This window comes from Loxodonta africana, chromosome 11 (genome assembly GCF_030014295.1).
Source record: "Loxodonta africana isolate mLoxAfr1 chromosome 11, mLoxAfr1.hap2, whole genome shotgun sequence".
Classification (NCBI taxonomy): Eukaryota; Metazoa; Chordata; class Mammalia; order Proboscidea; family Elephantidae; genus Loxodonta; species Loxodonta africana.
The window spans coordinates 18428015-18568594 of record NC_087352.1 but is presented as its reverse complement, the minus strand read 5'-3'; the positions used below and the strand labels follow the sequence as shown (position 1 = coordinate 18568594).

The 140580-nt window shown below is 48.0% G+C and overlaps 4 protein-coding genes, 2 long non-coding RNA genes and 4 other non-coding genes across 26 annotated transcripts; 5 read left to right on the top strand and 5 right to left on the bottom strand.

Annotated features, from left to right (window-relative positions):
* The first annotated feature begins 14008 nt into the window (after positions 1 to 14008).
* Positions 14009 to 14096, top strand: LOC111749684 (small nucleolar RNA SNORD88). The gene has a single exon (XR_002784882.1). It is a non-coding gene; the product is annotated as a small nucleolar RNA SNORD88 (small nucleolar RNA).
* Positions 14097 to 14449: 353 nt separating this feature from the next.
* Positions 14450 to 40499, bottom strand: LOC104845508 (uncharacterized). The gene is made up of 4 exons (XR_775572.3): positions 40094 to 40499; positions 21154 to 22785; positions 16818 to 16886; positions 14450 to 14584 (listed from the first exon to the last, which is right to left on the bottom strand). It is a non-coding gene; the product is annotated as an uncharacterized LOC104845508 (long non-coding RNA).
* A 121-nt stretch (positions 40500 to 40620) lies between these two features.
* On the bottom strand, positions 40621 to 52594 carry KLK1 (kallikrein 1). 2 transcript variants are annotated; one of them, XM_064294090.1, is made up of 5 exons: positions 52549 to 52594; positions 50456 to 50615; positions 48893 to 49179; positions 48473 to 48609; positions 40621 to 41262 (listed from the first exon to the last, which is right to left on the bottom strand). In XM_064294090.1, exons 1-5 carry the CDS (start codon positions 52592 to 52594, stop codon positions 41101 to 41103), a joined length of 792 nt encoding a protein of 263 aa, XP_064150160.1. In that variant the 3' UTR covers positions 40621 to 41100. The 2 variants fall into 2 exon arrangements, with proteins under 2 accessions (XP_064150160.1, XP_064150161.1); XM_064294091.1 differs by lacking the exons at positions 40621 to 41262; positions 50456 to 50615; positions 52549 to 52594 and adding an exon at positions 46284 to 46486 and having other exon boundaries at positions 48893 to 49700.
* A 1427-nt stretch (positions 52595 to 54021) lies between these two features.
* On the bottom strand, positions 54022 to 61313 carry KLK15 (kallikrein related peptidase 15). Of its 2 annotated transcripts, none has more exons than XM_064293450.1 (5): positions 61102 to 61313; positions 56553 to 56698; positions 55789 to 56072; positions 55536 to 55672; positions 54022 to 54837 (listed from the first exon to the last, which is right to left on the bottom strand). In XM_064293450.1, the coding sequence occupies exons 1-5, from the start codon at positions 61147 to 61149 to the stop codon at positions 54685 to 54687; spliced, it is 768 nt and encodes a 255-aa protein (XP_064149520.1). In that variant the 5' UTR covers positions 61150 to 61313; the 3' UTR covers positions 54022 to 54684. The 2 variants fall into 2 exon arrangements, with proteins under 2 accessions (XP_064149520.1, XP_003406889.1); XM_003406841.3 differs by having other exon boundaries at positions 56553 to 56706; positions 61107 to 61313.
* A 13310-nt stretch (positions 61314 to 74623) lies between these two features.
* On the bottom strand, positions 74624 to 89479 carry LOC111749553 (uncharacterized). 6 transcript variants are annotated; one of them, XR_010323365.1, is made up of 7 exons: positions 88730 to 89479; positions 85568 to 87284; positions 77861 to 83057; positions 77142 to 77429; positions 76750 to 76988; positions 76261 to 76348; positions 74624 to 74894 (listed from the first exon to the last, which is right to left on the bottom strand). It is a non-coding gene; the product is annotated as an uncharacterized LOC111749553 (long non-coding RNA). The 6 variants fall into 6 exon arrangements; XR_010323364.1 differs by having other exon boundaries at positions 88798 to 89478; XR_010323366.1 differs by having other exon boundaries at positions 88724 to 88809.
* SMIM47 (small integral membrane protein 47) lies at positions 88944 to 116188 on the top strand. Of its 10 annotated transcripts, none has more exons than XM_064294087.1 (9): positions 88949 to 89309; positions 99830 to 99977; positions 100946 to 101002; positions 101156 to 101299; positions 101521 to 101550; positions 115184 to 115362; positions 115646 to 115773; positions 115869 to 115928; positions 116061 to 116188. In XM_064294087.1, exons 4-9 carry the CDS (start codon positions 101190 to 101192, stop codon positions 116070 to 116072), a joined length of 519 nt encoding a protein of 172 aa, XP_064150157.1. In that variant the 5' UTR covers positions 88949 to 89309; positions 99830 to 99977; positions 100946 to 101002; positions 101156 to 101189; the 3' UTR covers positions 116073 to 116188. The 10 variants fall into 10 exon arrangements, 8 of the variants coding, with proteins under 8 accessions (XP_064150158.1, XP_064150157.1, XP_064150156.1 ...); XM_064294086.1 differs by having other exon boundaries at positions 88956 to 89309; positions 100981 to 101063; positions 116061 to 116179; XM_064294082.1 differs by having other exon boundaries at positions 89005 to 89309; positions 100946 to 101063; positions 116061 to 116178.
* LOC111749682 (small nucleolar RNA SNORD88) lies at positions 99666 to 99756 on the top strand. Its single transcript, XR_002784880.1, has one exon. It is a non-coding gene; the product is annotated as a small nucleolar RNA SNORD88 (small nucleolar RNA).
* Positions 101346 to 101436, top strand: LOC111749683 (small nucleolar RNA SNORD88). Its single transcript, XR_002784881.1, has one exon. It is a non-coding gene; the product is annotated as a small nucleolar RNA SNORD88 (small nucleolar RNA).
* Positions 102833 to 102934, top strand: LOC111749685 (small nucleolar RNA SNORD88). Its single transcript, XR_002784883.1, has one exon. It is a non-coding gene; the product is annotated as a small nucleolar RNA SNORD88 (small nucleolar RNA).
* ACP4 (acid phosphatase 4) lies at positions 106803 to 112782 on the bottom strand. The gene is made up of 11 exons (XM_003406840.4): positions 112354 to 112782; positions 112179 to 112283; positions 112017 to 112103; positions 110923 to 111069; positions 110525 to 110623; positions 110326 to 110421; positions 108785 to 108917; positions 108623 to 108705; positions 108122 to 108246; positions 107704 to 107882; positions 106803 to 106918 (listed from the first exon to the last, which is right to left on the bottom strand). The coding sequence occupies exons 1-11, from the start codon at positions 112456 to 112458 to the stop codon at positions 106803 to 106805; spliced, it is 1275 nt and encodes a 424-aa protein (XP_003406888.1). The 5' UTR covers positions 112459 to 112782.
* Positions 116189 to 140580: the final 24392 nt, after the last annotated feature.

Here is a 140580-nt window from a genome sequence, read left to right as displayed (position 1 = left end):
TGCCATAACGGAAACCCTGGTGGTGTAGTGGTTAAGCGCTACAGCTGCTAACCAAAGGGTCGGCAATTCAAATCTGCAGGCACTCCTTGGAAACTCTATGGGGCAGTTCTACTCTGTCCTATTGGGTCGCTATGAATCAGAATCGACTCGATGGCACTGGGTTTGGTTTGGTTAATGCCATAATGATGCTTACTCTAAGTAACCTGTAAGATTTTTATAACTGTACCAGCTGCCCTGGTCTCTTTCCAAAAGGGACTTTCTTTCTCTTGCAGCTTTGGTCTCCCTCCTCTTCTTTGTTCTCTTGGGAGATGGCCTTCAGCCTGCAAGATGGCAGCTAGGAAGGCTGCCTGGCGCTTTTGGTCTGTGACTTTCTTTCTTGCTCGTTATCTCAGAGTGAACTTGGCAGACCAGTTCCACTAGCCAAAGGATTTTTATGTAAAAAAAAAAAAAAAAAAAATTTTTTTTTTTTTTTTTTGCCTGTTACAAACATAAAGATTAGAGTCCAGATGTCTGGGGTAGGTATCTTTAGCTTAACAAAGAGTTTTCTTATAGTTGTTTTGTGACGTATACTCATTCAACTATTTGTGAGCTATGTGTTTGAAGACATGTAATCCTTGCAAAAAATGACATATAAGCTCTGCTTTTTGGGGCTCCATAAAGACAGCCTGCGTTGCTATCAGACTTTCTGTTCGTGTCACCTCTTAATAAACTTTCTCTCTCTTTCTGACTTGGGGTATGTTTCTTTGGTTTGACTGCTCCAGGCCACAGATCCTAATCAGGCAACAGTAACATGTTCTGATTCCATTGGAAGAGAACAATGGAAGCTTCATGATTTTGGTGTTCCCAGACCTGGACCCTTGGCTGGTTCTGACTCTTATCCTTTAGCTATTAAAACTATAATCATAAGTACAGGGTGTTCCTGATTTCACTCTAATGAGTCATTCTAGCATAATGTCAAACCAGAGTAAGTCTGTGGGAACCTCCTAACTGGTAGCCAGTTGGGCAGAAGTGAGGGCGGTCTTGTGAGAAATGGGTCCTTAACCTGAGAAGGCTGAACTAACTCCAGGGAGTTAATGTCAGAAGCCATTTTAGGGCCCTCCCACCATGCTCCCCCACCCCATCTTTCATTGGCTTCCCCTTCTCTCCCAGAAATTGCCAGGTCTCACTGAGCTGTCACAGCCTTAGACCCAGCTCAGATTGTCCAAGTCAGCCACAGCTTCCCGCACCTGTACTTCAACTTTAGTCTCCTGGAGAAGGAAAACATCACCTCAGAAGATGACTCCAGCCATGACCTCATGCTGCCCCATCTGAAAGAGGCCATCCAGATCACAGACGCCTTCAAGGTCCTGGACCTGCCCACCAGGGAGCTGATGCGGGGAGCACTGGACCATCTCAGGCTAGGGCAGCATTGATCCAGATAAATGTACACCTAGGACAGAACGTGCTACATGGAGCCCAGGCTCCTGGGTCTAAAGCAGGAGGAGACTTGGTGCCAGGACTCCCGATTGTGAGAGAGGAGCTGCTGGAACCGTGGGGTCCAGCTACAGCCCAGATTCCTCTGGCCCATAGTGTCACTCTCAGACAATCTCAGTGTATGGACCTCATGCTCATGTCCAACACAGAGTGTAGCAGTCCCGACACTCACATGATGACAGATTTCATGCTGTACTACGGGAACTTGATGGTCATCCAAGACACTTGCAGAGTGAATCAGGCTCTCCTTCCGATATACTCTTCCACTTTCCACATGCTCCTCCAGGTACCACCAGTGTCTCCTTACTCCACATCATAGCCTCTCCATTTTTCCCTTTACCACATATTGAGCACCTACTATGTGCCCAGCACTATCCTAGATGTGGGGAGCACAGCAGTAAACAAGAAATAAAAGGTTCCTTCCTCATAGAGCTGCTGTTCTGGTGAGGGGGATACAGACATCAACAACAAGCATAGCACATAAACGATAGTGTATGTCAGGAGTTGAGGTATGCCGTGGGGGAAGAGAGATGAGATAGGAGAGCTGGGGAGATAAATGGCCTGGTCAGGAACAGACCCCATTGAAAAGATGAGATTGAGTAAACACCTGGGGCAGGTAAGGGGTAAGCAGTGTGGACATTTGGGGGAAGAATGTAGGGAACTGCAAGTGTAAAGGTCCTGAGGTGGAAGCGGGCCTAGGATGTCTGAGAAACATCAAGGACTCAGTGAGTTTGGAACTGAGTCCAGGGGAGAGGCCAGGAGATGATGTCAGAGAGGGAAAAAAAGGGGGGGAAGATTCTGTAGGACCTCATGGGCCACAGTGAGGACTTTGCTCTTCCTCAGATAGAAACAGGAACTGTGGGAAGATTTTGAGTAGAAGCACAACAGGATCTGACTTAAGAGTCAACAGCTCCCACTGGCTGCTGTGTGGGGAACAGACTGCAGGGAGAGAAGAAAGGAATGGAGCCTAGGAAGGGGAACGATGGGGGCTGGGCCAGGGTGGTTGCAGGGACAGTCCCTACATTTGAAAGACAGCCCACAAGTTATGCCAACTGGTTGCAAGTGGAGAGAGGCGGAGAAGATTCAAGGACAATCCTAAGCTTTTGCCCTGAGTCACGGCTGAGCAACTCCAAGGAGATATCTACCCTGCATTATCCTCCATCCCTCTCCACCCCACGCACACATGCCACCCACCATAAACACTCACAAGGTCCCAGTTGAGCCCAACATCTTCCACCAAACCTCCCCCTCCTCCACCTTAGGTTCCGCAGTTGCCCAGTCACTGGACTATCCCATCCCTCCCCTCCACCAATGGATCAATCCTCAAGCCTGGTCCATCCTGCCCCATGGCACTCTCCTCCTCTCCATTCCACTGCCCCTCACCCTCCCGAAAAAAAAAACCATTGCCATCGAGTCAATTCCAGCTCATAGCAACCCTACAGGACAGAGTAGAACTGCCCCATAGGGTTTCCAAGGAGTGGTTGGTGGACTCGAACTGCTGACCTTTTGGTTAGTAACCATAGCCCTCAACCACTGTGCCACCAGGGCTCCTGGCCTTATTCCCACCTGGGCCCTCCCCCAGCTAGCATTCTTCAGTCCCCTGGCCTGCAGTCTCTCCACCTCCAGTTCATTCCCCACCTGATCCTGGTGGATAACTCTACTGTCAAAACTGACCTTGCCCCTCCCCTGCTCACAGTCCTGTGGCTGCTCAGTGCCCCGTGGGTGGGATGTCTAGTCATGGGAAACTTCCTGGGAGAGGTGGCATCTGAGATGAGCCGTGAGGGTAAGAGGATCATGCAGAAGGATCCTGCTCTTCCTCCCCACTGATCTATCTACAGTAGCTGGCCTCCGGGGCCCTGCCCGTGTGCAGAAACTGAACATTGATGTGCCACCATTCCCATTGGACAGGACTCCAGCTACTGTCCTTTCTTCTTCTGGGGGTGGATTCTGGAGACTACTATCTCTTTTCCCAGAGCTGGGAAGTTACTCTCTGTGATTTCAAGCCCAGGCCTGAGAGCCAGGGCTTCAAAGACATAATGGGAGTCCTTGCTGACTTTTCTCCTTCTCTCCTTTGTGTTCCTAGGGTGACACAGGGGCCCTACTGATCTGTGATGGAATTTTGAAAGGTACCATGCCAGTGGGCAACTTCCCACGTGGCATCTACAATTTTCCCTCCATTTTTCACCAAACTGATGCCTTATGTGGGGTGAATCAGAGACACCATGGCAGCCAACCCGTGAATACCCCTGCCTTCCCCCTACCCTAATTGAATACATATCAAATTCTGAGGTTATCTTGTTGCTGGAAACTCCAGGTCCTGTTCAGTGTGACTGATTACAGCCAATAAACAAGAGGCCGAGTTGGGAGATCTGAAAGGCAGCTTTATTTGGTTGTGCAAGGAAAGAAACAGTCAGGACTGGTGCCTCCAAGACTGCTTGAGGACAGGGTTTAGGGAGGTCACTTTTATAGGGCTCACAAGCAAGGAGATTACACCAGCAACATTCTTAATCATGTTACACAGGTGCAGTAAGGGTAACATATAACTTCATACATAACATGTTCAAAAATGGCAGCCCAACCCTGTCCAAAAGGTGAGGAAGTTACTATGTATGAGGTACTTAATGAGCTAAAATGTTACCCAGAATGTCAATATGGTGCCTAAACTATTTTAGTCTATTTCATCAAGTTCTGGGCAGCAGTTAAGGGGAAGCAGGATGTTGATATAAAGCTACAGGGAGTTTCAAGCAAGCTGCTTAGGGCAGGAATTTTCTGCAGCCTGGGGACCTCTGTCTTATTCCCTCCTTGTCTTAAGGCATTGGTCATTCATGGCCACTGTTGGTTCTAAACCACTGTCCTGTGGAAAATTGGTCTTGGCATTTCCTGTAAAAACTATTTGGGTGGCCAGCTGTTTGTAAGGCTCTGCGGGCACTGGGGTTTCTCCCTCTTCACCAGAACTCACTTGTACCATTATTATATTTATAGCTGAAATGTGGGAAGATATAAACCTGGTCAAACAATTTAGCAAGCAAGGTAGGAACAGACACAGCAGGAAAATAAAGGCAGAGTCACCAAGGGCCAAAGCCAAACGAACCTGGGAAATACAGATATAACACAATCCCACCAAGAAGTTGCCGCTTTGGCTTTTGTTACAGGTCTGGATCTTGTCCAGTTAGCTACCTTGTCAATTATCTGTAAAATCAGCTCAACCTCATGAGAGGTATTGACCCACACACAGCAGGAGGTGTTTGCTATTGCACATACTCCTCCCTCCTTGGCTAAAATATAATCTAAGACTAAACAGTTATCCAGGACAATTCATGCTAAAGAGCCTAGGGACTTTTGTTGGGACTTGATGGCTCAGCTGTGGTCTTTGATAAAATATAGATGATGTTGGACAGGTTAACCAGAGCCTCTTGCAGGGCTGCTAGTTGGGGAAAAATAGTCAGAGATCTTAAACCATCCTGTTCCTGTTCCTTTAATAGGGTTTAATCCCATTCCCTGTAGGTGCCAGCTGTCTTCTGTTTTTAAGGTCGATCTTTTTCTTCTTTTATTCTGGGGAGAAGGTGGGGGAGCCATGAGTTTAGTTAAATTGGCAGGGCTAGTCATCACTATCGGGAATGATAGAGCTCCTACAGTACAATTACCCATCTGGGTCTTTGGTCTGATACATTAGAAGGCCAAGATGTACTCAGATTTGGGATGATTATATTCACAGAGAAAGGAAAACCCAACAGGGGCACATATGACAGTTCCCAGACGACTTTTATTTTGTAGGCTGGGAGCGTTAAACCAGGATTCCCAAAGTTTTGTTTGTGAATTATTACAGCTTGGGTAGGTGCCTAAGCTATAGGTATTATTTCTCATTTTAGTTAAGACCTCCTGAAACTCTGTGTAACCATTCCATATATGGTTCAGGTTAAGGGTCTTAGGTGCACCAACATAAGTTTCAGGAGTGTATGGATTGCCAATATTGGTCCACAGAAAAAGCAAGTCAGTGTTGAAGCATGGCAGGTTTTTTAGGTGTTGTGCCCTTACTTCTAGCCCTGTTAGATCCCCAGTTCAATTTCGGCTTGGAAGAGATTTGTTCAGATATTCTAGAGGAATTGGAGACCCCCATGGATGGCTCATTGAGGATGCTGAAGTTGGAATGGGTTGACATATCCAACAATTGTTGAATTGTCCTCCTCTAGCCACAGTTAGTTACCTCGACGAAAGAATTCCCAATTCAGTGTGGGTCCTGGGAAAACAGCGTAACTAGTGACCTAGTTAGAAGTAGGCTCATCAACAAGATTAGGGGTAGCATTGCTTCTACCCTGTTTGAGGATACCTGTATTACAAAGAAGTTAAAATAATTTGGATGTTACTATATTGTCCACTCTTTCTAGGGAGCTGGTGGACTTACAGAAACAAGAGTACAGACATTAGCAAAATCAAGACATAAGAGAGTTCAGAAAACTCTAACTTGCTTGAGCAGAGTATACAACAGGAACAAGAAACAAAACAGCAACACCAAAATTATCAACAGTGCTAGGAGCCCTTGGGGGATTTTACCCATAGGTCCAGTTTTCACAGTTCTGCTGGGTTTATCCCTCGATGTCTGGTGGGATAGCTTTCTTTATTCAGATGTGGTGGATCCAAGCCTTTGGGCCATTGAGGTTCACCACTGTAGGAGTGCCAAGCAACACTTCAAATGGTCCAATCCACTTTTCAAGGAGGTGCTCATCTTTCCTTTAGGGGAACCCAGCCACTGGGCTGGAAATGGTGAAGAGGTACTTCTGGCTCAGGCGGATGACAGCTGAGATTCTACCTGTGGAGAGAAGACAGAGTTGCCAAGAGAAGACTGCAAATACTTCATGATTTGTAAATCTCCAGTCACACAGTTACCTGAGTCCACACTTAATTCCATGTAAGGGTTAACCAGGAAGAGGCACCCATACAGTAGCTGAAAGGGGCTGATTTTTAGCTTTCCCTGAGGGGTAGTTCTAGCTCTCAAGACAGCCATGGATAGTATTTAGTCCAAATCAGCTTTGTTTCTTGACAGAGCTATGTGCTTCTTCAGAGTTTGATGAGCTCTTTCTACCTTTCCACTGGACTGTGGTCTCCATGCTGAATGTAGATTTCAATTAATATCTAATGCTTCTGCTAATACTTAAACTATTTGAGCAATAAAGTGAGGCCCATTGTCATTTCCACTGGAAGCGAGAAGTCCAAACCTAGGAATTATGTCATTGAGGAGATGTTTAACTACCTCTGTGGCTCTCTCCTATTGGTGAAGGAAGGCTTCTATCTAATTAGTAAAAGTGTCTATAAAAGAAAAAATCTTTATACATACTAGTAAATATCTATAGTTCCCAGGGGCTCTTGGCATTTCAGTAAATTCAATTTGCCAGTCTTCTCTGGGCATAGACCCTCATGTTTGCATGCCCAGAGATGCATCGATGGTGTTTTTTGGATTGTCTTTGGCACAGGTAGGGCAGGCTCTTATAATCGATTCAACGGTGGAAAGAACCTTTGGGCCTACCAAGTGTCTTTTTACCCAATCATAAAGCCCACCTCTACCATAATGAGTTGACTGATGTGCTTTGAGGAGAATAGGATGTATTAATTTCGATGGGATGCTCAGTGTAGAGCCATCCATCTTTTTCCTTTGTGGCTCCCCAGTTTTGAGCTAAAGCCTTGTTGTGTGGGGAGTAGCAGGGTTTTAAGTCAGTAGGAGTCTGCTGTAGCCAGGGTACTAATAAAAGGATAACCTCTAGTTGCTGCAGCCAGGCAGCTTCCTTGGCTGTGGCATCTGCCTTTCAATTACCTTTTGCTGCAGTGCTATCTCCTTTCTGGTGCCCTCCACTGTGCACTATGGCAACTTGTGCTGGGAAGAGGATGACTTGAAGGATTTGAAGGATTTCTTGTGAATGCTTAATGTCTTTTTCAGCAGCAGTGAGGAGCCCTCTTTCTTTTCATATGGCCCCATGGGCATGAAGTGCCCCAAAAACATACTTAGAGTCCGTGTAAATTGTGACCCTCTTTTCCTTGGAGACTTTCAGTGCTTGCAGCATGGTGATGAGCTCAGACTTCTGCACTGAGGTCCTGGGAGGGAGGCCTCCTCACTCTAATCTCTCATCCAGCATTACAACTGCATATCCAGCTTTTCTTTCTCCATTCTCAACAAAGCCACTTCCATCAGTGCACAAGTCCAAGTCAGGGTCTTCCAGAGGCCTGTCAGGTCTGGTCGGCTGACATAGACTAGGGTCTATGGTCTTTAAGCAATGACGGGCCTTCTCCTGTTGGGGAAGGGAAGGCAGGAGAGTGGCACGGTTGAAGAAGGCCATCTCTTGAAGCAAAACAAATGGGTTATCCAGGAGCGTTGCCTGATATTTGGTCATTCATCCCTGGGAAATCCAGTGCGACCTGTGCTGTTTCAAGATGATGAGAACAGAGTGCAGTACTGTGATCCTTAGGGCTTCCCAAGAGTCAGCTTCTCGGCTTCCTTGATGCCTAACCAACACAGCAGCTGCTACCACCCTGGAGGCAGGTGGGCCAACCCTCGGTCACTACGTCCAGTTTCTTAGAAACATAGGCCACGGATTGCTTCTAGCTTCCCAGGGTCTGGGTAAGGACCTCTTTTGCAATTCCTTCCAATTCATGAACAAAGAGTTTGAAAAGGCAGCTGAGATATGGCAGCCCAAGTGCAGAGGCTTCCATTAGTTTTACTTTTAAGGTTTTGGAGGCTTGATCTTCTTTAGTGGTCCAGTTCAGGAGCTCTATTTCTTTCCCTTCTAAAGCCTGGTAGAGAGGTTTTGCAATGAGCCCAAAGTTTGGGATCCAAATGTGGTAAAACCCTGCCATTCCCAGGAAGCCTCTTAGCTGTTTTCTAGTGGTAGGGGCAGCCAGTCAGCAGATGGCGCCTCTTCTTGCCTGCGGCAATTCACTTTCACTGGCCCTAATTTTAAACCCCAAGTACAAAACTTCTAGCTGGCTGACCTGAGCCTTTTCTTTCAACACTCAATACCTTGTGTTGCCCAGGAAATTAGGAATCTCAATGGTATTCTGAAGTGAATCGAACTCATCTTTGCTGGTGATGAGGAAATCATCCACGTGGTGCAACAAGATGCCACTGGTGAGGGTCAGCTGGCGTAATTCTTGTGCCAGCACTGTCCCAAACAGGGTTGGGCTGTTTTTCAACCCCTGGGGTAAAACCGTCCAGCAGAGTTGCTGTTTGAGTCCTGAGAGTAGTTCCTCCCACTCAAAAGCAAAGATCTCTTGGCTTTTCTCTTCTACTGGAATGCAAAAACATTCGTCTTTCAAGTCCAACACAGTAAAACAAGTGAAAGAGGAGGGAGAGCGTGGAGAGCAGAGTGTAGGGATTTGAGGCCACTGGGTGAACTGTCACAGTTACTTGGTTTACTGACCTCAGATCCTGCACAAAGAGGTATCCCCCAGTCTTCTATTTCACTGGAAGAATAGATGTGTTTAACTGCAACTGGCAGAGTCAAATCACTCTGTGTTCTAAGTACCTGTTGATAGTGTCTGCAAGAGCTCAGTAGGTCTCAATTCTAAGACGATATTGTTTTAGTCTAGGTGCGATGTTGCCAGGCAAGAGGTCAGTGACAACCAGTGGCATGTTTTTAGCCCTTCTGGGGGTTTTGTCTTCCCAAACCCAAGGCACCTCTGCCTCCATGACTACACAGTCTACCAGTCCTTGTTGGAGGACCCCCTTTGAGTAGTTGGTTGGTGGACCGGTTTGTGTTTAAGAGTCATTTGCAGCTTCCAGCTTGAGTCAGGTGGCACTTGCTTATGTAGTTGCCTGTTTTCAAAGGTTACTTGTGTCTGCAACTTGCAAAGCAGGTCTCTGACCAGTATAGGCACTGGGCAGTCTGCCATGTACAGGAAAGAGTGAAAGACCTTCCCTGCACAGAGCAGGTTAAATGCTGCAAGAACGGGGGGTGGTCATCTTTTCCTGACACACCAACTACCGGAAGAGTCCTTCCCGTTATCAGGGTTGCCTTTTTTTAACATCATAATGTGAGTTGCCCCCGTGTCTACCAGGACCTTTATGGGCTTTCCCTCTACCTTCATTATAACCAGAGGCTCTGGTGGAGGGCTAGTCTTCGGTTCCCCTCCATCTGACTCATCTTCCAGTGGCATGAGCGGGCACTGGGTAGCCTCTTTTCTTTTTTGATCCTTGGTATTTTGGACACTCTCACTTCCAGTGTCCGTTCTATTTACACCAGGCACACTGGTCTCCAAAGGGGAGTGCAGCCTTCCTGGTTCCTGCAGCCTCAGCCTCCCTCCTTTTTCTTTTGTTATTTGCGGGGCTGGCCTCTGGCCTGCAAGGTGGTCACCAGGGAGGCTGCCTGGAACTTCTGGTTTGCAACTTCCTTCCTTTCTTGCTCTTTACCTCAGTTAGAGAAAACTTGGTAGGCTAGTTCTACTAGCCAAGAGATTCCCAACTCCATACTTCCTTCTACTTTTTGAAGCTTTCTCTAATATTAGGGGCACTCTGCCCTATAAAGATCATATTGACCATTTAAGCATTTTCAGGGCTCTTAGGATGTAGATGAGTGAACTGCCTGAAAGCAGCATAAATTCTTTCCAAAAACAGGGAGGGGTCCTCATTAGATTCCTGTTTAATCCTGTGCATTTTGCTTAAGTTATTTTGTCTGTGTACCCCTTTCTATAAACCGTCTAGGAGACACTCTCTGTGATAAGCAACATGCATCTGCCCCACTGTGGTGCTGGGGTCTCAGCCAGGATTGGTGACGGGGAAAGCATCAGCCCCATTTGAGTTTATGGCCTGTAACTCGTGCCACCTGTATGCCTCAGCCTGAGCCTTCTTGAACACCATGCAGTGCTCTTCCTAGGTGTGAAGCATGTCATACAGGGCCTAGCAATTCACCCCAGTGGAGTTGTGAGTGCATAAAATGGAGGCAAAAAGATCTTGCATCCGCATAGGGTCCTCTTTATATCCAGGGCTGTTGTTCTTCCAGTTATAGAGATCACTGGCTGTGAAGGGCTGATGAACATGGACCGTTCCAGCACCTCCAACTGGGACCTAACATAAAGGGTGCATGCCATAAGACTTCCTTTCCGGCCTGGGATCACAGCCCTCAGAACCATGGCCTCCCTGAGAACACTGTCACCTTCTCTTAGAGCCTTCTCTTTAGGCTGAATTGGAGTGCCCAAAAGCCCTTTCATTCCATGTATGGGGCAGCAATCCCACCAGCAGGGCTGAAGAGCTAGGTAGCTCAGGGTATAGGGCAGAGGCATAAACAGGAAGTTGTGGCACCAGGATCTGTGGAGGGGTTGCAACCAGAGGATACAGAGGGGGTGAGGTCAGAAGTGGGAAGTCATCCTCTGGATCAGGGACAAAATGGCAGTTTCACTTTGTCAGTCTCTGTCTGAACTAAGATTTTACATTATTTCTGCAGATTTTTGTTCTGGTATAAAACCATAAAGGTCTCAACATACATCTTCACATCCCATTTTGTTTTATACATACATAAGAGGTCAATTTGTAAGACAGTGTTATAGTGCAAAGACCTGTTCAGGGGCCATTTCTCACCATCCCCTAGTTGGTACTGGGGCCAAGTGATACCACAAAAGAAAATCATTTTCTTCTTTTTCATAGGGTTTGACCCAAAGGAAGACCAATTCTTTAGAATGCACAGAGAACCCTTGTGTATTACCCATACCTCCCAGTGCTGACAACCACACAAACAAGTAACAAACACCTAAGACCTTTTATGTCTTCAGCAACCAATTCCTTCCATTTCTTGGAACTCTTCTAAGGCTTTACATAGGATTTAGATTCTTACTTACCGAGGATGTATGATCCTCTTTACTGGGGAACACCTCAAGTGCATTTCACGTCTCCCACTGAGTCACCGTTGGGTCCAAGGCAGGTTGGATCCAGGACTGCCTTGAGGTCTCTGGGGAAAATCTGGTAGTATCAGACATTGGGGCTTGTTTGTTGTCCAATTCACCTTCAGAACTGAGCAGATGTCTCCTGGCTGACTCACCAGAATTTGCTGGCAGGAACTCCAGGTCCTGCTTGGCATGACTCCTCACAGCCAATAAATAAGAGGCCAAAGTGGGAGATCTGAAAGGCAGCTTTATTTCACTGTGCAGGGAAAGGAACAGTTGGGGCTGGTGCCTCCAAGACTGCTAGAGGGTAAGGTTAAGCGAGGTCAATTTTATAGGGCTTACAAGCAAGGAGATCATGTCAATTACATCAGCAACATTCTTAATCATGTTATAAAGCCCCAGTAAGTGTAACATATAACTTCATATATCGTATGGTAACAAATGGCGACCTGTCTCCGCCCAAAAGGCAGGGAAGTTACTATGTATGAGGTACTTAATGAGCTAAAAGGTTACCCACAATGCCAATATGGCATCTTAACCAGTTACAGCTGATTTCATCTAGTTCTGGGCAACAGTTAAGGAAAGGGGAACCAGCTACAGGGCATGTCAAGCAAGAGAACCAGGATGTTAAATGTAAAGCTATGGGGCGTGTCAAGCAAGCTGCTTGAGGCAGTGGTATTTTTTGCGGCTTGGGGACCTCTGTCTTAATCTGGCCTTTCATAGACATTACACACCTGGAAGGTTGAGACCCACCTGTTTGAGGTTAGACCCTCCCCAGTCCCCTCGACCTTTCATCCTGAGGCATGGGTTCAGGGGCAGGAAGGAAAAGAAAGGGCAGAGAGAGGTGACTGTCAAATGGGACAATTTTGCCTCCCCCTCCGGTGGACATTTGGCAGCATCTGAAGACATTTTTTCACATAGCTTCTTTAAGTACACATGTAAGAAGGCTAATGCCATGTTACTTGTGGGGGAAGAGAGACGGAGGCAGTGTGGGTGTCCACCCTGGGAGAGTGGACAGTGACATGAGGCAAACGCACCCAATGGAGCATTGAGCAGAGGTTGGAAGCACAGTGCACCGGACATACACCAAGGACAGACCATAAAACAGAACCCACCATACATACACACAGCAACAAGGAGGGACCTTAAAACCTAGCCCTGAATGAAAAAATCTGAAAAAGTGAGACATATGGCATAATACCAGTCCATAAATTAAAAATACATACACACAAAGACTCATTCTACAAGAGCACAATCAAGTAAAATAAGTCCAGTAAACACACTGGTGAGTCTCTGGGTGGTGCAAATGGTTAAGGGCTCAGCTGCTAACCGAAATGTTGGTGATTCAAGTCCACCCAGAGGCACCTCAGAAGAAAGCCCTGGCAATCAAGTTCCCAAAAATCAGCCACTGAAACCCCTATGGAGCACAATCCTACTCTGACACACCTGGAGTCACAATGAGTAGGGGTTGACTCAAGGGCAACAGGTTTAAACACTAGAAGTGTTGCCTCTGGGGAGGATGGGATTGAAGTGGGTAATGGGGACATGTGGTGCAATGAGTTCATGTTCCTTCTACCTTGTTTTTTTTTTGAAAAACAGCCTGAGAGATTGTTTCCCTAAGCCTGAGGAGTTGTTACCTTTGCCCTAGTTCTTTGGAGAAGCAACTGGGGTGGGGAATTCCCTGTTTTCTACCCCAGAGGATTAACTTTTGCCCAGGGGATTCTCCAGGTTGATTGACATTTGCTAGGTCAGCTGCAAAGTACTAGATGGTTTGATACTTTTTTCTGATTATTAATAAGACCTGAGTTGATTGCCATCTCAAGAGTAATTGAGGATATATTGAACTCTGGCCTGGTGAGGGAGGTCCTGCCTTGGAACTGATGAGGGTCAGGATATATAAATGGCTGAAGCAGGTTTTAGAGGCCTCCTGGTTGAGACAAAGATACTGGATGGCACAGAAACAGAGCCATGTGAGAGCTGAGTGGTCCTAAAGCTGCTAACTGGCCCACCTCATAGCCACAGTAGCAGCTTGCTCAGCTCAGCTGCTGCTCTTCTAGCAACAGCTCTACACAATCAGGCCTCACTGCTGTTAGGCGCTCTGCCATCAGGCTATCCACCATCAACCTCTTGCTGCTAACCGAACCAGCTTTAAGCTCATACATTTCTTATTTGTGCCTTTTTAAGTTTTTTGTTAAAACCTTCAAACATACATGAAAAAATACAATAGTATAATGAATGGGTGTGTTTAACAATTGTAATCTACCTGCTTTATTTGTGCTTAATGTTTTAAAAGTAAATTTCACGTCTCACCCAAAATAGTTAACACTTGTATTTCTAAAATGACATTTTTCTCCTTTACCACATTCGACTGTCACCTTAACAATACTTCAGCGAAAATTACTTAACAATATCATCTAATACCTATTTTGTGTTCACAGTTCTTAGATCATCCCCAAAATGTCTTTCACAACTGATTTGTTCAAACCTAGTTGCAGTCTCCCCTCCACTCTCTGGACTGTGATGGGGGGAAGGGAGGTTTGCAGTAGGAGGAGACATCTTGATGTCCCCATAGGGAAAGCTGCAGTCATTCAGAACCTTCTTGACAGACTCTCAGCTGATAGCTCAGCCTCTGTCCCAAAGGTAAGAGGTCTTAGGAGTTGGCTGCAGAGGTCCAGGGCCCCCATGATGTCCAGCATTTGGCTCTGATCACCCCTGAGAACTGTGACCTCAGAATCTTTGACACCTGTGGATCTGAGAAGCCTGGCTCTGGGGAAAGTTTTGACAGTCTCCTGGGCTCCTGGACCATTTCTTGCCCCCTTACCAAGACCTTCCTGTATTACAGGTGCATCTTGAAGCTGAGAGTCCATCCAGCCACCCCCAGATAAAGAAACTGAGGTTCAGGAGAGCAATTGCTTGACCAACATCTCCAAACCCATAAAGAAAAGACCTGGGATTTGGACCCAGGCTTGTGTGACTGGGTTACCACAGCTATAAACAGGGCAGTTTATGCATGTGTAAGTCCTGAGTAGGATTGTTGACACATGAATTATACCCCAGAGATATTTGATGTGAAGTTGCCCAAAGGCCTGGGTGGGACAGGGAGCGGGAATGAGGCTTCTTACCTTCAGAGAAGGTGAAGAGGGACTGTCCTCATGGGATGGGCCTCCAAACCCACTACATGAAGCGGACGCCAGTGTCGCCACTGCCTGGTTTTGCAGATATCCAGCATTGGTCAAACCTGCCAGTAACCCTAAAATAGGGAAAGCCTATAAGAGAAAATCCCTCAAAGAACCTATCGGAGAGGATGAGGAGACGGCAGCTGTTATAGGTGAAAAGAAACCTAAGATGTAAACAATATGACACACACTACACTTGACTGCAACAAGGTTTGAAAAAATCAGCTGCGAAAGACATTTTGAGTACGATCTAGGAACCGTGAATACAAAAATAGGTATTCAATGACATCATTAAGGAATTTCATTAAAGTATTGTTAAGGGGGAAAGTCACATTCAATTAAAGAGAAAAGTGTCATTTTTAGAGACACAATGGTAACTATTTTAGGTGAAACATGAAATTTACTTTTAAAATACTAAACACAAGTAAAGCATATGTAGCAAAAGATTACAATTGTTAAACTGGTAGCCATTCATTATACTACTGTATATTTTCCTACATGTTTGAAGATTTAATAAAAAGTTTTAAGAGGCACAAAAAAGAAATGGATCAGAGAATGTCAAAGCATGGATGAGAAAAATCCTTTCACCTGTTAACACGGAAATAGGATAAAGTCATCGGTCTTCCAGGTGGTTGCCTGGGGGAGTGTAGGGTAATGCTATTCAGCCGTACACATCTCCTCCCTAATGGAGTCAGCATGCTGGGGATGAACTCGGGATGGACTCGGGCTAAGGTACAAGGCCACAAAAAGCATGACTGGGCCAGTGGCCAAGGCCAAAGAATGCCTTAGCAACAAGAGAGAAAACATCTGGGCCTGGACGTCAAGTCCCTGAGAACACTGACTGCCTAAGGATGTGGGAGAAAACAATGAACCTTGGTCCCAACTGGAATGGTATATAAGCTTGGGTCCCTTGCTAGGTGGTTGCAGAAAATACTCCAGCTGGCAGCCACTGGAGAGCAGCTGCTTGCCCATGTCAGTAAGTTTCCCTGAACGTATGAATCTGGAAAGAGCTATGTGTCGGTTCTTCAGATTATCTGCCAGGATGCACAGTGAGGGTCTTTCCTGGCCGGGGCTGACCCCTGACAGGGAGAAACTCAGCAAGAGGGCTATTCTTGGAGGGTTATGTGGGGGTGGAAGAAAATCAGCACCATGCTTCCAGGCTGGGCCTAGCTGGCAGAGGCATGGCATTGCTCATGGACAACAAAACAGATATTCAAAAAGAGGTTAAGGATTCCAGGGAAACTAGATTAACAGAAACAGAACAACAAGAATAGAAATGAGAATGTTTACACATTGTGAAGAATGTAAACAACGTCACTGAGCACTGAACAACAAATAGAGATTGTTGAATGAGAACCTAAATTGTTGTGTAAACCTTCACTGAAAACACAATATTAAAAAAAAAAAAAAAAAGGTTAAGGATCAATTAATCCAAAACTAAAACTAAGGTAACAAACACCCTTTGATATTTGGAGCCACCGTGTCAGAGAATTTCCACAGATGAATAAAGCCCTCATTTGCTTTCGATGCTAACCAAAATGTTGGAGGCTCAAGCCCACTCACAGGCACCTCGGATGAAAGGCCTGGCAATCTACTACTGAAAAAGCAGCCATTGAAAACCCTATGGAGCACAGTTGTACTCTGACACTGTCAGGGTTGCCACAAGTTGGAATATATTCCATAGCAACAGCTTTTTTGTTTTCTCCTAAGGAGACTCCTGCAGCCCCTGTGTCTTAGTCATCTAGTACTGCTATAACAGAAATACCACAAGTGAATGGCTTTAACAAAGAGAAATTTATTTTCTCACAGTCTAGTAGGCTAAAAGTCCAAATTTGGGCATCAGCTCCAGGGAAGGCTTTCTTTCTCTGTCGACTCTGGAGGGAGGTCCTCATCAATCTTCCCCTGGACTAGGTAGGAGCTTCTCCATGCAGGAACCCCAAGTCCAAAGGACACGCTCTGCTCCCAGCATGCTCTCTTGGTGGTATGAGGTTCCCCACTCTCTGCTCACTTCTCTTTCCTTTTATCTTTTGTAAGATAAAAGGTGGTGCAGGCCACACCCCAGGGAAACTCCCTTTACATTGGATCAGGGACATGACTTTAGTAAAAAAAAATGACTTTAGTAAGGGTGTTAAAATCCCACCCTAATCCTCTTTAAGATAAAATTACAATCACAAAATGGAGGACAACTCACAACACTGGGAATCATGGCCTATTTTGGGGGGACACAATCCAATCCATGACACCCTAGATGGCAAAAAAAAAATTAAGTGTTCTACTACTAGCCCGAAGGTTGTAACCAAAACTCACCCAGTGGCAGCAGCATCTCAGGAGACAGGCCTGGCAATCTACTCCTCATAGGTCACAGTCTTCAAAACCCTATTATCAAAAAATGAAACAACTAGCAGCATCACTAACAGATTGCTATTCATGTTTAATAGACAACTAGGCAGTAGTTCAGTGCTTTTAGATTTTCAAGGTCCTTATATATAAGTTTTAAGGAACCCTGGTGGTGCAATGGTTAAGCACTCAGGTGCTAACCAAAAGGTTGGGTTTTACAGGAGAAACACCTGGCAACCTACTCCTGTAAAAATTACAGCCAAGAAAACCCTATGGGGCAGTTGTACTGTCACGTGGAGTTGCCTTGAGTCATAATTGAATGGATGGCACACAACAACATAATTTTAGCAGAAAATTTGAACAAAATTTCTGACTGGATGGAACAGTATGTGTTCAAAACATTATCAAAGTTTGAACAGAAACCTTGCTAAACCTTACAAGTCAATCATAAGATGAGTAAGCCATGGGCACAAAACCCCTAGAGTTCTTGGAAACAGAACGTGTTCATCATTCTTTGATTGTTTTCTGAAAGAATAAATTTCAAATGAAAGTTAATGAATGAATAGGGGAAACAGGCCCATTTTGGTTTCAGTTAATCAGATCACCTAGATACAATTATGTGAAACAAAACAAGCCACTTCTAAAGGTTATAGTTCAAAGCATAGCTAGAAGCTACTTATTTATTTCAATAGGTTTCTAACAATATGTAATCAGATGACCTTTAGTGTCAGTACTAAGAGAACTCTGTTTTCATAAAGCAAACCTTGTAATTTTATGTTACGCTAGAGAGCATAGTTCTACTCTCCACACATTGCATCTCCAAGGAGGGAATCTACTCCGTGACAGCTGGTGTTTTGCTTTCTCCTGCTGTAGCATTAAAAATCAAAAGATCTTTATTCTGTAAAGATCAAAAGAATTTAGTTTTATTGAAGAATATTACAACTCGAACTGGGCAGCACTAAATAGAGTACAAAGTGCTCCATAAAAGTTGAGCAGTAGCTTTTTATGTACATTCTGTACAGAACAAACACTTAAATTCTTTACATACTTCCTGAGAACAGTTTGTACATTTTCCAAGAACAATTGTAACATATTCTTCCTGGAACATCTGTGTAACTATTTTGACATCCTCTTCTTGGAACATTCTTATCTAGTACTTTCTGAGAATCATATGGGTTAACCAAACCCCCTTTTGGTGTACCAGAAATCAGTGTGGATTAACCCATTATTTCAAGCCAAGCCTGAAAGTGCCTGGTTCAAAATTTCTGCTAGCACTTTCCCCCCTTTTGATCAAGCCTCCACTAAGGGGCGTGATAACCCACAATGGAGTAGCATTTCTTCTGCAAGGACTCTGTCAGTTTTTGTTGACGATCTTTTAGTAAAAAAACAATTTTTTTCACCTTGTCCAAGCTAATAGGCCGAGCTGAATTTGACAGGGGTGGTGTAGCAGACAAGGCCATATAAAAAAAAAATAAATTCAGGCTAAAGTCAAACAATAAAGGTCAAGGCACAATATTTCTGGGAAGCAAAAGCAACTGTCTTGATTATTTAATTTTCAAAAATTGGTCTCAATATTATATGTTGTGGGTTTCTTCGAAGTATATAACTGTAAAAATGCATCGCAGGGGCATCTGAACTCCTTTAACTTCACAAGAGGGAGATAGAGTCAAGATCAACAGCCCAAGGCTGATTTCTATGAGGGGAAGATCAGGCATACCTCCTCCTTTCTCCAACCTTTCTACCAATTATAACACCAGCTGTCCCTTCCATGGCACTCTCTACTTCTCTGCTAGGTTTGATAAATTGTTGCGATGGCCACACAGAACTCACAGACCATGCTCACAGTTATGGGATTTATTAGGGGAGTAATAGCTTACAATTCAGGATCAGGAAGGACTCAGAATAGAGTTCTTTGGTCAGCACAGCTTCTTCTCAGCCATGCCCAGGTAAGCATTTCTCTGGCCCTTGGTCTGGCCTCTGCCCTGCTCAGGCAAGTGTCACAAAGCTCTTTAGCTCCACTGATAAGTACCCAGAGGCATCCCACTCCCCCAGGGAGCCTGGGACCACAGGCACTTAGCTCTCTAGCTCCATGGCTCGGCAAGCCTAGCTCTGCTAATGATTGCCCAGAGGTACCCCACTCCAACAGCAAGTCTCCTGCCCGAAGGGGTTCAGCTTTCTTATTCTGTGGGCCAGGGAGCCCACCATGTCATCTCCTGGTTCTGCTGCTATCTCCTGCCACTATCACTGATACTACTGCTGCGCCATCATCTCTCACTGTCTTCTGTGTTACAGCACCTCTCTCTGTTTCCTGGGTCTAGGGGGTTCTCAGCATAAGAATCCCAGGTCCAAAGGACACACTCCACTCCTAGCTCTCTTTCTTGGTAGTGAGGTCCCACTTCTGGTTGGAATTGGCTCTCCTAAGCCTGGTGGGATGGCAAAACTGACCAATCCCCTTGTTAGTGTTCCATATACCTTATTTGCATGGTCCTAACCTGCAAGGATTCCATCCACCTTACTGACATTATTAGAATGGTAGGCCACAAGCACCTCATTTGCATAGTCCCACCCAGTCATTTGGTGGGAGTTACAAAGACTATGGCTAGAAAAGCCATATTAAGTAATTCACGGCACTGCAGGGCACCCCCTGGCTCTTCTAACCATTGGCCCTTTCATACTTTAAGGATTAACTTCCCCCTCCCAATCATTTTGCCAGTCCAAAACAGTCATTAACAATTAGTCCTTCAGTAGGACAGTCTTCAGGGTGAAGTTACTGAGGTACCAGCCATTCAGGTCTGCTACAGGAATCCATCTGTTCTGGTCAGGTTCTCCAAAAGTCAACTCGGCTTCACCCTCTCTGACTGCTGATAAAATTTAACTGAGAGATTATTTCCTTGCTCTGATCCTCTCTTGAGGTATCAGCATAGCAAAACCTTTAAGGGACTTTCGGTTTGGCCACCGTACTCCAGTCTACAAGTGTCATGTCCTTAGTCCACTCTCTCAGTTACCACTTGTACAATTAGTTTTTATAATCACAATTAACCCTCTGTAAAAATGGCATGGGGGTGGTGTCTGACCTCCTCCAACCCCACAGGGGGAAGGGAAACTAAGATCAATAATGGAAGGCTGATTCTTATGAGGCAGAGGTCAGACATACCTTCTCTCTCCACCATGTTTACTAATTCTGACCCCAACCATCTATAACCTGATGGATCCAGGTCTGCTCACTACAAAGACATGAAGAAGGTGAAAACGAAAGAAGCTTTATTTAGTTGGCCAAGTAAAGGAGCACACTGGGACTTCTGTTGCCAAGGTGGCTCCCTGAATAATGGTGCAGGGGATTTATTTGGGTAAAGTAAACTGGGTCTAGGGTCTTCAGAAACCCCTTAGGGCAAGGTCAGCTTGCTGACTGGCTTGGCCTCAGAAGGCGTTCCCAGGACAGTCTGATCCTCTGCTCCTGCCCAGTTTAGAAGGGGAGCCCCAAAAAATGGCGCTTTGCCTACACCCGGGCATAGATGAGGGTGTGTTTTTCAGCCTTTGATGTCGATAGGTCATCTAAAGGACACAATTGCTGGTACTGCGCATGTCAGGTGGGACACATCTGGTTCTTGCCAGTTTTAGCTGGTCCTGTGACCCCCGTCTCATTTTTCTCAACTGAGCCAGAAACAGGGAACATACCTAATAAGGGGATAGCTCAAAGACAGGGAGTTAGTTTCTATGTCAGTTAAGATGGCAGGCACAACTCTTTGCCTATCCAAGATGGCGAGTGTGCTGCCAGTCTCATTTCCTCCTTTTCTTTCCAGGATTTGGACTAGTCCAAATTCTTACTTTTACAGGGAATTGGCTGGAGGTCATTCTTCTGTAACTTCCTCAAGCTGAAAAGGGGCATTGGCATAAAACTGTGAACAGGCTTTACCTGGGTCAGTAGAGGGTATGGGGTTGTAAGCATCCAAAACCATCTGTAAATGTACCCACCAGGAAAGGGAGGTAATTAACCACTTAACAAGCTTAGAATGCGTGGACCAAAAAGACAGATAATCAGTGTGATTGGAGCTACTATAGGCCATATCCAGCTTAAAAGGATACTTGCCCAGGAACCAGTAACAGAAGGGTTGAAACCGGGCCCTAGAGAAGTTTGTTTTAGATGATGTAGCCACTTGGCTTTTTCAAAAATGTTTTAGATATTCATTTCCACTGTTCCTGAGGTATTGATGTACATACAACAGGAGGTGTTCTGTATAGCATAGACCTCCCCTTCTTTAGCTAAGAGGTAGTCAAGAACAATGCGATGGTCAAGGACCATACCTACCAGAGAGTCGAGAGTTTTCTGTTGCTCTGAGATGGCAGTGCCTCTGCTACTGGCAATTTCTTCAACAGTGTCAGTCAGGTTACCCAGCGTAAATTCATGTTGAGCTATGCCAACCCAGGAGATGGTTAGTCCAGTAGCTTTGGTGGTCCATCCTAAAATCCCGTCAAGAGGGCCCCTCTTTCTTTGGGAAAGCGGACTCTGGGTATTATTGTATAGTGTAACGTGAGGGCTGAGAAACCCTAACATGCACTCCCCCACCTGCAGAACAGGTTAAGGCACTGTAATGTCTGTATTTGCTATGAGTTTCTCAAATGAGGCTAGGCTTTGGAGGGTGTGAGCCTCCTTCTGCATAACCAGATGTGTCCCGTAGGTGCACAAATGGCCTGGCCAAGAGTTAGTTCAGCAATGCTGTGGCTAGCCTGCCATAACTAGGAATCTATGTCTTGGTGTCTGGTTATTAGATCATATTGAGTGCCATGGTCAGGATATATATTGCACCATAGAGGGTGAAAACCATTGACTTTGGAGTTTTTTATTGCCTCAGTTAAGGCCGGGTGTTCATGAGGAAAAAATTTCCAGGTGGGCCCCTCAGGTATGCTGTGTATGCCAGCTCTCCCTGATTGCTGAGTATAAAGGATAAGAGACCACATTAGAGAAAGGTGTTACATTGAAAGTGTAGGCAGGTGAGGATTCTAATTTGGCTAATATCTTGAGTATTGTCTAAGTATAATTCATGGTATGTGGTGGCACAGAACAACAGGGATCACAAGGGAAAGAGTGGAGTTAGCAACATGCGGGTGGTAGTGGCAAATCCAACAGTCTGTTAGCTGGGCCCCATCTGCGATGGCCTTAGTTAGCTGGAACTATTAGTAGTCTAAGGAGCATGAGTTGCAGGGGCAAGGTAAAATAGGAAAGCCACCAAAATGAGGAGTAACATGATGGGAAAGGAGGTCCACATGGTTACCTAGCAATAGTAAAGGGAGTGATTGTACAGCTTTGGTAGAGCATAAAGCTCAGTTAACAAAGAAAAGAAACTATTATTAAAACTCACAGGATAATATTCTTGAATAGGAAGTAAAATAGGCAATGTTTGTACCAGAATAGAAGGGGGTGCCCTGGACCGGTGGGACATTCAAGTATCAGGAAGATGATAAACAGTATTGCAACTAACAGTACTATAAGACAAATTGTAGTTGCAGGTAGTGGGTGCGTGATGGCTCAGGGGCAAAGAAAATGATTACACCCTTGTAGAAAGACACAAAGTTTATATAATAACAATACAATGATAAGAAAAAAGAACAGAACAGCTAGTACAACAGCTAGGGGATGACAGTCAGTGGGTATTTTAAGTCACTTATCTGTTTTCTTTTTCTTAAAGCCATTTCAATTCTCCTACTGGTTCAGCTTCCCGGTTGTCCCGGCTCTGCTGGGTAAGCTGTTCAACATTTCCAAGCTCCCTTTCTGCTGACTCTGATGGCTGTCGGTGTGGACATTAACACTTCATAGGGTCCATTCCACTTTTCTGTTAGCGTTGTGCTGTCCCAGACTTTGACATACACCCAACTTCCAGGCTTTGCAGCATGAAGCAGTACTTCAGGTGATGGGACAGTCTGCCAGGTGGCGTTTGTGTACCTGTGGAGACAGTCAAGAGTTTCTCCTGCTAAGCACAGATACTGTTTTGCAAACAACTTACCTTGTTCATAAATACAATCAGCTCCAAAATCTTTAGTTATATTCATGGCACTTAAGTCAGATTCATTATAGTTACGGAGTAAGGGGTGCCCATATGTAAGCTCAAAGAGGCTTACCTTTAGTTTAGTTCTGGGAGCAACTCTTACCCTGAACAGAGCCACAGGGAGAGCTTTTGTCCGAACTAATTTAGTTTCTTGACATATTTTGGCTATATGTGTATCTTAGCTATCTAGTGTTGCTGTAACAGAAATACCACAAGTGGATAGCTTTAACAAACAGAAGTTTATTCCCTCACAGTCTGGTAGGCTAGCAGTCCAAATTGAGGGCGTGAGCCCCAGGGTTCGGCTTTCTCTGTTGAATATGGAGGAAGTTCTTTGTCATCAATCTTCCCCTGGACTAGGAGCTTCTCTTTGCAGTAACCCTGGGTCCAAAGGATGCACTCTGTTCCTGGCACTGCTTTCTTGGTGGTATGAGGTTCCCCACTCTCTGCTTGCTTCCTTTTCCTTTGATCTCTTGTAGGATAAAAGGTGGTGCATGCCACACCCCAGGGAAACTCCCTTTACATTGGATCAGGAATGTGACCTGAGTGAGGGTGTGACTTCTCACCCTAATCTTCTTTAACATAACCTAACTTGTCTCATTAACCACCAGGAGAGACTAGAATTTACAGCACTTAGGAAAATTACACCAATAACAAAATGTAGGACAACCACACTATACTGGGAATCATGGCCTAACCAAGTTGACACATATTTTTGAAGGACACAATTCAATCCACGACAATGTGTTTTCAGTGTCTTGTTCATTCTTTCTACTTTTCCTGCAATATGCAGATGACACAACCTTGCTTGCTGAAAACGAAGAGGACTTGAAACTCTTACAGATGAAGATCAAAGACGAAAGCCTTCAGTATGCATTACAGCTCAACATAAAACAAAAATCCTCACAACTGGACCAATAAGCAACATCATGATAAATGAAGAAAGGATCGAAGTTGTCAAGGATTTCATTTTACTTGGATCCACAATCAATGCCCATGGAAGCAGCAGTCAAGAAATCAAACAGCACATTACACTGGGCAAATCTGCTGCAAAAGACTTCTTTAAAGTTTTAAAAAGCAAAGATGTCACTTTGAGGACTAAGGTGCGCTTGACCCAGGCCATGGTATTTTCAATCACCTTATATGCATGTAAAAGCTACACAATGAACAAGGAAGATGGAAGAAGAATTGATGCATTTGAATTGTGGTGTTGGTGAAAAATGTTGACTATACCATGGACTTGAAGAATAAACATGTCTGTCTTGGAGAAATTACAGCCAGAGTGCTCCTTGGAAGCCAGAATGGTGAGACTTCATTTCATCTCATGTACTTCAGACATATTATCAGGAGGGACCTGTCCCTGGTGAAGGACATCATGCTTGGTAAAGTAAAGGGTCAGCAAAAAAGAGGAAAACCCTCTACGGAATGGATTGACACAGTGGCTGCAACAATGGAGTCAAACGTAATGATTGTGAGGATGGCACAGGCAAGGCAGTGTTTCGTTCTGTTGTACATAGGGTTGCTACGAGTAGGAACCAACTCAACAGCACCTAACAATAGCAACAACAACATAAGGATAGGTATAATCACTAAGCAAAGTCCACAAACTTCAGTGGCATGCATGAAGTCTTATTCCATGATCTCAGCACTAACTATCTACTTCAAAAGTCGTCTGCTCCAGAAGAACTAGATGGTGCCCAGCTACAACCGATGACTGCCCTGACAGGGAACATAACAGAGAACCCCTGAGGGAGCAGGAGAGCAGTGGGATGCAGACCCCAAATTCTCATAAGGCCAGACTTAATGATCTGAGTCTAGAAGGACCCCAGTGGTCATAACCCCTAGACCTTCTGTTGGCCCAGGACAGGAACCATTCCCAAAGCCAACTCTTCAGACATGGATTGGACTGGACAATGGGTTGGAGAGGGATGCTGGTGAGGAGTGAGCTTGTTGGATCAGGTGGACACTTGAGACTATGTTGGCATCTCCTGCCTGGAGGGGAGATGAGAGGGTGGAGGGGGTTAGAAGCTGATGAAATGGACACAAAATGAGAGTGGAGGGAGAGAGCAGGCTGTCTCATTAGGGGGAGAGTAATTGGGAGTGTGCAGCAAGGTGTATATGGGTTTTTGTGTGAGAGACTGACTTGATTTGTAAACTTTCACTTAAAGCACAGTAAAAATTACTTAAAAAAAAAAGTCGTCTGCTTCTGGCCATGGAGACATTTGAAGGTGACCTTCGGGTCTCCAGAGAGCTGACTGATCAAGAAAGGTGTTTTAGCTTTCTTTAATTGTGATGGATGAATCTAAGGTTTAACTCCTTCTAATTTGGCCACACATAGGTTGGTAAGGAAAACTAAATAAGGTCTTTTCTAACAGGGCTCTAACAAGTCCTTGAGTTGATGTCTTTTCCAACATGTGTTCTCCTGGGGCAATGTTAGGCAGACTTCTGGAGACTAGTTCTCGGTTATCCAAAGTTACTTTAACCTGTGAATTAGGATAGTGAATTAAAGACTGACATTTCAGGAATTCTGGTTGGAACATGTTAGGGTCAGTGTAAATGACATAAGGAAGGCTTATAGGACTTCCAGTAATTATTTCATGAGGGGTAGGCTTGTGAGATCCAAATAGTGTGGACCTCAGATTTATGAGAACTATGGGTTAGGATTTTAGGCTAGGGTAAATTTAAAGCTTCACAAAGCTTGGCTATCTGGGTCTTTATTATTCCATTACTTCTTTCTACTAAGCCAGAACATTGAGAATGATAGGGGTAATGCAATCTTTGATAAATGAGAAAAACTCATCACAATTCTTGAATGATTTGACTGGTGAAATGAGTTCATTGATCACTGTAAAATGGTCTTTGGTGTTCCCCAGGTGGGTAGGATGATTACAAGTCTTTTTGTCACAAAGGCTGCAGTAGCACGATGGCAGGGGAACATTTCCACCCAATGTGAAAATATACAAATTGTCACTAATACATATTTATAAACATCTGAGGGTGGAGGTGAATGAAATCTAACTGCCATTCAGGATAGCCCGAGAAGGCAAAGGGTATTGCCCTGGTAGGACTTTAAGGTGTTTTCTGGGATTGTAACAAGGACAAGTAGGACACCTTGTTCAACAGCCTTGAAAAATTTTCCCCACTAATATTTTCTTAAGATCTCAATAATTTTAACTCATCCTGTGCAGGAACTTTCATGGAAGGCTCACATCACAGGAACATGCAGGAAATTGGATGAGGTAGTATTCTCATCAAGTTCAGTCCGTAATTTAGTGGCAGGATCTTGGTAAGAGCCTGCCTTTTTGCATGCCTTAAATTTCGCCCATTTGGGATAATTGTTGCTGTTTTCAAAGTTCTTCTAAAGTTAATTCCTGAGGATGGGAGTTACCAATAGACAAATTTGGGGAGTTCTTTCTTCACTCATCATAAGCGCAGAAATAACATGAGAGACAGCTCATTTAGCTGCCATATCAGAAAGATTATTTTCCCTAATTTCTTTAATTTGGGGTACTCTCTTTGGTTGGTGACCTTGTATTTTCAATCACAGCAGTTTCAGAGGGAGGTAAGGGAGTGTCTGAGAGAGCTACTACTAAAGCTCCATTTTTTTATGGTTAAAAATCCTCTTTGCTTAGGTAACATGCCAAAACCATGTACAACTCTAAAGCAGTACCTACTGCCTTTAAATATATTTACAGATTTTCCTGAAGCAATTTTACAAGCTCTAGTGAAGGCAATCAATTTGGCTCATTGGGTTGAAGTGGCTTCAGGGACAAGCCTGACTTTCAAGTACTTCAGAAGTAGTAACAGCATATCCAGCTTGATGATGAGTGATGGGATTAGATTTTAAATAGGAACCATCCACAAACAATATTAGGTCAAGACTAATCAAGAGTCTCCCTTAAGTCTTTTGGAGGGGTTAAATGCTCTTCTTTTAAGTTCAAACAGACATGAGCAGGATAGTGGCCTGTATCAGTCACAGAAGAGTAGCTGCATTCAGACAAGCTACAGACTGCAGCCCAAGGACAGAAGCTGCTAAAAGGAGAACTTCATAAGAAATAAGTCAGCTGGCAGATAGATGCTGTGTTAAAACAGAATTTAATATTGCAGATACAGCATGAGGTACACGAACATCTTAAAAATTGCCTAGCAGTGTGTCCGCAGTGGCTTCTACTAGTTTAACAGATAGAGCCACAGCCCTAAGTCAGGGAGGGTATCATTCTCTTGTTCCTGAATCAACCTGTAGGCTATAGTAGTCTACAGGCCTCTGTTGCCCACTATGTCTTCGCGCAACTACGCTCAGAGATTTCCAGATACTTCCTATATGAATAAGGAGAAATCTAAGTAATAATTGAGAAAATCTAAAATGGGTATATTCATTAAGGTCTCTTTTAACCTACTTTTAGCCTGTTGGTCTTCCAGCAAAATTTGAAATGTATCTGGTTTAGAGGCTTTCAAGTATTTATACAAGGGCTGAGCCAATAGAGAAAAATTGAGAATCCAGGTGCAGCAATTGCCACAAGAGTCCTAAAAGTCCTCACAGTACCCTTTTTGCTTTGGGCATAGGAAAAACAAGACTAACCTCTTTCCACCTGAGATCAAAGGAGATGATCTTTTCAGAAATTAAATGACCCAAGTATTTTACAGAAGTCTGTGCAAACTGTAATTTTTCTTGGGAGACTTTGTGTCCATTGGCAGCCCGGTAGATTTGTTAGCAAACTGTAAAGGTTGTAAGTATGCAGATAAAATCTGAGAAAAATAAGTAGGTGATTTGGAGGCCTGGTTGCACAGTGGTTAAGAGTTGTGCTGCTAATGACAAGCCACTCCTTGGACACCCTATGGGGCTATTCTACTGTGTCCTATAGTCACTATGAGTTAGATTCGACTCAACTATAATGGATTTGGTATTTTTGTTTTGGATTTGTGCCTTTACAGTCCAGGTGAATTGTTTGTTCTCCCAGGTGAATGTAAACAAGCACTGACTTTCATGATATACAGGAATGTTAAAAAAGGCACTACAAAGATCCACAACAGTGAAATGATTTGCATCTGGGGGATATTAGAAAGTAACTGATGAGGATTAGGGACTAACAGCAACCTAGGAACAGCAATGCAATTGATTACATGCAAATCCTGAATGAATCTCCAGCCCCTCTTATTTTGCGTTTTACTTGAAGAACTGGGATATTACAAGGGCTGGTACAAGGGACGATCGAACACTTAGAGGAAAAATCACAATAATGGGAGCTAGTCCTTCTTTTGCTTCCCATTTAAGTGAGTGTCAGGGAATCTTTGGTAAAGGCTTGGTAGACTCTACCTGGATCTTAATTGGTTCTGCTGATAGAACTTGGCCTACATCTGTAGATGCAGTGGCAATAAGGTTGCAGGAATTTGGGAAAGAAAGTCAAGGGGAAAATAATTGAGCTGAGTCAAATTTTGGACAGGTATAATGAGGGCTTGCATACAGCAAATGGCTTCTTCTTCCTTAATGCTGCCTCAGTCAAAACCTATTTCTGCTGACTTGGGGACACCTGGTAGGTTTAATATTTCTCTTTTATTGTTAAATTGTAGATGACAATTCCATTTGGATAACAAATTCCTTCCCAATATATTAACAGGGGCATAAAGAGTGAACTTAGGAATGTAAATCTTCAGTAGGACCAAGGAATATTGAAACAGGCTGGGAATGAATTAATACCTTTTCTTGATTAGTGACACCCACTATTTTTTAGTTTTTTGTGCTCCACGGCAGGGGCTACTATAAGGAAGTGGAGTTAATAGTAGACATGGTGACTCCAGTGCAAATTAAAAACTGGCAAGGTTCTCCATTAACACATACAGTTGTTTCCTCTTGTGAGTTGAGTGCCACCACAGGAAAAGTCTGTTTTTTCCCCAGAGCTTCTTCATTATAATTCAGGATGAGGATTGTCTTGGGAAGCCTTTAGTTTGTTTTTTAATTTGTAACATTCATTTCTCCAATGGCCTGATTTTTTACAGTAATGGCAGACACCAGCTTTGGAACCATGGGAGCATTCAACATTTTTCTTCTGGCTGGAAGACTGTAATAGTTGCAGCTGAAGAGTCATTAATTTATTAGCCTTGGAGATCTGTTCATCTTCAAGAGTTTGGAAGAGTTTGTAAGCCAAGTTCGTTAATTCAAAAATATGAGCTGTCTCCCAGTCTAATCGGTGTCCTTTTACCAAGGATGAGATCTCAGTTTTGAGATCAGATATAAAAAGAGCATAAAAGCTACTGAAACACCAGGGGCAGACAGAGACAGCCCAGAGTGTTTAGAAAACTTTCGATGTAAGCAGCTCTGATAGCCATAAACGCTCTTATCTTTATTTTGTTTAGATACCATTGCCATTGAGTAGATTCAACTCATAGTGGCCCTATAGGATGGAGTAGAACTGTCCCATAGGGTTTCCAAGAAATGCCTGGTGGATTCAAACTGCTGACATTTGGTTAGCAACCATAGCTCTTAACCACTACACCACCAGGGTTTATTTTGTTTGCAGGAGATTTTTGTCCTATGAATTAATGGAAGAAAGGCCTTGGGGATAGCCTCCAGCAATTTTTTGTTCATGATCCATGAGTCTTCCAGTAGCTGTTTTATCTGTATTTAAGACTGGCTATCTCTGGAATCCTTCCATTCAGCCTGTTCTAGCTGTAGTTCAGCATCTCCTGGCCCAGTTATCATGTGAACTAGTTGATATAAATCAAGGATCCCAGGCTGACAGATATCAACAAGAATTCTAAATTCTTCAGCAAACTTACAAGGTCCTCCTGCAGATTAGGAAAATCTTTCACAACACTGTATAGGTCTTATCGTGTCCAGGGACTGAAGGTAATACGATGAAGTTCCTCAGCATCCATGCTAGGATGGATTTTAAAAGGTATTTCAGACCGAGTGTTGTCAGAAGAGGGTGAAGAATGGGATAAAGGAGCAACAGCTGGCAATGGTGAAGAGGGTGCAAGGGTTAAGGTTTTACATTGTAATTCTTTAACCTGTTTAGTCAATTGAGAAACGGTACCCTGCAAGCAGCCTATTTTACTCTCCTGGTGTCTTTTAGAGACCTCTATCAATGAAAATAGGCATCCCATTGAGACGGCTTAATTCTGGAGACTTTATTTGCAAATTTACTGTGCAGAAACACTAACTTGGAGAGTTCAAAAGAACACCAAAGTGGCCAATGATTTTCCAAACTGTCCCTGGTAAGGTCCGGCCAGCCATACAGGAACACACTCATTAAAGGACAAAAGTGCTTGTTCATGTAGTAGGCAGGGGCCCTGAAGGGTGGCTCTGGGCTCCCTTCAGCTTTGGTATTTCCCATATTTCCAGTCATATGGACCAAATGTACTTGCAAGGACAAAACAAATTACAAATTCAACAATAAAACTTAAATAGCTACTAACACAAGAGGGTGGAGCTCGGATACGAGAGGTTGTTTACCTTGAAATGACTCCCAAGAGTTCATAGAAGCAGAGAGCCCAAACAACTTGGCTGGTACAAAACCGAGTCCTCGACACCTCCAGGGTCATAGGAGATAACGCACCTTATATATCCTGCTTCTGACACTTAGAAATGCCGTAGCACAGAAACCAAAAGATCTTTATTTTGTAAAGATACAAAGAAACAGAGTTTTACTGAAGCACACTGCAGGTCAAGCTGGGTAGCACTAGGTCTCTGGATTGAATTGTGTCCACAAAAAATATGTGTCAACTTGGCTAGGCCATGATTCCCAGTATTGTGCAATTGTCCTTCATTTTGTGGTAATGTGTAATTATACTCTATTTTATGTGTTATAAATCCTAAACCTCTTTATATTAGTGAGGTAGGGTTATTGTTGGGTGCATCGTAAGTCACACCTTTATAAAGGGTGTGACTTAGTCACCACCATACTCAAGTCACACCCTTGCTTTAGACACACCTTTTATCTTATGAGATAAAGAAGAGGCTAGCAGAGAAGAACCTACTACCACCAAGAAGAGCCAGGAGCAGAGCATGTCCTTTGCACCCAGGGTCCCCACGCTGAGAACCTCCTAGACCCAGGGTTAAGACTGATGCCAAGACACATGGAGATCTCCAAGGAACAATAGGCCCACAGATGTTGAAAGGAGACAAAGACCTTCCTTCAGAGCCAACAGAGAAAGCCTTCCCCTAGAGCCAACACCCTGAATTCAATTTCTAGCCTCCTAAATGGTGAGAGAACAAACTTCTGCTCGTTAAAGCCATCCAATTGTAGTATTTCTGTTATAGCAGCACCTCACGACTAGGACAGGATTTGGTACCAGAAGAGTAGGGTGTTGCTCTAACAGATACCTAAAATGTGGAAGTGGTTTCAGAATTGGGTAATGAGTAGAGGGTGTAACAGTTTTAAGGTGCCTAACAGTAAAAGCCTAGACTGCCTTGAAGAGACTGCTGGTAGAATTACGGATGTCAAAATTTGTTCTGATGAGGACTCAGAAGGAAGTGAGGAGAGCTACAGAGAAAGTTTCTAGCATCTTAGTTAATACATATGGTGCCAGCAACAGAATGTTGCTAGAAATCTAGATGTTAAATTGGCTTCTGGTGAAGCTTTAAAAGAAAATGATGAATACATGATTGGACAATGGAAGAAGGATGATGCTTTTCATGCAGTGACAAAGAACTTGTTCGAATTATGTTCAAATGTTTGGTGGAAGGTAGAATTTGTTAAGTGCCAAAACTGGATATCTGGCCAATGAGATTTCTAAGCAAGATCTTAAAGAAGCTGCATGGTTTCTCCTTGCTGCTTACAGTAAAATTCGAGAGGAAAGAGATGGACTTAAAAATGAACTACAAAATGAAAACAGAACTTAAAAGATTTGGAAAATTCTGGTGCACAAAGGACACATGTCCTAGAATGTTCACCAAGGACGTGGCTACGCAATCTTTTAATGAGATTAAGCTCACGTGACTGATGAATCTAACCAACTACCACAGTAAAAAAACCACCAGCTTAGACTAAAGGGAGCAGAGAAAGAACACTGTCTGCCTCTTGGAATTCTACGGGCAGGAAACAGGCCAAAGGAGCTACATCTGGTGTCATCCAAGAAAAGAAACAGACCATCCCTGGGGCATCTCAGAGATCAGCAGAACTGCTGGAGGGAGCATGGAAAACAGGGCCTTCTCAGTTCCAACAGGCGAGGCCACAGCCTCCTAAGTTTCAAAGAGTCAGATCTTCACCAACTCAGTTCCATTGCATAGGGCTTTAATTACGGTGTTCCAGGGGATGTGGCCACAGTCAAAAACTGATGGGGTGGGGCTGCCATGGCCTAGGGGCAAAAGAATGGGGTCTGCCGTGGCTGAGGGGGTGATGTCACCATTCAGATAGACTCAAAGAATGGCGCTACATAAAGCCAAAGGAGCAATGTTGTCGTCACATTGGGCCTGGAAGAGATTGCTGAAGTCCAGGGTTAAGAGGCTTTCACCCAGAATCCAGAGAGCATGACCAACACCCAGAGTATGGGGGACAGGGCCATTCCCTAGATGGTGTCAGGGAATATTTTCAAGAGCTAATGTAAATTATTTTGTTGGGTTTTAGACCTGCTTTGTGCTTGTTATTCCTTCTTTCCCTCCAATTTCTACCATTTGTAATGGAAAGAGTTACTCATGCCTATTCTGCCATTGTACTTCGGAAACAAATCACATGTAGTCTAGATTTCACAGGTTCACAGATGGAGAGGAGGAGGCGGGGCCAAGATGGCGGACTAGGTAGACGCTACCTCGGATCCCTCTTGCAACAAAGACTCGGAAAAACAAGTGAATCGATCACATACATAACAATCTACGAACCCTGAACAAAAAACACAGATTTAGAGATGGAGAACGAACAAATACGGGGAAGCAGCAACTGTTTTTGGAGCCTGGAGCCAGCGTCCCAGTCAGTGATGGCTCGGAGACAACAGTCGATATCAAACCACATAAAGAAGCAGACCATGACAGCTTCTACAACCCCCCAAACAAAAGAATCAAAATCTTTTCCAAATGAAGATACAATCCTGGAATTATCACATACAGAATATAAAAAACTAATTTACAGAATGCTTCAAGACATCAGGGATGACCTCAGAAACGAAATAAGGCAAACTGCAGAAAAACCCAAGGAACACACTGTAAAACAGTTGAAGAACTCAAAAAGAGTATTCAAGAACATAGTGGAAAAATTAATAAGTTGCAAGAATCCATAGAGAGACAGCATTCAGAAATCCAAAAGATTAACAATAAAATTACAGAATTAGACAATGCAATAGGAAGTCAGAGGAGCAGACTCGAGCAATTAGAATGCAGACTGGGAAATCTGGAGGACCAGGGAATTAACACCAACATAGCTGAAAAAAAATCAGATAAAAGAATTAAAAAAAATGAAGAAACCCTAAGAATCCTGTGGGACTCTATCAAGAAGGATAACTTGCGTGTGATTGGAGTCCCAGAACAGGGAGGGAGGACAGAAAACACAGAGAAAATGGTTGAAGATCTGCTGACAGAAAACTTCCCTGACATCAGGAAAGACGAAAGGATATCTATCCAAGATGCTCATCGAACCCCATTTAAGATTGATCCAAAAAGAAAAATACCAAGACATATTATCATCAAACTTGCCAAAACCAAAGATAAAGAGAAAATTTTTAAAGCAGCCAGGGAGAAAAGAAAGGTCTCCTTCAAGGGAGAATCAATAAGAATAAGTTCAGACTACTCAGCAGAAACCATGCAGGCAAGAAGGGAATGGGATGACTTATACAGAGCACTGAAGGAGAAAAACTGCCAGCAAAGGATCATATATCCAGCAAAACTCTCTCTGAAATATGAAGGCGAAATTAAGATATTTACAGATAAACACAAGCTTAGAGAATTTGCAAAAACCAAACCAAAGCTACAAGAAATACTAAAGGATATTGTTTGGTCAGAAAACCAATAATATCAGATACCAGCACAACACAAGGTCACCAAACAGAACATCCTGATATCAACTCAAATAGGGAAATCACAAAAACAAATTAAGATTAATTAAAAAAAAATGCTCATAACAGGGAATCATGGAAGTCAATAGGTAAAAGATCACAATAATCAAAAAGAGGGACTAAATACAGGTGGCACAGAACTGCCATATGGAGAGTGATACAAGGCGATATAGGACAATACAAGTTAGGTTTTTACTTAGAAAAATAGGGGTAAATATTAAGGTAACCACAAAGAGGTATAACAACTCCGTAACTCAAGATAAAAGCCAAGAAAAACGTAACGACTCAACAAACATAAAGTCAAACACTATGAAAATGAGGATCCCACAATTTACTAAGAAAAACATCTCAGCACAAAAAAGTAAGTGGAAAAATGAAATTGTCAACAACACACATAAAAAGGCATCAAAATGACAACACTAAACACTTATTTATCTATAATCACGCTGAATGTAAATGGACTAAATGCACCAATAAAGAGACAGAGAGTCTAGGACTGGATAAAGAAACACGATCCGTCTATATGCTGCCTACAAGAGACACATCTTAGACTTAGAGACACAAACAAACTAAAACTCAAAGGATGGAAAAAAATATATCAAGCAAACAATAAGCAAAAAAGAAGAGGAGAAGCAATATTAATTTCTGACAAAATAGACTTTAGACTTAAATCCACCACAAAGGATAAAGAAGGACACTACATAATGATAAAAGGGACAAATGATCAGGTAGACATAACCATATTAAACATTTATGCACCCAACGACAGGGCTGCAAGATACATAAATCAAATTTTAACAGAACTGAAAAGTGAGATAGACACCTCCACAATTATAGTAGGAGACTCCAACACACCACTTTGGGAGAAGGACAGGGCATCCAGTAAGAAGCTCAATAGAGACACGGAAGACCTAATTACAACAATCAACCAACTTGACCTCATTGACTTATACAGAACTCTCCACCCAACTGCTGCAAAGTATACTTTTTTTTCTAGCGCACATGGAACATTCTCTAGAATAGACCACATATTAGGTCATAAAACAAACCTTTGCAGAATCCAAAACATCGAAATATTACAAAGCATCTTCTCAGACCACAAGGCAATAAAAGTAGAAATCAATAACAGAAAAACTAGGGAAAAGAAATCAAATACTTGGAAACTGAACAATACCCTCCTGAAAAAAGACTGGGTTATAGAAGACATCAAGGAGGGAATAAGGAAATTCATAGAATGCAACGAGAATGAAAATACTTCCTATCAAAACCTCTGGGACACGGCAAAAGCAGTGCTCAGAGGCCAATTTATATTGATAAATGCACACATACAAAAAGAAGAAAGAGCCAAAATCAGAGAACTGTCCCGACAACTTGAACAAATAGAAAGTGAGCAACAAAAGAATCCATCAGGCACCAGAAGCAAACAAATAATAAAAATTAGAGCTGAACTAAATGAATTAGAGAACAGAAAAACAATTGAAAGAATTAACAAAGCCAAAAGCTGGTTCTTTGAAAAAATTAACAAAATTGATAAACCATTGGCTAGACTGACTAAAGAAATACAGGAAAGGAAACAAATAACCCGAATAAGAAACGAGAAGGGCCACATCACAACAGACCCAACTGAAATTAAAAGAATCATATCAGATTATTACAAAAAATTGTACTCTAACAAATTTGCAAACCTAGAAGAAGTGGATGAATTCCTGGAAAAACACTACCTACCTAAACTAACACATTCAGAAATAGAACAACTAAATAGACCCATAACAAAAAAAGAGATTGAAACGGTAATCAAAAAACTCCCAACAAAAAAAAGCCCTGGCCCGGACGGCTTCACTGCAGAGTTCTACCAAACTTTCAGAGAAGAGTTAACACCACTACTACTAAAGGTATTTCAAAGCATAGAAAATGACGGAATACTACCCAACTCATTCTATGAAGCTACCATCTCCCTGATACCAAAACCAGGTAAAGACATTACAAAAAAAAGAAAATTACAGACCTATATCCCTCATGAACATAGATGCAAAAATCCTCAACAAAATTCTAGCCAATAGAATTCAACAACATATCAAAAAAATAATTCACCCTGACCAAGTGGGGTTTATACCAGGTATGCAAGGCTGGTTTAATATTAGAAAAACCATTAATGTAATCCACCATATAAATAAAACAAAAGACAAAAACCACATGATCTTATCAATTCATGCAGAAAAAGCATTTGACAAAGTCGAACACCCATTTATGATAAAAAACTCTCACCAAAATAGGAATTGAAGGAAAATTCCTCAACATAATAAAGGGCATCTACGCAAAGCCAACAGCCAACATCACTCTAAATGGAGAGAGCCTGAAAGCATTTCCATGAGAACGGGAACCAGACAAGGATGCCCTTTATCACCGCTCTTATTCAACATTGTGCTAGAGGTCCTAGCCAGAGCAATTAGGCTAGACAAAGAAATAAAGGGCATCCGGATCGGCAAAGAGGAAGTAAAATTATCTCTATTTGCAGATGACATGATCTTATACACAGAAAACCCCAACGAATCCACCAGAAAACTACTGAAACTAATAGAAGAGTTTGGCAGAGTCTCAGGTTATAAGATAAACATACAAAAATCACTTGGATTCCTCTACATCAACAAAAAGAACATCGAAGAGGAAATCACCAAATCAATACCATTCACAGTAGCCCCCAAGAAGATAAAATACTTAGGAATAAATCTTACCAAGGATGTAAAAGACCTATACAAAGAAAACTACAAACCTGTACTACAAGAAATTCAAAAGGACATACTTAAGTGGAAAAACGTACCTTGCTCATGGATAGGAAGACTTAACATAGTAAAAATGTCTATTCTACCAAAAGCCATCTATACATACAATGCACTTCCAATACAAATTCTAATGTCATATTTTAAGGTGATAGAGAAACAAATCACCAACTTCATATGGAAGGGAAAGAAGCCTCGGATAAGCAAAGCATTACTGAAAAAGAAGAAGAAAGTGGGAGGCCTCACTCTACCTGATTTCAGAACCTATTATACAGCCACAGTAGTCAAAACAGCCTGGTATTGGTACAACAACAGGCACATAGACCAGTGGAACAGAATTGAGAACCCAGATATAAATCCATCCACATATGAGCAGCTGATAATTTGACAAAGGCTCAGAGTCAGTTAATTGGGGAAAAGATAGTCTTTTTAACAAATGGTGCTGGCATAACTGGATATCCATTTGCAAAAAAATGAAACAGGACCCATACCTCACACCAAGCACAAAAACTAACTCCAAGTGGATCAAAGACCTAAACATAAAGACTAAAACGATAAAGATCATGGAAGAAAAAATAGGGACAACCTTAGGAGCCCTAATACAAGGCATAAACAGAATACAAAACATTACCAAAAATGACGAAGAGAAACCAGATAACTGGGAGCTCCTAAAAATCAACCACCTATGCTCATCTAAAGACTTCACCAAAAGAGTAAAAAGACCACCTACAGACTGGGAAAGAATTTTCAGCTATGACATCTCCGACCAGCGCCTGAGCTCTAAAATCTACACGATTCTGTCAAAACTCAACCACAAAAAGACAAACAACCCAATCAAGAAGTGGGCAAAGGATATGAACACACACTTCACTAAAGAAGATATCCAGGCAGCTAATAGATACATGAGAAAATGCTCTTGATCATTAGCCATTAGAGAAATGCAAATTAAAACCCGGATGAGATTCCATCTCACTCCAACAAGGCTGGCATTAATCCAAAAAACACAAAATAATCAATGTTGGAGAGGCTGCGGAGAGATTGGAACTCTCATACACTGCTGGTGGGAATGTAAAATGGTACAACCACTTTGGAAATCTATCTGGCGTTATCTTAAACAGTTAGAAATAGAACTACCATACAACCCAGAAATCCCACTCCTGGGAATATACCCTAGAGAAATAAGAGCCTTCACACAAACAGATATATGCACTCCCATGTTTATTGCAGCTCTGTTTACAATAGCAAAAAGCTGGAAGCAACCAAGGTGTCCATCAACGGATGAATGGGTAAATAAATTGTGGTATATTCACACAATGGAATACTACGCATCAATAAAGAAGAGTGACGAATCTGTGAAACATTTCATAACATGGAGGAACCTGGAAGGCATTATGCTGAGCGAAATTAGTCAGAGGCAAAAGGACAAATATTGTATAAGACCACTATTATAAGATCTTGAGAAATAGTATAAACTGAGAAGAACACATACTTTTGTGGTTACGAGGGGGGGAGGGAGGGAGGGTGGGAGAGGGTTTTTTACTGATTAATTAGTAGATAAGAACCGCTTTAGGTGAAGGGAAGGACAATACTCAATACATGGAAGGTCAGCTCAACTGGACTGGACGAAAAGCAAAGAAGTTTCCCGGATAAAATGAATGCTTCAAAGGTCAGCGAAGTAAGGGCGGGGGTTTGGGGAGCATGGTTTAAGGGGACTTCTAAGTCAATTGGCAAAATAATTCTATTATGAAAACATTCTGCATCCCACTTTGAAATGTGGTGTCTGGGGTCTTAAATGCTAACAAGCAGCCATCTAAGATGCATCAATTAGTCTCAACCCACCTGGATCAAAGGAGAATGAAGAACACCAAGGTCACACGACAACTAAGAGCCCAAGAGACAGAAAGGGCCACATGAACCAGAGACCTACATCATCCTGAGACCAGAAGAACTAGTTGGTGCCCGGCCACAATCGATGACTGCCCTGACAGGGAGCACAGCAGAGGACCCCTGAGGGAGCAGGAGATCAGTGGGATGCAGACCCCAAATTCTCATAAAAAGACCAGACTTAATGGTCTGACTGAGACTAGAGGAATCCCGGCGGTCATGGTCCCCAAACCTTCTGTTGGCACAGGACAGGAACCATCCCCGAAGACAACTCATCAGACATGAAAGGGACTGGACAGTGGGTGGGTGAGAGATGCTGATGAAGAGTGAGCTAATTACATCAAGTGGTCACTTGAGACTGTGTTGGCATCTCCTGTCTGGAGGGGGGATGGGAGGATAGAGAGAGTTGGAAGCTGGCAAAATTGTCACAAAGGACAGACTGGAAGGGCTGACTCATTAGGGGGAGAGCAAGTGGGAGTACGGAGTAAGGTGTATATAAACTTATATGTGACAGTCTGACTTGATTTGTTAACGTTCACTTGAAGCTCAATAAAAGTTAATAAAAATAAATAAATAAATAAAGTGTGATTGGGCATGTATCTTACGCTGAGTTCTCTAGAGAAACAAAACCAGTATATAGAGAGAGATTTATATCAAGGAAATGGCTCACACAGCTGTAAAGGCTGGAACATCTCAAGGCTGTGGGTCAGCCTAGTGGCTTCTCCTGATTCACATAGCCACAGGGGCTGGCAACCCAAGATCGGCAGGTCAGACAGCAGGGCTCTTGCTAACAGGCTGCGAAAACCAACTAATCCCAAAATCGGCCGGCTTTTTTTTTTTTTTTAATACGGCAGGTAAACTGGTAGCTCAACTCCCAAGAACAGGAGGTTAGACTAACAGGAACCAGCTGCAGGATCCAGAGCAAGCAAAAGGCCACAAACCTTACTAGAAATTCCACCTATACTGGATGCAGGCTACACCCCCAAGGAAACTCTCTACAATTGATTGGCTACTCACAGCAGATCCCATTGTGGAGGTGATCACATTATAACAAATTTCATCATAGAGATGATCACATCATAACTGCCTGAGAATCATGGCCCAACCAAGTTGACACACAACCTTAACGATCACAGCATGAAGATGGAAAATGAAATCATTCTAATCAGAAAACCAACTCAGTTATTTGGGTGGGAAAGGAAGGATTAATCACAGTAAGGACTTGTGCAAAGTTGTACAACTACCACCAAATACCAACATTTCCTAATTCAATCCTCACTGCATCATCATGTGGTAGAGCCTCCTGGATACTGGCCTAGCGGCCTTGGCTAGTTGGTGGAGGCTTCCGAATACTGACCAGGTGACCTTGGCTAGTTGATGGAGGCCCCTGAATACTGCCCAGGCGAACTAGTCTAGTTGGTGGGGGCTGCAGGGTACTGATCCAGTGACCTTGGCTTGTTGGCAGAGGCTCCTGGATACTAACCCAGCAATTTTGGCTAGTTGGCACAAGCTCCTGGATACTGCCCAGGGAACCTTGGCTAGTTGGCAGAGGCATCTGGATACTCACCTGGTGACAGTGGCTTATTGGCAGAGGCTTCTGGATACTGCCTAGGCGACCATGGCTTGTTGGCAGAGGTTCCTGGGTACTCATCCTGAAACCCTAGGTAGAGGCTCCTGGAAGGCACCTCATGATAAGATAGAGTTGTTACGCAAGGTCTGTTAACTTCCTTTGCTTCATGAGTAACCACTGATATGCTCTAGGCAACACTTTCTTAGGAACATTTTCCAGGCCGGAAGGCTACACCTTGAGAACCAGCTCCAACCAGCCACCCATATTTGCACAAAACCTGACCTCAGAACCTCCTTCCTCTGAAGGAGAGCACAATTCCCAGCCCACCTTTGTACCCAGAGCCCATTCTGGAGCGAGAGGTTCACCCACCAGTACGTCCGGCCCAAGATAACTCGGCAACCAGGCTCCCAAACTTGGACCCAAAACCCCAAAACCCAAACTTGGACAGGGAAGGGGAATTCCAAGAATGGGCAGGCCTAGGGGGACTGAGGTGTAAGACCCAGAACCAGTCTCCCCATAAACAATTCCCAAATCCCCAGCTCAGGGATCTCGTGGTCTTCTGGTCACTAGACCCCACATTGCCCCTTTTCTGCACAGATAATAAACTTACCACTTTCTGTTTCCCTTGCAACTGGTGTCTGTCTTATTTCACTCAGCCAGTAGAACAGGACAAGGACCCGAAACGCGTTCGGTTACAATTCAGCAACTGGATTATTGGTGGAGGCTCCTGGATACCAACTCGGCTACTGTGACTATTTGGTGTAGTGTCTTCGGTACTGGTGTAGGGGCTGTTGAGAAGAATTGGAAGGACACCTGGCTGGTTGTTCTGGGAGCCAAATTGGGGCCTCTGGAACATGAGAAGATGCTGGGCAGGACCAGTTCCCAATGTATTCAACAGCCTGCCAACTGCCTCAAGCCTTCCTTCCCAGCACCTCCATGGTCACCTGGAAGCTCGTTTGTCTCTCTCCAGTGTTCAGGCTATGTCCCATGGGGTTTAGATCTTTTTACCCCTTTTTCTGTGTTTCTTGATCTCTGTTGCTGTTTACAGGATTCAAACTGCAGCTGGGGCACAGGGAGATTCCATGACAGTTGGAGTGGTTCCAGGAGTTTGGGAAGTTGATCATGGACTTGAACCCCACTCCATCTCTGGGTGAGTGACCTGGGGGCTGTATCAGAGTAAAGATTGCCTCAGTAAAGGACAGGGCAGGGTTAGTAGGAGGCCGGGGCTGGATCAAAGAGAGGTCAGGGCAGGCTAGGGTGGGGGTTGGAGGATAGAGAGGGGTCAAAATGAAGACAAAACAGGATGACAAAGGGGTCAGGGCAGGCCCAGGATGGAGTTTGGGGTTGGAGACAAAACAAGTAGATTTGAGGCTAGGATGAGGTTGTGGGTGAGGAACAAATTTGGCATTAGGGTTAGGGAGGGGAATGAGGGTGCATCTGGAGTTAGAGTTGGTGATAGGATTGTGTTTGGTGTTTAGGATGGAGAGAACGTTGTGGATGGTGCTGGAGACAAAGTTAAGGTTGGGGTTTGGGTAGGAATAGAGATGGGGATGAGGCTGTGGTTGGGGTTTGGGTGAGGAAGGGGAAATGGTTGGGGATAGAAATGGATTGAGAATGGGGTAAAGGCAAGGGTTGGAGGAGGATGGGGATGAGACCACGGTTGGGGATGGAGACTAAGAATCCAACAGAGTGATGCAGGTGGACTAGGCCCCCAGAACTCTACTGTTTCCCAGAAGACCTGGTCTCTTCCTGGGAGGAGGACCGTAAGTTCATCCTGCGGGGCTGGTCTCTGGTCTTCAGCATCGTCGCAGCCATAATGATGCTCAGTATGGGCGATGGGCGCATGGCCTACATTGAAGGCTCCTACACGGGTTACCTGGGCTTCTGGACTGACTGCAGGAGGAACAAGTGCGCCAACGTGGGCCAAGTCACCGGTCAGTAGGAGCCTGCACAGGCTATGGGGCTCTCCTGAGGGATCTCTGGAGATTTTCAGGGGAGGAGGGTGAGTCACTGGGGATTCTTTTCAGGTGTTCCTTCAGAGGATCTTTAAAATTCTCTGGAGGGTCTCTGGAGATTCTCTGAAGGTCTTGTGAGGGAGTCTCTTGAAGTTATAGATAGTTTCTAAAGGAAATGGGGCCATCATTGCATAGGAGAAGAAGAGAGTACACTTTACCAAAAACCAATCTTCCTCATGATTAGACTGCTAAAGATGCCAGCATTCTCTCTCTCTCTTTGAAATCATTTTTTTAAAGGCTTTTTTTCTAGAGGCTTTCAGCTCCTTTAGAAAAATGTTGCCTCCTTGTGTATAGTCTAATTCCTCCACCTCTGCCTCTGTGACTTTATTGCTTCTCAGCTTTGGAAAGTTCTTCTTCCAGCTCTACCTTTTACAAAGAAGGCTTTGCCTTCATTGGTATTTAATTCTTTAATCTGATGGATTTTATATTTTGATGGGCGGTACACAGGGAGCTTTGAATCCTCCATTCCCTGCTGACCTATGGAAGGAACCTGAACTAATCAGGAGTCTTTGGGTCAGAAGTGACAGAAACTCTACCTTGAACTAGCCTGAGTGATCAAAAGGATATATGGGCTCACCTAAGTGAAAAGGGTGAGGGTAGGACTGCTTCAGGCATGGCTGGATTCAGCTGGATTCCGCTGTGTCTGGACTATTTGAGGTGACATCATTCTCAGGACTCCACATGGTGGCAAGTCAGGACTCAGTTACTAAAGCAAATCATTCTAGGTGATTCAGAGGGAAATAAGTATATGGAGCTGGTTTTATGGGTAGCAGAAGACCTGAGAAATCAAATGGGAATGGTGAGGCAGACTACAGATTAGTACCTATGTACAGGAAGCTGTTATCTCCCTAGGCCAGAGGAACAACGGTGGTATTACCAGAGCCCAGAATCTGGGGCCATCAAGAAATCATAGACCCATGGTAGACTTTGCTCAGAGGTAGCTGGAATTACAGAAGAGATGCAGCTACCACTGAAAAGACGCCACTTGAGGCAGAGATTAAAAAAAAAAAAAGAAAAAAATCCGTTGCCATTGAGTCTGACTCAGCGACACTGTAGGACAGAGTAGAACTGCCCCATAGGGTTTTCAAGGCTGTTCATCTTTACTGCCCCATAGGGTTTTCAAGGCTGTTCATCTTTACTTTACTACTTTACTGCCACCTCTTTCTCCCACGGAATAGCTGGTGGTTCAAACCCCGGACGTTTCAGTTAGCAGCCAAGCACTTCACCACTGCACCGTCAGGGCTCCCGAGGCAGAGATGTTGTTGTTGTTGTTAGGTGCCATCTAGTTGGCTCTGACTCACAGCAATCCCATGCCCGACATAACAAAACACTGCCCTGTCCTGCACCATCCTCACAATTGCTGTTATGCTTGAATTTCTGGCAGTTGCCTGTCGATGTACTACTGCAACCGCTTTTGAATGAACTTCAGCAAAATTTTACTTGTGTTTGATATAATTACTATTGTTTGATAATTTCTGCATTCTGTTGGATCACCTTTCTTTGGAATGGGCACGAATATGGATCTCTTCCAGTTCATTGGCCAGGTAGCCGTCTTCCGATTTCTTGATATAGGTGAGTGAGTGCTTCCAGCACTGCATCCGTTGAAACATCTCATTGGTATTCCATCAATTGCTGGAGCCTTGTTTTTTTGTTTTTCACCAATGCCTTCAGTGCTCGTTGGACTTCTTCCTTCGGTACTGTCATGGATTGAATTGTGTCCCCCCAAAAATATGTGTATCAGTTTGACTAGGCCATGATTCCCAGTATCGTGTGATTATGAGGGCACCTGTGGAATTTGGGGGCAAGCAGGGGTGATTTGGGACAACTTTGAGGGTGTGAGCTGGCATGACTTTGAGTTGGCTTTAGGGGTACCCGGGCTGACTTTGTGAGTAAGAATGGAAATTATTTGGGGGTTTGTAAGAGGTAACTTTGGTGATGTGAGTGGGGGTGATTTTGAGGATATCTGTAGCCAGATGTTGAGGATATCTCTTGGGCTGCTCATGAATGTCAGTGGAGAAACCTCTGGAGTGTCCCCGGGGGGAGGGGAGAAACTTGAGGTGTTTGCTGGGTTGTCCAGTGGTGGGAGTGATCTTGAGGAGTGTGTAGGGATGACTTCAGTGTATTTGTGGGGGTGACCGTGTGGTGTTTGCTGGGCTGTTGAGGAGCCTTGGTGGGTGCTTAGGACCCTTCTCAGACTTACCCCCTCCTCCCAGTTCTCATCCACCTAGGCACAGGCTTCATGATGCTGGCTCTGGGCTTGTGCCTAATTCTCCTCCCCTGCATGGGCTTCTCCTTCCGGCCATCCTTCCGCCGCCTTACCAAAATCGACCTTGTCTTCAGTTTCCTCAGCATCAGCATTGGTAACTGTCGCCTCCGTTAAAAGGGTACCCTCCCTGCCCCCAGCATATCTTCCTGGGTTTCTCTGGCCTTGGGGAGGTGCCACCAGAGTCTCTTCGAGTGTCTCTCGGGATCTCTGCCCCACTCTGTCTACGTGTATATAAGTTCTACTCTGTCTTTCTGTCTCTGTCGGGGTGTGTGTGTGTGTGTAGGGAGTGTGAGGGGCGTCTCTATTTCCCTCTTCTCTCTCCATGTATCTTTCTGTCTGTTGCAGGGATGTGGGTGTTTCTCTCTGCTTGTCAGGGAGGGTGGCAGAGGATGTTTTTCTCTGTTCTTTCTGCGATTCTGAGGTCCCTGCCCAGTCTCTTGTCCCTCTCTGGTCCCCCGCCTGGTGCAGGGCTCCTGATTCTCCTCAGTCTGATGCTCTTCACAATCAACTGCCACAAGCTGCACCCAAAACCACAGGTATCCTACATGGTGACTTTCTACCTGTGCTTGAGTGCCGGCGTCCTGATGCTGTGGGCGGGTGAGCGACGGCCTTGGGGGAAGGAAGGGGCCTGGCGGGGGGGAAGAAGGGGGCCTCGAGGGGCAGGGGGTGGTGCCTCGTAGGACGGAGGCAGGGCCTTGGGAGGAAGAGGTGGGGCCTCACAGGGCAGGGGGCAAGCCCTAGGAGAACAGGAGGCAGTTGCCCTAAGTTAAATGGAGGTGGGTTGGAGGGCAGGTGGGCCGTCAGGGAGTGGTGGAACCTGGGGAAGGGGGGTGGCCTGGGCGGGGTTCGGACTCGAATGCTCCACTCCAGGAACCCTGTCCTACTTGAACCACCTGGGCATTTGGAGCGGACAGGAGCCCTCCAAGGAGTGGCAGATGAGCAACCGCCGGAGGGCCTCGAGGCGCATGTCTAAACAGCAGGGCTCAGAGACGTCCTTAACACTACCCTGAGCCTGTCCAGTTTAGTCAGCATCCTGAGGAAAGCCCTAAGCTTCTTCAGGGGCTTGAGCATCTCAGAACCTTGACGGTAACCTTGGACTTCAGCGGGACCACGCCCCTGAGGCTAGGCGGCTCCCCACCACTAGTGGCCCAGCACCTACTTTGAGGCCCCAGTCCTTGAAAACAGGCCACGCCCTCCTAGGGGCGGTGAGAAGGGCCGCCCCTTGAGTTAGGGCCCGCCTTTGAGGCTCTGGACCCGCCTACTGAGTCCTCACCCCATCCCGCCCCACCCCAAGGGCCTTATCCGGAGCCCACCCGTCCTGCCAGCCCGGGTCCCTTTTGCGTGGTTCCATCCCTAGCCTAGCTAGGCCCCGCCCCCGGAAGTCCAGCCCTCGTAAACCACACCCCCAAAGCCAAGCTCCATCCTTCAGAGGCAGGGTGACCACATCCGAACTCCTCACTCCTCGCCAACAGGCCCAGCCCTGCCCCCATGTCCACTCGGCCCCCAGGCGGACTTGACCCTGCCCAGCATTCGAAGTAGCCCGCCCCTCTGCGAATAAGCCCCCCTCCTCTGCGCCTTGCTCTAACTTCTCGCTGCTCCTTTCCTGGCTTCACCCCTCCCTACAATAAAACGTGGGCACCAACTAACCTCTCAGCCTTCCGACCCTCTATTGCCCTCCTACCCTACCTCTCAGGGCGAGGTAGGGCCCAGCGCGTGCTAACTGGTCGTTTCCCTGCCCTGCCCATTTGGGTCTGCGGCTTTCCCTGCCTCTTTGTCCCTTCCTTTCCCTCCCCGCCTCTAACTACTACACTCCTCTGGATGCTAGGCTGGGGAGGCCCCTAGCTCCAGCCAGGTGTATCCTGAGCTTCCAGGGGCCCTGGTCTAGAAAGACTAGTGACGCCAGATATTGCTGCGTATTCGACTTTACTGGGGGTGTGGGGGGTGCGAGTGCATTCAGGGGTTGTTTGCTATGGTTTCCTGAATCCAGTCCTTGTAGGAAATCACTTTGGTGAAAACAGCCGGCATATTGGGGGTGGCACATGGGTCATAGCCCCATGACGTGATCCCTTGCAACGTGCCATTGCAGACCAGTGGGCCACCCGAGTCACCCTAGGAGCACAAGGTGGAGAGTGAGAAAGGCCTGCGGACCCCCAGCTCTCAGACCTGGGCTTGCAGATCGCAGACAGTGACTGCCAAGCTATGGGGAAAGAGACAATTGTCTCCAGAGTCCACCCCCAGAAGAAGATAGGCAGGAAGTCCAAAGAGAGGGTAGTGGCTGGAGTCCTGGCCATTGAGGATGGCAGCCATTCAGTGTCCAGTTTCTGCACAGGGCCAGGGTCCAGGAGACAGTCACTGCAGACAGGTCAGTGGGAGGGTGGGCAGGATCCACCTACACCACCCTCCCACCCTCAAGGCTCATCTCAAATGCCACCTCTCCCAGGAAATTTTCCATGACTAGACACCCCATGCCTAGGGCACTGGGGAGCCATAGGAGGACTTTGAGCAGGGGTGGAACAAGGTCAGTTCTGAGTATGGAATGACCCACTGGAGACAGCTGGGGATGGACTTGGGGGCAGGGAGGTACTGAAGGCTGGGAGAGGGTCCAGGTGAGTACAGAAAAGGCCTGACCTGGGGCTGGGGCAGTGGTATGGAGAGGAGGGGACAGTGAGAGAATCAGGGGGCAGAAGGGACCAGGCTTTGGGATTGATTCGCTGAGAGAGAGTAGGGATGGTACAGTCCAGTGTTTGGAGGGTTGGGGAACCTGCAGTGGAGGAGGGGCAGGTTTGCTGGAAGCCACTGGGCTCAACTGGGACCTGGTGAGTGTTTAGGGTGGTTGGCTGTGTGGGGGGGAGTTGGGGGGGGGCGGTGATGCAGGGTAGATACCTCCTTGGAGATGCCCAGCTGTGACTGAGGACAAAAGCCTGGGATCATCCTTGACTCCTCTCTGCCTCTGCCTCCCCACTAATAATCAGTTAGCATAAGCTGTGGGCTGTCTTTCAAATACAGGGAGAATCTGACCCCTTCTCCCACTGTCCCTGGCACCACCCCTTTTACAGGCCCCATCATCATTTGCCTTCATTGGCTCCCTGCCTCACTCCTCTCTCCCTGCAGTCTGTTCCCCACACAGCAGCCAGAGGGAGCTGTTAGCACCCAAGTCAGATCCTGCTCTGCTTGGGTTAAACACCTCCCCACAGCTCCTATTTCATTCTGAGGAAGAGAAAGTCCTCACTGTGCCCCATGAGCTCCTGCAGAATCTTCCCCTTTTTTCCTTCTCTGACATCATCTCCTGGCCTCTCCCCCCGCATCACTCAGCTCCAACCACAGGGTCTTGGCTGTTTCTCAGACACACCAGGCCCACTCCACCTCAGGCCCTTTGCACTTGTTGTTCCCTACATCCTTCCCCCAGATTTCCAAACAGCTTGCCCATCACCTGCTCCAGGTATTTACTCAGTCTCACCTTCTCTATGGAGTCTCTTCCTGACCAGGTCATTTAATCCCACAGCTCTCCTATCTCACCCCTCTGCCCCCACAGTATATCTCAACTCCTGACAAGACCCAAAAACCAAACCCACTGCCATTGAGTCAATTCCAACTCACAGCAACCCTGTAGGACAGAGTAGAACTGCCCATAGGGTTTCCAAGGCTGTAAATCTTTATGGCAGCAGACTGCCACATTTTTCTCCCACCAACTCCTGATATACACTACCATTTATGTGTTATGCTTATTGTTGATGTCTGTCCCCCCTCACCAGAACAGCAGCCCTATGAAGGAGGGACTTCTATGTCCTGTTCACTGCTGTCTTCCCCGGGTCTAGAACAGTGCCAGGCATGTAGTAGATGCTCAGTAAGTACGAGGCAAAGGGAGAAAAGGACAGACTATGATGTGTAGTAGTAAGATATAGGTGGTACCTGAAGGAAGGTCTGGGGAGGGAAGGGGGATATAGTGGAGGGAGTTTAGGCTCTGGGGAGGGGGGCACAGCTATAACTGGAAAGCTGTGGAAACAGATGCCTGCTTAGCTTTTGGACCCCAACCCAGAATCTGGGTCCCCTTTCCCAGTCCTGCTGGTGGGAGTGGGGGAGGGGAGGTTGACTCACCACACAAGTGTCTTTGCCACCATCCATCTGCCCAGCACACAGCATATACTCCGTTACCTTCTGGAGGTGGGCACTGGCACATACATCATTGGACAAGAGTTGGAGGTCCACACACTGCATATCATCTGGGTATACTTCTACAGGCCAGGGAGAAACAGGGCTGTGTTTAGACCCACCTTGTTCCTCAACCAGGTCCTCCCTCAGACCCAGGAGTCTCAGCCCCCTCCTCCCTCAGACCCAGGAATCTCAGCCCCCTCCTCCCTCAGACCCAGGAGTCTCAGCCCCCTCCTCCCTCAGATCCAGGAGTCTCAGCCCCCTCCTCCCTCAGACTCAGGAGTCTCAGACCCCAAAGCTTCAGCCTCTTCCTCCTTCAGACCCAGGAGACTGGCCTCCAGGAAACATGGTTGGTCCCATGCATACCCCCATGTGGATCGGTGCTGCCCCATCCTGAGGCGATGCAGGTGATCCCCACTTCAGGCTCCGTGGTGGGCAGGTCCAGGACCTTCACCGAGTCTGTGATCTGCGCAGGCTCCTTCAGACGGAGCAGCATGATGTCATGGCTGTAGTCCGTGCCTGGGTTGTGGGAGTGGTTCTTCAGGAGGCTCAGATCATAGTCTGGGTGTGAGAAGCTGCCACTGACTTGGGCATACTGGGCTGTCTCTTCAGGCTCTTCCAGGTTGTGGATGCCCAGCCAGACCTGGTAATTCCTGGGGAGAGAGAGAGAGAGAGTTGGAGGGAATGAGGGGAAAAGAGGAGGTGGAAGGCACATGGGGCAGGGCGCATGGAGGAAGGCTGAGAGAGAGGAGGAGGAGGAAGAGGAGGAGAAGGAGAAAAGATGTAGAGTCACAGAGAAATAGAGTGAGAAAACAGGCATGTTAAAGACAACGAAATGGAATGAAAAAGAGCGTAAGTGGAGAGAGGCAATGAGAGGGGCAGAGGTGGAAGATAGTGAGCAATGGAGGAAAAGAGAAAGAAACAAGAACAGAGACAGAGAAATGGACACAGGGAAGAAGGGGAGTGAGGAGAACAGAACAAGGAAGGGGAGTGGGACAGACAAAATGGGAAAGGGGCAGAGGAAGTAAAAAGAGAGAGAAAATGAGAAATAGAGGCAGAGAGTAAGTGAGGCGGTGGCAGAGTGTGAGAGAGAAGAAAAGGGAGCCAGGACAGGATGTGGGTGTGGGTGGGCAGGCGGAGGAGGAGTCCGAAGGGCCTGAGACCAGCTCAGCTGCAGCTGTGACAGTCATGCTGGTTCCCCAGCGGGGGGTGGGGGGGCCTGGCCCCAAGCCCAAGGTCGGCTTGGCCCCTTCCCTCCCCAGCCACTCCCCACCCTTTCTCTTTCCCTCTTTTCCTTCCTCCTTCCCTCCCCTCCTCCTACCTGGCTCCAGCTCACTCCAGCCCTTCCTAGTGTCTCCCTAGAGTAGACTGATTGTCCTGGAGGGTGGGGCTAGGGGCAGAGGAATGTGAGAACCTTCTCTATCTCGCCCACAGGTAATGGGGTGATCATTCTCTCTGGGGTCCCCCTACGCCCATCCTGGGGTGTGTGTGTTCTGTAGTGATGGGCCAGGGAGTGAGGCAGAGCCCCAGAAAGAGATGGGGCAGAGCCACAGGCAGAGACGGAAGGCGAGACATACTAGACAGAGGTGGCAGTAGAGAGACCAGAGACAGGGAGAGACACGGATGCAGAGAAGAGGGAGAGAGAGACCAAAACATGGTTACACAGAGAGAGACACACAGAGCCAGTTACCTAGAGACACAGAGGAAGATAGACAGGGACACACAGAGAAGAGACTCAGGCAGCCATGGAGAGGGCAGCTCTGGAGTCGTCCAGCCCCAGCTGTGTGTCTCTTACTTCGACCCGGGTCAGTGTCTCCCCTCTCGCCCTTTAGTCCTCAGCATCTCTTGTGATTATCCCAGGAGAAAGCCCCCTGCTCATTCTGTGGGAGTGCAGATGGCCCCATTCCCAGGCCCCCTACCCCTACTCACTCGCTCCTGCAGTGGGCGGCCGTGAGCACCCACTTGGGGTCTATCAGGACACCCCCACACTCCGGCTTATTGTAATCGTACACAGCCACCTGCCAGGGCTGGGAATTTTTCTGGCACTCCCAGCCTCCAATGATCCGGGACAGGATGGGGGGCGCGGCACCTGTGGAGGGGGTGCTGAGTCAGACGGGGCTGGGCCAGCAGGAAGGGCAGGGGACCCAGCTAGAAGAGGGAGCTATGCTATAGGAATGGGAGGGGCATTGGAGATGAAGACCAGGGCTGGAGGTGTGTGGAGATGGGAAGGGGTGTTGAGAAGGGCCCAGAATTCTGCAGCCATACCAGGGATTGCAGGTTGGTGGCTGACCACATAGTTTGGGAAGAAGCAGGGGTATCTGGTGGAATTCAGAGGTTGTGGGATCAGGATTTGGTGACCCGATGTCAGGGATTAGGATGCAGTCGAGAGCTGACAGCTGGTTAGGAAGACTTTATGCTCTGAGAGCAGAGCAGGAATCAGGGTGGGAGACACCAAGACACCAAGATGGTGTGTAGAACAGGCAGTGAGTTGGGGTGTTGGGTGATTTGGGGTCTTAAACTGGGGGACAGCAGGCTGTGGGTTCTGAAGGCAGTAGCAGGTCCCAGAATTCAGGGACAAGAGCCCCAAGGGAGATGGTTGGAGCTAGGAGAGGAAGAATTGGCAGGTCTAAGGGGTTCCAGGCTGAGGAAATGGTCAAAGCCTGGGTGGGCTATGGTGGTTCTGAGCAGGGTGCAGATTTAGGGAGTCAGGTCTGGGAGACCAAGAATGAACATCTGGGCTGGGAAACTCAAGGGTCACCTGGGGGTTACTGGATAGGGGCTGGAAGGGGTCAGTGGGGCTGGGAGAGTTAGGAAACTTTGGGGTTCCAGGTCAAAGGGTGAAAGAAATGGTTAGGGTTAAGGCCTGGCAGAAGGACCCTGTGAGGCTTTGGGGTCCTGTGATCCCAGAATGGCATTCTAAGAGGGGGTCAGGGGCCCTAGAGAACAGGGCTGGGTTCAGGGCTGGGATGGGCTCAGGAGGGGAAAAAGGGGTGAGCCATTCTGGAATAGGCTGAGTGAGGGGCTCTTTGTTTCTGAAGGGGAAGCAGGTGAAGGTCTGAGGGTACTGAAGAGATATGGGTTCTCTTGGGATGCTACCCAGGCAGGAATGGAGAAGGGTGGGAAACAGGGCGAAGCAGCCGTGGGGTGGAATAGAGGACCTGCAATGTGTGTATTGGACCCAGAAGGTATTGGGGATCTTGGGAATCCAGAAAACCAGAGATGTAAAGTAGAGTTTCAGGTAAAGCAGAAGGGCTGGAGCTGGGGGAGGGCTGAAATTACTCTGAGTAAAGGAGGTTGTTGTTGGGGGATTTGTGTGTTATTTTTTGGTGGGAGGAGGCTTGAGGTATTGGATGGGGGGATCTGGGGCAAAGAATTGGGGAAAGAGGGAAAGTTTGCAGAACCCCCATACCAGGATGAGGGCCCATGTAGAGTCATAGGCCAGGTAGTTTGCCTGGGACGAATCAGGGATATATGGTAGAATTTGGGGGTCAGAGGATCAGGGTTTGGGGATCAGATATCAGGGACTGGGGGCATAATTGAGCACTGACAGCTGGCTGGGAAAAGTCAGGGTGTTATGGTGGAATTTGAGGGATCATGAGCCAGATCATTGGTCCATAGAGATCTAGGGGGTAGGAGGGGATGATCAGGGTCCCAGGGACTGGAGGGATTGGGGGAGATCCTTGGAAGAATTAGGGCCCCCAAGAGACAGAGAAGGCCAGGGTCTGCCACTCCAGTAAAGGGGCTGGAGGCAGAAAGCTATCTGGGGAAGAGAGAAAGTTCTAGGGGCTCCTGGAAGGGAGCAGGGAGCTATTGTGAGAATGAGGACTGTGAGGAGGGGCTGAGGGCAGGTTTTAGGTGGGGCTGGGTGAGACAGGAAAGGAGCTGGTATCTGGGTCTGGGGTGGACTGTGGGTGGGAGGGATGGAGGCTGGGGTGCTGGGTGAGAGGGAATTACTTATGGGGGGGAGCAACTTGAGAGTCAGGGTCCGCTCACCCTCCCGCATCCTCCCCCTTCTGTCTCACCAGTGCCCCCCAGGGACAGGGCGAGGCACAGAACCAGGAACCACATGGTGACAGAGGTGTCCAGGGCCAGGCAGGCAGACAGCTGGAAGCTGCAGAGCCTCTCTGGGGAACCTTTAAAAGCCCTCATTCTCCCCCGTCAGGGCCCCGCCCCTGCCCTGCTGGCACCCAAATGCTGGCCAAGGCTCTGCCCATGCTGCTGGGGGCTGGACAACCCCCACCCCCCCACCCCCAGAGCTGTGGAAGGGGCGGGAGCACCAGCACCTGTTGTCCTCAGGGCCCTGGATCACCCTGGATGCATTCCCAGGGGCTGAGGCCAGAGGGGGCAGGGCCTGTGACTCCTGGGGCCTTGGTCTTGGGGACAGCACTAGTGAGGAAAGGCCGATGGGGGCACAGAAACAGGGGCTGGGGGAATTACTGATCCCCAAAACAAAGTCCCATATGCCCAAAGCTCATGTAAGGCCTTAGCATCCCAAGTCCCAGTGTACCCTCAAATACCAGCAGTGGGGCTCTGACACTCTCCAGCCCCTGCACCACTCTGAGGCGAGATGTCAGCAACTCAGCTTCCAGCTCCCCCTACATATACACCTTAGCTGTCAGAGCGCCCTGATTCCTGTGCTTCCTGAACTAGAATCTGGTCCCCCAAATCTATCATTCCTCTTATAATAAAATCTTGGGGTACAAATTACCCGAAATCCTAGTTCCCCCAGATCCAGTAACATAAATAAAGTTCTAGCGGTCTCCTAGAGCAAGTTCCCTAGCATTTCAAAATCCAGTGTTCCCCCCAAACAATGTTGGGGTCCCAATGATTCCTCATTTCTCCTTCCCTAGATCTGGATGCTCACGTTGCTGTCCTTCAAGTCCCAGGGGCCCCAGATCCCCTGGCCTCCTAGGTCAAGAGCATTCTCAAGGCAGTATCCAATGCTCTTCCTGCCCCCAATGAAATATTTAGGTCTCAGAACCAAGTTCAGGTACTTCAACATTCAGTGACCTTGAAAATACATTTGGGGGCCTCTGAAGAGAGCCAGGAACTGGATCCCTGTGGCCTCAGTGGTAAGCCCATAGGCTTCCAACACATTATCTTGGCTGTTAAGTAAAATCAGAACCTAAGTGCCGTCGAGTCGATTCCGACTCATAGCGACCCTACAGGACAGAGTAGAACTGCCCCATAGAGTTTCCAAGGAGCGCCTGGTGGATTTGAACTGCCGACCCTTTGGTTAGCAGCCGTAGCACTTAAACCACTACGCCACCAGGGTTTCCATAATCAGAACAGCCTGTTAAAATCTTCCCCCTTTCCTGACTGAGGAAAGAATATTTGCCATTTCACCATGGCTATCACCAAGGGTCCCTGGCAGTGCAACAGCTAAGCACTCTGCTGCTAACTAAAGATTGGTGGTTTGAACCCACCCAGCACCTCTGCATAAAGATTATACTCTGTCACAAGGGGACACTATGCGTCAAAATTAACTCAATGGCACCTAACATCAGGAAGCCCAAAACTAAACCTTGAAGAAAAAGAAGTAATTCTTGGTAATCTAGTATGTGCTAGGTCCTTTCACTGGCTATCCAGAGGTAGAGTATTTACCCAGTGCCGGGCACTCTTCTAACCAGTTCATATGAATGACCTCATTTAATTCTCATGACAACCCTATGAGGTAACCAATATTATAAATGTCCATTTTACAGATGAGAAAACCAAGGCTGAGTGAGATTGGGTCTCAGCTGCTCAAGATCACACAGCTGATCATACGTTGAATGAACACAGCTCTGCTTCAAGCCCTTTCTCCTCACTTAGGAATCAGGGCAATGGGTGAAAAGGAGCAGTGTAGGGTGGCTCTGGATTCTCCATATGGCCCTTCCCCACTGGGATCTGGCTCCCATTTCCCTCCATCCCCTGAAGAAAGTCACAGAAATTTCTGCACAGAAACTTGGATCAGCACTGTCTGTTATCTTGGTGTTTAATAGGTGACCTTGACCACCAGCTCTGGCCTCAGAAGGGACAAGTCCTTGGCTAAATCTGAGCCTTGGACAGTGTTCTGGGGGATGGCCCAATTCTGTTTCAGGTCAGGATGGGGCTGCCCGCCAGCCAGCCACTAAGGCTTCTGCTCAGTCAGGGACACAGGCAGTGAGCCAGAATAGTCAGTTCCTTCTCATGGTTTCTCTGATCCACTCCAGGTAGCTGCAGACTTTGGTATAGACACCAGGCTTGGTGGTGGTGTCGCAGGGGACATCACCCCAGGACACAATGCCCTGCAGGACCCCACCACAGACCAAGGGTCCCCCGGAGTCACCCTGTGGAGAGAAGACGGGTCTCAGCTTCTGTGGGAACCATCTGGATCAAGTGCCCCATCCTCATCCTAATCCCATTCACAATCCCAACCAAAACCCAATTCAACCCAACTAAACCCAATAACCCCACATCGTGAAACCCCAACCAAACTCAATTTAATCCAACCCCATCCCATGCAGCCCTAACCCAACTCAACTCAATCTAACCCAACCCGAATCAATCCACTGCAACCCCACACAAACCCAACCCTAAATTCAATGAACCTAATTCCAGCTCAACCCCAGGCAACCTCAACCCAACTGAACTCAGCCCAACAACCCATCACCCACATCCTCCCCATTCAAAATCAAACCAAACCCATGCCCATTCTCATATCCAATTCTCCAGGTCTTCCAACCAAACCTACCTCCATCCCCAGTCTAACTCTCACGTATTTCCCATCCAAAAGCAAACCAAACTCATCCCCATTCCCAACTCCAGCCCATGATACCTCAATTCGACCCCCAGGTAATTCAGCCCAAACCCCACCCAATCCAACTCTAACCTAAACTCTCCATTCTAACTACTCATCCAACTTCACCCCCAAACCTATCGCCAGCATATTCTCTGGTGCAGTGCAAACCAGATCCAACCTCATCTGAACACCCAAACCTTTTCCCACCCCGTTCCTATCCCCGACAGTCCCCCTCTTAGCTCTGACCTCGCAGGAGTTGGTGCCTCCGCCCTCCACACCTGCACACACCATTGTGTTCATGAGGCGTCCAGGGTACTCCTTGTTACAAGAGTCGGTGGAAATAATGCTGATGTTGGCACAATGCAAGGTATCTGGGAGACTCACTGGGAAGGAGAGTGGACTTGGAGCGGACATATAAGTACAGGACCTTCCTCCCTCCACTCAGAAGCCTTGGAGAATAGGGTTCCTCAAGGGTTGATACCCAGGCCCTCTCACGCACCTTGTGGCTCGGGACTCCCTCTGTTCCTGGGCTCATCGTCAGACACCAGGCCCCAGCCGGATACCACACAGGCCTCACCTGCGCGGGGGCAGCGCCTGGGTAACGCCACGAGGCGCACTTGCCTGGTGAGGCGAGCTGGCCGTGCTAGCTTCAACAACATGACGTCTTGGCGGTGGCTGCGCGCCTCATGGCTTGGATGAGGGATGACACGAGAAACAGCCTGCAGCTGTTCCGGGCCGTCGCGCTTGCGCAGATTGTGCTCGCCCAGGAGCATGCGCATGAAGCTACGCGGGCGGGTGATTACCCGCAAGTGGGGTGGGAAGTAGAAATATCAAAGAGTTGGCAACCTGGGGTCCCCCAAACCTTTCGGGAATCTGGAGATTCCATTATCCTCTCCTAAAACCGTGGAGCCGAGGGTCCCAGCCCTTGGCCCTCACACACCTGGAACCCCCTTTCCAGGCTCCTGACCTTCTTTCCTTAGAATCCAGGATTCTCAGATCGTTAGACCTTTCCCACGTCAGAGCCTCAAAAGATGGGACCTTACTAGTCTCCTTTCTCTCTCAGAAACCTGACAGTTCACAGCTCATTCCCCCTCCCTACTCAGTGGCTGGGATTCCAGCCTGGTTCCTTCAGAATCTAGGAGACCCAAAACCCAGCAGCACAGACCCCCCCGAAACCCAACAGTCTAGAGCCCAGCCTCCACCTCCCGAAGCCCCAAGTATTCAACACCCCCAGTCTCAGGATCCTGAGCCCTGCCTTCATACCGGCTTTGGCAGTGGGCTGCAGACACCACCCACTGTGGGGAGATGAGTGAAGCGCCGCAGTTAAAGCGTCCTCTCTCGAAGAGGGCCACTTGCCACGGTTGGGAGTGGGGTGCACACTCCTCATCTCGCAGGACCTTTTCACCATCCTGGGCGCCTGGAAGAGAAAGCAGAGGATCCCTGGGGACAGGGGCCTTTTCTTCCCCCCCACCCTGTCCCTGTGCCCCACCCTGCCTACATATACACTGACACCTACCTTCAATTCCTCCAGAAGTCCCAAATAATTTTTTTTAGTACTGTCCTTTCTCTAACTTTTACAACTGCTGCTTATTTTCTCCAGAACTGTCCCCTTACTCCCCCTCCTCATTTGCTATAGGACCCGAGGATAAAGAGGAAGGGGAAAGGACCAAGGGCAAGACGTCCTCTGACTGAAGGTGGGGACAGGGGCACTGGATACAGGTTCAGACAAGTGGTCCATTGGCACCAGTCATTCAAGATCACCAACCTGTCACAGACATCAAACAAGTGTGGCTACTCAATATCTACGACATGCTGTATTGGCCCCAGATTCAGGACATCTCAGCCAAACTCAGTGTGTCCTACAAGGTAACAGATGTAGCCACACAAGGTCATGGCTATACACACATGCACAACTGGGCTTTCAAGCTTAGGCACGGATATGGACAGTGCACCTTAAGCTGAATTCACTTGCATATATATGGGTTGCATCTTCAAGAATCCCTGCACAAATGTTCATGTGTGTATGTGAATATACACACTTAAGGCACAGGTGCAAGCACACACATGCACATATTCACAGGCAGATTTGGACATAGACACTCAGACCTACATTCACAGTCTCCAGTGTGGGTCTGGACGTGTTGGGTGACAGACGCACATACTTTCACACAGAATCTGGACATACAATATGGCGTCTTTAATAGGAGTACACAGAAAAGATACCAATATGCACTCAGGTCTCCAAAGACTTGTTCACAGACATAGGGCTATAGTATAGTGATTAAATCCAGAGTGAAACCACCTGGGTTCAAACATATTAGCTGTGAAACTTGGATCAAATTATTTGACCTCTCTGTGCCTCAGTTTCCTCATCTGTAAAATGGGGGTTGTTGTAAGGATTAATATGTGTGTATGTATAACAGAGTAGAACTGCTCCATAGGGTTTTAAAACCTGTGAGCTTTCGGAAGCGATCACCAGGCCTGTCTTCCAAGGCGCCTATGGGTGGGTTCGAACCACCAACCTTTTGGCTAGTAGTCAAATGCTTAACCATTTGAGCCACCCAGGGACTTCATATATATGTATACATATACATTATATATGTGTATACATTTATGTGTATATACACATACACATTGTTGAGATGGGTGTTGTCAAGTCGATTCCAACTCATGGTGGCCCCATGTGGCGGGGTAGAACTGCCCCATAGAGTTTTCTATGCTGTGATCTTTAAAGGAACAAACTGTCAGGTATTTCTCCCGTGGAGCTGCTGGGTAGTATGAATTGCAAACCTTTCAGTTAGCAGCCAGTTGCTTAACTGTTGCGCCACCAGGGTACACACGAACACACACACACACACATATATAGTCTGGCGCATAGTAACATTTAATGCGTGTTAGTTATTTTTAACCAAGGACACGTAGATTTATTTATGGGAACACACGTGTGTATGTTCAGGCTGTGGACATAAATATGGCCAAAGTAAGTCAGACACATGTGCAGACTCGGATAAAAGATAAATCAAGGTCAAAGCTGATTCATCCACAGGCTACTTAGTGGACATTCAAAGTTGCAGACACAGGTCCAGAGGCCAGACACTCAGATGTGGCCCCACTAGATCAGACCCCAAGGCAACATCCAGACACAGGGCTGAGCATTTAGGGTCAACAACATGTAGTGGAGATATGGGCATTCAGCACAGGACATATTCACCCATCTCTAGGTCAGAGCCAGGAGCCCTGGTGGCGCAATGGTTAAGCACTTCACTACTAACCGAAAGATTCAGTTCAAACCCACCTATTGGTTCTGCAGCAGAAAGATCTGGCAATCTGCTCCCATAAAGGTTAAAAAAAAAACAAAAGAACAACCATTGAGTTGATTCCAACTCATAGTGACCCCATAGGACAGCGTAGAACCACCCCATAGGGTTTCCAAGGTCGTAAGCTTTACGGAAGCAGATTGCCACATCTTTCTCCCACAGAGAGGCTGGTGGGTTCGACCTTTTGGTTAGCAGCTGAGCGCTTAGCCACTGCGCCACCAGGGCTCCTTCTGTGAAGATCACAGCCTAGAAAATGCTATTGGGCAGTCCTACTCTGACATATAGGGTCACTATGAGCCAGAATCGACTCCATGGCATCCACCAGCAACAACAGATCAGAGCCCAAGTCAGATACTTGGTGATCAAGGTCACTCATCAGGTTTCACATATGGGGACACCGTTCACACACATGAAGAGAATGTGGACACATCAGAGCCTTGCATGCACGCACACGCGCGCACACTCACAGAACTGCACCATGAACAAGGACACAGGGATGTTTGAGGGTCACAGGATCAGACCCCACACACACACAGGCAATGTGAATGTATCACCTCAAGGTCACAGCCATGTATACACACAGACACCAACACCTGAACACGGTTTGCACAGCCAGACCCAATGTTCACACTCTGTCTACCAAGGTCAGGAGCTGGGTGGAGGGCCCTGGGGAGGCTGGGGGAACACGAATGTGGCGGATGAGGGGTTTAACAAAGGAAGGGTGAGGTTCTCCTTAGGAGAAGGGTGGAGGGCACGGGCTGAACAGCTGGCCACCAAGGCTGCACCTGGCCAGTCCAAGCCGGAGGTGGGCGGAGGCCCCAGGTGGGTGCAGCGGGCAGGCAGGGGCAGGGAGGAGAAAGGGGACAGAGAGAGCCTGAGGGGAGGCTGGCAGCGTGGGGGAGTTCTAAGGAATACCCACAGACAAGGGGTGGTGGTAGTGGGGAGTTAATGAAAGTCAACCCCCACCTTCTCCCATCTCAGAGCATCAGGTTACAGGTAATTTCTCCTCTTGTGAGTGATTGTGGAGTCCCCTGCACCCAGGGTGACCTTGACCTAGGGTCGCCCCTCTCTGAGCCCCAGCCCCCTCCTCTGTCAAATGAGGCCAGTAGTGCCCACCCCATAGGGATGTTGTGAGGACGCTGTTCGTGAACACTGAGCGCCAAGCCCCGCACATACTAAGCACTCAGCAACACTGTTGTTCTGTTGTTGTTGGGTGCCCTGGAGTCAATTTTCGACTTATAGTGACCCCATGTGACAGAATAGAACTGCTGGTAAGGTTTTCTAGGCTGTAAATTTTTTTTTTTTTTAATCTTTACAGAAGGAGCCCTGATTGTGCAGTGGTTAATCACTCAGCTGCTAACTGAAAGGTTGAAGGCACCAGCCGCTCCACCAGAGAAAGGTGTGGCAGTCTGCTTCCATAAAGATTATATACAGCCTTGGAAACTGCAGGGGCAATTCTACTCCGTCCCCTAGTGTCGCTGTGAGTCGGACTCACCTCCACAGCAGTGGGTTTGGTTTAATCTTTACAGATGCAGATCATCAGGTCTTTCTCCCATGGAGCTTCTGACTGGGTTGGAACCACCAACTTTTTGTTAGCAGCCAAGCACTTAACCCTTGCACTACCAGGGCTCATTGCCAACCATTACGGGGCATTACCCTGGGCCAGGCACACATGACCACGTTTAGTCCTCACGACAAACCTGAGAGGGATGGACTGCTATTATCTCCATTTTGCAGCTGAGGAACCTGAGCCACAGAGACGTTAAGTAGCTAGGAAGTGGCAGCTCCAGGATTCGAACACAGAATCTGTGCTCTTGGCCTCTCAACACTTATTTAATGCTTATGATGAGCTTTTTCTAAGGATCCCTGGTGGTGCAAAGTGCTTGGCTGCTAACTGAAAGGTTGGTGATTTGAACCCACCCAGTGGCTCCTTGGGAGAAAAACCTGGTGATCTGCTCCCATAAAGATTATAGCCTAGGAAAACTTATGGGGCAGTTCTACTCTGTCACATGGGGTCCTATGAGTCAGAATTGACTCAACAGCACCCAACTCCACAACCAACAACAGGCTTTCCCCATATTAGGCCATTTGAACCTCACAATAATTTTCATAGGTAGCTGCTGTCTTCTAGAGAAGGTACTGAGTCTCAGAGAGGTGAAGTCAGCACCTCAAGGTCACACAGCAAGGAAGGAGTTTGAACTCAGGTCTATGTGACCCCCCGCCTCCCCAGGGCCATGTTCATGGTTACAAGCAGTGAGAGGACCCAGGTCACATGGGGACTCCAGGGCCACCCCAGGCCCCTGATGGCTCTGGGGCAGGGAGGTGACTCAGGGTCATTGGTAGGTGACTGAGATGGAATGTGGGGGTCGAGGAGCAATCATGGGTGAGGGAGGGGCTGGTGTCTCTGGGTGAAGGAGGGTCTGGCAAAGGGCTCACACATGTGGTGGGGAGAGGGCCACCACATGCCCACAGACCCAGACCAAACCTCTGCCCACCTTACCTGCAGACGTCAGCAGGATGGAGAAGGTAAGGAGAAGCCACATGGTGGAAGAGGGACCAGGGATGAGCTGATGCCTGGGGGAGGGGGGAGGAGAGTGAGCAGGGTGAGGCTGGACCCTCCTATCCCATCAGAATCCCTCCAGACAAACTCATCTCATGCACTGCCCAAGAAACTTCCTGTTACCACTCCCATCCCTCCTGCAAACTCAACCAGTTCTTCTACCCTGGCTTCCCATCTCATGAGGGTCTACTGCTCCCCCAGACACTGAGACAGGTCCCAGGGGCCCCCACAGCCTGTCAGACCTCAGCACCATCCCACCTGCTCCCTGGATCTTCTCTGTCCCTGAGGTCGGCTCGGGCCTCATCTCTCTCTGGACTCCTGCCTCCTCCCTGGCCTCCCTGGCCTCCCTGCCTCCAGTTTCTTCCCTCCAGTCCATTCCCCACATGGCCACTGAGGACTTTCTCCACCTGGAGCTGACTCTGCCCCTGTCGTGTTCACAACCCTCCCATGGTCCCCAGCACCCCTGGGATAAAGCTCAGCCCCTCAGCCTCACTTTCAAAAACATGAGTGGCTTTCCCCTTCCACCGTCTTTGGCCAGGACACTCACAACCCAGTCTTTCTAGACACGGCCAGAAAAAAAAAAACCCAAACCCATTGCCATCAGGTCAATTCTGACTCATAGCGATCCCCTGTGTTACAGAGAAGAGCTGCTCCCAAAGGGTTTTCTTGGCTGTAATCTTTATGGAAAAAGATTGCCAGACCTTTCTTCCACAGCACCACTGGGTGTGTTCAAACTGCCAACCTTTCGGTTAGTAGTTGAGTTTGCACTGTTTGCGCCACCCAGGGACATCCTAGACACAGCCAGTTCTTCCATTTTCCATCTTGCAATTTTGTGCCTTGACTTAGGAAATAAAAATCGTCATCTTCTATCTATGCATATAAGGAATGTGACCCAGCGGGAGCAACGAGGGCATATCAACTGGGCCCTGAGCTACAGAAACAATAGCTAAGACAATCTTGGAAAACATCTTTTAGGAAATCTTTCACTCAAACAATATACTTAGAGCACATAAAACCAAAAACAAAACCCGTTGCCATCGAGTCTATTCTGACTCATAGGGATCCTACAGGACAGAGTACAACTGCCACGTAGTTTCCAAGGAGCGTCTGCTGAATTCGAACTGCTTAGCAGCCGTAGCACTTAACCACTACACCGCTAGGGTTTCCTATAGAGCTCATAAGACCCACCTATATTTCAATCTGGAAACCCTGGTGGCGTAGTGGTTAAGTACTATGACTGCTAAACAGAAATCTGCAGTTCAAATCCACCAGGCGCTCCTTGGAAACTCTATGGGGCAGTTCTACTCTGTCCTATAGGATCGCTATGAGTCACAATCGACTTGACATCGATGGGATTTTCCAATCCTGTCTTTTTCCCTTAAAAACCAAACCCATTGCCATTGAGCATAGTGAAGTCTGATTCATAGCAACCCTGTAGGACAGAGTAGAACTGCCTCACATGGTTTCCTTCGGTTAGCAATCCAGGCTCTTAACTGCTGCGCCACCAGGGTTCCTCTTTTCCCCTTAGCATTTAGTAAATAGTAAGATTTGTTGGACCAATGAAGACCCTCCTAACTGTTGTTGCTAAAACTTGTACCAGTGATTAATACGAAAAACAACTTAAAATGTAGAATTACTGTGATTTAGCAGTTTTTAGTCAATCTGTGAACAGGTGAAGGTTTTAACGATTTTACCCATTTGTAATGTCTGTACATACTGATGATTCTGTAACACTCCTCAGACTTGGACAGACATAGCTCTGGCAGCATGTTTGTCCATTTCCCACTTTTGTCTCTTGGAACCTATATCAAATAAAATCTTCCTTCTGGCTTTACTATACCTTTTTGGTGATTACCCTGAGACAGCCTCCACACCTTTGCTCAGGCAGGCTGTTCCTCCTCCAGGAATGCTGTTCCCTGCACTGCCCACTTTCTCCATGAGGCCTGTTCTGACCTCCCCCACTTTGGAGGTGAGTTCCTCAGAGCTTTCTGTCCCCTCCACCAGTCTGGGAACTAACTCCCTCAGGGCAGGGCCCAGGTCTGACTGAACTGGGATTCCCAGCATCTCCACAGGAGGCCTCAGGAAAGCTTTGCGGCCCCAAAGACCTTCTTCTCCTCATTTGCTTAACTCAACTCACATTTGTCCTTCGAGGCTCAGTCCCCACCTCTTCTGTCGGGGAGGGGGTCTCTTCTGGTTCCACAGCGCCCCTTCCGCTTTGTTACAGCACAAGTTCCCAGGAATGCTGATTTCTGGGATGCCTGCCCCACTGCCCGACCTCCTCCCCCAGGACAGGGCTGGGGTGGGATCCTTGTTGTGTCCCCAGCACCAAGCAGCAGCCGTGGCCTGACACGTTGGAGGCCTACAGGAGGTGGTCTGAACTGACTTGAACCTGTGATACCTCCTGACCTCATTCTTGGCTCTGGTACAATTGCTTTCAGGCTTTCAGGACGTCCTCCTGGTTCACCCTGTCCCCTCCCTCACTCTCACGCGACTCCTTCATGTGTCTCCAGGAGGTTTTCCTGGTTCAGGTTACCTTGGGGCCTCCGTCAAGGACACACGGCCCTACCCGCTACCCTTCCTCCAGGGTAGCCTGTGTCCCCTCCCAGGCAAGGATGATCCATATCCCCTCCCCTCTAGGCCAGAGTAGCTCCTGTTGCCCGCCCCCCCAGGCCAGGGTAGCTCATTTCTCCCCCAGACCAGAGTGGTTTGTGTCCTCCTCCAGTCCAGGACAGCCTTTGTCCCCTCCAGCTCCCCAAACCAGGTTGGCCCATGTTCCCCTCCAGACCAGGGTGGCTCCTGTCCCCCAAACCAAGGTGCTCCATATCCCTCAGATTAGAGTGGCTTGTGTTCCCCCCAGACCGAGACAGCCTATGCTTTCCCCAGACCAGAGTGGCCCATGTCCCCCAGGCCAGACTAGCCCGTGCCCTCCCCAGACCAGGGCAAACTATGTCTCCCCGATACCAGGGCAGGGTCCATCTCCCCTCAGACCATGATCCCTATAACCTTATGTCCTCCCCTTGCCCCCATGCCTATCTCAAAGTTCTCACCCCCTCCAGATTCTCCAGTAGCATCTGGGGCACCTTGGACGCTAGGAGAAGGGGAACAGGTACCCGCATGCCTGGATTTATAAGCTTCCAGCCCCACCCTGGAAGCTTAGTTTACAGGCAGAGACGCCTTGGTGGCTGGTGGGGCAGGGGACCAACCCTAATGAGCATTTATGAGGCTGAAGCTTTTGTTGGAGTCTATGAGTAGGAATTATCCACCAAACGGCAGTTCCCCAAGGGTGAGGGGGCAGGAGGACGGAGCAGAGATTTGGAGAAGGTCAAAATACAGAGCCTGGAGTCTGGAGTTTATAATGAGGAATTTGGAGTCTGGAGCATGGGAACTGGATTCTAGAGTCATGCTTCTTGTGCCTGGAGTAGGAGTCTGGATCTTGAATTCTGGATTCAGGGATCTAGATTTTGGCATTCATGACCTGAAGCCTGGAGTGTGGATTTTGGAGTCTGAGTTTTAGGGCTGGGGACTTAAATCTGGATCCTGCAGTATGGGCTTTGAGTGACAGGTCCAGGACTTGAATTCTGGATCCTGGACCTTTGAATCTAGATTGGGATTAGGGATCTGGTGTCTGTTGTTTGCAATCTGGGGCTTGAGGTCCAAAACCTTCACACCTACTGTGTGAAGCCTGGGGCATGGAATCTGAATTATAAATTTTGAGTTTTGAGGGCTGAATTCTAGAGTCTGAGTCTAGACTTTGAAGTCTTATGGGTAGACTGTGGAACATGCAGTCTAGAGTTTTAAATATGCATTTGCAATTAAGAATCTAGACTAGGTGGCTTGGACCTGGCTTTCAAGATTCTGGGATCTAGAGTCTCAACTCTAAAATATGAAATTATGGGAGCCTACAGTCTCTATTCTGGATTCTGCAGACTTGAGTTTGTGTTCTGGGGCTTGAAATCTGGATTCTGCATTCTGGAGCCTGGGATCATCAATAAGATGACCAAAGGCTTTGGGAATTTGAGGCTAGGTTCCCGTGTCTCAGAAATACAGAGGCTCCTGAGCAATTGCCTAGATTCTGTTCTGGCTTGTTTAACAAACAAGAGAGAGCAGGCAGGATTGACCTCAAGTCACACAATGAAGGATGGAGGCTGTATTAAACATGGTCCCTCTCCATGTCTGGAAAGCCATCACCTTTCTGAGAAAGGATGCATAACAGGGACTGACTGTCTTGGAGATCAGTGGCCAATGCCCAGGGGTCCTTGACCCTCCATTTCACCACAGACAATAGGAGGGGAGAGGGATGGCATCTGAGCCTCCAAGTGTCTTTCAGGCATCCAGAACCATAGAATCTCAGTTATTCCAGAACCCTGGGGCTTCAGTCATTCTAGAATGACAGTCTCTTAAAATTTCTAGAATATCCTCCAGATCCTAGAATTGCAGATACTGAGCCTGGGTCCTCAGACACGTCAAACCAAAGATTTAAAAATAATCTAAAACCATACATCTTCAGACATTCTAGAGCCTGGCTCTTCAAACATTCTAGAACCCCCAGGCTTTCAGATAATCTAGAACTTCAGATCTGCAGACTTTCTAGAAACCCAGACTGTTGGCCATTCTGGATCTCAGACCAGAAGATACTGTAGAACTCCTTTGTCTCTGCAGAAATTCATCCTCAATGTCTTTGGACCTTACCTGGGTCACAGCTTCAGTTAACCAGTTGCTGTTCATGAGATGTTGGCCACAGGCCACTCCCATGCTCTCCCTGCATTATCTCATTTAGTCTCCTGACAATTCTGTGAGGTGGTTATTATCACTTCCTTCTTAATAGAGAGGAAACAGAGGCCCAGGGAGGGGATGTTACAGGTAGAGGGCACGCAACTGGCAAGAGGCAGAGGGGGAGAGGAATCCAGTACCCTGACTCTGGGTCTGTGCTGTGTGAACATGGACTGGCCCATTTGCTCCCCACCTGGAGACACCTCCCTCCCTGCCCCATTGGAGAGAGGAGGACCTGGGTGGTGGTGAGGCAAAGGAGGTGAGTTTTGGGGCTATTAATTACAGCAGCTGAAGTGTAAGGGGAGTTCCTGGGTGGTGCAAATGGTAAATGCATTTGGCTGCTAACTGAGAGATTGGCAATTCAAGTCTACTCAGAGGTGCCCCAGAAGAAAAGTCTGGTGATCTACTTCTGAAAAATCAGCCACCGAAAACCTTATGAAGCACAGCTCTACTCTGATACACATGAGGTCTCCATGAGTCAGAGTCAACTTGATGGCAACTGGTGGTGTCGGTGGAGTGTACGGGTGGTTTCCTGGGCTCCAGGCCTGTGCTGAGCGCTTTCCATCATGATCGTAGGAGCTCCTCCTACTAGCCCACACAAGTAGGTACTGTTAGTGTTCCCATGACACAGAGGGGACACTGAGATAGCTCACACCCAACAGAGCCCAGGTTCACCCAACTGTGAGCGTGGGCTCACTGGGTGGGCATGCAGCCCACTGCTCCTACCAGCCCCATGGCATGGTGACCTCAGAGTTCCCCCTCCAGCCCACTCTGGCCTGAATCAGAACAGTGCCTTCAGTGCCCTCCTGGGCATCTCCCTGGATGTCTCACATCTACCTCGGCCCCACTGAGACCCACCTTCTGCCCAAACTTCTCCTCCTCCTGGGATCATCTCCCAGTGAAGGATCCGGCAATGACCCAGCCATCCTATACTCCCCTGGGAGAAGGTTTCTCCCCAAACCTCGTCTTTCTTTCATCTGAGGTCAACCACCAACTACGCACCGCCTCCTCCACCTGACCTGAGCTCCAGCCTCAGACAGCCACTTGCTCTGGACACTGCCCCGATGTCCCCAGACCCTCTCACTTGTACAGTCTTAGCTGATTTCTCTCTTTCCCCTGACCATCTCCTTTTCCCAGGTTCTTCGTTTCAGGGACAGCCCCAGTGTCCACCCAGTCATGCTGTCAGACCCGGGGGTGCTGTCCTCGCCTCTGCTCCCTTATCTCTTGCAGCCCATCCGTCCCCAGCCCTGACCCTCCTGCTCCTGCCTCTCCATCCTTTCCCCTCGTCTGTGAGTCCAATGGCTCTGAACCTACCTCCTGCATCCTCTCCCGCCTGGACCCTTGCCCCAGCCTCCTCCCTGGCCTCCAAGCTCCCCACTCCAACTTCTCCCTAAGACACAGAAAACACAGTGTTTGGGGTTCACGATACTTCTTAGAGGCCATGGAAATATTTTAATGTCTTAGGAAATAAGAAGAAAAGAAATGAACTTTAAGGTCAAAGAAAACCTTTTAATGTTTTCCTCACATCAGAAAATTCTTAGGGTCTACGATAATATAAAAAATATATATATTTATGAAGGGGATCATGAAGGCAAAAGTGACCAGGGCTCATGAACGTCACCATGGGGCCCAGCCTTCAGCCTGCCTGCACAACTTGTCCCCAGAGGGATCTCTCTACACCCAGAGCTGACTCTGCCCCTCTCTTGCTCACAGCCCTCCTATGGCTCCCTAGGGTCCCTGCACAAGGTAGGTCCCAGCCCCTCTGCCTGACATTTGAAGCCTCACCTTGAACTACTTTCTCCAGAGATACAGTCCCACTTTCCAGCTTATCCTGGGTTCCTGGGTACAGGCAGCTGCAGTAGAGGGACCAGATTCCTAGTGCCCAGGGAATCTCCCCTGTAAGATGCTGGCTCTCCACTAATTTAGTTCTACCACAACCATGGTTCATTATGGGAACAGTACAAGTGGTGTTTCAGGGTGTTGGCCCAGGATTCAGACCCCCATTCCATCACTGTGTGGGAGACCCCGGGTAAATGTCTTCCCTTCTTCATGCCTCAGCTTCTCATCCTTAAAATGGGATGATATCCCTCATACCAAAAGGTGGACACAACCTAAGTGTCCATCAACAGATGAATGGATAACGTAGTACATACACAGAGCAGAATACTGCTCAGTCATGAAAAGGAATGAAGGGCTGATACCTGCTACAATATGGATAAACCTTGAAAACATGATGCTGAGTGAAAAAGGCCAAATGCAAAAGGAGAAATACTGTGTGATCTCACAGGAACTACCTACACTAGGTAAATACACAGAGATTCAAAGTATATTAGAGGTTGCCAGGGATGAGGGAAGAGGGGAAATGGAGAGTTGCTTAAGGGGCACTGCGTTTCTGTTGAGGTAATGAGCGTGTTCTGGAAATGGATGGTGGTGATAGTTGCACAGCTTCATGAAGGTAAATAATGCCACTGAAATGCAAACCTTAAGGATGATTAAAATGACAATTTAAAAAAAAATTTATTGTGCTTTAGGTGAAAGTTTACAAATCAAGTCAGTCTGTCATACAAAAAGCCATACACACCCCACTGTGCACTGCCAGCTGCTCTCCCCTTAATGAGACAGCACATTCCTTCTCTCCACCCTGTATTCCCTGTGTCCATTCAACCAGCTCCTGTCCCCCACTTCCTTCTCATCTCGCCACCAGACAAGAGTCATCCGCATAGTCTCATGTGTCTACTTGAGCCACAAAGTTTACTCCTCATCAGCATCGTTGTCTATCTTATAGTCCAGGCCAGTCCCTGTCTGTAGAGTTGGTTCTGGGAATCGTTCCAATCTTGGGCTATCAAAGGGTCCGGGACCATGACCATCAGGGTCTCTCCTGTCTCAGTCAGACCATTAAGCCTGGTCTTTTTACGAGAATTTTAAAATGGCAAATTTTTGCTATATATATTTTACCATGATAAAATAAAATTAGACTCTCTCATAGGGTTGTTGCAAGGAATACTGAGTTACCGTGTATAAGGAGCTAGGAGCAGGGCCCGACACATACTAAATGCTATTAATTTCACCCCGTTTTCCATCTGAGCAGACTGTGTGGGGGAAGGGCTCCCATCTTTCAACTTCATGCAGGGTGCAAAGGTAGAGACAGGGGAGGCAAGAGAATGGTCCTGGGGGTCCTGCTGCCCCTGCGGTGATGGATGTTACCTCTCTGGTTGTCATTTGCTTGTTTGTGAAGGGGCCTTTGGTTGGAGCCCTGGTGGTACAATGGTTAAGCACTTGGCTGCTAATCAAAAGGATGGCAGTTCAAACCCACCCAGCGGCTCCAGGGGAGAAAGACCTGGCAATCTGCTCTGGTAAAGATTAGAGCATAGAAAACCCTGCGAGGCCATTCTACTCTGTCACGTGGAGTAGCCATGAGGGGAAAATTGGCCGTCGCTGGGATTGGATGAGGTAATATACGTGAGGCCAATTGTAAATCATAAAACGAGACTGACACTTGAAAGGCTGGTTAACACAGCACGATTCAGACGTGAACTCCGGTGCCAGAAGACCTGGGTTCAAATCCAGCCTCTGCCATGTAAGACTCTGCATCCTTGGGCAAGTCACTTAGCCTCTCTGTGCCACAGTTTCCTTGTTTATAAAATGGGCATAATAGTTGCTTCTGCCTCACAGGAGTATTTGGAGGCCTTAATGCCCATAAAGCCCTTAAATTAGTGTCTGACACTTCTAGTCAGTGCTGCATGTGTTGTTGCTGTTGTGTGCCATCGAGTCAATTAAGACTCATAGCGACCCTATAGGACAGAGTAGAACTGCTCCCATAAGGTTCCCTAGGCTGCAATCTTTATAGGAGCAAGTTGCCAGGTCTTTTCTCCTGTGGAGCGATTGGTGGGTTTAAATTGATGACCTTTTGGTTAGCAGCTGAGCGCTTAGCCACTGCGCCACCAAGGCCCCTTGTGTGAATGTGGGACATCAGTATTAGTCTCGTTTCCTATGGGGAGTGGGGGTTATGGGGCCTTTCTCAGATGACACAGCTGGGCCGTGGGACATTATGGAACGGAGAATTAGCGTCTGCGTCTCCCAGGTATGGCATCTTTCTCTGAATCCCTGAAACACTGTTATCAAGACCTCAGTTATGCAGACGGGGAAACTGAGGTCCCGGGAGAGGAGACAGATTGTGTGAGGCCCCAGATTGAGAGCGTGAGATTCAGCAGGCTGGATGCCACACACACGAAGCCAGGTTTTTTTTTCTGAGACTTTATTACTTGGTCTGTGGTTAGGGGAGGAGGAGGGAGGAGGCTCAAGCACCGGCTTTTTCTCTTCTGTGATCCTGGGAGGTAAACCACTAGATGGCGCTAACGTACCACTCATCTGCCTTTGTCACGGACGGTTTGCAACTGGAAGGCCCAGGGAGCAGGGGGCCCGAACTCCCAGTCCGAGGGAGGGAGGGAGGTTGGGAGCCGGGACTCCTGGGTCTGAGGGAAGGAGAGGTTGGCTGAAGGACTTAGAATTCTGGGACTATAACTGAGGAAGGTATGGGAGAGGCTGAGTACTCTTGTACTGGGACTTCTCATTAATTGTCCTGCAGGGTTTGCATACATATTCAGTGTGCTGGGTTTCCCACGAGGTGTCGATTCTTCCCCCATAGACACAAGGCCCTGCAGGTGTCCCCCACAGACCAGAGGACACCCAGAATTGCCCTGACAGTCAAAGCGAGAGACCCAGAGGCAGAGAGAGGCAGAATGACAAAAACAGAGAGAACAACTCAGAGTAGTAGAGAGAGAAAACAGGACAAAAAACAAAGGCAGACAGGACAGTTCTTGCCCTCCAAACCCAGCTTCTCCCTCCCCTTCACGTTCCCCCTCACCCCTAAGAAGTACCATTTCAGAGCCCGGCCCCCTTCCGCCTGCTTCAACTCTTCCTTTTCTTGGGGCATCACTGGGAGCTGTTGCGACCCGTGAGCCTCTCCTTGCTCCTCTCGAGCTTTAACTTCTGCTGTTCCAGGTGTCCCGGTTGTCGTGTAGGATTTAATCTTAGAAAATTAATAGAGAGTCTCAGGTCTGCCAGGCATAAGCTCGTTTAGTTTATTGCAAGGTAGTCACGGCAAGCACGCAAGTGAGACCTCAATCTCATGACATTCATTCAGAACTGGATAATCAAAATTAACAATTACAATGTTTGTTCAATGGTTAGAGTCCAAATTCCAGATCTTTTAGGCTTCAGGCTTTTACCTTTAATGAGAGGTCTCTGAAGGAAGGTGTAACCACAGCTTGAACTCAGCAGAGGTCCCTCATAGCCAAGGTCCAAAGTCAGTGGTAGTGGACAGAAACTCAGTTCCATCTCTGCCTTCTCTCAGTGAGTGAGCAGGAATTCAAGGTTTATATGTGAATTTGTCACCTTGGCTCCCCACGACAAGGGCCAGTGTGACATCAAAGACTAGTATGTTGTATCTTTGCTTCAGGGTTAGAGTAGCCGAATGACGCATCTTCTTGTCAGGGTAGAGATTAGGGAGGTTGTTTAGATTTGTCTCATGTCTTCTTGTGTCACAGCATGCTGGGTCAAAGTGAACTTAAAGGTTGTTTACGTTCATTACATACTTCACATGCTTCTATGTTTTTGTGTCTAAGTTCAAAAATTTTCTAAATAACTTTCTTACGACTTACAGGTTTTTAATGATTTATAGTCAATGTTAGAGAGCCTCACAGAGATAGACATTTCCAAGTTCATATTATAAGTACTTATGCATATGTATTTTGAAAGCATAAAAGTGACTCATACCTTATGGGATTTGAGATCGTTATAGAAATATACAGAGAATTGGATTCTCTCTATGGTCACCTATTTTATCTCTGGTCCCCCAGTCACCTGGATATCTGGCTCTTGGTTATGGCTGAGGCTCTGCAGGTCCAGCCGATGATGCAGGAACTGAGGACCATGCGGGCAGGTCAGTGACATGCCAACCACATCCTCATCTCCATTCCCAACCCAGCTGCATTGCCACCTTTAATCCCTAACTCATTTCCAGTCACATCCCCTTCCTTTTACCTCATGGCCGAGGATATGCGGCTCAAGTAACAGCTTGCCTGATCTCACTCACTGCCTGAGATGCTGAGCTGGAATTTGAACCCAGAGCTGCATGAGTTTTCCATCATAACAGACCCCACTTTCCTGTCCTCTCTGGGTCCTGTTCCCAGGCAAGATATAATTCCCTTCAGCCTCTGTCTCCATAGCCGGGTCACCCACCCTCTCCTGCCTGGAGACTTCTCAATACTCCAGCTCCTAAACCTGCCCAAGGAGTTGAGGCCAGGCTCCTAGAGTGGAGGCCACACCCCTGGAGCAGAGGCCACAGCCCTGGAGTGGAGACCACACCTCAGGAACCAAGACCATGCCCCTAGAGCCAAGGCAGCACCCCTAAAGCCAAGAGCATGGTATAGCCAGGGCCTGTTCATTCAGTTGAAGCCACACCTCAACCCAGACCACAATGGAGCCAAGGCCATACCCAGAGTCTTGGGACTCCAAGCTGCAGAGGCCATGGAAGATTAAATCAGCAATCCATGACAGGCCCCTCTGTTGTTTTTTGTTCACTCATTCATTCATTGACTCACCCCTTTAACTAGTAACTACTTTATACCCCCTTATACTGTACTATGGAAACCCTGGTGGCGTAGTGGTTAAGTGCTACGGCTGCTAACCAAAGGGCTGGCAGTTCAAATCTGCCAGGCGCTCCTTGGAAACTCTATGGGGCACTTCTACTCTGTCCTATAGGGTCGCTATGAGTGGGAATCGATTTGACAGCACTGGGTTTTCGGGTTATACTATAATATAGACCAACAAATTGTTTAAATTCATGAGGAATAAGAATCAGGATCAGCACAAAGCTGATTCCTGTGAGGCAGAGGTCATATATAGCTCCACCGTCCTACTTCTTCATTGTTTCTGAAACTAGCCATCCTCCCACAGCACTCTCTACTTATCTGCTGCCTGTGATAATTTGTTGCAACAGCCAAAGAACTCACAAACCAAACTCACAGTTATGTGGTTCATTAGGGAAGTAACATGCTACAACTCGGGATCAGGATCAACTTGGAAGTAACAGGAACAACACAGGATCAGGGCAGAAACCACACAGACAAAGTCTGAAGAGTCCCCAAAGTGTCGAGCACATCCCTCCCTTCTATCAGTGCAGGGCAGCTTCTAACCAAGACTGCTCTCTCAGCTGCTCTCTGCCATCAGGCCTCTCTGCCATGGGACCTCTGTTATTGGGCCTGTCTATTGTTGGCCTCTCTGCTGCTAACTGGCCCAGCTCACAGCCAGAGTAGCAGCTTGCTCAGCCCTCAGCCACTGCTCTCCTAGCATTAGCTCTCCACCATCGGGCCTCTCTGCTGTCAGCCACTCTACTATCAGGCTATCCACTGTCGACCTCTCTCCTGCTAACTGGCCCAGCTCACAGCTAGTGTAGCAGCTTCAGGACTACTCAACTCTCATGTTGCTCTGCCTTTCTGCCACCCAGCATCTCTCTCTCAACCAGAAGGCCTCTAAAAACTTTGTGTTTCAGCCATTTATATATCCTGATACTTTCTGTCACAAAGCCAGCCCTCCCTCACCAGGCCAGAGTTCAACCAATCCTCAATTACCCGTGAGACGTCAGTCAACTCAGGTCTTGTTAATTACCACAAAAAACACATAAAACCATGAAGTTATTTACAGTTTATCTAGGAAATAGTCAACCTGGGGAATCCCCTGAGTAAAAGTGACAAATCCTCTGGAATAGAACACAAACTAGGAACCCCAACCCCCAGTTGCTTCTCCAAAGAACTGGGGCAAAAGTAACAACTCAGGGCTTAGGGCAAAAATCTCCCAAGCTGTTTTCCAAAGAACCAAGGCAAAAGGGCACACGAAGGAACTCATTGCACCGTGTGTCGCCATTACCCACTTCAATCCCATCCTCCCCAGAGGCAACTCTTCTAGTGTTTAAACCAGCTGCCCTTAAGGCAACCCTGACTCATTCTGGTCCCAAGTGTGTCAGAGTAGAACAGTGCTCCACAGGGTTTTCAATGACTGATTTTTAAGAAGCAGATTGCCAGGCCTTCCTTCTGAGGTGCCTCCGGGTGGACTTGAGTCATCAACCTATCCGTTAGCCACTGAGCCCTTATCTGTCTCACCACCCAGGGACTCACCAGTGTGTTTACTGGACATCTGTTCTGATTGGGCTCTTGTAGAATGAGTCTTTGTGTGCATCTATTTTTAATTTACGTACTGGTATTATGCCACATTCTCACTTTTTCAGACTTTTTCATTCGAGGCTAGATTTTAAGGTCCCCCCTTGTTGCTGTGTGTATTCTCAGTTGTGTTTTACGGTCTGTCCTTGGCGTGTGCATGTCTGGTGCACTGTGCTTCCAAACTCTGTTCAATGCTCCATTGAGTGCGTCTGCCTCATGTCACTGTCCGCTCTCCCAGGGTGGATGCCCATGCTGCCTTCATGTCTCTTCAAGTAACATGCCATTAGCTCCTTGCATGTGTCCTTAAAGAACTTGTGTGAGAAAATGACCCCAGATGCTGCCAAATGTCCACTTGGAGAGGGTGGGGCGAAATTGCCATTTGACAGTCACCTCTCTCTGCCCTTTCTTTCTCTTCCTGCCCCTGAACCCCTACCTCAGGATGAAGAGTTGAGAGATTGGGGAGGGTCTAGCCTTAAACAGATGAGTCTCAACCTTCCAGGTGCCCAATGTCTAGAAAGGTCAGATGACTTTTCTAGACATTGATGCATGTTTGATTTTACTGAGGGTAGGGGGCAGGCGGGGGTATTCAGAGGTTGGCTGCCATGGTGTCTCTGATCTACCCCACGTACAGCATCAGTTTGGTGAAGATGGAGGGAAAACTGTAGATGCCACGTGGAAAGTTACCCACTGACACAGTATCTTGCAACATTTCATCACAGATCAGTGGGCCCGCTGAATCACCCTAGGAGTACGAAGGAGAGAGAAAAGTCACCAAGGACCCCCATTATGTCTATGAACCCCTAGCTCTCAGGCCTGGGCTTGAAATCACAGACAGTAACTCCCCAGCTCTGGCAAAAGAGACAATTGTCTCCAGAATCCACCTCCAGAAGAAGATAGGGATTCCAAAACAGAGGACAGTGGCTGCAGTCCTGCCCAGTGGGGATGGTGGCACATCAGTGTCCAGTTTTTGCACAGGGACAGGGTCCAGGAGGCCAGTCACTGCAGACAGGCCAGTGGGGAGGAAAAGCAGGGTCCATCTGCACGACCCTTCTACCCTCAAGGCTCATCTCAGATGTCACCTCTCCTAGGAAGTTTTCCATGACTAGACACCCTGCCCATTGGGCACTGAGGAGCCACAGAAGGACTGTGAGCAGGGGAGGGGCAAGGTCAGTGCTGACAGCAGAATGATCCACTGGGGTCAGGTGGGGGATGGGCTGGGGAGAGAGACTGCAGGCCGGGGGACTGAAGAATGCTGGGCAGGGAGTGTCCAGGTGGGAATAAGGCCAGCCTGGGGCAGTGGAATGGAGAGGAGGAGATGGTCAGAGCACCAGGGGGCAGGATGGACCAGGCTTGAGGATTGATCCACTGGGGAGGATAGGGGAAGGACGGTCCAGTGACTAGGGAACTGGGGAACCTGGGGTGGAAGAGGGGCAGACATAGTGGAAGCCGCTGGGCTCAACTGGGACCTGGTGAGTGTTTAGGGTGGTGGCATGTGTGTGCATGTGTCGGGTCAGGGGGTGCGATGCAGAGGTATCTTCTTTGAGATGCTCAGCTGTGGCTCAGCACAAAAACTTGGAATCATCCTTGACTCCTCTCTGCCTCTGACTCCCCACTTACAATCGGTCAGCATAAGCTGTGGGCTGTCTTTCAAATACAGGGAGAATCTGACCCCTTCTCCCACTGTCCCTGGCACCACCCCTTTTACAGTCCCCATCATCATTTGCCTTCATTGGCTCCCTGCCTCACTCCTCTCTCCCTGCAGTCTGTTCCCCACACAGCAGCCAGAGGGAGCTGTTAGCACCCAAGTCAGATCCTGCTCTGCTTGGGTTAAACACCTCCCCACAGCTCCTATTTCATTCTGAGGAAGAGAAAGTCCTCACTGTGCCCCAAGAGGTCCTGCAGAATCTTCCCCTTTTTTCCTTCTCTGACATCATCTCCTGGCCTCTCCCCCTGCATCACTCAGCTCCAACCACAGGGTCCTGGCTGTTTTTCAGACATACCAGGCCCGCTCCACCTCAGGCCCTTTGCACTCGTTGTTCCCTACAACCTTTCCCCAGATTTCCACACAGCTCGCCCATCACCTGCTCCAGGTATTTACTCAGTCTCACCTTCTCTATGAGGTCTCTTCCTGACCAGGTTGTTTATCCCCTCAGCTCTCCTATCTCACCTCTCTGCCCCCACAGCACATCTCAACTCCTGTTAAAAAAAAAAAAAAAAAAACCCATTGCCATCAAGTTGATTCCGACTCATAGCGACCCTACAGGACAGACTAGAACTGCCCACACAGAGTTTCCAAGGAGCACCTGGTGGATTCAAACTGCTGATCTTTTGGTTAGCAGCTGTAGCTCTTAACCACTATGCCACCAGGGTTTCCCAACTCCTGATATACACTATCACTTATGTGTTAGGTTTATTGTTGATGTCTGTCTTCCCCCACCAAAACAGCAGCTCTGTGAGGAAGGGACTTCTATGTCCCGTTCACTGCTGTCTTCCCTGGGGCTAGGACAGTGCCAGGCCTGTAGTAGATGCTCAGTAAGTACGTGGCGAAGGGAGAAAAGGACAGACTATGATGTGGAGTAGAGAGACGCTAGTGGTACCTGGAGGGGAATGTGGGAGAGGGGGTTGAGACGCTGGGCAGGAGACAGAATCTGGGTCCCCTCCTACATCCTTGCAGATCCTGGGCGGGGGGGCAGCCTCACTCTGCAGGTGTCTTGGATGACCATCAAGTTACCACTGTACAGCATGAAGTCTGTCATCATGTGGGTGTCGGGACTGCTACACTCGGTGTTACGACGTAGGTGTGAGGTCCACACACTGAGATTGTCTGAGAGCGACACTACGGGCCAGGGGAAACAGGGCTATAGCCGGACTCCCACGGTTCCAGAACCTCCTCCCTCACACCCAGGAGTTGTGGAACCCAGTATCCTCCTCCCTTACACCCAGGAGCCTCGGCTCCGTGTAGCATGTTCTGTCCCAGGTGTACATTTACCTGGATCGATGCTGCCTCAGCCTGAGATGGCGCAGTGCTCCCCATGTCAGCTCCCTGGTGGGCAGGTCCAGGACCTTCGCAGCATCTGTGAGCTGGGTGGCCTCTTTCAGATGAGGCAGGATGAGGTCACGGCTGGGGTCATCTTCTGAGGTGATGCTTTCCTTCTCCAAGACACAAGTTGAAGTACGGGTGTGGGAAGCTGTGGCTGACATGGACAAGCTGAGCTGGGTCTTCTTGAGCTTTTAGGCTGTGATGGCTCAGGGAAACCTGGTAGTTTTCTGGCGGGGGCTAGGGGGAATGGAAGATGGGGTAGGGGAACATGAGGGGAGGGCCCTAAAGTGACTTCTGACATCAACTGCCCAGGGTTAGGCCAAACTTCACAGGTCAAGGGCCCATTCCTCACAAGACTGCCCTCACTTCAGACGCCACCCACAAGCTCGAGGGTCTCCAGGGTACCCTCACTTCTGACCAGCTGACAGGTAACTTGGAGGTTCCCACAGGCTCACTCCGGTTTGACAGTTTGCTAGAACACTGAGACCAAAATCAGGAAAGCTCTGGTCTCATGATTATAGGTTTATTAGCAAAAGGATAAAAATCAGATCCTCTGAAGGGACACCTGAAAAGACTCCCCCAGTGACTCCTTTGAGACACCCTCCTCCCCTGAAAATCTCCAGAGATCCCTCAGGAGAGCCCCATAGCCTGTGCAGGCTCCTACTGACCGGTGACTTGGCCCACGTTGGCGCACTTGTTCCTCCTGCAGTCAGTCCAGAAGCCCAGGTAACCCGTGTAGGAGCCCTCAACGTAGGCCATGCGCCCATTGCCCATACTGAGCATCATTATGGCCGCGACAATGCTGAAGACTAGAGACCAGCCCCGCAGGATGAACTTACGGTCCTCCTCCCAGGAAGAGATCAGGTCTTCTGGGAAACAGGAGAGTTCTGGGGGCCTGGTCCGCCTGCATCACTCTGTTGGATTCTTAGTCTCCATCCCCAACCACAGCCTCATCCCCAACCTCCTCCAACCCTTGCCGTTACCCCATTCTCAATCCATTTCTATCCCCAACCATTTCCCCTTCCTCATCCAAACCCCAACCACAGCCTCATGCTTATCTCTATTCCTACCCAGACACCAACCTTAACTTTGTCTCGAGCACCATCCACAATGTTCTCTCCATCCTAAACACCAAACACAATCCTATCCCCTTCTCTAACTCCACATGCGTCCCATTCCCACCCCTAACCCTAATGCCAAACTCATTCCCCATCCACAACCTTATCCTAGCCCCAAACCTACTTGTTTTTTCTCCAACTCCAAACTCCATCCTGGTCCTGCCCTAACCCCTTTATCACCCTATTCAGTCTCCACTTTGACCCCTCTCTATCCTCTGACCCCCACCTGAGCCTACCCTGACATCTCTTTGATCCAGCCCTGGCCCCATACTAACCCTGCCCTGACTTCTCTTTCCCCAGCCCCAATTTCATACTAACCCTGCCCTGGCCTTTAATGAGGCAATCCTTACCCTGACCCAGCCTCCAGGTCACTCACCCAGGGCCAACTTCGCAACCTCCTGGAACCACTCCAACTGTCATGGAACCTCTCCATGCCCCCAGCTGCAGGCTGAATCCAGTGGACAGCAAAAGAGACCAAGACACACAGAAGAAGGGGTAAAAAGACCCAAACCCCACAGGACTGTGCTTGAACCCTGGAGAGAGACAAACCAGCCTCCAGGTGACTGTGGAGATGCTGGGAAAGAGGGATTGAAGCAGTTGGCAGGCTGTTGACTACATCGGGGACTGGCCCTGCTCAGCTTCTCCTCATGTCCCAGAGGCCCCAGTTTGGCTCTCAGAACAGCCAGCCAGGTATCCTTCCAACCCCTCTCAACAGCCCCCACACCAGTACCCAAGACACTACACCAATTGGTCACAGTCGCCGGGTGAGTATCCAGGAGCCTCCACCAATTATCCACAGTCGCCGGGTGAGTATCCAGGAACCTCTGCCAACAAGCCATGGTCGCCGGGTCAGTATCCAGGAGCCTCTTCCAACTAGCCTAGGTCGCCGGGTCAGTAGCCAGGAGCCTCCGCCAACTAGCCTAGGTCGCCGGATCAGTAGCCAGGAGCCTCCGCCAACTAGCCTAGGTCGCCGGATCAGTAGCCAGGAGCCTCCGCCAACTAGCCTAGGTCGCCGGATCAGTATCCAGGAGCCTCCGTCAACTAGCCTAGGTCGCCGGTTCAGTAGCCAGGATCCTCCGCCAGCTAGCCTAGGTCGCCAGGTCAGTAGCCAGGAGCCTCCGCCAGCTAGCCTAGGTCGCCGGGTCAGTAGCCAGGAACCTCTGTCAACTAGCCTAGGTCGCCGGGTCAGTATCCAGGAGCCTCTGTCAACTAGCCTAGGTCGCCAGGTCAGTATCCAGGAGCTTCTGCCAAGTATCCAAAATCGCCGGGTCAGTATCCAAGATGCCCCATCAGCCATCTACAATCGCCGCTTCAGTAACCGAGATTCTCTGTCAGTGTACCAAACTCGCCACCTCAGTGGCCAGAGTGCTCCGAAACACAACTCCGAAACACAGTCACTTACCCAAGAGGACTACAGGGGCATCCAAGGCCCCTCATCAGCAACTCAGATCCTTCAGTTAAGCGCTCAAGGCCTCCTGCCACAAGCCCAGTCCAGTTCCGACATCTCCACATCAAATACCCCCAGCTGTGAGGGCAGTGCCAGAATCATCGGATCAATTATCTGGAGCTCCCAAGAGAATTCCAAAGACAACTTGTCCACCATCAAACCCCTCCAAACTCCTGCAGACAGCAACATCCGCACCGTCCACTCGGTCATCTCCTTTGTGGGAGAGACTAGAGGGTGAGAGGCAAGGTTGGCAGGGATCCCCAGGCAGTAGGCCAGGTACTGGGCTAGAATTCAAGGGAAGGGGCAGCAGTCAAAGGATGGGGCCTAGAAGCATGGCTTGGTGTATCTGAGACTGGGCTGGACCTAGGGCTTAGAAGCGGTGCCTGGAGAGGGCATGGCATAGAGGCTGGACTTAGGATTCAGCCTAAAGACAGACTTTGCATGTCGTAGGGTCTGGAAGCTAGCCCTGGGAGCAAGGGAGCCTGGAAGCTGAATCTCAGGGAGCAAATCCTAGAGGTGGGGCTTGGGGGATACAGGGCCTGGGAGATGGATCAGGTGGGGAAGATAGAGTCTGAAGGCTAGACTAAGTGTGGCAGGGTCTTATAGCGGGACCTGGGGTGACCGGCCTGAGTTGCCAGACTGGGTGCTAACACTGGCAGTGGACCATCTGCTGCAGGTCTCAGCGCAGGAGTAGCTGCGTCTTTACACTGCTGCCCCTTGGCTGGCGGTTGCTGCATGAGGCCAAGAAGATCAGCCGCATGGTGAGCCTGGCACTGAGCCTGGCTGGCATGGTGATCATCAGTCTCATCTCTCTGGGCCAGCCCTGGATGCACTTCCAGGTGCCACTGAGGCCCCCTGGGGACCCTGCTGGCTCCCAAACCTTCCCCATCAACACCATCTTCTTCGTGCGGTGCTTGGACATCTCCTGCCTGCGGGAGTATGACCAGAATGCTTGTAAGGCCTGCCCTATCCTTGCCATTGCTGGGACTCATCTCTCCTCCTTGTTCCAGGGACCCTCTTCTCCTGTCAGGGGACGGTTCCGCCTTTTCCTGGAATGATCCTTCCTGCCCCTTCTCCCCCCATAACCCTCTCTTCCCCTACCTCCCCCCAGGATGGCCCTCAAGCCCCTCCCTCACCCCAGATGGTCCTCCCTGCCCCTGGGATGGCCCTCACTGCCCCCATGATGGTCCACCCTGTTCCCAGATGGTCCTCATTGCCTCAGGATGATCCTCCCTGCCCTTGGGCCTGGGATGGCCCTCTATGTCACCTGATGGTCCTTCCTGCCTCTGCCCCTGCGATGGCTGTCGCTGCCCTGGGATGGCACTGCCCCAAGGACCATCCTCACTGTCCTGTGCTCATCCTCAACTACATGAGACACATCCTCACAATCCTCACAAAACTAGGACCATAACACACTACACTGTGGCTATCTTTTTCACTCCAGGGGACCCACCTTCACACATTCCTCAATGCTACCCCACTTCCCATTGCCCAAGAGCCTGTCCTCACTGACCCAAAAGTGTATCCTCAATGCTCGGGCTGTCTGCCTCAATAACCCTTCTTTAGACCTCAGTATCATTGTTACTAAAGTGGGGATGAAAAATATCTGAGGGAGGAGCCCAAGAACATTCCCAGCCTCACTGGTGACCCTCTCCGCCATGGTCAGAGCCTGAGGGCTAGTGTTGGTGTTCCTAATACTCTCCCTTCTTGATACTCTTCCAGACTTGCTGGACTGTGCCTGGCTCTTCATCTTCATCTCCAGCCTCACTGGTTTCTGCATCTGCATCACCCTCCTAAACACCATCTTCTTTACTAGCTCCAACCTGCCCATGCTGGACTTCTCCCTCTTCATCGCCAGCACCCTGACAGGCATGGCACTGAGATCTTTCCCTCGGGACCAAGGCGAGGAATGGCTCATCTAGTGCCCATCACGATACCCAACCTCATCCCCACCACACACCAATCTCATCCCTATCCTCATCCTCACCTAATCCTAACCCCATCTCCCTCCCAATCTCCAAACCATCCCAATAAAATTCTCAACCCCCAGCCCAACCCCATCTCCAGCCCCAATACTAGCCTCAACTTCAGCTTCCATCCCCATCACCAACAAATCTTAAACTCATCCACATTCCCTTCTGAGATCCAAACCACCCCCATTACCATTCCTAACCTCGTCACAAATCTCAACACCCAACTCAACCCATGCCTAACCATTCTCAACGCTGCCTTCAAACTCAACCCAACCCAACCCAATCCTACTGCCTATGAACTCAGCCTCAAAGTCAACCCCAATCCATCTCCAATCCCATCTTTTTCTCTATCTCAATTCCCATCCACAATCACAACCCATCCCTATAACCTGTGAACCTTAACCTCAAATTCAGCCGAGCCCATTCCCAGTTCTATCCTCGACCCAATCTCCAATCCATCTCCATCACCAACCTAACCTCATCCCAGCCATAACCATAACCCATTCCTACCCCCAACACCTCAACCTTATTACTCAACAAAATTCAACCTCTACCAAACCCCATCTCTAGTTCCAAACCCATCCCCAATGCCACGCCAAATCCTGCCTCACACCACCACCACCACCAGTTCTGTGACTTTGTTCAAGTTACTTAATCTTTCTGAGCTGAAGTTTTCTCATCTGTAGGATGGACTGACATAAAATTTCCTACCACGTGGAGACATAGTGAGGATTCAATCAGGAAATGTTGGTACCTCATGGTAGTTATTTAACTTTGCAAAAGTCCTTACTATGATCATGCTCCTTATAACTCTGAATTGATATTTTACTAGAATGACTTCATTTTCCATGTATATGCCAAATCACACCTTAAAAAAAAAAGATTTTAATTTGAAAAAGAGGGATATTTTATTCCTATACTTTGCAACACTTTACCATAACTTTTACTTGCATCAGAGTATTTCTGGAGCATGATGGCAAGGCCAAAAATAGACACTCAAGTTCCTGTTTAGTTGTTAGTAACTGATATCTATCCAGTTTAACAGCTCTTCCTAATTCTTTAAATGTAATGTACAAATTGGAGCCCTGGTGGCAAGGTGGTTAAGAGCTCAGTCTCCTATCCAAAGGTCTGTAGTTCGTATCCCCCAGTTGCTCCTTGGAACACCTATGGGGTAGTTCTACTCCATACAGAGTTGCTATGAGTCGGAATCGACTCAACCCCAGTGGATTTTTTCTTAAGGTACAAATGGTAGGAAACAGCTCAGTTTTTCAGTTTTCCAGTAGATGGGTTGGGTCATTTTCTTTTTTGTTGTGATCCCAAAGGTTTTCTTTAAAAAAAAAAAAAAAAAAAATTGAACAGCTCAGTTTTATGCCATCTAAAATAAGACATTTTTCTATAAAAAAAAAAAAAATTTCTGCCCACTTCCCCATTTTATTTAATAGAGAAATCGCCTGTATTATTTTTCAATAACAAAAAAGAATTACTCAGCACTCCATCATCTGAAATAAAAACAAACCTTTTACTTTTCACAAACTATCTTTAATTCATTTCATTTCAAAATAAAATTAAAATATCACAAATGACTTCCAATGCTTCAAAAGCCCAAAATTAAAGACCCAGTGTAGTAATAATAATCAGTGCCAAATCTTGAGTGTTTACCATATTCCTGGAGCTGTAACAATCTCAGTCACTCCTTGTGATAGCCCTTTTCAAACGGAATGAATTAAAGAAAGCTTGTGAAAAGAAAAAGGCTTTACAGATGAGGGAACTAAGGCTCAGAGAAATAAAGTAGTTGCCCTAGGGTGAGAGGCAGAGGTGGTATGAGAGCCCTGGTCTGTTGGCCCCAAAGCCTGTGGTTTTGGATACTACCATTGCCTATTAAAGACCAAGGTGCACACTGCCAATGTCCTCTAGCGTGACCTCGTCAGGAGCCCATTTTCCTGAATGTGAGCAGAGGCACAGGGTCTGGGAGTTTACAAAAAGCACAGAAATAAACAACAAGAGCTTGGGAGCCACCCAACTATGGGCAGGGGTCCTCGTACAACTGATTCTCAGCTTCCTAACACCTGTGCTCATGCAGGGGCCAGCATGATATTGGGTGTCCTGTTCTACCTGCTGCAGGCCCAGGAGTACCTGCAGGAAGGCATGACCTACAGGCTGGGGCGCAGCTTCTACTTGGCATGGACTGGCATCCTCTTCTTCCTGATGACTGGTCTGGGCTGTGTTCTGATTGGAAATGCAGGATGAGGGTGGGGGTGGGTTTGCAAATGGGTTCAGGGATGTGGATGGGGATGGAGTGGGACAGAGTTTGACATGGGGATGGAGTTGCAGACAGGGCTAGATAAGGGATAGGATTGAGGTGGTAGATGGATTAGGAGTGGGGTTAGAGAAATGAGGTTAGAGATGGGCCTGGGATTAGGTGTGGGGATGAGTTTATGGATGAGATTGGGGACACAGTAGGGCATGGGGATGGATTTGGGGATAGGGTTGAGGGACAACATAGGGGATAGGTTGGGCTTGGGTCTGGAAATGGGTTGGGAACAGTGTAGCAAATAGGCTGGGTTTGGGGACAGTGTAGGCGATGAGTGTAGGTTTCCATTTGCAGATGAGACTGGGGAAAGTGTAGACAGAATAGGAGGCTGGGTTGGATTTAGAAATGGGTTTGGAGACAAGGTAGGAATGAAGATGGAACTGAGGATGAGTTCAGGGATAGGTTTGGAGATGAGATTGGGCTTGGGGTTAGGGTTGTACACAGTGTAGGAGATAAGGCTGGGTTTGGGGATAGGGCTGGGGTTGGGGATGGGGCTGGTGAATTCTGGCTCAACCCCTTCTGCTCTTTTTCCCCCCAGGTTTCCTTTCCTATGTGAACTACATAAATTTCTGGTCCATTCTGACATTCCAGGGCATCTGGGCTTAGGACATGGGAACAACCCCAGCCCCGGTCCGTTTCTACAGCTCTACGTAAAGCACCTGACAACCCTGCTCTCCATACTCCCACTTTCAGCAAGATTCTTGTCCTTTTCCATTGCCCTCTGACCTCGCCACCCCAAATTAATACTCTATATTTTTAAATAATCTGTATTTTTCGCCTGGAATATTCTTTTAATTCAGTACCTGGGAAGTGTTCTATGGAACTGCTGTCCCTCCCTGGGGCCACCCCTCCGGCCTCGTGGAGCAGAGGAATAGATGAGGAAGGGACTTGAGGCACAGACACCAGCAAAGGGGCTGGGCCAATGTTTCCTGGCACACAGAGGGTGCTCAATCAATGCTTGCTGAATAGCTGATTCTCCCCAAGCCCTTTGGGGTTCATCCTTTACTTTTGCAACTTGAACAATTTGCCCTCCTGAGGCAAACTCACCCTGTTTCCACGCTTCTCTCCTGCCCTTACCAGCAGCTCCTACCAGTACCTTTCTTTTCCCCAACACACACCCCCCCCAAAATAAGTGTGTTGTGTGTAGCAGGCTTCTGCAGATGGTTTGAGGCTAAGGGAGAGTTCTTTGCTGAATAGGCCAGGGAACTTAAGTACAAAGTAATATCATTGCTTAGGTCCCTCTGCAGGGCCTTGACCTGGGGTTCCCATCTATCTTCCTCTCGCTCCAGGTTTTGAGTCAGATCTGCCACTTACTAGCTTTGTGACTTGTGGGAAGGTGTTGACCCACCTAGGTCTCAATTTCCTCATTTTTAAAGTGGGATAATGATTGTACTTTAATCTAGACAGGGCTCAACATAACCCATAGTATATGCCCTTCAAAGGTTATTACAGTGAACTTTTCTCTTGTCTCCTGCAAAGGCTCCTAAATTCATTCAGTTAACATAGGCTGAACTGCAACCACGTACCAGACACTGGATCTACAGCAGTGATCAAATGAAACACAAATCCTTGTTCTCACGGAGTTGACATTTCAGTAGGGGAGGCAGAAAACAGGTCTATAAACAAACAGATATTATATGTTAAGGGCTAACTGCATTACCATACAGTCGATTCTGACTCACAGAGATCCTGTTGTTGTTGTTGTTGTTAGGTGCCGTTGAGTTGGTTAGTACTCATAGTGACCCTATGCAAAACAGAATGAAACACTGCTCAGTCCTGCACCATCCTCACAATTATTGCTATGCTTGAGCCCACTGTTGTAGCCACTGTGCCAATCCATCTCGTCCAGGGTCTTTCTCTTTTTTACTGACCCTCTATTTTACCAAGCATGATGTCCTTCTCCAGGGACTGATCCCTCCTGATAATACATCTAAAGTACATGAAAAACAGTCTCGCCATCCTTGCTTCTAAGGTGCATTCTGGCTGCACTTCTTCCAAGACAGACTTGTTCGTCCTTTTGGCCACCCATGGTATATTCCATTTTCTTTGCCAACACCACAATTCAAAGGCATCAATTCTTCTGCAGTCTTCCTTATTCATTGTCCAGCTCTCGCATGCATATGAAGTGATTGACAACACCATGGCTTGGGTCAGGTGCACCTTAGTCCTCAAGCTGACATCTTTGCTTCTCAACACTTTAAAGAGGTCTTTTGCAGCGGAGTTGCTCAATGCAACGTGTCTTTTGATTTCTTGACTGCTGCTTCCATGAGTGTTAATTGTGGATGCAAGTAAAACAAAATCCTTGACAACCTCAATCTTTTCTCCGTTTATCATAATGCTGCTTATTGGTCCAGTTTTGAGAATTTTTGTTTTATGTTGAGGTGTAATCCATACTGAAGGCTGTGGTCTTTAATCTTCATCAGTAGGTGCTTCAAGCCTTCTTCACTTGCAGCAAACAAGATCGTGACATCTGCATAATGCACGTTGTTAATGAGTCTTCCTCCAATCCTGATGCCCCATTCTTCTTCATATAGTCCAGCTTCTCGGATTATCTGCTGAGCATACAAGCAACCCTATAGGACAAAGAATTGCCCCACACGGTTTCAAAAGGCTGTAAATCTTTATGGAAACAGACTGCCACATCCTTCTTCCATAGACCAGCTAGTAATTCTAACTGCTAACCTTTTGGTTAATAGCTGAGCGCTTCACCACTGTGCCATCAGGGTTCCTTTGTTAGAGGATAAGAGCCACAAAAACAAATAAAGGAGGATAAGGGACAAAGGGCCAGGAAGGAGGAACCTTGTTTATTATATACAGTGATCTGGGGCCGTTTATGCCAAGGTGACATCTGAACAGAAACAGGGTGGAGGGAGAACACCATGGGCATATGTGTAGAGTTCCAGGCAGAGTGACCAGGAAATGGAAAGGCCTTGAGAGGAAAAAAAAAAAAATGTACTTGACAGGTTCCAGGAACACCAGGAAACACAGTGTGCTAGTGTAGCTCCGGTGAGGAAGAGACAGGAAGGACATGAGGTCAGAGAGAACAGGGGCCATATCTTAGAGGGCCTTGTGGACCATAGTGAAAAAACAAACCAAACCCATTGCCATCGAATCAATTCCAACTCACAGCGGCCACAGTGAAGACTCTGCTTTTACTTGGAGGCAGGAGCCAGTGAAACGAGTCCTATTAGAGAGGAACGTAGGTCTCTTCTTTTCAGGCCACAAAGTTTATAGGAGGAGCCACTAAAGGGAAGAAAACAACCCAAATGAGGAAGGGGACCAGCGAAACAAAGTATGGCCTGTTCACACAATGGAATACTTTGACACTGTTGAAGGAATGAGGTGGTTCTGTGTGTACTGATGTGGGAACATTACTTATGAAGCCGTCAACTAATAGGTTCTTGTCAAGCAGACTAGTGAATTGAAGCCAGCCCGAGGCAGGGTTGGAAGAACAGAAAGGTTTGTTCACGGTTTGCAAACTGGGGGGCAGGCAAGGTCTCATGACCTATGGCTGCCAGCTCCCTGAACCAGGGCAGATTTGGTCCTTTTATAGGGAGTGACATACATATGCATTATCAGTGTTGGGAGGAGCTTCAGTCTCGTGATGCGTGCGCAGTCTGCATAATTTTTGTGCAGGGCTCTAAATATATTGCCCGCAGTCCTAAAAAAAATTGTGATGGCTGGCTACTGCCACCCCAGGAAGGTCTTATAGAGGGGAGATTTGTAGTTAGCACACCTGCACCTCTGCCACCTGCCAGAAAAGAAAAAACCTGGGGATTCAACCAATCACTGTGAAGTGCTGTAAAATTGTAACAAAGACGTACCAAGAGTAGGCTTTTCTGAAAAACAACTATTATGGGATGGTTAATAACCCTTAATAAACCTTTCATGACTACCTGCTTCATTTATGGGACATATGTCAGAAGGCAAAAAGCATTATCTACCCATGCGTACATTTAGAGCCATAAGGTACAAAGTCTACACCAAATCGCTCGTGGTGACCACCTCTGGGGAGTGGGTTTGGGATAGAGGAGTTTCATTTTGCACACCTGAAAGAAATTTTTACAATCGTGTCAGCTAAAAGACACTCCTCAGGTCTCCCAACTTACCAAGAATCCAAGCCCTCAGGCTCAGCTCATCCAAACCAGAGCTGAGCTCCAAACCTAGTTCTCACTCAGACACCAACCCAGGAGTCTGGGGCCACCTGACTCTTGTTATTCAGATCCAGGAGTCAGGGACACCTCCGAAGCATCTCAAGACTGAAGATTCTCCCCCTCACTGTTCATGCACATGTATGTTACTCCCTATAAAAGCATATCTGCCCTGGTTCAGGGAGCTGGCAACCTTAGGTCACGAGACTCTGCCTGTCTCCCAGTTTACAAGCTGTTAATAAACCTTTCTGTTTTTCCAACCCTGTGTCTGACTTCAATTTGTTCCTCTGCTTGCCAAAAACCTATTAGTTGACAGCTTCACATCCTCCCTCGGACCCTGGGGCCCAGATCCGGCCTCCTCCCTAAGACTCAGGAGCCCATGTCCCCGGTCCCTCCTCCCTCAGACCAGGGAGCCCAGGTCCACCCGGCCCCCCCTGCCTCAGACCCGGGAGTCTATGTCCTCCAGCCCCCTCCTCCCTCAGACCCTGGAGCCCCGGCACCCTCCTCTCTCAGACCCGCAAGTCCACGGACCCCCACCCTTTTCTTCCTCAGAACCAGAGCCCAGCCTTCTGACGCCTGCGCCTCTACTCTGGTCCCCTTCTCACCGCGCAGGCTCCCTTCTAATCTTTGTCACGCGGGCTCTTTCTCGGAACGGGTCCTCGAAAAAACTCCGCGCGGGCCACGCCCTTTACTCTGCGGCTGGGACTTCGGGTGAGACACGCCTTTCAGCATGTGTTCCACTTCTGCATCCACAGCTAACGCCAAGGCGATGCTGGCAAGTACAGACGCTTCCCTTTCTGGCCCCGCCCGCCCTCGGGGTCCTTCCTCTTCACCCATCGTCCTTGGGGCTATCCACAGCACTGCCTGATGCGCCTGACACAACAACCTACCCGGATGTTTCCATGATCCTTTTTGTCAGCCTCCATGAACAGCGTTTTCTGCCTGTTCAGGAAGCTTCTTAATCAGAACAGGCGTTATTCCCTTCTCCAAGCACCAAACGGGGTTTCCCACACCGGCGCTTGTACAGGACGCCTCAGGCGGTATCCGGAACGGTCTTGCGAGCCGCGCGCTCGCTATAAAGCGGGGCGTCAGGCGACACGCGCACTCTTTGGAAAAGGTAGGTGTTCGGTGATCATCGTGGCGTGTCTAGCCTCTTTTTGTCTCCGGTTTTGGGCGTTGGATCTGGGTACGCGTGTCGCGAGTGCTGGGTCCTAACCACATCACCGCGTGGACGAGGTCGGGGCCGTCGGGAAGGGGCCGCGGCGCGGGCTCGGGGCAAGCCCGGGGATCACTTGTGGGGCCAGCATGGCGTTTAGATAGTCGGGGTCGCGGAGGGGAGGGACGAGGGTTCCTGCTGCTGCTGCTGCTGCTGCGCACGGGGGTCTGTCGAGGCGGGCCCGCCTTTGCACCTTAGCCCGGCCGCTACATTTCCGCTGCTCAAATCGCGGGTCTCCGCCATCTTGTCCATCGTTTTTTTGGAGGTGGGGGGTGTTCTGTGGTCCTAAGTTTGTTTTTTGTATTTTTAGTTTCTTGCTAGTTGCAGGCGCTTATTTAAGGAAATGACTGCCTTTTCTTCGATTCTAGGTGGCTGGTGTTTTTGTGCACTTTGGGCGTGGGAGAGAAGGGGTATTGGAGATTGCGTAGGAATAGACAGGGTATCAGGAGTTACTAAGGAAAAAGTGGGATTAGGAGCTCTAGGTCAATTACTACGTTTTGGAGAACTGAGTAGGGGACTCCTTGTTGATTTCTGTTCTCCAGTGGATTCCGACTCCACATGACAAGGGTGGAAGGAAATCTTAGCCGAAGCTGACTGCCTCGTCTTTCTCCCCCGAAGCGGCTGGTGCATTGGAACCGCTGATCTTTCGGTTAGCAGTCGAGTACTTAACCCCTGCACCACCAGAGTTTTTTAGGAGTCTGCAGAAAGCAAAAAATCAGTTGTGGGGGAGTAGGTTCCGACTCAATGGCGACCCCTTGTGCGCAGAGTAGAACTGCTTTCTAGCGTAAAAAAATTACAAGGTTTAGTTTATGGCAATGAGTTCTCTTACTCGTGACGCTAAAAGTCATTTTATTAAATATTGTTAGGAATCTGTTGAAATAAAAAAGTAGCCTATGACTGTACTTTGAACTGATAACCTAATTAGAAGTGGCTTGTTTTGTTTCACATAGTATGTAAGTGATCTCATTAACTGAAAGCAATGGGACTGGTTTTGCTATTCGGTCACTAACTTCCGTTTGAAATTTATTCTTTCAGAAAACAATCGAATAATGAACATGTTCTGTTTCCCAAGAACTCAAGGGGTTTTGTGCCCACGGCTCACTCGTCTTGTCATTGTCTTCTGTTTAACAAGATTTCTGTTTAAACTTTGATAATGTTTTGAATACGTACTGTTCCATTGGATCAGAAATTTTGTTCAAAGTTCCTGGCAAAATTGTATACGTTGTTGTGTGCTACCCATTCAATTCAAACTCTTAACGACTCCACGTGACAGTAGAACTGCCCCATAGGGTTTTCTTGGTTTCAGTTTTTATCGGAGCAGATAGTCAGGTCTTTCTGCTGCAGAGCTGCTGGGTGGGTTCAAACTGACAACCTTTTGGTTAGCAGCTGCTCAGTTTAACCACTGTGCCACCAGGGCGCATTAAAAATTGTGTATAAGCACTCTGAAAATTTTAATCAAAGCATCAAGCCACTGCTCAGTAGTCTGTTAAACCTGCATGGCAGTCCCTTAATTGTGCTCTAAGTTTTATTTTTTGGTATTAATGTATTCAAAGCTGTGATTTTTCAGAAGTAGATTGTCAGGCCTGTCTCTTGAGAGGCCGCTGCCACTGAGTGGGGTTGGAACCACCAACATTTAGGCTAGTAGTGAGACACTTAACTGTTTGCACCATCCAGTGACTCCAGGAGTCTCCTTAGAAGGAACCAGAAAGCAATTGCTGTGGAGTATGTTCCAAGTCATGGCAACCCCCTGTGTGTCAGAGTAGAACTGTGCTCCGTAGGGATTTTGCTGGCAGCCCGGATGGGACCGGATTAAATGTTCAGAGTCAACTGTCTGAGCAGATTGAAGCTTCTCTGGACAGGCGAAGTGGTCACCTGGACTCTTGTTCAGTGCCCATCAGGCTGCTGAGTTCTGGCTCTGGGAGTTTACTTTTAATTTGGCTAACGAGCAGGCATAGTTTGTCTTTGGTAGGTGCACCTTGGTTTTGGGAGGCTGGTGTAACCATCTCTATCAATGCTCAACTGGGAGATTGAAGCCCCTCCACCCTGGTCTGGTTCTAGAAGTGGATGTAGACTTTTCCCCTTTGGTGCCCAATTGGGGGATTGAAATCTCTCCACCTGGATCTGGTTTAGTGCATGGACATTGCCTGGAGGGAGGAAATTCAGGTTGAATTAGAACATAAACATAGAGGTTCTTGGAAATTTGTAGATTGATCAAGGCAGAGAGATGACCAGGGAGAACTAGTTTCATAAGATAGGCTGGGTCCGGAGGGTGTTCCGGACGGAGTGTTGCAGTTTCAGAGAGCAGTCCTCTCCCAGAGTTGGGAACATGCCTGGTACTAGTGTGAATGCCAGATAGATTTCTCGGCTAAGAAAAAGGAGCTCATGGTTTCAGCCATTCACAAGAGTAAGAAACTAGGCACTTGGGGACAATTAACCAAACTAAAAAGGAAACCAAGAAAGTGTACATGGGATACTCCCTTGGGATGCATTCTTGAGCATTGGCAGGTTTTTTCCTATGACCAGTTAGAAAGGAAGAAACTTACTTTTTTTTTTTTTTTGGTAATGTAGCCTGGACTCAACATACACTTGCTGAGCAGGAGAAGTGGCCCCAGAACGGGACTTTTAATTTCAGCACCATTTTATAGCTAGGTTTGTTTTGCAAAAGAGAAGAAAAGTGGGATGAAATCCCCTGTATTCAATCCTTTATGGGTGTATACCAGAACAAGTGGTTGCAAGCCAAGCGTAAACTAACTCACATGGCTGTAGCCACCAGGGAGCAATAAAGAACCCTCCAAAGGGCTCTGGGGAACCAGACCCTTTGGAAGATCCCCTCTTAAATCGAGGCCCTGCGCTGGCCCTGACAGTGCCCCTGCCTGATCCTCCAGTATACCTCCCTCATAACTCTTCCTCTCCTGCTGTTCCTGACCCCTGGTTCTCAGCACCCCATCCACCCCACCTTTCCTCACTCCACATCCAGGACCCACAGCATCTCTTCTACTAGTTCCTAATTAGCTCTTTTCCACTCCTGTGGTCCTCCGTCCCTGCAATCTTTACTCTTCCCTCCCAGAATTTAACACAACCACAGGGGGGTTGTTGCCTCTGTGGGAGGTAGTGAAAGGACAGGGTGGGGTGGTCTGGGTACAAGTCTCTTTTTCAGTTTAACATTTAAGTATACAAAGAAAAGCTGGGCAGATTTTCAGAAAACTTTGATTTCAGAGAAGAGTTTGTTAAGGTCAGCCTTAGCTTTGCTCTTAGATAGCAGGATGTGATAGTAATCTTAACCACCTCTTGCGCTACCGATGAGAAAAATAGAATACTTGCAAAGGCAAGACAGCATGCTGTCAGCTTTGTCCCGCCTAACCCCAGGCACAGTTTTCTGAGATCGGGGATGGAGCAGTTCCCAGGACAGACCCTCAGTGGGATTATCAGGACCAACTAGATTGGGCAGGAATGAAATGTTTTCTAACCCATGCGGTTGAAGGAATACAGAAGTGCGTTCACAAGCCAGTTAACTATTAAAAAATCAAAGAGGTAACTCAAGGAAAGGATAAGAACCCTGTGGCCTTCTTGAGTAGGCTGACAGAACTTTAAGAGGTTTGCCAACAAAGACCCAGAGGCACCAGAGTCTGCCCCTCTGCTGGACTACACTTTGCAACCCAGTGCTCCCCAGATGTTAGAAGGAAGCTCCAAAAATTGGAGGCTGGACCTCAGATGCCATTATCCAAACTGGGGGAGGAAACCTTTAAAGTGTTCAGTGACAGACAAGGCAGAGGAAGAAAACAGAGACAAGAGGCTAGAAAGAAAGGCCCAGTTGTTGGCTGCAGTTATTCAGGGATCACCTCGAGGTAACCCCCAGGGACCGGGGCCCTCACAGCTAAGTAACCAACCAGGTATGCCTTGGAGTTGCCCTTCAGGGCCACCAGCAAAGCTGGGGCCCCAACAGTGTGCATATTGCAAAAAGGAGGGATACTGGAAGTGGGAGTGTCCAGACCGTCCTCAACTGGGACAGCCTGGTCTCTGCCCCAGCTGTGACCCCAACCTGCAAATGCCACACCTCTCTGAGTGACGAGGACCACCAGACTCCCTTTGAACAGCAGCAGCCAATCTCCATCACCCCTGCAGAACCTTGGATTACCTTTGACGTGGCAGGTAGGAAAACTGAATTCTTACTTGATAAGGGAGTTGCCTGCTCTGTCTTGAACAAACCTATTGGCAAACTCTCCAGCCATGATTGTGTGATAACGATAGTCTCCAGACAGTCTCAGACTAAGAGATTCACCTTTTTCTTTATCCTGTGAGGTAGGTACATGTACTGTATCTCACGGTTTAGTATATGTACCTGAGTGTCCAGTTCCTGTGCTTTGCAGGGACTCGTTAACTAAATTAGAAGCTACTAATTTTCTTCTGGGGAATCGGGTCACCGTAGAAATAGATAAAGGTTAAAGAGCAAGACTTCTAGCACTCTTTGAGACAGAAGACTCTACACGAAAGACACACATTATTCCTCAACATATCCTAGCAAAAGTGAACTGTTCAATTTGGAATGTGAACCAACCAGTAAGAGCCAACAATGCCAGTCCTGTCCAGCTTGAACTAAAACCTGGAGTTGCTCTCCCCTGGCGCAGACAATACCGGCTTAAGCCAGAGGTGAGAGCTGGGTTTAACCCAAAATAAGAAAAGCTACTCGGACAAGGGCTTATTGAACCTTGCCTGCCCCTTTGTCACACTCCCATTTTTACCTGTTACAAAGCCTGATGGAAAATATCGCTTCGTACAAGATCTGAGAGAGGTAAATGAGGCTGTAATGATTCATCTGCTGGTCCCCAACCCGTGTACCCTGCTTACTCAGGTACCCACTGCTGCCACATACTTTACTGTGCTAGATTTAAAAGACCCTTTCTTTTGTATACCCCTGCACCCTGATTCCCAAGAGTTACTTGCTTTTGAATGGGAAGACCCAGAAACTAGGGGAAGAACTGAGTTTAAGTGGACGGTTCTCCCTCAGGGTTTTAAAATTTCTCCCCACGTATTTGGCTCAACTTTAGCTAAAGATCTCAGACACTTAAAACTAGAAGGGGGAATAGTACTTCCGTATGTAGGTGACCTATTGATAACCAGCAAGGATCAAGACAGTTCAGACATGAATACTATTAAGACCTTAAATCATCTGGCAAATCAAGGTTACAGGGTTTCCATTGAGAAGGTCCAAGTTATACAGAAAGAAGTGAAATATCTAGGGTTTCAGCTCTCTCCAGGCATTCGACAGCTGGCTGCCTGAAAGGAAATTAGTCATAACTTCTCTTCTAGCCCCTACCACATGAAAGCAATTATATGGATTTCTGGGCATGGCCAGATTCTGTAGAATCTGGTTACCCAACTTTGGGCTAATAGCAAAACTCCTATATGAGTCTTTGAAAGGAGTAGAGAGGCAATCCCTGGAATGGACTCAGGAGTGTCAAAGTGCATTTGAAACCATCAAGTTAGACTTAGGCAGAGCTCCTGCATTACGTCTCCCAGTTCTAACAAAACCTTTTAGGCTGTATGTCCATGAAAGACAAGGACAGGCCTTGGGAGCATTCACCCAACAAACTGGCCCCCTCTTAAGACCAATTGCCTATTTTCTTTCAACAGTTAGACCCAGTGACACAAGGCTGGCCAGCCTGCTTGCAGGCAGTTGCTGCCACTGTGATCCTGGTTAAAGAGGCATCTAAATTTACTCTGGGACAGCCTGTGGAAGTGCTGACACCCCATCAGGTTCAGACTGTTTTAGAAGTTAAAGGCCTTCCGTGCTAGGACCAAGAAAGCTCCTGAAGTATATACGTGGCTTCTAAAAGAGATTATACCCAGGTTCAGCCTACTCCAGTCTCCAAAGCAACAGTGGCCCTGCATTTACTGCTAAAATAACTCAGAATTTATCCCAGTCCTTGGACATCACATACAAGCTCCGCTCAGCATGGAGACCTCAGTCCTCAGAAAAGGCTGAGAGAATGAACCAAACTTTAAAGAGAACTCTTGCAAAGCTGTGCCAAGAAACTCAAGAAATCTGGTTTGATACGCTACCCATTGCTTGATCAGGATACAGGCCATCCCCAGAGGAGTTCTAAAACTAAGCCCATTTTAATTGACTTACAGAAGACCTTTTCCTAAAGCAGTTTTTTTTGGATCAAGAGGTGCAGCAAACGTTGAAATACATCATTAACCTAGGGGAATTGCAGAGGGCACTCTGGGAATATGGCAACCAGATACTACTGGAACCCACAAAGGGTGACTTGCTCGAGTTCCAACCAGGAGGAGGCTTGGTGCTCTTAAGGACCTGATGAGAAGGGAGCCTAGGAGACCAACTAGCTGAAAAATAGGTGGGCCCATGTCAGGTACTATTAACAACCCCGTCTCCTGTCAGGCTAAAAGGAGTTGGTCCATGGGTCCATCATTAACATGTCAAACCTTTTTCTCCACTTGAGAACCCCAATGGATCTTCTGTAAATCAAGACTCATGCACTTGTGAACCAGTTGAAGGACTTAAGTGGCTGTTAAAAAGAACAGAACAAGGACCAGTAGATAAGTATCATGAAAATAGATGCTATAGAAATATTAGGAATTATTTTTGCTCTGGCCCTTTTATAATTCTTATTTTAACCTTGTTTGCATTACCCCTCTTTTTGGACAAACTTAACGCTTTTTTGGTGTTAAAATTAGAGTAAGTTGGCGTTCTTAACCCTATAACAGCAATGAAGTTTCTGTATCTGCTCCTCTTCTGCTGCTGACCTTTCGGGTTTTAACATTAAGTGATACCAGCTGTTTAGTTAATGTTTCCCAAACTGTTGCCTCAGGAAATAATTTAACACATTTGCTGGATCTGTTATCAAACCCCAGCAACCACTGAACAAGGAACCCAGCTGCCCTGGTTGTTGGCCACGCAACAAAAATCTAACTTCCACAGTTAAGCCCTTCGGAACTGAGCATCCACTACCCATAGCCCCTTTCCGAGTATCTCCTTTGCCTATTAAAAGAGGGAACAGCTCTTGTTCTCACACTGAGCACCTAGTGATGTGGACTAATTTTATTCCCCAATTATCCAACACGCCTAGGGTATCCTGGACATGCATGTCAGAGACAGCCAAAATGTCCGAGAGTCTCCAGGTATTTAACCCCCAGCTCAGCATGTGCCCAGGACATCGCAATTAGTCTTACTGCTTTCAGAGGGGCAATAGATAGCCTTAGAAACAGGGAAAAAAGGTATCCTTTGGGAACCTACCCTTGCTAGAGACCCTCAGCACTACTATCCATGACCCATGAGTCTCACCACAGTTTCTCTAACCTTGCCGCAAAAATGACATACATCTGCCTTCCAAAAGGCCTCATGTTCTTTTGTGGCAATACTGCCTTGACCTGTATAAACCCTCTAACAGAGGATGGAGTCTGCACCCTGGGCTTTGCACACCCAAACCCTGAACTGGTACAAGTGTTTAAAGCCCCCAGAAGAGCTAACTGAGGCGTTGGGCTCGTTATAGCAGGAATAGTAGCCCTTGTAGGGACAGTAATAGGAACTTCAGCGGGATTTATTTCCCAAAGTTCAGTCATCTCCGATATCACCGCGGTCACCGAAGCTATCGCTCAGGACTCATGGGAAGGCCCTCAGGCCTGCAGCCTTGCCCTGGACTCCCTCACTGGAGTTGTTTTAGACCACCGTATTGCCTTAGGTTTTCTTTGGCCGAAGAAGGTGGAGTACGTGCCTTAGCCAGCGCTAGCTGTTGTACATATATAAACACTACAGGCAAGGTAGAAATTAGAGCAGAAAATCTGCCTAACGTAGCCTTGTGGCTTCACCAGTTCAGCCAACATCAAACAAACTCAGAAATTGGGGAAACTATCCAAAGAGCTGTTGCCTCACTGTTCTGGTTCTTGGTGCTTGGTCCACTAGTTGCCGTTTTGTTGCTTCTTTTTGGCCCTTGTCTATTTAACATGCGAGTCAAATTTGTGTCCTCCAGACTCCAAAAGTTTCAACACCAAATGGTGCTTGCTCAAGGATTTCAACCTATTCCTCTTGGCTGCTGACCAAGAGGTCAGCAGTTCAAATCCACCATGCGCTCTTTGGAAACTCTATGGTGCAGTTCTACTCTGTCCTATAGGGTCGCTATGAGTCGGAATCGACTCGACAGCATTTGGTAGTCGGTTTCCTCTTCAAGAAGAGACCCAGCTGCCCAGTGAAGAAAGACAAGAAAGATGTGAAAGTTCAGCTTAGGCAGCATGAGAGTTCCACTCCTCTGATCAGTAGGCTTCTGCATCCCATATCAGCCAGAAGCAGCCCCAGAAGAAGAGACCTCCGTCCCAAAACCCTTCAAGAATGAAGAGCGTGAATCTCTGTTGGGGGATTGAAACCAGTTAGGAATTAGACCCTCCCGGGGCTACAGCTGTACTAGTGGAAAAATTGTACTAAGCCACTGTAAACAACTACCTCTGGCTAAGATTAGGAAACGCCCTACCCCGTTTCTGTCGAATCTTCCTGCTTACGAAACCAGATTTCACGCATGTGCCATGATAGTGACCGGGAGGTGAACCCAGCTGCCAAATTTCCGGTATATGCTGCCATTTTCCTGGGAACGCAGATGTTGGGTACACAGGGAACCATCTTGAGAGAATGTGAGCTGCCACCTCGGGCTACCAGTTGTGCATGTAATCGCCAGGCACCTTTTTGAATGTGTATACTATTTCTCAGAAACTGAATGAACATAACTTCCCTTTTTGTCTGTAGCATAAAAACTCCTCAAGCCCTTTGTTCAGAGGGAGTGCTTTGAGAATGATCTCCGTCTCCTTGCTCACTGCAAGTAATAAACTGTCTTGCCTTGAAATCCATGTGACTTGCTATTAACAAGAGCACAGGCAACAAACCCATTGTGTTTGGTAACAGTTTTCAGTGGCTGACTTTTCAGTAGACCACCAGGCCTTCTGAGGTGCCTCGGGTAGACTCAAAACCTCCAGTCTTTCAGTTAGTAGTGAAAGCAGATGAGGACTTTATTCACCCATAGGAATTGTCTGATGCGGTGGCTCAGATACCAAAGGGTGTGTGTTAATTTAGTTCTAGGCTAATCGATCTTTAACCTCTTTGTTTTTTAATTTGTGTATTTTGGTGAAACCTTACATGGTAGTTTAGGTTCTCATTTGGTAATTTCTATACAAGTTGTTTGGTGATATTGGTACGGTCTTCACAATGCACGAACATTCTCATTTCCATTCTGGTTTTTCTGTTTCCATTAATCTAGTTTTCCCTGCAATTCTTAACCTCTTTTTGAACTTCTGTTTTGTGGTCAGGGAGCCATGCCATGTCCCTGCTAAGGAGGCCCAGCCTGGAAGCATGGAGATGATTTTTTTTCCACCCCTGCCACAATGCCCCAAGAATCCCCCTCTTGCCAAGTTTCTCCCCCAGGCAACCACCTGGAAGACTGATGACTTTATCCTATTTCATGTTACAGGTGGAAGGATTTTTCTCACCCGTGCTTTGTTGACATACTCTGATCCATTTCTTTTTTGTGCCTTTTTTAAACTTTTTATTAAATCCTCGAATATATGGGAAAATATACAGTAGTGTAATGAATGGACATCAGTTTAACAATTGTAATCTTTTGCCATATCTGCTTTGTGTTTAGTGTTTAAAAAGTAAACTTCATGTTTTACCTGAAATAGTTAATTCTTGTGCCTCTAAAATGATACTTTCTTCTCTAACAGAATGGGACTGTTGCCTTTAACCGTACTTTAATGAAGCTCCTTAAGGATGTCATCTAATAGTGATTTTCTGTTCACAGTTCCTAGATTATCCCCAAAATATCTCTCAGCTGATTTGTTCAAACCTGATTGCAGTCAAGCGTACTGTGTGTTGTACTGCTTACATCTTAGGTTTCTTGTCGCTTATAATAGCTGCCGCCTCCTCATCCTATGCAATAGACTCTGAGGGATTTTCATCTTATAGGCTTTCCCTATATTAGGGTTACTGACAGCTTTGGCCAGTGCTGGAAATCTGCAAAACTAGGCACTGGGGACACTGGGGTCCTCTTCATGTCATGGGTTTGGAGGCTCATCCTCTGAGGACAGTCCCCCCTCCATCTTCCCTGGACTGTGATGGTGGGTTTGCAGTGGGGGGAGACATTGGTGTCCCTATGGGGAGAGCTGTGGTGATTTAAACCCTTCTTGACAGACTCGGCTCTGGTAACTCGGCCTCTGTCCCAAAGGTGAGAGGCCTTGGGAAATGGCTGCAGAGGTCCGGGGCCCCCATGATGTCCAGCACTGGGCTCTGATCACCCCTGAGGACACAGTGCCCCCCAGGACCTTTGACACCTGGGGAACTGAGGGGCCCTGGCCCTGGGAAAAGTTTTAATGGGCTCCTGGCCCATTTCTTGCCTCCTCACCAAGTCCTTCCTTTGTTACAGGTACATGTTGAACCTGAGCAGCCATCCAGCCACTCCTGTCTCAGTAAGAAGCCTCACTCCCACCTGTCCTGCCCAGGCCTTCGGGCAACTTTGTATCAAGTATCTCTAGCATCTAATTCATGTGTCAACAATCATATTCAGGACATAGGTATGTAAACAGTCTTGTTATAGCTTTGGAAACCCAGTCACACGGACCTGGGTCCAAATCCCACGTCGTCTCTTTATGGGCTTGGAGGTGATCAAATGATTGCTGTCCTGAGCTTCAGTGTCTTTATTTGCAGAAGGGGCAGGCTTCATAGGAGCAGATAGGCTACAGCTCTCTCTCCAGTGGGGTGGGAGTTGGGGGATAGTGATGTTACTTGCCTTGCAAAGATAAGGATTGAATAAGGTGACGAATACCTGTGCTATGAAAAAAACGTTTTAAGGCATTTGGTGGTATTTAGGTTTCAGGTAGGAGCCCTGGTGGCACAAATGGTTAAGTGCTCAGCTGCTGACCCACCCAGTGGCTCCTTGGGAGAAAGACCTGGCTATCTGTTCGTGTAAAGATTGTTATGGGACAGTTCTGCTCTGTCCTGTAGGATCACTGTGAGTCGGAACTCAGCGGTAGCTAACGACAACAACATCCGTAATTTACCCAGTAGCCATTGTTAAGATAGCACAGTTTTTCTAGAGAATGTTTCTATCATGTTTCAAAGAGCTATGTTATAAAAGGCATATATTGTGTTATTGGAACAGAAGCAAGTTTTTTCAGCACAAGGAGGATTTTTATCTGTTCCTGGAGTGTTGGGGAGTGGGGGACAGTGGCTTCAGTGAAATGCATCTAAATATGTCTCCCCCGAGAAGTGCTGGTGGCATGGTGCTTAAGCACTCGGCTGCTAACCCAAAGGTCAGCAGTTCAAACCTACCAGACACTCTGCAGGAGAAAGATGGGACAGTCTGTTTCCATAGACATTACAGCGTTGAAAAGCCTATGAGGCGGTTCTGCCTTGTCCTATGCGGTCACTGTGAGTCAGAATCAAAGTGGCAGTGGGTTTGGTTGGGTTTGTTTTTCCGTTTTCTTGCTGGCAGCTACCTGCCTTATTGCCTATTGATCTTGGGATTCATTGGCCTCCACAGCCTGCTCTCTGACCTACTGATCTTGGATTTGTCAGCCCCTGCAGTTACGTGAGTCAGGTAAAGCCTCCATCCTGACGCCTGACCCACAGACTTTGGACTTGCCAGCCTCTACAGCTGTGTGAGTCATTTTCTTGAGATAAATCTTCCTCTTTTCGTTTCTGTCAATCTATCTATATGTAAATACACGCTGTCCTGGTTTTGCTTTTCTAGAGAACCCAGCCTAAGACAGCGTTAGAGGCCAGGCATGGTGCTGGGGAGGGGGCTGCCTCGTGGTACCCCGGAGGCCATGTGTTGGTCATCTTTCCTGCCTGAGCTTTTGAGATCTCAACTGTGCTGTCCCTCACAGGACTACAGGCAAGTAGCTCTGGGCCCCAGTTGAGGGAGGGGGGCGAGGGCACTGGGGCCCCGATGATGTCCAGCACTGGGCTCTGACTGACCCTGAGGACACTGTGCCCCCCAGGACCTTTGACACCCGGGGGTCTGAGGGGCTGCAGACTTGGGGAAGGGCTGGATATAGATGCCATAGTTGCCCTGTGACTCACCAGCCTCTTTACCCTACTCTTTCCTGCCTACAGGTGGTTCTTCAGGAGTCAGACGCCATCTCGGTAAGAACAGAATAGGCTCCCTCTTAATAACCAAACCTTAGTGGTAACTTCGTGTCTTAGTTGACTAGAGCCACCGTAACACAGATGCCACAAATGGGTAGCTTTATAGATTAAGAAGTTATTTTCTCAGTTCTGGAGGCTAAAAGCTCAAATCAGGGTCTCGGCTGTGTCCGTTCTTCGGACCCTCTCCTGGTTTCTGGTATCTGCTGGTGACCCTTGACAAACTCAGAAGTGATTGAGTTTAGGACCAGCCGTACCCTGAGTTGTCCTCATTAACATAACTGAAGAAAGCCCCCTGTTTTCTCACAGTCATGGTTACAGGAGTTAGGACTTCCGCATTTCTTTTTGGGGACACAGTTTAGTCCGTAACACCTAATGGCATACAGATGTGGCCGTGTTCTAGGTATTACAGCCTAATGCTTAGCACTCACCTCTGAGCAGGGCACTGTGCCATAACCCTACGAGTAGGTGCAGTTATTCGGGTTTTACAGCTGAGAAAATGAGGCATAGAGCGGTTTGGACTTGCACGTGCTCACCTCCTTTTCGGGAGGAGGTGCTTTTATATCTGCAGGCTTTGCAGGGTCTGCAGTGTGATGTCATTGGGTGCCGTTTAGGAGTCAATTCCGACTCACAGCAGCCCCAAGTGACACAGTAGGTGTGCCCATAGGCTTTTCTTGGCTGTGATCTTCATGGAAGCAGATTGTCAGGCCCTTTTTTCTGCAGTCACTGGGTGGGTTGGAACTGCCAACCTTTCGGTTACTAGCTGAGCACTTAGCCATTGCACCACCAGGGCTCCTTGCGGTGTGATGAGTGTTCTCTATATCCTTCTCATCACAGCTGAAAGAAACGGAGCCAGAGAGATGAGTTTTGATTCCTGGCTCGGCCACTTTTGACCCTAGGGGACCATTGTGACTTGACATGTAGATCAGGATGAGGCAAAGGCTGGCCGTGTATGTGTTGGGTGGGCCAGTCTCCCCTGCCAATTCTGGGCCAGACCCCCTAGAGTTTGGGGATTGGGACCCAAGACCCTGGGTTTGTAACCAGCTCTGAGCTGGTACTGACCAGGGGCACATGGAAGGGTGGCAGAGCTGAGAATATGGAACCTGGGCCTTTGTGACCCCAAAGGTGTTGGCTCCCCTTCCCCTAAATGTTGTGGCATCTGCTGTGCAGAGAAGAGATTGGGAGAGATTGAATGGCAGGGAATCTGAAAAGAGGCCAGTGTTGGGGGGCTGGGAGAGAAGCAGATGGGCTCAATCAGGGTTCCTGCAGCAGCTGCAGTTAGGGGCCCCCATGATTTCCAGCACTGGGTGCTCCAACTGCCCCTCAGGACACTGCCCTCCCCCCTCCCCACTGGGCCTTTGGCACCTGGGCATCTGAGGGGCATCAGAGAGGGCGCGGCTCTTTCCGCCACCTGACCCGAGGCCTGTGTCCTTCCCTAGCAGACCCAGCAGTTAGAGCTGACAGCACACCGGTGCCCACCCACCCAGGCCAGGGAAACCACTACCACACACATATTCACCAACTTTATAGCCACTTCACATCGCTTCAAGCAGCACTACAAGCCCGTGATCGCCTAGATTTTGCTGGTGTACGACAGGCCCTGTCTCTGGAACTCGGAGGAACCAGGGATTCTGGTTAGGCTGACTTGGCACCCTCTTCAGCTACTGCCGCCGGACCCTGAAGTCGAACACCAGCTGCTGCTTACCTGGCTACTGCGGGCCTGGCACCTGCAAAGTGCTCCCCTGGCCCTGGGCCACCCTGGAGGGAGGTGTGCAGCAGGTGTGGGAGCTGAGCATGCTCAGCTGAATCTACTGTGACCCACCCATGGCCTCCCCGCAGCACCCTGAGGACATGCCCTTCGCCCACGACCTGTAGTGGCACATCCTGACAGATGCATCAGAGGAGTTGCGTCCGTTGCTTGTCACAGTGGTGGTCAAGGGCCAGATGGTGCTGGAGGCAATGAAGGCTGGCTGGACCTTGGCAGACTTTGGCCCGCTGAAGTGCAAGGCCAGCCCTGCCCTCAGGTCCTGCTGGCACCCAAGCCCACAAGCAAGGACCTGATGTGCTGGCTGCAGGGCCCTGAGTGCCCAGGGAGAAGGTGGAGATGCAGCTGCCTGCCCACAGGCTGCATGAGGAGCAGTCCCTGCCACTGCCCTACGGTGACTCAGCCTGCAAGGAGGAGCCACCGAAGCACCATGCTAGGCCCCAGGCCCCGTGTGTGGTCACACTGAGACTGCCTAGCCTGGGCCCTCATGCTGGCACTTGGGGGACAGGGTGAAGGGAGACTGATACTTGGTGAGACAGGACAGGGAGTGTACGTAGGGTGGGCGCGAGTCCTTCCCCATGTATCCGCAGTCACAAGAGCAGAAGGCCTTCACAGGGAGCAGGCCACACCCTGATAGCCCAGAAGAGAGGAGTGTCCTCATCTCACCACTTCTAAACGTATCACTGGCCAGAGCTTGATGACAGGGTGGCAGGCAAGAGCCCTTGGGGGAAGGGTGTGTGGTCAGTTCACTTCTCCCTGTATAGCAAAGGGGATGGGCACGATAGTGCCCCCATCCCTCTGCCACCTAGGCCCTTGAAGCACTGCAGGCCAAGTGGGAAGACTCGTGAAGCACTCCTTTTTTTGGGTAAGGCTTTTTAAAAATGCAATCCTTTTACGTAGTACTTTATACTAAGCATTGCAGATAAGCAGTTTGGCCCCCACAGCCTCCAGAACAAAAGTATGTGCCCCATGGGAGAATTGACCGCCACCCTGGTGTCTTTTAACTCAGTAATGTAATTAATTAATACAAGCTTACAAAGTGTAATCTTATATCTGGGGGAGAAGGAATATTTCATTGGCACCATAAGGCCAGGAACAGCCACACGATGGTCACATATTGTCACAGGATGGTCATGCCCTTTGCGTCTTAACAAAGGAGTATGAGCAGACCTTAAAATTGGGGCTGCTTGGCATGATTGAATGGGTTAATCCCAGACCTAAATTGAAATTCTAAGTTAAGGTGCAGCTAGGTTTGAAGGCTGCCTCTGCCTTCCACATAAGACAAGGTGGCTTCGTGTGAAAGTTTTAATTGTTCGTGGCACAGACTGTAGAGACGTGGGCCTTAGCTCATGTAAATAACCTTGCTATGTCTTAACTGCTCTCAGGCAAGTCATCCTGTCAATCTCTGCTCATTCCCTCCTAGCCAGATGGGCAGTGTTCACATTACAAAAGGTTTCAGGTTAGCGCTGATTTAATCTCCTTCCTCACCAAGTGGCCAACTTTTACATTTCAAGGACTCCAACTAGGGTTGAACCAGCGGACCTACAGTTGGTCACTAAACCTGTGAACTGATCTACAGACCTTTTCAAATTTCCCCAGTATTCCCACTCATGTCGTTCCTCTGACCTGGGATCCAATCCAGGATCTCAGATTCCATCTAGTTACCATATATTGCCTTTCAGTTGTTGGGTGCCATCGAGTCAATTCCAATTCATAGAGACTATAGGGCAGAGTAAACTGCCTGATAGGGTTTCCAAGGCTGTAATCTTTACAGGTGATTGGGAAGCTGGCACAGGACCGGGCAGTGTATTGTTCTGTTATACACAGGGTCACTATGAGTCAGAACCGACTTGACAGCACCTAACAACATTTACAGGGGCAGATCGCCAGGTCTTTGTCCCTTGGAGCCACAGGGTGGGTTCAGACTGCCTACCTTTCAGTTAGCAGCCGAGCGCCAACTATGACGCCACCAGGGCTCCTTACGTATGCCATCGAGTCAGTTCCGACTCATGGCAACCCTATAGGACAGAGTAGAACTGCCCCATAGGATTTCCAAGGCTGTAAATCTTTATGGAAGCAGACTGCTACATCTTTCGGGGAGTGGCTGGTGGGTAGAAACCGGTGACCTTTTGGTTAGCTGCTGAGTGCTTCACCACTGCACCACCCAGGCTCTTTACATATATACCAACACGTATATACATACCAACATACACACGTATGGAACCCTGGTGGTACAGGAGTTAAACACTGGGCTGCTAGCCAAAATGTGGTCAGTATGAACCCACTCAGCCACGCTGCAGGGGAAAGACCCAGCAATCTGCATCCGTAAAGATGACAGGGCAAAAAATCATACGGAGCAGTTCTACTCTGTCACATGAGGCGGTTAGGAGGCAAAATCGACTCAATGGTGTAAGGACAAGTACAAGGGGAACAAACGGTACCTCTCCCTGGTGAAAATAGGGGAAGGAGCTCCCCTTCTCCGCTGCTGTCTTTCGAATTCATTTTAGATAACTTGTAAATTCTGTGTCTTCCTGGAAAGTGTGTCAGCGTAACTTCAAGTTTCTCATATACCTTCCTGTTTTTCATAGAAGGAGATTAGCATAAATTTAGGTGGCCCACCCTATCTCTGAGCCAGAAGGATTAGAAAAGTAACGTTTATCTTTAAAATATGACCGTAATGACTGTACCCCCTTACCTATTTAATGGTTAAGATTTTGTTCTGTCTTTGCAATCTCTCGTGGAAAATCTGTGATGAATCACATTCTCGTTTAATGCTTATTCAATAATAAAACTTCCTTGTCTTTTTGCAGAGAGGTTTTCTGGGTTGGAAGTATGCCCAAAACCCACTGCTGTCAAGGTGATTCCAACTCATAGTGACCCCATAGGGTTTCTGAGGCTGTAATCTCTGGAAGCGGACTGCCACATCTTTTCTCCCGTGGAGCCACTGGTGGTTTCAAACTGCCAGCCTTTCAGTTAGCAGTCGATCGCTTTAACTGCACCAGGAGTAGATTTTGTTTTTAGTAACTTCCCCAACAGTGCCACCTAACAACAATATATGCACTCATATACCAAGCCTTATACACTCACACACAGCCACATGCACACATAAAAAAAAACAAACCTGTTGCCGTCGAGTCGATTCCAACTCAGCAACCCTATGGGACAAAGTAGAACTACCCATAGAGTTTCCAAGGAGCGCCTGGTGGGTTCGAACTGCTGACCTTTTGGTTAGCAGCTGTAGCACTAAACCACTACACGACCTAAGTGTAAAAACAAATGTCCATATATACCACGCTTGCAGCACAAACACACAGACCTGCCTGTGACTTCCAAGTAGGTCACCATCCCCACTGCAGGCCCAGCTCCCGCTCCCCCCACACACAGGTGCACACAGTAAATCACAGGAGCCTGAGGAGCGGTGAGCAGTCGTGTTGGGATCAGGTGTCAGCTATAAGGGGGTAGGGTTGGGATTACCCCAGGTTCTGACTCACACAGGGCCCCCCCAGGCCCTCAGGCAGCCCGGTCTCCAGGCCAGCACGCCCAGCCCCAAACTGAGGGCTGCTAGCACGGCCACAGCTCCGGCCAGCAGGGGCATCGCAGTGGCTGTGGGGAGAATAGGGGGTGTTATAGATTGAATTGCGTCCCCCCAAATTCTGTGTTGTAAATCCTAATCCCTATACCTGTGGTTGTAGGCCTACTTGGGAATGAGTTTTCTTTGTTATCTTAATGGGTTAATACAAGTAGTGTCCTGATGTGTGATGTATTCTAGTTACTATAAGCTGCAGTTAACTTCTGATCTGGGGCGGGGGGCTTACATAACGCACGTATAATTGGAGAACAGGAAGCACCGATGTTGAAGCTGTAAGTTTATATGTAATACTTCCAACCCCCAAAGACAAAGATTGGATTTATAAAGATACTGATAATAAAAGACAGTAATACTGAAAACTAAAAAAAAAAGTATTGGAGCTTTGTCAGAACCAATTTAAGATGGAGTTGTCAAAACATAATCCTGTCATAAATCAGGGGCTACCTGTATTAGCTTGGGTATGTCTTGAGTCAATCTCTTGACATATAAAAGGAACAGATGAAGCAAGCAGAGATGGAGGAAGGCAGATGCTATGCTACCTGAAGATCACCAGGGAGCCAAGGAACAAGCTGAAAAGAGACAAGGACCTTCCCCCAGAGCCGACAGAGAGAGCCTTCCCCTAGAGACAGCGGCCTGAATTCGAACTTCTAGCCTCCCAAACTGTGAGAATATAACTTTGTTTGTTAAAGCCATCCATGTGTGGTGTTTGTTATTGTAGCACTAGATAACTAAGACACAGTGTTGTGAGTTCCAGGTCTTGGGGTCTCCTACCCTCCACCCCATCACTGAGGACCATCACCTGCAGGGGTGGCAGGCTCATGGAGGCTGTGGCAGGGGATCCCACGGGCTGGGGGCCGGGCTGGGGCCGTCAGCTGGTGGAAGAGGCCTAATGGGCAGGGGTCCGGGCACCCAGGGAGGCTGAGGGTCAGGGGCGGACGAGAGGAGTCGTTGCGGTAGAAAAGGGAGATGGTGACATTCCTGGGAGGAGAGAGAAGATGGTGGCATCCCCACCTCCCCCGTCACCCAACAGAGTCTGGAGAAACCGAGGCAGAGTATGAGGAGAGTGGAGAAACGGGCCCCTGACTCCCACCTGTCAGGCTCCTAACACATAAATTCTCCAGGCCCTGGCCTAGGCCATGCCCTCTGCTTGGCACACACCATCCCTCCTCTTGAGAATTCCACCCAGCCCATTGCCCTGGGGTCCAGACCATCCTCACCCTCCATCTTCCTCTGGGTCTCCGAGGTGCCTCTGGAACTCGAAGCCGAGGCAGGCGGCGTATGGTGGGGTGTGGCCATCATAGAGGCCCAGGGCTCCCTGGAGGGCCAGCAGGGTGCTGTCATGCTGCAGATGAATGTCCAAGGGCTGAGACCACTGCACTCCTGATGTCCCCATCCCCCCGAAACTTGCTTTTCCTGTCCCTCCTGACCCTGGAGGGGGTCCCACTGGTCACGTGTGATATTTTAATAAAGATTGGTCAAAGGAATGTAAAATAGGATTGGACAGCTCGATTAAACAGCCTGACCTTTCAGATGAGGCTTTTTTTTTTTCTCCATGACACCATCACCTCCTTCATCCCAGACGCTACCTCTAGTGATAGGGTCTTAGAGTAGGGTTTAAAGATACGAGGTACTCAAGGCCGTGGACTGAGGTCCCATTGGGACCACCAGCTCTTCATCACCCAAACTGCCACCCCGTTTATCCCATCCCTAGGACTCACAGCCGAGTACATAACCATCTTGAGGGGCAGTCCCAGGCGCTGGACCCGAGAAAAGTTGGCGAGGATAGCATCTAGCAGGATCCCTGAGGGGGTGGGAACAGAGTACTGAAAAGCCCAGAGGAAGGCACTTAGGGCTCCCGGCCTCCCAGCCCCATACCTCACCCCCTGTCAGCTGGGCCTTCTCTGCTGCCCGGGGTGGGCCCACATGGGCCCCGATATCCAAAGCCGAGATCTGGGTGAGAGTTTGCAGGACATCCGGGGAGGCCCAGGATGGGAGGGGAAGACCGTGGGCTCGCTGGAGAGAGACAGAGAGAGAGGACGAAGAGACCAGGACATCCTGTGCTCTTAGGCCCTCCCAGCGCCTACGTGGCCACCATTAGCTTGGTCCGCTGCATTGGTGCTCCAAGATGTTTCCCCACCCCTCCTCTGAGCCCCTCTGGGCCTGAGTCTGGTTGGAGGAATTATGAGTTGGGCAGTGGTTATAGGTAATAATAATAAATTTTATATCATTTTTATTGTATAAAATATTTTATAGGTATATGTTGTGGTGGTTAGTTGCCGTCGAGTCGATTCCAGCTCATGAGGACTCCATGTGTGCAGGGTGGAGCTGTGCCATAAAGTTTTCTAGGCTGTGACCTTTTCCGAAGCAGATCTCCAGGTCTGTCTTCCAAGGTGCCCCTGGGTGGGTTCCAACCATCAACCTTCGGCCAGTAGTCGAGCACTTAACCATTTATGTCACCCAGGGACTCCTAACTTTGTATTAAAATATAGAAATTAAGTTTTATATAAAATAGGATGATTAATTTTAGAAAATATAATGTTATATAAAGTAGCCTAAATTATATGTTAATTATATATAATTCGTAATTTATAAGGCATCCCTGGGTGGCACAAACAGGTGAGCTCTCAACTGCTAGCCAAAAGGTTGACGCTTTGAACCCACCCAGAGGCACCCCCCAAAAAGAGCCTGGCGATCCTCTTCTGAAAAATCAGCCACTGAAAACCCTATGGAGCACAGTTCTACTCTGACACACATGGGTCACCATAAGTGGGAATGGACTTGTCAGCAACTAACAACAGTGATTAATAATTATGTCATTAGTCTGTGTGGTTATATGTAATTAACATAATACAGTCAACCGGCCCTTATGTGAACCTTGGGCCAGATGTGTTTTGGAATTCACAGCACTGGGGGTTGTAGAAAGATCCTAGGTGCAGGTACCACAGCCATATCACACACTCAGCGGGGTCTGGGGGATCCTCTGTGTAATACACATTCGTATTTCTGCCGGGAAATTAGCAATATCGGGTCGTGTCAGGTCGGCTTCTGCTGTAGGGTCGCTATGAGTCAGAATTGACTCGTTGGCAACAGATTTGGTTTTGGTTTTCTGCTACCAGTGTTTTGGTTTCTGGAGCTTTTGGGATCACGGAATAGCCGACGCTGAATTGCAAATGCGCAGCCACAAACCCTAGTGAGGCCTTTACTATGAGCTAGGCGCTGTTCTAAGCCCATTTAATCATCACAGCCACCCCAGGAGGTGTTGATACAGGCATCACCATCTTCATTGTGCAGATGGGGAAATTGAGGCGGGGGGTGGGGGAAGTAAGTAACTCACTTGAGCAAGCACTGCTAGTTAGGGGCAAAACTGGGACTTGAACCCAGGTGCCCTTAACCACTTGGCTGGGAAGACGTGGGGGCTCACCTGGCAGAGCAGCGTGTCCAGAACCTTCCATGCTCTGCGGAGTGGCTCCCTGACCAGCGACAGCCCCGTGGAGTTGCCCAGGTGCATCAGGAAGTCCTGGACCCACAGACCTGGGTGATCCTCCTGCCTCGTCCTCCCTGCCGTGACCTCCCCTCACCGTCTCCCTCCTCCAACCCTGCAGGCCCCTGGCCCCACCCACCGTCCAGCCCTCCAGGGCTGCCTGGTACTCAGTGGCCTCTGTGGTCTCTCGAAGCAGCTCATGGTAGCGAGGACAGCTGCGTGTGGGGAACCTCAGCAGCTGGAGGTGGGTGGGAGAAACTGAGGCTCAGAGAGGACAGCCACGTGTCTGGAAAACCACAGTGAGTCGAGGGAGCCAGGGCTACCAGGCTTCCTTAGTTGCCCAGTGTCCTCTGCCCCACCCCACCCCCAAGCAGCATAGGGAACAGGCAGCTCTCCCCTATCCAGGCGGCGGAGGGAAGTCCCAGAGCCCCCTTTCCAACCCTCCATCTTTGTGGCTGTGTGTCTCTGTCATTCTCCTCGTTTGTGTTTCTCCCTCTCTCCATTCCTGTCTCCCTCATGCCCCTTTCAGCCCCTCACCTTGTCCTCGGTGACGGGCACCGTGTGTACGGGGATCGGCCTCCAGTTGGACTCGGGGGTCCCCGGAGCAGCCTCAGGGAAGAGCCCGGCAAGGTTGGCCTGAGCACTCTCCAGTGTCCGGTCAAAATCCGTGCTGCGGATGTACACCTGGAAGAGGGGAGGGCACGGTGGGGGCCTTGATCAGGGTCCGAGGTCAGGTGTGTTGGCAAACCAAAAGCTTCAGATTTCAGTTTGGGGGTATGTTAAAGGTCATGAAGAGGGGCTGAAGGCCAGGCATTTGGAGTCCAAAGCTCAGGGCAGGTTCTAGTGTCTGACCTTCCATATGTGAAGCTGGGGTCAAGGGTCATAGGTCAATGTTAGGAGCAGCCAGGTTAGAGATCAGAAGTTGGATGGACATGTTGGGTGAAGGGTGTCAGAGGTCAAAGGGCTCCTTGAGTTAATGAGTGTCAGAAGGAAGATCAGAATTGGTGGAGGGCTGGAAGTTAAAGGTCAAAATGAGGAGGGCAAGTTGGCAGACCTGAGATCAGAGTTTAGTGCTTGTCTTTTGGGTCAGAAGTTAGAGGTTGGGTGGACTGATCCCAATTGAGGGGGATGTTAGAAAATAGAGGAGAAAAGAAAAGGTCAGAATTGATGAAGGTTAGAGGTCAGAGGTTGGAGGTCAAGGGGGCAAGTTGAATTGATGAGGGTCAAAAGACAGAATCAAGCTTGGGGCAGAGGTCAGAAGATCTGGTTCGTGGTAGTGAGAAGGCAGAGGTGGAGTCCAGGAAATAAAGTCAGAGTAGGAGGTTGAAGGTCAGAGATCAAGATCAAGAGGGCAGGTTGAAAGGCAGCATGTCAGAGGTACAAGCATCATGGGAGGTTGGGAGGTCAGAAGTATAGATTCAGTCAAGAGTCAAACAGGTGGAGTTCGGGAGGGTCAAAATTGATAAAAACTGGAGGTCAGAAGTCAGTATGGGTTCATTGGAGGTTCATAGGTCAGGTGCAGGTTAGGTTGGTGGAGGGGGCCAGAGGTAGATGCCCAGAAGGAGTGTTGGAGTCAGTGGAGGTCAGAGGTGGGAGGTCAGGAGGCTAGGTTGAGGTTCCTGTGGCAGTACCTCCTCCCGTCGGTACTCAGGGCTCAGAAAAGTCTTGTAGCGGCTCCTCAGGAAGCGACCCAGCTCCAGCTGCTGGCGGACCCCCTCCTGGGGACAGAGCAGACCTCAGCAGTCCCCTCCCTATCCCCACCCAACCCTTGCCCCCACCCTCCAGCTTCTTACCCTGGTCAGCTGGCCCAGACCACGCGGCCACAGGGTGGGGGCCGCCTCCTTGTGTGGGTCCGTGGGGTAGGAGGCCAATGGGGCCCGGTCGCCATGGCGGAACACCTGGGGGTGGGACCGGGTCAGGGCTGGACTGGGGGCGTGAGGGGTCAGGTTGGGGCAGGGGACACCTCACCAGAGCCACGAACACCAGGGGTCCTTCGGCCAGGGCCTGGGCCAACAGCCACAGCAGCAGCAGGAGAAAGCCGGCAGCTTGGCCCTGAAACCGTAGCCCAGCCATTTTCACACAGTCCAGACGCTGAGCTCAGCCCCACTGGCTGTGCCGCAGCCTCACCTGCTCATTAGCCTCTTCCTCAGTGGCCCCATAGGAGCACGTACCAGCATGCCTCGCCCAGGAGCCACAGGATCCAGCTGCCTCACACCTTTGCAAGTGTTGGGAGACACAGAAACAGATGCAGGGAGAGAGGCCCCCCCACTACGCCACACATTCCAGACTCATTCTCTGTCCTCCCCACCTCCTTCAGTCTGTTCTTCCTTTTCTTGCCCCTTAAACATTGGGGGTCTTTAAGGCGCTCATGGGCTCCTTGAAGATTGCACCCTCTTCCAGCACCACCCACAGCTGGCCAAAGCCAGTGTGGCCCGGTGGTTTAACACCCAGACACTGAAGTTAGGCAGGCTGGGTTCAAATCCCAGTTTCACCATTTACAAGCTGTGTGATTTTGGGCAGGTTACTGCACCTCTCTGTGCCTTGTTTTCCTCATTCACAAAATGGGAACGAACATAGTCTGTACCTCAGAGGGTTGCTTTCAGGATTGCTGCTGCTGTTGGGTGCCTTTGAGTTGGCGTAGAGAACACATGACAGAGTAGAACTGTCCCATAGAGTTTTCTTGGCTGTAATCTTTAAGGAAGCAGATAGATCACCAGGTCTTTCTCCTGTGGAGCCACTGGGTGGGTTCAAACCACCGCTCTTTTGGTTAGCAGCTGAGTGCTTAACCATTGCTCCACTAGGCCGTCTTTGAGGAGTAAATGAGTTCAAATATAGTCAGCATTTAAAACAGGATCTTGCAAAGAGTAACTACTAAGTCGTCATGTTATTTATCGATGTGTAACAAATTTACCCCAAAACTTAGTGTCTTAAAACAGTAAACATTAATTATCTCTCACAACTTCTCTGGGTCAGGAATTTGGGAGTGGTTTAGCTGGGTGATTCTGGCTTAGGGTCTCTCATGAGGTTGTAGTCAAGCTATCAGATGGAGCTATAGTCATCTGACAGTCCTGAAAGCTACCCACATGGCTGTTGGTTGGAGGCCTCAGTTCCTCACGACATAAACTTCTTCATACTGCTGCGTAAGCAGCCTTACAGCATGGCAGCTGATTCCCTCAGAGATAGCAATGTCTTTTTTTGTTCTTTTTTATATTGTTGTTGAAAACATACACAGCAAAACATACACCAGTTCAACAATTTCTACATGTCCAGTTCAGTGAGACTGATTACATTCTTTGAGTTGGGCAACCATTCCTCCCCCATTAACATAAACTCACTGTCCCCTAAGCTTTCCATCTAATCTTTCAAGTTGCTATTGTCAATTCGATCCTATATAGATAGTTCTTTAAAAGATCACAGTACTCAAGGTAGACATTCTATACTAAAATAAAAAAAAGTTAACGTAAATTATCATTTGGTTTTAAGAAGACTTAAGGGAATATTTTTTCTTTAAATTTTAAAGATTATCTTAAGGCAATAGTTTCAGGGATTCATCCAACCCTCACAGCTCCAAGAAGTCTGGAGTCCATGAGAATTTTAAATTCTGTTCTACATTTTCCCCCTTTTGATCAGAATTCTTCTATAGCATCTTTGATCAAAATGTTCAGTAATGGTAGCTGGGCACCATCCAGTTGTTCTAGTCTCATGGCAAAAGAGGCAGTTGTTCATGAAATCAGTTAGCCACACAGATAGCAATGTCTTTTATTACCTAGGCTCAGAAGTCACAATCTGCCATTTCCACTATATCCTGTTGTTTTCATAGGTTGGCTCTGTTTGATGTAGAGGGGATTACACAGAGCATGAATACCAGGAAGTGAGTCACTCGGGACTTCTCTTGGAAGTTTGACTGTACAGTAAAATACAGTAGTGTTTGTTAAATATATAAAAATGTCTTCTCAGCTGGCTTCCTGAGTTCCGCAACTGAGCATCTAGTCTGATCCATTCTGATCCACCTGAGCAGCAGGCTCATTACATTACCAACAGAGCTCAGTCAGCCCCTTTGCCCCCTGACTCCCCATCTAGTGACCGCTCTGAGCTCCCTGAGTTATCGAGGACCAAGGCCTGGGATTGCCAGCTCTTTCTTCCTGGCTGAAAATCAGAATTCTGGTCCTCTGCTGCTTCCTTTTGAATCTCCAGCTCACTTCCACTTCTCTGTTCTCAAGACCTCCACCCTGTTCCAGGCAAAGAGAAATTCAAAAATATATTTTATAATCTTTTTACTTTTGAGTATGATCCACTATGCATATATTTTGTATGTAGATACGTTGTTAGCAGCCATCAAGTCTGCACCTGACTCAGAGCAACCCCGTGTATGACAGATTAGAACTGCTTCGTAGGGTTTTCTTGGCTGTAATCTTTACAGAAGCAGATCGCCAGGCCCTTTCCTCCGCGGAGCCACTGGGTGGGTTCGAACTGCCAACCTTTAGGTTAGCATCTGATCTGAAACTGCTTTGTGCCACCTGCTCCTTCAAAAATATATTTTGTATTGTCCCTCCCCTGCTCACAACCTTCCTTCCCATGTGTCGTGGATTGAATCATGTCCCCCAAAATATCTGTCAACTTGGCTAGGTCATGATATTCCCAGTATTGTATGACTGTCTACCATTTTATCATCTGATGTGATTTCCCTATGTGTCGTAAATCCTATCACTATGATGTAGTAAGATGGATTAGCAGCAGCTATATTGATGAGGTTTACGAGATTAGATAGTGTCTTACGCCAATCTCTTTTGAATAAAAGAGAGAAGCGAGCAGAGAGCCATGGGGACCTTACACCACCAAGAGGGCAGTGCCAGGAGCAGAGCGCATCCTTTGGAGCTGAGGTTCCTGTGCTGAGGTGCTCCCAGACCAAGGGAAGACTGATGCATCACAAGGACCTTCCTCCAGAGCTGACAGAGAGAGAGCCTAGCCCTGGAGCCAGTGAGTGCCCTGAATTTGGACTTAATAGCCTGTTCGACTGTGAGAGAATAAACTCTTCGTTAAAGCCATCCACTTGTGGTATTTCTGTTATAGCAGCACTAATTGACTAAGACACCAGTCACCTCAGTGTGATGTTCAAGGTCTGGACTCACCAGTCTCCTATGTCCTGATTCCAAATTCAACCACAGTGTGTGACATATTGTGCCCAAATTCTTCCTGCCCCCGAAGCCCCTGCCTGAGGTATCTCCTCTACCCAGAATGTCCTTCCCTCTCATCACACAAGGGCCTCATCACCATGGCCACCATTCTGGTCTCCTGGACAGCCAGCCCTCTAGCTCAGAGGCCCAGGAAAGGGAGAGAGAGGACAAGGGGTTATTCTGCTGGAGATCAATGGACATGAACTTCCAGGAAGTGAGGAGGGGTCCAAAGTAGGGAGGGGAGGGAGGCCTGGGGCAGGGCAGAGGGAGGGAGGGACAGGGGCTCTAACCTCAAACCCCCTCCCCCAGAATGTAACCCTGGCCTTGGCCGTATTCACCATCCTCGCCTCCATTTACTTCTTCAACAAGGTGAGTGGGGAGGGGGCTCGGGGGTGGCCAGTAGGGCCTGGACCTCTGTCTCTCTGGTCCCTATTTTGTTGTCTTGGTCTCTCTCTCTCCCATGTCTCTGCGTGTGTTTCTGTCTCTACCTTCTTCCCTCAGGCTCAGCACTGAGAAGACCACAGGACCCTCCCATTCATGTCTGGCCCAGACCATGACTCTGCCCTCTGAGGACCAATAAATGTGACTTAACCAGCACATCCCACTCACCAACTGCCAGCCTGGACTCCTGGGTCTGAGGGAGGAGGGGGCTGAGGGCTTGGACTCCCGGGTCTGAGGGAGGAGGGGGCTGGGGGCCTGGACTCCTGGGTCTGAGGGAAGAGGGGGCTGGGGACCTGGACTCCTGGGCCTGGGGGAGGAGGGGACTGGGGGCAGGATGCCTGGGTGTAAAGGAAGAGGGGCAGGGGGCCTGAACTCTTGGGTCTGAGGGAGGAGGGAGCTGGGAGCCTGGACTCCTGGGTCTGAGGGAGGAGGGGACAGGGGTCTGCACCCCCGAGTCTGGGGTAGGAGGAGGATGGGGACTTGGACTCCCAGGTCTGATACTGGGGGCAAAGGTATCTGAGCTGGATTTAGAAGAATGAATAGGAGTCTGTGAGGTACATCAGAGAGATGGAAGGGCATTCTAGATGGAAGTAACTTTGGGTGCAAGGACCCAGAGGAGAAAGAGCAGTGCAGATTCCCCAGCTGGCACCAGTACAGATTGCAGTGTGTCAGACTTTTTTCTCTCTGAGCCCTAATTTTCTTTTGGTCAGGCAAAGGTGAAACTCTTTGTCTAATGGGCCCTGGAGGATCATAGCCCAGACTGCAAGAGATGAAAGACATGAATGGTCTTTTAAGCTGCCAAAGGGCCTGTACTTACCGTCTTCATCATTATCGTATTGTTTCACACACATCTTCCTCTTTTCTCTTCGTAGCTAACTTCTACTCAGCCTTCAACCCCCGCTGCCAACTGCCCTTCCTAGAGAAGTGTCCAGACCTTTGGACGGGCAGTCTGTTAGCTCCTCACTGCTTACAGGCCCCTCCCCACCCCTGGCTCCATCGCCAGCAGGCGTGGTGAATGCCCTGGGAGTCACTCCAGCCTTTGGTTGAATTCACCCCACCTTTTTCTCATCTGGTGCCACGAAGCAATGTCCTTTAAAGTCAAGATCCGAAAAGTCATGTGTCCCAGGGTTTGTGGGAAAGGCGGGGCTTGTGCCAGTTCTTCAGGCATAATTGCTAAGAGCTCCCCATTTAATTCTCAAAAGCGGCTCGATTTGGAGGAGAAGGTATACTTACAGGAGAACTTGGATTTCCTGGGTGGTGCAAACGGGTAATACGCTTCGCTGCTAACTAAAAAGTTGGAGGTTCGAGTCCACCCAGAGGTGCCTTGGAAAAAGACCTGGCGGCCTACTTCAGAAAAATCAGCCATTGAAAACCCTACGGAACAAAATTCTACTCTGACACCATGGAATCCTAAGGAGTCGGAGTTCAGCCCACAGCCACTTTTTTGTTGTTTTAAATTGGAGGCCTTGCTTGCAAAACTCAGAATTACCACATGGGGACGGTGTTGGACTATTTTCTGAGGCACAGCCGGTGGTCGCGAATTTTGAGCTCTGGAGGAAAACGTTGGTTCCTACCAAACCAGAATTCTGAAACGTTTCAGGGTGGGGGAGGGTAGGTCCATAATGCTAGCTCCCTACTCCCTCCCTGGGGCTTCCTCCCCTTCTGGACCCTCACCCCAGCCTCCTGCCTCTCCCCTCCAGTCCTCAGTAGGATCTTTGTACACCCAGAGCTGACCCTGCCCCCTCCCTGCTCACTGCCCTCCCGGGGCTCCCCTGAGAAGAGGCCCAGCCCCTCAGCCTTCTGTTGGAGGCTCTTTGTGGCCTGACTCCTTCCAGTCTTTTTTCTCTCCAGCACCTCCCATGCCCCTTCCATGCTATATCCTTAAAAAAAATAAAAATTTTTTTTTCATTTTATTTATTTATTTTAGCCACAAATAACTCAGAAAAACCAGTTGTCCTCTAGTCAGTTCTGCCTCATGGCTACTCCACAAGTATCAATAGAACTGTGCTCCATAGAGTTTTCAATGGCTGATTTTTCAGAAGTAGATCACCAGGCCTTTCTTCCAAGGCACCTCTGGGTGGACTTGAACCTCCAGTCTTTCAGCGAGCAAGCAGTGAAGTGCATTTACCATTTGAACCACACATAACTCAGAGATCGTCAAAAATGCCACACTTTTTTTTTTAATTTTTATTGTGCTTTAAGTGAAAGTTTACAAATCAAGTCAGTCTCTCACACAAAAATTTATATACACCTTGCTATATACTCCTAGTTGCTCTCCCCCTAATGAGACAGCACACTCTTTCCCTCCACTCTCTATTTCCGTGTCCATTCAGCCAGCTTCTGACCCCCTCTGCCTTCTCATCTCCCCTCCACACAGGAGCTGCCCACATAGTCTCATGTGTCTACTTGAGCCAAGAAGCTCATTCCTCACCAGTATCATTTTCTGTTATAGTCCAGTCCAATTCCTGTCTGAAGAGTTGGCTTTGGGAATGGTTCCAGTCTTGGCCTAACAGAAGGTCTGGGGACCATGACCTCCGGGGTCCTTCTAGTCTCAGTCAGACCATTAAGTCTGCTCTTTTTACGAGAATTTGAGGTCTGCATCCCACTGCTCTCCTGCTCCCTCAGGGGTTCTCTGAAAAAATGCCACACTTTTGCACAGGCTATGACTCCTTCCTGGCGTGCCATTTCCCAACTCTATTTTGTGTCATCCCCAGGAAAGCTTCCTCAAACCCCCTCCAATACAATGAGCTGCCTACCTGGGCTGCCCCTCTTCAGAACAGCCCCTCCCCCACCCTTCATGGCTGAGGGTGGGGTGAGGGTGTGCAGGTCAGGGTCTGACTCCTGCCAGACCTCCAGAAATAAATACTGAAAGAAATATTTCAAAATAATTTTCATAAATATTGCTGTTTAGTATTTTGTGATATTTAGTATACTCGATGGCACTGGGTTTTTTTTAGTATACCAGTACTGAGGTCCCTGGGTGGTGCAAACGGTTTGCACTTGGCTACCAACTGAAAGGTTGGCAATTTGAAGCCACCCCATGGTGCCACAGAAGAAAGGCCTGGCAATCTTCCATAATGAGTACAGCCAAGAAAACCTTGTGGAGCTCTGTTCTACGTTGTAACCCATGGGGTTGCCATAAGTTGGGCAGATTCGGCGGCAGCTAACAACATACCAGTACTAGTTGCCATCAAGTCAGTTCTGACTCATGGCAATCCCGTGTGTGTCAGAGTAGAACTGTGCTCCACAGGGTTTTCAGTGGATCAATTTTTGGAAGTAGATTGCCAGGCCTTTCTTTCAAGACGCCTCTGCGTGGACTTGAACTGCCAACCTTCTGTTGAGCAGCCGAGCATGTTAACTGCCTGCACTAGATATTTCAGAAAGAAATAAATATTGACAAAGCAGTCCCTCGTTGCCTTTTCCTCAGCCCAAGGGCTCTCTACCACTTAGCTCTGGGTTTCTTAGTCCGCTGGGAGCCATCAGGGTTGCATTTCCACAACCACAGGCACATGGAGATAGATGGAGCCCAGCTGGCAGCGCCTGGGAATCCCTGGGGAGCTTTTAAAACTCCCAAAGCCAAGCCTCACCTTGGATCACTGAAAACACAGCGCCTGGAGATGGGACCTGGACATCAATTTCATTTTAAAAGCTCTCCCGGGATATTCGAATGTGTAACCAGGATCAGGAGGCCCGCTAATGCATCCTCAGAAGACTGAAGACAGGTTTCCTTGTCAGAGGTAGTGCCTTTCAGGGGCCAAAGTTGGTAGCTGCATGGATAACGTCAGACTCAAAGAAAATTAACCTTTACATTTGAGAACATTTTGGGGGTTTGGAAAATGAAAAAAAAAAAAAAAAAAAGGCAAATAAGATGGTTTCCAAGGCAGGGAGAACTAGAGGGATGGTTAGGAGACATGTCTGTATTTCAAACGTCCCCAAGGGGAGAGGAGGGTAATCGGCCACTAATACCCTGGGGAGCCGCTGGGCAGGCCTGGGACCCTCTCCAGAGCATTAGGTGGCCTTCCCTCTTGGCCCAGCTCTGGCCTATATTATTGCGTTCCACCTGGGGTGCTTGAGACTTTCCTGGTTTGGGCGCCAAAAGTCCTGTATCTTGGAAATTCTCCTTAGTATCCAGAAAATCCAGACAGTTGGTCACCCCAATCCCACCTGTCCAAATTCTTACCCCTGTCCATGTACCTGTTTTCATATAGGCCCATCTCTTCCTCTTTCTCTCTCTGCATGTGTGTGTGTGTGCGTCTGTCCCAATCTCTGTATCTGTCTCTCTAGATCTCTGTCTCTGTCTCTCAGTGTCTGTCTCGGTGTCCCTCTGTCACCTGTCCATATGTCTGCCTTTTCTCTCTCCCCACGCTTCATTCTCCCTTCCTTCAGCCCCTTGTTTTTATTTCCATCTCTCACTGGCACACTCTGTGTTTCTGTCTTTCACTAGGTCTTTGTCTCCACGTCTTTTTCTGTCCCATCTTCCACGTGGTTCCTCCCCGAAGCCTGACCTGTCTGTCACCACCTCGCCTTGGCTTCGTCGGTTGCCTTGGATGTATCACATCTACGTCGATGGCTGTTTATCTCTCTTCGCACATCATCTTCCACATTTTGTGCCTTCTTTCTGGGTCTCTGTCCCCTCTCTCTGTCTCTGTCCCCTCTCTCTGTCTCTGTCCCCCTGTCTCTGGGTCTCTGTCCATTTCTCTCTGTGTCTCTGTCCCCCTCTCCTCTGGGTCTCTGTCCCATTCTCTCTGGTTCTCTGTCCCTTTCTCTCTGGGTCTCTGTCCCTTTCTCTCTAGACCTCTGTCCCCCTTTTTCTCTGGGTCTCTGTCCCTGTCTATCTGGGTCTCTGTCCTCCACTCTCTGGTTCTCTGTCCCTCTCTGTTTAGGTGTCTGTCCCTTTCTCTCTGGGTCTCTGTACCCCTTTCTCTCTGAGTCTCTGTCTGTCTCTCTCTACATCTGTTTCTCCACCCTCTCTTCCTCTCATCACCTCACTCTGCATCTTAGCATCTCCCCTTCCTGGGAGGTTGAGGAGGTGGAGACAGCCCTCCACCACCACCACCCCTGCTGCCCCCAGCCCCTAGAAACATCCCTCAGGTCCTTGAAGGGCAGCCCAGCCTCTACCCCCAAGCCTTCTGCCACCCTCCTCTCTTTCCCCTTCCCTTACCGTGGCAGGACTGCAGGGCCTGGCACAGCCGCTGCCTGAAGGCCTGACCCCAGAACACGTAGAACCGAGAGTTGAGGCAGCCTCTGGCGCCTACCAGGGTGAACCCCAGGGGTCTGAGCAGCACCCAGACCTCCCCTGCACCCAGTCCGGCCTCCTGCATTCCCAGCAGCTGCAGCAGAAGCAGCAGGTGGAAGGGGAACCAGCAGAGAAACAACACAGCCCTCAGGGCCCACTACACTCCCAGCAGTGGGGGCCTTCCGATCAGCCTGGCCAGCTTCAGCCAGGTCCAAACAAGCCAGCAAATGACACTCAGCACCCCAGCATCACCTCAAAACCAAACACCCACTGATTCAGGGCTGGGCCAGGGAGCCCCAAGTCTGGGGGACACCAGGTAGCTCCCCCAAAGGTGTCCTGTTATAAGACTCAGCTGTATCCACTTGGCCCCTCCAGGGCGGCAAAGATGGCCCACCCAGGACCAGCAGAAGGAGCCAGACTCTGCCAGCCCAGGAAACAGCCTTCCTCGCCTGATGGTGGGTCAGTGCCCAGGTCGGCCAGAGCAATGCGGTGAATGTGTCGGCTGCAGTGTGGGTCAGCAGGCGGCTGCTGGCATAGAAGGTCAGGATGGCCAGGTGGGGGTCCAGACGACAAAAGGCGCCCCCAACGGGCCAGAAAGAGCTGGCTCAGGTGGGGGCCAGTGGCAGGAGGACCGTGAAGATGGCATCAGCCATGGTCTGGTGGCTGAGCCAGGCCGCCACCAGGGAAGGGGGCAGGCGAGGGCCGGTCACCTGGATCACCAGGCTGTGGCTGGCCACATCCAAGAGGTACTCAGTGAGGGTCACCAGAGAGTAGAGGAGGAAGAGGGAAGCCCAGGGTGGACACAGGGCTTCAGTGGGTGCCAGCCACTAGGTTGCTACTGAAGGGCCCTCCATGGGCTGGCTGATCCTGTTGGGACCCACAGTTCCTCACGTTAGCATTCCACACCGAGCTCAATGTGCCCCCAAACGTCCCTGGGTTCTCCATCTCAGGAGCGGCCCCACTGAACACCCAGCCCCCAGGCCAGACCCCCAGTGCTTCCCTCACCCCTCTCACAGCAGTCAGCCTGTAGTTCCTTTCCCACTCTTCCTGCCTGGTCCCCTCCTCTTGGTCCCTGTGCCCCCAGCCGCAGCTCAGGCCTCATCCTCTTCTGCCTGGATCCTCATCTCAGCCTCATTCCCAGCCTCCCAGCATCCATTCTCACCCTCTAGTCCACTCTCCACACACCCCCACAGCTGGCTGCACCCTCCGCAGCTCATATCCCTGCCATGCTCCCCAGTACCCCTGAAACAAAACCTAGTCCCTCAGCCTGAGATCCAAGGCCCTGTATGCTCTGGTCCCCACCATCTCTGCAGCTTCATCTCTCGCTGTGCCCCTCAACCCAAACTGCTCCCTGCTACCAAGGCTCTGGGCCTTTGTACAAGCTGACCTTTCCTCCTGGCACAGCTTGCTCTTCTGGGCAGCCTGGCATGGTCCTCATTATTCAAGATTGCTGTTAGGGATTGAATAGTGTCCCACAAAAGATATGTTGAAGTTCTACCCCTGGTACCTGTGAATGTGACGTTGGTAAAAAATAGAGTCATTGGCAATGTATTGAGTTCCTGTGAGGTCATACTGGAGTAGTGTGGGCCCTGATCCAGTGTAAGCGGTGTCCTTATCAAAGAGATGACACTGAGAGAGACAGACAGAGGGAAGATGGCCATGTGAAGATGGAGGCAGAGATTGGAGTGATGCAGCCACAAGCCAAGGAACGGCAAGGATTGCCAGGAACCACCAGAAGCTGGAAGAAGCAAGAAAGGATCTTCCCCTAGAGTCTTCAGAGAAAGCATGGCTCTGCTGACACCTTGATTTTGGTCTCCAGCCTCCAGAACTGTGAGACAATAAATTTCTGTTTTAAGCCATCCAGCCAATCGCCAGGCTTTTCTTTCGTGGCACTGCTTGGTGGGTTCAGACTGCCAACCTTTAGGTTAGTGGTCGAGTATAAACCATTTGCGCCACCCAGGGACCACATTTTGTTACTGCAGCCACAGGAAACTAATACAGTCTCCCACCCCAACCCCACCCCATCGGCCCCAGAAAGGTCTTCTACACCCAGAGTGGACTTTCTCCTCCCTCTCACAGTTCCAGGGCCCCCCAGTGCCCAGGGAACAAAGTCAGAACCCCTCAGCCTTGTGTTCCTGACCTTGCACCTGGCCCTTACCCCTTCTCCAGCCTGATGCCCCCGTTTTCCTCCGGCTTTGTGCTCAGCCACCCCAAGCTGTTGGCACTTGGACAAACTTGCCTTTCTCACATTGATGCGATGGTCCAGCCACCAACTACACACCATCTGCTCCACCCAACCCTGAGCTCCAGCCTCACCCAGCACCTCCCCCATCTGACCCTGAGCTTCAGCCTCACCCAGCGCCCCCCCCATCTGACCCTGAGCTCCAGCCTCACCCAGCGCCTCCCCCATCTGACCCTGAGCTCCAGCCTCACCCACCGCCTCCCCCATCTGACCCTGAGCTCCAGCCTAGGGCAGCCACTCCCTCTGGACACCTGCCCCGATGCTCCCAGGCCCCCTTACTTGTAGAGTCTTAGCTGATTTCTGTCTTTCCCCAGCCATCTCCTTTTCCCACGTTCCTCATTTCAGGGCCAGCCCCAGTGTCCACCCAGTCATGCCCCCAGACCCTGAGATGCTGTTCCTCTCCCCCTATCTTCTGCAGCCCATCCGCCCCCAGCCCCATACCTCCTGCCCCTGCCTTTCTGTCCTTTCCCCTGTGGGTGACTCCCATGGCCCTGAACCTGCCTCCTGTGTCCTCTCCCACTTGGGCCCTCGCCCCAGCCTCCTCCCCTACGTCCTGGCCTCCAGTCCTGCGCTTCCCATCATATCAAGCCTACCCATTCCTGAACCAGCCCCTTGCCAGCCCAGCACCCTTTCCCTCTGCTGTCTCTCACTTCTCTCAGAGACCAGCATCCTTCATGAAGCCCCTAGGCCCAATGCAGCGGCTACTATTAATGGCTCCATCTTTCAGACGGGGAAACGGGGGCTCAGAGCGGGGGAGTCACTTGCTCAAAATCCCACAGCAAAGCAGAGACCAAGCCTGGACTCGAACTCGAGTCTGTCCCACCTCAGAGGCCTGGAAGGCAACTTAAGCATTTTTCGCCCAGGTCCCACTCTGTCTGTGGGCCTCAGTTTACCCGCTCTGTTGCCTTGAGTCCTGAGCTCACCAGCAGGTGGGGGACAGGTGTCTTTCCGGGGATCTGAGCAGGAGCTGGTGGCCTGGTCTCCCCTTGAGGACTCTGGCTGGGGATGTGTGGGCAGTTCAGGAGTGGATGGAAGAGGAAGTGGGATTTCCTGGTTGGAAATCAGAAAGACCACCAAGGGTCTGAGCATGAGCCTCAGTTCCTCCTTCTGGGAGCTGAAGGATCCACATGTTCGCCTGGACTCTGTCTCCACCTCATCACCCCAGGATAAGGCTCGAGTCCTTCAGCCTGGTATGTGTGGCCTCGCCTGTTGTGGTCCTGCCCACCTCACCACTGCCCTTCCTTATGCTCTGCAGTTCCTAGAACAAGCCACATGGTTTCATACACTTACACACATACACAGTATTTGCCCTTGCTGTTTCCTCCTCCTCAAACAACTTGATTTAACCAACCCATCACTTCAGCCAGCAAACTCCTATTCATCCTTCAAAACCCAATTGGGTCCATCAAGAGATGAATGGATAAACAAAATGTGGTATATACATATAATGGAATATTACGCAGTTGTAAAGAGAAATGAGGTCCTGATGTATGCCACAACATAGATAAACACTGAAGACATCATGCTGAACAAAATAAGTCAGTTGCAAAAGGACAAAGACTGTATGATATCACTTATATGAAATAAGCAAATACATAGAAACCAAAGATTATTAGTGGTTCCCAGGGATAGCGGGGGGGAACTCATGGCTGTGGAGTTGATTCTGACTCATAGTGACCCTATGGGACAGAGTAGAACTGCCCCACAGGGTTTCCAAGGAGCTACTGGTGATTCGAACTGCCAACATTTTAGCAACCGTAGCACTTAAACACCACCACCAGGGCTCCCATCTGGGATGGGAGTGAAGGGAAAAGGTGGTATTTTTCTTTGGGGGATCTTGAGTTTATGTTAAAGGTAGTGGAATATTTTGGAAAGGATAGCAATAATGGTGGCACAACATGACAAATATAATCAATGTCATTGAATTGTCAGTGTGGAAGTTGTGCTGGTGAATGTTTTGGTGTGTATGTTTTTACCACAATAAAAAAAAGAGAGAGAGAAAGAAACCCCCGTTGGAGGCCAGCTCCCCCAGAAACCCTGAAGGTGCACTATCCAGGAGTCTGGAGACCTACCTTCTCACCCTCACCCTACTTCAGCCTCCTTGTGTGACCCTATCCCTCATGCATCTCTCCAAGCCCCTGTTTTCTCACCTGGAGAACAAGGGGCCATCAACAATTTGGTGGTGAGTGATACCACATATCACAGACATTGCCGCACTAGATCCTTCCAATTGGCTGCCATCATAGAGGTCCCATGTGACAAAGTAGAACTGCTCCATTGGGTTTCCTAGGCTGTTAACTCGGCCATACCTAACAACAACAACAGGCTACCACAGCCCTCCCCTATTCCTTATCATGCCAACCAAACTCCTACTCATCCTTCAAAACCCAACTGGTTGCCAGCTTGCCCTGAAACCCTTCTCTGATCATCCCTCACCTCACCAGGCAGGGTTTCTGAGAACCCTCTGCCTAGCAGCCTTATATCATTCAGGCCTCTTTTCAAAGGTAACCTCTTCTAAGAGGCCCTGAGTACCCTGTTGAAAACAGCAGCCCCCTCATCACTTGCTCTCTTATATCCCTCCTTTTGTTCCCTCCATAGTGCTTAGGATTATGTATTGCTCATAATTTCTATATTGTATTTTCTGTTTTTTTCCCCACCCCCTAATGCTTTAACATAGAGGCTCCATGTTGTTGCTTTTTCTTGTTAGGTGCTGTTGAGTTGGCTCCGACTCATAGCAACCTTATATATAATAGAACGAAACAATGCCTGGTCTTGCGCCATCCTCACCATAGTAGGTATGTTTGAACCCACTGTTACAGCTCCACAGTGTCAATCCACCTCGTTGAGGGCCCATAAGAGCAGGGATTTTCATCTGGTTATTCTAAGCCTAAAACAGTGCCTGGCACATAGTAGGTATTCAATAAATATTGCTGAATAAGTGGATGAATGAGTGCAACTAGGGATCCCCAAAGACATCCACATCCTAATCCCTGGAACTTGTGAACACGATACCTCACGTAGCAAAACGAATTAAGGTTGCTAATCAGATAGATGATTGGAGCCCTGGTGGCGTAGTGGTTAAGTGCTATGGCTGCTAACCAAAAGATCAGCAGTTCGAATCCGCCAGCTGCTGCTTGGAAACCCTATGAGGCAGTTTACTCTGTCCTATAGGGTTGCAATGAGCTGGAATCTACTAGACAGCAACAGGTTTGGTTTGTTTTTTTTTTTAAATCAGATGATCAAGGACCTCTGGTGGCACAATGCTCGGCTAGTAACCAAAAGGTTGGCAATTTGAACCCACCCGCGACTTCTCAGAAGCAAAGACCTGGTGATCTGTCCCTGTAAAGATTACAGCCTAAAAAACTCTGTGGGGCAATTCTACTCTGTCACATGGGTTCACTATGAGTCAGAGTTGACTCCATGGAACCTAGCAACTATGGGATGATCTCAAAATAGAGAGATGATCCTGGACTATCTGAGTGGGCCCAGTATAATCACAAGGGTCCGTAGAAGTGGAGGAGGAAGACAGAAGAGTTAGAGTCAGGAGACAGATTTGAAGGTGCTACATCGCTGACTTTGAAGATGGAGGAAGGAGCCATAAGCCAAGGAATTTGGGTGCCCTCTAGCAGCTGGAAAAGACAAGGAAACAGATTCTCTTCTAGAGCCCAGGAAGGCCTTTCAGAACTAAAAGAGAAGAAATCTGTGTTGTTCTAAGCCACTAAATTTGTGATCATTTGTTACAACAGCCATGTTGTTGTGTGCCATCTGCAATCGAGTCAATTCCGACTCATAGCAACCCTGTGGGCCAGAGTAGAACTGACCGATAGGGTTTTCTTGGCTGTTATCTTTTTGGGAGCAGATTGACAGGCCTTTTCTCCTGCGGAGACAGTGGGTGGGTTCAAACGGCCAACCTTTAGGTTAGCAACTGAGTACTTAACCACTGCGCCACCAGGGATCCTTTAACAACCATAAGAAAAGAATAAACCCATTGCCATAGAGCCGATTCCAACTCATGGTGACTTCATGTGTTACAGAGTAGAACTGCTCCCAGAGTTGTTATTTTTCTTTTTTTAAAAATACATATTAAAGAAAACCTTATTATAGAAAATTTCAAATGTATATAAAAGTAGAGTCTATAGTACAGTGAAGCCTCATTTCTCATCGCCCACTTCAACACTTTTCAACTCACACAGCACATTTTTAATTTAAAACACTACCTATGTTATAAAAGATTTTATAACAGTACCAAATAGTATATATTCTTACAGAAATTTTAATTTGAAATGTAGAGGTCTTGAGAGTAAAAGTATTAAAAGAAATTATGGGTGAAATTGCTTCACTGTCTTTAAGACGGTGTCTTAGTCATCTAGTGCTGCTTTATCAAAGCAGAATTTATTCTCTCACAGTCTAGGAGGCTAGAAGTCCGAATTTAGGGTGCTAACTCCAGGGGAAGGCTTTCTCTCTCGGTTGGCTCTGGGGGAAGGTCCTTGTCAACAATCTTCCCTAGTGAGGGAGGTTCTCAGCGCAAGAACCCCAGGTCCAAAGGATATGCTATTCTCCCGGTTCTTGTTTCTTGGTGGTATGAGGTCCCCCTGTCCCTCTGCTCGCTTCTGTTTTATATCTGAAAAGACATTGGCTTAAAACACAACCTAATATTATAGATTGAGTCCTGCCTCATTAACACAACTGCCTCTAAGCCTGCCTCATTAACATCATAGAGGTAGGATTTATAACACATAGGAGAATCACATGAGATGACAAAATGGTAGAAAATCACACAATACTGGGAATCATGGCCTAGCCAAGTTGACATATATTTTTGGGGGACACAATTCAATCCATAGCATTGGGGATTTCTTACCTCCCTCATACAGCTGTTATTAGATTGTTCTTGTTGTTAGTTGTTGTTGGGTAGATTCCAACTAATAGCGACCCCATGTGTGCAAAGTTGAACTGCTCCATAGGTTTTTTAAGAATATAATTTTATTTTGTTGTTGTTGTTCAAAATATACACAGCAAAACATACACCAATTCGACAATCTCAACCATTTCATGACATTGATTATATTCTTCACGTTGTATAACCATTCTCACCCTTCTTTTCTGAATTGTTCCTCTCCATTAAAATAAATTCACTGCCCCCCAAGTTTCCAATTTAATCTTTCAAGTTCCTGTTGTCAATTTGATCCCATATAGATAGTTCTGAAAAGAGCATAATGCTCGAGGCAGGTATTTTTTACTATTTAAGCTAAACTATTTTTGGTTTTAAGAAGACTTCAGGGGATATTTTTGGTTTAGGGTTTAAAGATTTCTTCAGGGAATAGTTTCAGGGATCATCCAACCTTTATGGGCCCAGAAAGTCTGGGTTCCATGAAAATTTGGAATTCTGCTCTACATTTTCCCCTTTTTGATCAGGATTCTTCTATGGAGTCTTTGATCAAAATGTTGAGTAATGGTAGCCAGGTGCCACTCAATTCTTCTGGTGTCCTGGCAAAGGAGGCAGTTGTTCACTGAGGCAATTAGCCACACATTCCAGATCCTCCTCCTGTTCCTGACCCTCCTTCTTCCTGTCTTTCCATGTGAATAGAGACCAATCATTGTGCCTTGGATGGCTGCTTGCAAACTTTTGAGACCTCAGGCACTACGCGTCGAATTAGGAGGTAGAACAGAAGCGCTAAACATGCTATTAGGCCAAATAACTGGGATAGCCCATGAAACCATGACCCTAAACCTCCAAACCAAGAAACTAAGTCCCATGAGGTATTTGGTTATACATAAGCAGCCTCAGCAGCTGCTTTTTTTCTTTTTCTTTTTTTGGTCCTTGTTCTGAATATATCTATCACACAACTTTTGCCAATTCATTTTTTTTTACAGGAGTACAACTTATTGACAGCGATGCTAATCAGCTGTGCAACCCTACCCTTAATCAATGCGGTTTTTCCACCATCATTAACCCCCCTTTCTCCCTCCCTCCCATCCCTGGTAACCACTAATAAACTTCATTCTCTATACATTTGCCTTTTCTTGTCTTTCTATATACGTGAGGTCATATAGTTTTTGCCCTTTTGTGACTGACTCATTTCACTCAGCATAACGTCTTCCAGCTCCAACCATGCTGTAGCATGTATCAAGACTTCATTTCTCCTACTGGCTGAGTAGCATTCTATTGTATGTACGTACCACATTTTGTTTATCTGTTCGTCTGTTGATGGGCATTTAGGTTGTTTCCACCTTTTGGCTATTGTGAATAGTGCTGCAGTGAGCATCGGTGTGCAAGTCTCTGAGTCTCTGCTTTCAAATCTTGGGTATATACCTAGAAGGGAACTGCTCCATAAGGTTTTCTTGGCTGTAATCTTTACTGAAGCAGATCACTAAGGCTTTCTTCCTTTGCACCACTGGGTGGGTTCTAACCACCAACTATTAGGTTTGCAGTCCAGCATAAACTGTTTGTGCCACCCAGGGACTTTTAGGAAACTCATTTACCTATTTTATAGACCAGCAAATGGAGGCTCTGGGAAGGGAATAAATTTGCCCCCGGTCACACAGTCACTCAGTTGCTGGGTTTGCCTCTGGAATGAGAGGTGGGTGGGATTGGGGGACAGGCAACAGGGAGGCAGTCTGGAAACAGGGGGAATGAGGGAGTGGCCAGCTGCAGTGGGAAGGGGTAAGGCTGGTGTTGGGGAAAGAGGAAGGAGTGGGAGCCTGGGAGGGGAAATGGGTGCAGCGTTTGGCCAGGCTTTGTCCTGTGGTCTTCCAAGTGCCCAAGACTTGAGGAGAGGGGGTGAGGGAGAGGTGGATCCTGGATTAAAGCCCACAAAATGTCAGATGAGACTCTGAAACTTGTTCTTAAGCATCGAGTAGCTAAAGCAAATGGAAGAAATGATGAAGTCAAAGAGCTAAACAGAAGGTTTCAAAGAGTGGCTTGAGAAGACAAAGAAAAGCATTATAATGACATGTGCAAAGACCCAGAGATAGAAAACCAAAAGGGAAGAACATGCTCAGCATTTCTCAAGCTGAAAGAACTGAAGAAAAAATTCAAGCCTGGAATTGCAATATTGAAGGATTCTGTGAGGAAAATATTGAACCACACAGGAAGCATGAAAAGAAGATGGAAAGAATACACATAGTCACTTGACTAAAAAGAATTGGTCGACATTCAACCATTTCAGGAGGCAGCATATGATCAAGAACCAATGGTATTGAAGGAAGAAGTCCAAGCTGCACTGAAGGCATTGGCAAAAAACAAGGCTCCAGGAATTGACGGAATATCAATTGAGATGTTTCAACAAAGGAATGCAGCTCTAGAGATGCTCACTCATCTATGCCAAGAATTAGAAGACAGCTACCTGGTCAACCAACTGGAAGAGATCCATATTTGTACCCATTCCAAAGAAAGATGACCCAACAGAATGTGGAAATTATCAAACAGCATCATTAATATCACAGTCAAGTAAAATTTTGCCGAAGACAATTAAAAAACAGTTGCAGCGGTACATCAACAGGGAACTGCCGGAAATTTAAGCAGGATTCCGAAGAGGGCATGGAACCAGGGATATCATTGCTAATGTCAGATGAATCTTGGCTGAAAGCAGAGAACACCATAAAGATGTTTACCTGTGTTTTATTAATTATGCAAAGGCATTCAACTGTGTGGATCATAACAAATTATGGATAACATCGTAAAGAATGGGAATTCCAGAAAACTTAATTGTGCTCATGCGGAACCTGTACATAGACTGAGAGGCAGCTATTGCAACAGAATAAGGAAATAAAATCAGGAAAGGTGTGCACCAGGGTTGTATCCTTTGATCAGACTTATCCAATCTGTATGCTGAGCAAATAATCCAAGAAACTGGATTATATGAAGAAGAACAGGGCATCAGTATTGGTAGAAGACTCATTCACAACCTACGACATGCAGATGACACAACCTTGCTTGCTGAAAGTGGAGCGGACTTGAAGCACTTCCTAATGAAGATCAAAGACCACAGCCTTCAGTATGGATTGCACCTCAACATAAAGAAAACAATAATCCTTACAACTGGACCAACAAGCAACACCATGATAAATGATGAAAAGATTGAGGTTGCCAAGGATTTAAATTTACTTGGATCCACAACCAACACCCATGGAAGCAGCAGTCAAGAAATCAAACGACTCTTTGCATTGGGCAAATCTGCTGCAAAAAACCTCTTTAAAGTGTTGAAAAGCAAAGACATCACTTTGAAGATTACGGTGTGCCTGACCCAAGCCATGATATTTTCAATTGCCTCATATGCATGTGAAAGATAGACAATGAATAAAGAAGACTGAAGAAGAATTGTTGCCTTTGAATTTTGGTGTTGGTGAAGGATATTGAGTGTACCATGGGCTGCCAGAAGAACGAACAAGTCTGTCTTGGAAGAAATACAGCCAGAGTGCTCCTTGGAAGCAAAGATGGCGAGACCGTGTCTCACATACTTTGGACATGTTATCAGGAGGAACCAGTCCCTGGAGAAGGATATCATGATTGGTAGAGAGTCTGAAAAAGAAGAAAACCCTCAATGAGATGGATTGACAGAGTGGCTGCAACAATGGGCTCAAACATAGCAACGATTGTGAGGATGGCACAGGACCCAGCAGTGTTTCGTTCTGTTGTTCATAGGGTTGCTAAGAGTTGTGGAATCTACTTGACTGCCCCTAACAACAGCAGCCTCTCAGGAGCCCTGGTGGTGTCTGCTAAACAAAAGGTCGGTGGTTTGAAACCATAAGCCTCTACGTGAGAGAAGGATGTGGTAGCCTGCTTCCTTTAAGATTTACAGCCTTGAAAACCATATGGGGCAGTTCTATTCTATCCTATAGAGTTGCCACGAACCAGAATTGACTCCAGGGAGCAGCCTCTGTCTCACCCCTCTAGCCTCGCCCACCCCCTCTGTCTCCACAGCCTGGCCCCAGCTCAGGCCATGACTTTGCACCCTGGGCCCTCGTCCCAGCCTCTTCCTGGCCTCTGTTTGTCCCCTATACAGCCCCAGAACAGACTTTCTAAATCCAGAGCTGGCTCCCCCCCTCTCTGCTCACAGCCCTCCGGTGCCTCCCAGTGCCCCCAGGTCAGAGTCCCAGCCCCTCCCTCCCTTCCCCTGGCCTTTGAGGCTGGTCCAGGTCCAGTAGTGACTTTTCTAGCCCCACCCCCCACATCCTCCCCACCTTGAGCTGTGTCCTGGCTCCATCCTGTGAGCCCCACAGGCCCTGGTCACAGCCCTGACCACTCTCCTTTCTCAAAGTCTCTGTCCATCTTCACCATCAGTCCAAAGTCTCTTTGAGGTCAGGGTTGCTGTTTGCCTCCACTGGGAGCCCACCCATCCCACATTTTCAAATGAGTGAGTTGTTAACACTCTAAAAAGTGTCAAAAGAAAAAAATCTGATCAATAAATCAATTAGAGTGAAAAGGTTTTATCAGGTGGGGGGAAAAAAACTATTCAAGAACTGAGAGCACCCCTCCGAAGAGAAGAGCCCAGCATGTGACATTTTGGTAGCCTTATATACAGTGCAAAGTGTTAGGGGATTTCCCAAGGGGCCATTTAAAATGATTGGTTGTCAAACCCTTCGAAGGCCAGAGTAGCAGGGGCAGAGGTTTGGGGACCATGGTTTCAGGGGGCATCTAGGTCAACTGGCCTAATAAAATCTATTAATAAAACATTCTGCATCCCACCTTGGAGAGTGGCGTCTGGTGTCTTAAACACTAGCAAGCAGCCATCTAAGATGCGTCAATTGGTCTTAACCCACCTGGAACAAAGCAGAACGAAGAACACCAAAGACACAAGGTAATTATGAACCCAAGAGACAGAAGGGGCCACATAAACCAGAGATTACATCAGCCTGAGACCAGAAGAACTAGGTGGTGCTCATCTATAACAGATGACTGCCCTGACAGGGAACACAACAGAGAATCCCTGATGGAGCAGGAGAGCAGTGGGATGCAGACCTCAAATTCCCGTAAAAAGACCAGACTTAAATGATCTGACTGAGACTAGAAGGACCCCCAGAGGTCATGGTCCCCAGACCTTCCGTTAGCCCAAGACTGGAACCATTCCCAAAGCCAACTCTTCAGACAGGGATTTGACTAGACTGTAACACAGAAAATGATACTGGTGAGGAGTGAGTTTCTTGGATCGAGTAGACACATGAGACTATGTGGGCAGCTCCTGTATGGAGGCGAGATGAGAAGGCAGAGAAGGACAGAAGCCGGCTGAATGAACATGGGGAATGCAGGGTGGAGAGGAGGAGTGTGCTGTCTCATTAGGGGAAGAGCAACTAGGAGTATATAGTAAGGTGTATATACATTTTTATACGACTGACTTGATTAGTAAACTTTCACTTAAAGCGCAATAAAAAAGTAAATAAATTAAGTGAACTTTCTTCATCATGAGTCTTTAGTTTCTATGAAAGGTTAAGAATTAAGTTTAAACGAGGGGCAGGGAGGGCATTTTCTTTAACAGGTAATGTGAGGATGTGTGTATGGGACCACATCTAACACACCTAGAGGTTGGTGATTTGAACCCACCCAGTAGCACTGAGAAAGAAAGGCCTGGCAATCTGCTTCGGTAAAGATTACAGCCAAGAAAACCCTATGGAGAGCAGTTCTAATCTGTACCACACAGGTCACCTTGAGTCAGAATCCACTCCACGGCAACTGGTTTGGTTTATGGTTGAGGGGCACTGCCCCAGGTGCAGGGACAGGGCAGGAAACAGAAAAAAGTCCTACCCTCTGAGGTGGACGTTGCGGTGTAAGTCTGCCACGCACCACCTTTTTCATTTTAATTTGTGTGAATAAGAATGGGAATAAAGACACCCACAACGCATCTGGTGGTACTAGGGAAAGAACCCGGTCCTGGGTTCAAATTCTGCCCCACACTCACCTGTCTGTGAACTGGGGCAAGTCTTTGCCTGGGAGAGCCAGTGTGATGCTTAGAAAGCACTCAGGTGCTCAGTCAACAGGAACAGAAGCCACGACTTTGCCGCGCAGGGACGGGCTCATTCGCGGAGGGAGGGGAAGCTGCGGGGCTGGGAAGGTGTCAGGGGGTGAAGAGTATTATGACAGTTATTTCCCGACATTCTGATGACAGTCTGTCTCCCACGGCTGGGAACACCTCAAACCAGGCCAGGTTGGGGCGCCGCCTCCCCTCCCTCATCGCCTGAAGGAGACAGAGGTAGTGATTAGAGCGGGTAATTGCTTCCCGCCTGCCTGGGAGGCAGACCTCCTTCTGCGCGATTATTCCATTAAGGACTGTCTTCCGCTAGGCTGTGGGTGCGCTCCACCAGGCAGAGGCTCTGTTCGCTTTAGGCGCCCTTGAACCCCCAGGGGCCGGCAGAGATGCGTGCCTAGGGTGTGCTCAGTAACTACTCCGAGGGACAGAGTTTGGTGCAGATGAGGAGCCTCTGGGCGCTGAAGGCTAGAAGAAGGCAGGCCCTCTCCCAGTGAATGTCAGCCACTGCCTTAAGATGTCAGCCCCTCCCTTAGAGTGTTGCCTGCTCCCCTGGAACGTCACAGTTCCTCTCCATTGAGTGAAGAGCCCTGATGGTGCATTGATTAAGCACTTGACAGCTGGTGCAGTGGTTAAGAGCTTGGCTGCTAACCAAAAGGTTGGTGGTTCAAATCCACCTACCTCTCCTTGGAAACCCTGTGGGGCAGTTCCACTCTGTCCTTCTGTCCTGTAGGGTCGATATTGACTAGACGGCAATGGATTTGGCTTGATTTTTGGTTTTGCCAACTGCAAGGTCAGCAGTTCTAACCCAGCTGCCATTCTGCAGCAGAAAGACTTGACAATCTACTCTTGTAAAGATTACAGTTTAGGAAACTCTATGGGGCGGTCCTGCTCTGTCACATGGGGTCACTATGAGTCAGAATTAGCTGGACACACCCGACAACAACAACCCCATTGAGAGCGAGCCGCTACCCTTAGGATGTCAGGCCTTCTCCCGGACTTTCAGATCCTCTCCCACCTCCCTACAATGTGAGACCCTCCCCCTGGCATTTCAGCCCTCCATGTAAAATATCGGAAAATCTGGGGGTCATAGTGGTTAAGAGTTGGGCTGCTAACCAAAAGGTCGGCAGTTTGAATCCACCAGGGCTCCTTGGATAAACCTGTGGGGCAATTCTACTCAACTTGACTGCAACGGGTTTGGTTTATTGGTTTGTACGCTGTCAGAGCCCTGGTGGCACAGTGGTTAAGAGCTTGGCTGCTAACCAAAATGTTGGCAGTTTGAATCCACCAGCCGCTCCTTGGAAATCCTATGAGCAGTTCTACTCTGTCCTATAGGGTCGCTATGAGTCAGGCTCCACTGAAAAGGGTTTTTGTAGAATGTCAGCCCCTCCCGCTAGAATGTTAGCCCCCTCCATATTAAGCCCTCCGTCTGGGATGTCAGTTCTCCCCGTTGAGAGTCAGCCCCTACACCTAGAACGGAGTCCCTGGGTGGCACAAAAGGTTAAGCACTTGACTAGTAGTCCTGAGGAGCTCTGGTGGTGCAGCGGTTAAGAGCTCGGCTGCTAACCAAAGGCTGGCAGTTCGAATCCACTAGCTGCTCTTTGCAAACCCTGTGGGGCAGCTCTACTCTTCCCCACAGGGTAGCTATGAGTCTGAATCCATTCAAGGGCAATGGATTTAGTAGTCCTGTAGGGTCACTGTGAGTCAGAATGGACTTGACAGCAATGGGTTTAAGCCTAGTGGCGTAGTGGTTATGTCACTTGGCTGCTAACTGAAAGGTCGACAGTTCCAACTCACCAGCCGCTTCGAGGGAGAAAGATGTGGGAACCTGCTTCAGTAAAGATTTACAGTGTTGGAAATCCTATGGGCCAATTCTACTCTGTCCTATAGGGGTCCTATGAGCTAAAACCCACACAACTGCAATGGGTTTTACTAGCTGAAATTTGATGGTTGAGCCCACTGAGGTGCCTGGAAGACAGCCCCTCCTCCCAGAATATTATCTACTCCCCCCGGAATGTCAGCCCCTCCCCACCAAGTATCAGCCCTTATCCCTGGAATGTCAGTCCACCCACTGGGAAGTCAGTCTCCTCAGTGCAGAATTTTTCTTTTGTTCACTTACTTTCTCCAGTGCCTAGAACAATGGCTTTCATTTGGAAAGTGGACAGTAGTATGACTGAGTGGATTAGTGCAATCAGACCATTCAAGTCCTATCACTTACTTGCTGAGTGACCTTGGGTAAGTGCTTTGCCTCCCTAAGCCTCAGGTTTCCTCACTTGAGCAGTGGGAATAATCGTGGTACCTTTCTCATAGGGTTAAGATGCCAATTTTGTGAGTTCAGAACGTACATAAAGATCTGGACAGCACCTGGTCACAGTACGGGATCAACACCTGTGATGCACATGGTTAATGTGCTCGGCAGCTCACTGAAAGGTTGGTGATTCGAACCCACCCAGAGGCATCTCACAGGAAAGGCCTGCTGATCTACTTCTGAAAAATCAGCCACTGAAAGCCCCATGGAGCACAGTTCCACTCTGACACATGTAGGGTCGCCATGAGTTGGGATCAACTCAAAGGCAATTGATTTTTTTTTTTTAATTTGATGAACAAATAAGTAAATCACCTTCTTTGGCTCTCATAGCAGTCTTATTAGGTAAGGCTTTTTAAACACTAATTTGCTGAATAGAAATCAGAGGCTTAAAACAGCCTCCACAACCCTCCCTCACAGAGGCTACCCCCCAAAAAATCAAAACCAAACTGTTGCCATAGAGTCAACTAGACTCACGGCAACCCCATGTGTGACGGAGTAGAACTGCTCCATGGGGTTTTCTTGGCTGTGATCTTTACGGAAGAAGATCACTAAACCTTTCTTCTGTGGTGCCACCGAGTGGGTTCGAACCTCCAACCTTTAGGTTAGCAGTCATGCTCACAAGTTGAAACACCAGATCCCCTAACTGCATCCTGCTGGGAAGCTGCGTGCTCTCCCCAACCAAAGACCACAGTCTCCCCAAGGAGAATCTTTGCTGCCGGCTCTAAAAAACCGCAGAGTCCACTCTCAGGAATGCTTAACCTCCTTCAGTATAAAATCAATGCAAATTAAAAACCTCCCTGGGATACCACTTTTCTCCTCCAGAGAAGGCAAAGATCAAAGAGACTGACACCACAGCTGTGGCTGCAGTCGCGTTGGTGAAGCCAGGGGAGTAGAAATGGATTCAGCCTGGTAGCTGTTGTTGTTAGGTGCCATCGAGTAGATTTTCAACTCATAGCGACCCCACGTGACAGAGTAGAACTGCCTCATAGGGTTTCTAGGCTGTAATCTTTACAGGAGCACTGCAGATGGCCGGGTCTTTCCCCTGCAGAGCAGCTGGATGGTTTCAAACGTTTCAGTTATCGGCCAAACGCTTAACCATTGCACCACCAGGGCCCCTCAGCCTGGAGGAGGGCAACGTAAGCCAGTTAGCCAGTTGCCAGTAGAGCCACTCCAACTCATGGCGGCCCCACATGTGTCAGAGCCGAGCTATGCTCCATAGGGTTCTCAGTGGCTGATTTTTCAGAAGTAGATTGCCAGGTTTTTCTTTTGAGGTACCTCCATGTAGCCTCGAACCTCCAACCTTTTAGTTAGATTAGTAGGCAAGTGCTTCACCATTTTTGTCACCCAGGGACTCCTGTAGCATTGTATAGTAACATCAAAAAGTCCCTTTGACCCAGCAAATCCCCTAGGAGGAGTTTACTCTAACAGATAACAGATATTGATTGATAACAGCAAACATTGACAGAGTGCCTCCATGGCATCAGTCGCTGAGTTAAGCACCTTGTATTAACTCTCATAGTCATCACAGTGAGCCTATGAGGGAAGTCTTACTTATTATACCTGTTCCACAAAGAGCCCTGGTGGTACAGTGGTTAAAGCATTCAGCTGCTGACCCAAAGGTCAATGGTTGGACCTACCAGCCAGTCCACAGGAGAAAGATGTGGCAGTCTGCTCCAGTAAAGGACCCTTGGAAACCATATGGGGCAGTTCTACTCTGTCCTACAGGGCCACCATGAGTCAGAATCGACTTGATGGCAACGGATTTTTTTTGGTTACATAGGAGGAAACTGGGGCATGGAGTTAAAGCAACTTACTTGGTATCCGCTAGCTATAAGCGAGTACAGCTTTGGCTCTACTTCACAAGTTTTGTTGAGTAGTGTGTTCATTTCTAAATAAATCGATACTTCAGGATTAATTTTGTAATTATTTAAAGGGTGTTTTGTAAAGTCCAAGATGATTGGGGTGGTTTTTTGTTGTTGTTATCCTATTGTTGTTAATTCCAAATTTATTGCAGGGTAGTTACAGGACGTGATCTATATTAGTCCTGCCTTTGGGAATCAAGCTACGCTTTGTTTGTGACATACTCAATTTTTTTTTTAATTGTACTTTAGGTGAAGGTTTACAGAACAAACTAGTTTCTCATCAGTTAGTGCACACATTGTTCTATGACATTGCTTAACAACCCCACGACATGTCAACACTCCCTTCTCAGTCCTGGGTTCCCTATTACCAGCTTTCCTGTTCCCTCCTGCCTTCTAATCTCTGCCTGAGGGCTGGTGCGCCCCTTCAGTCTTGTTTTGTTCCATGGGCCCGTTCAATCTTTGGCTGAAGGATGAACCACAGGAGTGACCTTGTTACTGAGCTGAAATGGTGTCCGGGGCCATACGCTCGGGTTTTTCCAGTCTCTGTCAGGCCAGCAAGTCTGGTCTTTCTTTTTGAGTTAGAATTTTGTTCTGCATTTTTCTCCAGCTCTGTCCAGGACCCTCTATTGTGATCCCTGTCAGAGCAGTGCGACATAATCAATTTTTATGGAGAAAAAAAAGAATATCATTGTGAGCTCCTAACTTTGAAACACTCTGTAAAGTTCATTATTGGGACTATTAGGAAATTTGCATACGGATTGTTTATTAGATAATAGTATTGTATCAATAGTAAAGTTCTTGAGAGCGATAATGATATTATAATTGTGGAGGAAAACGGCCTTGTTCTTAGGCAACACAGGCTAAAGAATTCACAGGTGCATCATTTGGCTTAACAAAGTTTATTAAGAAAAGGTTTTGCATCCCACTTTGGAGAGTGGCGTCTGGGGTCTTAAAAGCTAGTGAGCGGCCATCTAAGATGCATCAATTGGTCCCAACCCACCTGGAGCAAAGGAGAATGAAGAACGCCAAAGGCACAAGGAAAATATTAGCCCAAGATCAAAACGGGCCACACAAACCAGAGACTCCATCAGCCTGAGACCAGAAGAAGTAGATGGTGCCCAGCTACCACCAATTACTGCCCCTATAGGGAATACAACAGAGAGTCCCTGAGGGAGCAGAAGAAAAGTGGGGTGCAGAACTCAAATTCACGTAAAAAGATTAGACTTAATGATCTGACTGAAACCAGAGGAACCCCAGAAGACATGGCCCCAGACTGTTAACCCAGAACTAAAACCATTCCTAAAGCCAACTCTTTAGACAAAGATTACCCTGGACTATAAAACATAAAATAATATTCGTGAAGAGCATGCTTCTTCGTTCAAGTAGATAACATGAGGCTAAATGGACGGCTCCTGTCTGGAGGCAAGATAAGAAGGCAGAAACAGGTAGGAGTTGGTTGAATGGACAAGGGAAACCCTGGGGTAGAAAGGGGGGAGTGTGCTGTCACATTATAGGGATTGCAACTAGGGTCACATGGCCATATGTATAAAAAATTTTTTACGAGAAACTAACTTGAGCTGTAAACTTTCACCTAAAGCACAACAACAACAAAAAACTTTAAAAGAATTTAAGGGTGTAATATCATCATGTCTGCACCTACTTTCAAATGGTTCAAAATTTTCAGGAGGTACTTTTGATCAGTAGGCCTCCAATGGGACAGTGGCTGTGCCTGGGGCAGCCTGTCAGGGTCTCCCAGTCCAGCTTGGGTTGGTCCCGGCTTTCTGGTGCCTTGCCTTCAGTCCGTTTGTCAGGATAATATACCACTGTATATTGTATATATGTGTATACATGTGTATATGTGTATATTTTCCCTTCAGTGTACCCTTGAATACACGTGCATATACATGTGTTGTTGCTGCGTGCTGTCAAGTCAATTCTGACTCATAGTGACCCTATAGGACAGAGTAGAAT

Excerpts from the sequence above, each read along its gene's own strand:
- KLK15 (XM_003406841.3), bottom strand. The coding sequence starts at position 61,149 with ATGTGGCTTCTCCTTACCTTCTCCATCCTGCTGACGTCTGCAG. Across the intron at positions 56,707-61,106 it reads CATCCTGCTGACGTCTGCAG|GCGCCCAGGATGGTGAAAAG; the intron begins GTAAGGTGGGCA and ends TTTCTCTTCCAG. Across the intron at positions 55,673-55,788 it reads AGGGAGTCCCGAGCCACAAG|TGAGTCTCCCAGATACCTTG; the intron begins GTGCGTGAGAGG and ends TCTCCTTCCCAG.
- SMIM47 (XM_064294087.1), top strand. The coding sequence starts at position 101,190 with ATGGTGCTGGGGAGGGGGCTGCCTCGTGGTACCCCGGAGGCCATGTGT. Across the intron at positions 101,300-101,520 it reads TGTCCCTCACAGGACTACAG|GTGGTTCTTCAGGAGTCAGA; the intron begins GCAAGTAGCTCT and ends TCCTGCCTACAG. Across the intron at positions 101,551-115,183 it reads AGGAGTCAGACGCCATCTCG|AGAGAAGCGAGCAGAGAGCC; the intron begins GTAAGAACAGAA and ends TTTGAATAAAAG.
- ACP4 (XM_003406840.4), bottom strand. The coding sequence starts at position 112,458 with ATGGCTGGGCTACGGTTTCAGGGCCAAGCTGCCGGCTTTCTCCTGCTG. Across the intron at positions 110,422-110,524 it reads CAGCCCTGGAGGGCTGGACG|GACTTCCTGATGCACCTGGG; the intron begins GTGGGTGGGGCC and ends CTGTGGGTCCAG. Across the intron at positions 108,247-108,622 it reads AGATGGTTATGTACTCGGCT|CATGACAGCACCCTGCTGGC; the intron begins GTGAGTCCTAGG and ends ATTCATCTGCAG.
- KLK1 (XM_064294090.1), bottom strand. The coding sequence starts at position 52,594 with ATGTGGTTCCTGGTTCTGTGCCTCGCCCTGTCCCTGGGGGGCACTG. Across the intron at positions 49,180-50,455 it reads GCCGCCCACTGCAGGAGCGA|GAATTACCAGGTCTGGCTGG; the intron begins GTGAGTAGGGGT and ends CTCTCTCCCCAG. Across the intron at positions 41,263-48,472 it reads GTGGCAAAGACACTTGTGTG|CCCCCAGGTCACTCACCCAG; the intron begins GTGAGTCAACCT and ends ACTCTGATACAG.